Source organism: Aegilops tauschii, chromosome 2 (genome assembly GCF_002575655.3).
Source record: "Aegilops tauschii subsp. strangulata cultivar AL8/78 chromosome 2, Aet v6.0, whole genome shotgun sequence".
NCBI classification, from domain to species: domain Eukaryota; kingdom Viridiplantae; phylum Streptophyta; class Magnoliopsida; order Poales; family Poaceae; genus Aegilops; species Aegilops tauschii.
In genome coordinates this window covers 549,906,332-550,050,510 of record NC_053036.3, presented here as the reverse complement: position 1 = coordinate 550,050,510, position 144,179 = coordinate 549,906,332, and positions in this window count along the sequence as shown.

The following is a 144,179-nucleotide window of genomic DNA, read 5'->3' as shown; positions in this document are numbered from 1 at the left end:
TCCAAACTTTCGTCAAACATGCCAATTTTTTTTACCACATCATCTTGGTGGCATGACATTACATCAACCAAGGTTTCATGTGTTTCTGATTTTTTTATTTTTGGAATTAACATGCCATGTCACTCCATACTTAATTGTATGTCATAGTCGTTAGACCAATATGTTTGAAAATTCCTTCCAATTTACTGCACATGGAATTAAATCACACACAAGTGCACGGAATATGAGTTTTCAAACTGCTATGGTTAGGTGTTGCATGTACATGTAGTTCAAATTTCAATTACAGTCATTAAATGGCTAGAAAATCACTTAAATGTCTTAAAAGGTGAAATGACCCCTGAAATTTGCCAAAATTTGACATGACAGTTGTATTAGTACTACAAAATTTCTCGTTCATTTAAAACACCATCCGTTAGCACTTTAGTCCAATTTCGTCTTTCACAGCTAATAAAAAATATCTAGAACATCACACACAGTTGTTTTCTAGGAACCGTTTGCAATGAAAATATCTGGGTCTATTTAAGTCTCCCTCCTTAAGCTTCGCCGGCTCGTCTGCTCCAGTGCCGGCAACCCCCGAATCCACGAATCCCGATCCCCATTCCCGCACCCCCTTGTTGCAAAGATGACCCCGTGGAAACACTTCGTGAAGGCCCGTACGATGGTCGCGTCCCCCCCGAGCGCCGCTGCCTGCGCCGAGAGCGCGGCCGCCTACGCCGAGAGTGCCACCGCTTCCGCATTGAGCGTGGCCGCTTCCGCCGAGAGGGCGTCTGCGGCAGCCGACAGGGCAGCTGCGGCAGCCGAGACGGCTGCAGCTGCTGCTGCGACGGCGGCTGCAAACGCCGAGAGCACTCGAGCTGCCATCCGTTTCGCTGTTGTTGCCCTGGCCCGGGTCGAGGCCATCCACTCCGAGATCGAGGATGCACACGCTAAGACATTCCAGGCCACCTCGGACTCCAACATGCAACCCACGTCTGAAAAGGCGGTGGTGGCCATGGAGCACCTGCTTCCTCATGAGGTCGCCGGGTGGGAGCTGGAGATGCAGGAGGCGGCGGAGATCGAGGAGCGCCGGGAGGAGGAGTTCCGCATGGCCGAGGTTGAGGTAGAGAATAGTCTGTCCGTCGAGGAATCGGCGGTGGAGTACCAACGCGAGCTCTGGCGCAACTACTATGAGTACTACAACCTCGAGGGCGGCGCCGAGGACGAGGACGAGGACACGGTCGACTTCAGCAGGGGGGACGCGGAGTCCACCAACGACGGCATGTCGCCAGGACAAGTCATCAACGTCTCATCTCACACCGGCGATGCATAGGCTGGCGCGGCGGCGGATTTTTTAAAATTATGCGTACTTAGGCTTTGTTTTTAATGCTGGTCTTTTGTTAGAGCAATGTTTAGGTCAACTGGCTCTGTTTAATTGCTAAAATTGCTCGATTCAGTAAGTGTGGTCTGTCTGCTGTACGCTCTTTTGTGTGCCCAAATTAGCAAGCGATGTTAAATTATGCAATGACGTACCCAGGGAAATTTCCACCAAAATTTGAATTATCAAACTCATCCCATGCGCGTAAAGCAGAAGAATCATTTGCGATGCACATAATCGTTCAAAGTGAATGGTCCGGCGACACCGCGCGCAAAGTTTCCCTCCACATTTCCAAAATTTTGGCCTACCGCCAAAATATCTACCCCCTTCCCCACCCCCTTTTCTCCCCGACCACAAGTCACATTTCCCTTGTTTCCTCCTTCCTTCCTTCCTTGCTAAGCTATAGCCGCTTCCTCGCTCTCGCCGTCTCGCATCCTACCGCCGGGGTCGCCATGGTCTTCTTCAAAGACCTCTCCAGCGGTTCCTCCTCCGGCGACTACTCCTTCACCACCCGGGTATGCCTCTCTTCTCTCTCTCGGGCTATGACTTGGAATGAAGGATTTTTACCCGGCGGTCGATTTGAGTCATTTCTTCCTCTTGTAGCTCCCTAAGACCATCAGTGGCAACGAATGGAGCGGGGTGGCTGAAGATCTATCTGCTCGTTATCACCATCAATCTCCATGCATGAAGCTAGTTGCGTTTATTCTGTGGACAGTAGGAGGAAGTTTCTGGCATGTGCAGAGAAGGTTAGACCCTCTTTTGTTGTTACAAATCATTTGTTAGATGTGATTCAGACACTGTCACGATCCCAACCCATTCGTACCACACCTTCAACCAAACGCATCCTAAGACAGTGTCACAGTTTGTACCTAGTATCTTAAATTGTTGCCATCTCATCAGCGGTGCCATTAGAAAATTATTTGCGCCGCTTCAACAGTTTGTGCAGCCAACTTTGGTCCACACATCCGAGCAGCCAAGCAGTAAAATACTAAATCTTTATGGCACGAAGGAACTTGGCATCAGAGCAACTACGTGCTCCGGAGTCCGGGTCCCTGGTTTTTTTCCGCTGCATCAGCTCGCTAGTGAAGGGCACCGGTGCGAGATGTAGCAACAGTTGTCTTTACCCCAGTTTTGGCATACATAGTGGACGGCCTTAGTGCTATTAGTTCTATGTTACTAAATTTATGCATGTACACACCTGCTAGTATCAATTTGTTGTCATCCAAACACTATCGCTATGCAGTTGCAGTTATATTTACCTTCCTCATAAAATGTTCAATTTGTTATTTATTGTACATGAGTAAGAACTTGTAGCGTCGTTGTAGTTAATTATAGCTTCTGATGTTCCAGAATTTGGTTGTTGTCTCAGTACAAATTATTTCATTTGTACATTGATCTTTTGAGAAGATATGTCATAATTAACATGTTTCTTCAGTTTTTCAAAATAAGCGTTGGTGATTTTCTATGTTGCTATAAACCCATTTCCCCTACAATTGTTACTGATCTAGTTTTAAATATTATAGGATGAACGGAAGTGTTCTTACTTGGAGTGGGTTGATCAAGAGTGGCCACAGTCTTTGAAGATGTGCCTAGCGAAGCTCTGGAGCATGTATGAGGAAGAGAACACACATAGGCTTAGAGAAAGTGTTGTCAACGCTGAAGCATATTTCGAGATGCGGGATAAAAAGTTGAAGGTGGAGACTGAGCTCAGATTTTTTAAATCAGACTTTGCTAAGATGGTGTTGGCGAAGGAGGAGGCACTTTCCCAGTTGGCCCGTGCAAAACGGGTTCTTACTGAACTGAAAGCAGAGGTGGATAAGACGAGCCTGGATGATCTCGATTAGGGAAATGAATATATTGTTTTTATGAAGTTGAACTAGCTATATGTTGTACTATGCTGTTTTCATGTAGCTACCGTACTGTGATGTTATAATATATTTATGTGCCTGATATGAAATTGGCAAACAGTTGTTCGATATGAAATGTGAATTTACGTAATACTATAATTATTAATTGTAAACTAATAAACCTGCTAAATGTGTCATGGACCTTTGAAAACGGTTCTAGTAGTAAAAGCGCTTGCGATGGATAGCCCAATGCCACACAATTTTCTTCATCAAATCATGTATGATATAGTTGATAAAAGCAAAAAGTTAACCATGGCAGACCGTGTGTGATAGTTACACCTTTCACACACGAGCCTACACATAAAACTGTGTGGGATGTACATCCGAACGGAAACGTGTTCCCTGGATTGACTGTGTGGGATGTACATAAGAACGGAAACGTATTCCTTGGATTGACTGTGTGTGATATACATATGAACGAAAATATTTTTCTGGGATTCACCGTGTGGGATGTACATACCTACGAAAATGATTTTCTCGGATTACCGTGTGGGATGTACATACCTACGAAAATGATTGAGTTTCGATGCCTCGCCCGATTGCACACGGCCCTAGCCTGGGTCCCAGGAGGGCCTATCCCCGATGATTTCTGGGTCGTGTGGGAAGGACACCCTATCGCACACACTCACTTGGCGACGGTTCCAAATGCCGTCGCGGAAAGGGGTTAAAAACCATTTGTTTAGGACCGATGCGTACCAATGGCACCACCTATCGGAACCACACCAAAAATCTCAGTGTCTACATTGCGTTTGCTCCATCCAAACTCCTCCCCTTTACCTTCATATGCAATGATTTACATTATGCTGATATACTCTTAGATTTGCATGTGTAGGTTGATTGCTTGACTTGTGATAAGTTGCTAAAATCTGCCAAGACTGAAAATTGGGAAAAGGCTAGATTTTTATTTGGTCAAGTAGTCTAATCACCCCCCTCTAGACATACTTTCGATCCTCCAAGTGGTATCAGAGCTTTGGTCTCCATTTGCCTTGATTTCGATAGCTCTTGGTGATTATAGCCTTGGTTTCTCAACCTAGGAGAGTATGGCGTCTAGCGAGGGAAATTACCACCGTAGAGGTCCTTACTTTGATGGTACTAATTTTGCTAGTTGGAAGCATAAGATGAAAATGCATATTCTTGGACATAACCCCGCCGTTTGGGCTATTGTGTGTATTGTCCTGCAAGGTGAATTCTTTGATGGGAGAGAACCAAACCGTGAAGCTACCATGCAAGAGTTGAAGATGCTGCAATACAATGCTCAAGCTTGCGATATCCTCTTCAACGGATTATGCCCCGAAGAGTTCAACAAAATCAGCCATCTTGAGAATGCAAAGGAAATTTGGGATACTTTGATTGATATGCACGAGGGTACCGACTCCGTCAAGGAATCCAAATTGGATGTGCTTCAAAGTCAACTTGACAAGTTCAAAATGAAGGATGGTGAAGGTGTCGCTGAAATGTACTCTAGGCTTGCTCTCATCACAAATGAGATTGCCGGCTTAGGAAGTGAAGAGATGACCGATAGATTCATCATCAAGAAGATCCTAAGAGCCTTGGATGGAAAATATGATACCGTGTGCACATTGATCCAAATGATGCCCAACTACAAAGATCTCAAGCCAACGGAAGTCACTGAAAGAATTGTTGCTCATGAGATGTCACTTAAGGATAAGGAAGAGCTTCACAACAAGTCAAGTGGTGCTTACAAAGCCTCATGTGATGCTCCTACATCATCAAGTCAGAAACAAACCTTCAATGAGGAATTGAGCCTAATGGTGAAGAACTTCAACAAGTTCTACAAGAGTAGAAGCAAGGAAAGAAGTTCCCAGTCAAGGTCCTACAACGACAAAAGATCTTTGAGTCGTGAGCGTAATTGCTACAATTGTGGAAGACCCGGACAATACTCCAATGAGTGTACGGCTCCCTACAAAAGAAGAGAAGATTCGCCCAAAAGGAGAAGTAGAAGAGAAGAATCACCTCCAAGAGAGAGAAGGAGTAGGGATGATCGTTATGAACGAAGAACCTCTCGGAGAAGCAAGGATACGGAAAGAAAGGACAAATCATCAAAGAGCTACACAAAACGAAGACATCAAGCTCATCTTGGTGAATGGGTATCTGACTCCGACTCCGACCATCACTCTGAAAGAAGTTATCACTCCGACTCCGAATATACTCAAGATGAAGGTGTTGCCGGTCTAGCACTTGTGTCAACGAACTCCTATGACATATTTGACTAACCAAATGAAGGAATTGGAAGATGCTTCATGGCTAAAGGACCAAAGGTATCACACCCCGAGTATGTCGATTTCAATAGTGATGAAGATGATTTGCTAGGTTATGATGATTTACTTGTTGACAACTCTGGTGATGAAAACTATGATGAAATTGCCATTAATCATGCTAATCAAGATAAAACGAATGATGATGATAAGAAGGAGATTGAGCGTCTAACTAAAGAGCTAAACACTCTTAAGTTAGCTCATGAAACTACCTTGGAAGATCATCGAGAACTTTCAAAGACTCATGAGAAGTTACGCTTTGAAAACCTCAACCTTGAGCAAGAGCATGGGTTCCTAAAAGCAATCAATGATGATCTTCACAAGAAAAGTTCTTCTTACATTGCCAAGCATTTACTCTTGTCTACTTACATGCCACAAGTTAAATCTAGCAACAAGAGCAAGAAAGATTCTTCTTCTAGTAGTAACAATAATCATGTTAAATCCAATATTGTTGCTTCTAGTAGTTCTCTTGATTACACTAATGATTCTCTTAGCCAAGTTACACTTGAGCAAGAAAATAGCTTATTGAAGGGAATTATAGAGAAAGGTGTTTACAAGAGCCTAAGGAATTTGAGGAAATTGTACGCAAGCAAGGAAGGCACCGGAAGAATCAAGGTGTTGGTTTTGAACGAAAGTTCAATGCCAATGGAGTTGAGTGGGAAGAAGATCAATACCCCAAGATGAAGTTTGTTCCTCAACAAGAGAAGTGTGATCCTACTTCTCTCCAAGGGACACAAGCTCAAGATGATCTTCCACCACAAGACCACAAGCAAAAGGGAAAGGACAAGCTTCAAGAGGAGATTGATTTATTTGAAGAAGCTCCTAAGGCCTTGGTAAAGTGGGTTCCCAAGACTACATCAAGTTCTACTTCATCAAGTACGACTACAACTCCAAGGATTCCCATCAAGATGATGTGGATCCCGAAGAAGAAGAACTAGAGAGTTCTTGAGGGTGACTCCGCCAACATACTTCACTCATATCATTTTGGCGAGGACAAGTGCAAACAACTTTCACATCTTGCACTAGTTTAAGGAGTCACAAACCCTCTTGTTGGTAAGACAAGGGACAAGGTAACCCAATGCTTTCATGGACATCATCTTGTGTGAACATCATTCTATGTCTATGGATATCCTTGTTTGTTCCTTGTGGGACTAACCCATGTAGATATTGAAAGTGCAACTCACTCCAATGGATTGCTCCGAATGATCCACATCAACATTGAGCATCCATATCTTCAACATCTACATGAAGTCATCATCGACAAAACCCAAGGTTAGTTCATCCCTCTTAGGGGGGATATCACATCTAGGGGGAGCTTTACTCTAAATATTGAGCTAAAGCAACTCTAATGGTGTGAACACAACAATGCTTTATGTAAAAGTGGTAACCCCACTTGTGCTTAAACCATGAGTATGACCTATGATCAAATGTTCTCATTTGACTCCTAAGTCAATATACTCATATATAGATGACCTAGTCATCGCCAATTGCTTGATAGATGCTAGAGTGTTTGTGCATGCTTTGCCACATATTCATTTGCCATTTTATTGTGTGAGCATGTTGATTGCATATTTTACTCATTCGAGGACATCCATTTGTTTCTTTGATTGTCTGGCTTTTTCTCTTTTGCCAAATGGATGGACAAGAATGCTAAGAACCTCCTCTAGCTATCTATGCTTTTCTCGTCTCAAACTCTATTCATGCTACATCACAAAGTTTGATCAAGTCAGATTCGAACACTCTGTGTGAGGAGCACTCGGAGTCCCCGATTCGTCATAGACTTAAACTTCCAAAACCTCTTTGTGCATTTCAGTCTGACCGATTCATCCTTTTCGGTCTGACCGAGTTCACTGAGTTGATCTAGGTTTTCAATGTCGGTGCAACCGATTAGAACTTTTCGGTCACACCGAGTTGCAGTAACCGCTTGCGATTCTGCATCTCAGTGCCACCGAGTTGTTCCACTCGGTCACACCGACAGGGTCAGGATATAAATACCGACGGGTTGAATTTTGGAAATCCCTCCAAAACCCTTCATCTCGCATGTATCCTGCTCTGCCGCCTCAGGTCTCCGGATCGTCTCCTCGTCACCAGCGACCTCCCGCCGCTGGTTTCTGTCGCCGTCAATGGGATTCAACCCCGCCGTTGCCGCCGTAGCAAACTCACCGCCGAACTAGGGTATGAGTTCGAAACTTTGTGTTGTTCTTTACTCTGATTCCTAGCATGAAGCAAATGCCATGTTCTTTACCACGTATGAAATCATCCTGTCCAGCAAGAACATCCCTTAGATTAGATTTGATTCGAAAATTTAGGGTTAGGTTTCCGCCGAACTCATCTCAGACCGACCGAGTTGTGGAAATCGGTCTCACAGATTTGGCTCAGGCCATTGCACTTGCACTTTTCGGTCTGACCGAAAGTTGCAAATCGGTGTGACCGAGTTCAACTCTCTGTGAAACCCTAGCAATCTCGGAGTCACGGAACTATGACTCAGTCTGACCGATTCCACTAGTTTAGACTCCAACAGTTGCTTTGGTGTCACCGAGTTTAACAAATCGGTAGCTCCGAAATGCTTTCTGTGGAAAACTAAAACTAAGTTTTTGATTCATCTGTTTTGCAAAATCTCTGCACTTTGTGATGCTTATCCACTCTACCTCATCTATATATATTCACAGGGTCTGCTGTCAGTTTGCTTTGCCAGTATGTCTGACCAGAGTGATAGCCAGAACAAGTCAGAAGAGCAAGTGAACATGAGTGAGGGCACTAGTCCCTCTACCAGCTATGATGAGGGCAGCAGGAGCACTCCAAGCAATTTGCCCAAGGCAGCTACAAGAACTAGGAAGAAGAGAAACTCGGACTCAGAGGATGAGGAATATGTGGCTGCTGAGGAGGAAGTGAGCTCCAAGAAGAAAGTGCTGAAGAAGGAATATGGAACTGCTGTTGCAATAAAACCTGGAATGCACAAGAAGGCACCTGCCAAGAGAGTTCCTATGTCAAAAGCCAGATCCTCAACTCAGGAAACTATGGAGTTCACACTTGAACTAAAGGAGGCTGGTGAAGGCAAAAAGAGGAAAGAGAGGGTCAAGAAGACCACTGCCAGAGTCATTGGGAGATCCTCTATGATAAGAGATCCAGCTGAAGATGAAGAAGAGGAAGAGGATGCCGCACCAGCACCCAAGTCTCAAAAGCTGATGGGGGATGCCATCAAGTCTGGGGCTGCCCCTTCAAAGCCCAAGACTGCCCCCAAAGCTTCTGCTCAAGATCCAAAGAGTTCAAAGCCCAAGAGGAGCACAAGGAATATTCCACCAGCTGAAAAGAACAAGGCCCCAGTGCCTGAGGTGGATGAAGAAGAAGATGTTGAAGCCCAAGTGCTTAGGGAAGCTCAAACCAAAAATTCCAGATCATGATGACAGCCATCCAGTGGCAGAAGATATGAGCATCAGGAAGGATACATGTCTCAGACTTTGGAGACAAAGTGATCCATATGCTGTGAGGAGAAAGACTGCTGTGGACTACATGTTCCATACCAAAGAGCAGCAAGATTTCTATGAAACCATATTGCTTGACAAGAAGCCCATTGTTTGTGATATGAAGTGGGCTGACTGGAAATACATTGATGAGAATGAAGACCATTTTCCAGGTGTGCATGAGAGCTTCAAAGCATGTGGAGTGGACAAGTTTGTGGGTCAGAAGCTGACCAAGTGGAATGATGAACTCATCATGCAATTCTACTCCACATCACACTTCTATCCTGATGGAAGAATAGTTTGTATGTTTGAGGGTACAAGGTACCAATATACTGTTGATGAGTGGGCCAAATTGATCAATGCCACTAAAGACCATGAAGATGACTTGGATGTCTATGCCAAGAAGAAGAAAGGCCACAACTCTATGGCCAACATGTACAAAGAGATTCCAGACAAAGCTTTGGAAACTCATAAGCTTGGGTCTGTACATTATTTGTTGTCTGGCTTAGCTACTATCAACACCATTATGAGGCATACATTGTTGCCAAAATCTGGAGATCACAAGATGATCAGAGGTCATTCAGTCAACTTGCTGCAACTGTTTGATGTGCCCCAAAAATTTAAAGTCATGAGCCTGATTGTGGAAACAATCAAGAGGACAGCTGCAGATCAGAAGAGATCTTATGGGTATGCTCCACATATTCAGGTGCTCATCAACTCCAAGATGGGCACAAGCACCTACCTGTTGGATAAGGAGCATCTACCTTTGAGACCAGATTTTGAGGACAACACTTGTTGTGGTTTTGTCATGGCAGATGTCCTAGAGAAAGGACTTAGTCGTGGAGCCATCGCTACGGGTTAGCTTAAAGGGGTTAAAGCGGACAAGGGACGCAAGAGAGTTTTATACTAGTTCGGCCCCTTACGATGAAGGTAAAAGCCTACGTCTAGTTGTGATGGAATTGATGGGGTTTCGATGACCAGGGAGCGAATACGCTTTGCCTGAGTCTCGAGTTGTTGTCTGTTGTCTTTGAACCGCCGCCGGGTCGTCCCCTTATATACATGGGTTGATGCCCGTCGGTTTACAGACTCCGAGGCCGGCTCATAATCGTGTCCGGCTCGGTCTCTGCTACTTCTATCTTACAACACAAGTTTACATCTCAATGCCGGTTTGTGTCTACAGGCCTTAAACCGGCTTTGGGCCCTGGGCCTTCATGAAGCGTCACCGTCTGTCTTCATGGGCTTCAGATACAGATGAACTACTTATGAAGTTAACCTGGCCTCTCCTGGCCGGTTTACGCCCAGTGGTAATATCCCCAACATTAGGCCCCAGATTGATTTGAACTGGTTCATGTCAATCCTCAATACTTAAGAAAATTTCTTCTTCAACATCTTCACACAATCTTGTAAACCGCCATGACATCATTTTCTAGGATCATGGTAAACCGCCGTGACGTCACCTGTCATTAACGAGCCTCCGACAATCGAGGCAATAGCATCACCTCATATCAAAAAATCCGGCTCCTCGATTTTCGCATCTGTCGTTTATCTCCCTTATAAATAGGGCCAGGGGGTCTTTCCATTTTCCCCCTCGTGCCTCTTCGCTTCATCGTCATCCTCGCGACGCCCGACCCTTCGACCTCGGCTGCCGCCGTCAACCTTCGACTGCTGCACCAACCTTGGCCGTTGCATCGACCTAAACGTACCAGAGCTCCTCCGCGCGCCGCCGCTGCTCAACAGCATCCGTAAGTCTCCCCTTTCTCTTACCATAGATCTGCACTTAGGGTTTCTATTGTTCATCAGTGTTCGTTGCCGCCCTTCTTTTTCCTTATTTATATCCATGGATTAGATCCAAAAACCACATAGATCTCGCGCGGTAGTAGTTTAAGCCACATAGATCTCGAGCGGTAGTAGTTTCAGCACCTGTTCGATATCCAACTCATCTTAACTTGGTGAACTTTTAGTACGCTGGAATTTAGGTCAGAATATATTTTGTTTTCCTACGCACGGTAGATCTGAAATTACCATAGCAAGATGTGAAACTTGTTTCTTCCTTCACTTACACACTTTGAATACCAGATTGGCCGGTTTAACTTCACAAAAAAAATGATGACCCGGTAGATACCATTAGTCCCCTGTTGAACCGTCAATGCATTATACCGTTCCATTGTCAGACTCCGGTTTATGAATAACCAAATCCGGTTTACCAATATGCTTGTATCCTCATACCGCTGTATAGTTGTCCACTGTAAATCTTAAACCGGTAATAATCATTTTTCAGATTTTCCTTGTCATGGCTAAACAAGTCTATGAGTGCAATTGGGCTCCCTCTCGAGTAACCGAGGAGCAGTTAAACAACCTTGTTAAAACGGGCGCTTTAGCCAAGAAAGATGTCATCCACTGGAGGGTCCCTGGCCCGGAAAATCCTCCTACACCCAAGGATGGAGAGGTAGTCGTGTTTGCTGATCATCTCGGATGAGGTCTTAGCCCTCCCAGTTCAAAAAAATTCCGAGATGTGCTAGCCAATTTTCAGCTGCGCCCTCAAGACATCGGTCCCAACTCTGTTACCAACATCTGCCACTTCCAAGTATTCTGTGAAGTTTATCTGCAAGAGGAACCTACAGTCGAACTGTTTAGGGATTTCTTTCACTTAAACCGTCGCACCGAGTTCTCAGATGGACCCAATATGGAACTGGGCGGAATGGCGGTTCAGAAGAGGAAAGAAGTCACCTTCCCCCATCCCAAACTCCACAGTCACCCCAAAGAGTGGAACCAAACTTGGTTTTACTGCATGGATACCTCTCCATCTAACGAAAACCCCCTGCCGGGTTACCGCCCTGAACGCCTGAGCAACACACACCCGTTTCCTTAGAGGTTGACAGCAAGAGAACGGGCCAACTATGCTCCCCAACTATCAAAGCTTAGAGCCTTCATGGCGAACGGTTTGACAGGAGTTGATCTTGCTTGTTGCTGGATAAGCTGGAGCATTCTGCCCTTAAGCCGGCGCCCCGGTTTGATGTGTGAGTACACGAGGAGTTTGAAGGATGCTCAGTAGCACATTGACATTCAGCTTACAGACGAAGAAGTCACTGGGCTGTAAAGAAAATACTGAACGAACCGGAGGCCGTCTGTGCCCAAACTGGACTACTCCCTTTCTGCACCTTCAACAAACCACCAGCTGTAGGAATCATATAATCCTTTGTATCTGAATTTGCTTCTGTCCAAATATTCTTTGAAAGTGTGATTATTTTCTGACAGGGTGATGATCCGTTCTGGAACAAGAAACCATCACAAGACAAAACGGAGAAGCCGCAAGACAAACCGGTCAAGCCAGTTCGTCCAAAGACCAAGGTTGTCAAGAAACCTGCCAAAAGAAGGACCACCGCATCCTCCGATCTACCCACTGATGACGATGTGCGTAATCCGGAACCAGAGGTAGAACTTGACTCTCTTGGTTCATTTTTCGTACATCTCATTGACAATGATTATTATCAGGACGACACTGAAGGTAGTCACGCTGAGGACATAGAGGTAACCATTCTTTCCTCCGATTCAGATCCTCTGCCAACACCAAAAATCCGTCAAGCAAACCGGAAAGTAAAATTTTCTCACCCTCTTGCTTACTTGGACCCAAACTTTCTTTTGAAGACGCAGCATCACGAAGCTCGCCATACAACCCGACACAGCGGCCAGGTAGTTACCTCCGCCGGTTTACCGAACAGTCCGGTTCAGAAATGCCGATCAGAGGTCTCTTATCCCATTGATACTTCATGCCCGAAAGCAGGTTGTTTTCGCCAGCCTCTTAACCCGTCTGATTCAAATTATCAGGGTACTTCTCACTCTTCCTCTGGTGAGTCATCGGCCACACAGCTTCCACCCCTCAAAACAGTTCCTGGGTGAGCTATGCACATGTCTTTACTCTTGATGTGTTTTACATACTGTACTGATCCTTATGTCTATCTTTTCTCAGCGCCAAGCCAAGACCCAGCAAGAAAGCTTGGTTAAACAAACCGGCTGATGATAATGTAGCTGCTGAACCGGAAACAACTCCAGAGGCGGAAGAAACCGATGTTGACGCCATGCTTCACGATCCGCCGCCTCAAGACCATGACTTCCTTGCTGAACAAGTGCAAGTTGACACTACCAGCCATGCAGACCGGCGAACCAGCCCTGTCCGAACTGATGACAAACCGGTCAGTCCAGTTAAGGACACTGATAAACCGCCAACTCCGGTGAAGGCTGCTGATGAAGAAGAAGATGATATTATGATTACTGGCACTGGCCACACCACTCCTGGCAATCCTGTAGCTTTGTCAAAGCATACTGCCAAGGATGATCTCTCTGCTATCGACAAAGGCAAATGGAATGCCGATTTATCAAGCTACGCCCATCTCAATGTTCAAGACATTCACTCTGGCTTCTTGAACCGTCTGTATACCAGCCGTGATTATGTAGCTAGTTTGGTAAACTTGATGAAGGAGCGATATGAGGTAACTACCATTTTTCTCTTTTGTCCAATTGTAGTTTATCAATTCCTAGTAGCCCCCAAGTGACGGTTTATGATACCGATCTAAACCGGGACTTTTGTCATAACTTATCTTTGCATATTTAGCCTCCAGGGACCGGATTACCTCGTTAAGATGAACCGGTTTCTTTAAAATTTGCCATACTACTCTTTCACCGGTATAGCCCCCAAGGGCCGGTTTAACTTTATAAAGATGAACCGGGACTGTAGAAGAACTCCCATACCAACAGCTTTTTGAGCAAATACACATTAGCCCCCAAGTGCCAAGATTAATACTTGTATTGTGCTTGGGACTTGTAGAAATTTATGATCAAGAGCAAACATGCATTAGCCCCCAAGTATCAAGGGCATAACTTGTTATGGGCTTGGTGCTTTAAATATGTAATGTCAACTCATGATACATCTGTCCCTTTACAGGCGGAGCTGAGCAAGAAGGAACGCCAAACCGCTGATCTGCAAGAGAACATCAAAACCCAGCAAGCTGAAGCCTCCAAAGCGAAGGAAGAGTTGACCCGCGCTCTAGGCGCCATGGAGAAACTGAAAGAGGGCTTCAACAACACTACAAAAAAAGACACATCCGTGACATTTTGGGCCGAACGAATTTTTTTTCTGTCATACATATGACACTTCTATGATGATAATTGTGACAAAACCCGGTATCATCATAGATGTGGTGGGCTCCTACTTCTATGACAAAAAATCATAACAGAAAATGGGCTTTTCGTCCTGTGCGGGCCGGAGACGCAGCTGCATGACATTCTTTGGGCCGTCCATGACGGAAAAAACCGTGGTAGAAGCGAGGGGGAGGAAAATTTCGGGGAGTTCCCGGTTACGGTGGGAGGTCGGGGGCTGAGCGATGCGCGTTTCTCTCGTACACGTATGCACGTGTGTGCGAGGCGTTGGCTCTAACTGAACCCGAGCGAGGCGTTGGGCTCTAACTGAACCCGAGCGATTGCACTGCAGGCTACGCGTTACTGAACCCGAGCGATCGATCGATGGTTGTTAACTGAACCCGATCGAGCGATTCCTTCGCTACTGCTACTAACTGAAGCCGATCGATTGGATGAACAGTGAGCGTTGCGGGGGGGGGGGGGGGGTTGGATGTCGTGGAATAGTCACGGCAGATGTCCTCGTGCAAGGACTTAGTCATGGAGCCATCGCAACTAGGAAGCTTAAAGGGGTTAAACGGGACAAAGGACACGAGGATTATACTGGTTCGGCCCCTTACGGTGAAGGTAAAAGCCTACTCCAGTTGAGGTGGAATTACTTAGGGTTTCGATTACCAGGGAGCTAAACCGCTATGCCTGGCTATCGATCTGGTCTTACTTGTCCTGAACCGCCGCCGGGTCGTCCCTTTATATAGAGAGGTTAACGCCCAGCGGCTCTCAGAGTCCCGGCCGGCTTATAAACAGTGTCCCCCTCGGACTCTTAACTATTCTTGCCTTACACTACAAGTCATGCCTTAACGGCGGTTTATCACTACAGGCCTTAAGCCGCCTCTAGGCCTTAGGCCCATTACTGAACCGCCATCCTCAAGCTTGATATTGGGCTTCATGTGATGATCGTCATAACATAACCCGGCCCCTCCTGGGCGGGTGACTCCAGTAGTTATATCCCCAACATTAGGCCCCAGATTGATTTGAATCGGTTCATGTCAATCTTCAATACCTTAAGGAAAGATCTTCTGGCTTCTGTTTGCGCAAAGGCTATAACCCGCCGTGACGTCATCTTCTGGATTCTTGGTAACCCGCCGTGACGTCATCCGCCATTAATGCATGTTTTGCTCAATGTATCTCAACGGATCCTTATCTTAATAACTGTCCTGAAAACCGAGGCGTCTCTGCAGCTGGATAATCATGTCTTCAGCCTCCTCATTTCTCGCGCCCATTCATCAGCCGTCCCTTATAAGTAGGCCCGGCCCTTAGGTCTTCGTCATTCTTCCCTTTCCATCGTCTTCCTCCTCTCGACGCCTCAGAGCCCGAGCTCCGCCGCCGCCGCCGCGCATCCCGTCTGCACCAACCAAGGCCGCTGCATCGACCTGTCTTGACCAGAGAACCGCGGCGCACCTCCGCTGCTCATCAGCACCAGTAAGTCCTCGCCTTCCCGTATATTAGATCCGCATTAGGGTTCGCGAGTTCTTCTGTGTTCTTCGTGGTTCCTCGCGATTCCTTCGCAGTTCTTCCACAACGGCCTCCTTTGATCCAAGAGTAGTGCATAACTTCGGCGGTAGTCGTTTCACACCCATTTTCAATACTAGCAGATCCCTTTTGCTTGCAAAAAGACCTCATTTAGAGCTTATGAACTCCTCTGTATCAGTTTTTAGGTCTAGAAATTTTTCTTTTCTGGACGATCGTTTGATCCAAAATAATCCCTGCAATCTGTGAAACTTGTTTGTGCAACACTTAGGCGGAAAACTGCATCTGTTAGCCATGGCAACTCATATCGTCGGCTTAAAAGAGGCCATGCTTTGTGAAATTTCCGGATCATTCATAATAGAGTTAAATAACTTAATTGCTCATGATATCCACGGCGGCTTAAATAACCTGACACAATTAGCCATATATCATTAGGCCCCTTCATAAGCCGCCATCTTGAATACTGAACTGAAATCTTCCTCCGGCTTAAATTTGAACCGGAAATTTTATTTTCTCATAGGCTTCCATCTTTCACAATGCCGCCTAAGGCTCCCAAAGCACCCATCACATGCAACTGGGTTAGCAACGTCACTGAAAGCATCTTAGCTGATTTCGTAAAGATGGGTTATCTGCCAAGGAAAGAGATCATGTCTTATCGTGCTCCTGACCCGTCAGAAGAGAAACCTCATCCCAAGGAGGGGGAAGTTGTCATTTTCACTGATCACATGAAACGGGGTTTCGCTCCACCCGGCTCCAAATTTTTCAGAGATATCCTGCATTTTTTGATCTACGACCTCAAGACATCGGACCCAACTCCGTATCAAACATCTGCAACTTCCAAGTATTCTGTGAGGTGTACCTCGGAGAAGAACCCAGCTTGCTACTCTTTAGGGAGTTATTTTATTTGAACCGCCAGAATGAATGTGCCAATGGGCCCAGCTTGGAGCTCGGTGGAATCTCAATCCAACGACGGAGAGATTGTCTCTTCCCTTATGCTGAGCCGCTAAGCCACCCAAAAGATTGGAACCAGACATGGTTCTACTGCCAAGACACTTCTCCGGCTGACGAGAACCCTCTGCCCGGCTTTTGCGCCCTGCGTCTGGAGTCAAATCACCCCTTGCCAGACAAATTATCTCAAGCTGAACGTCAACCACTTACTCCCACCATCAACAAAATCAAAGCTCTTCTGGGGAACGGCCTAAATGGCATTGACCTGGTCCGGGTCTGGATTGCCTGGCGGGTGATTCCTTTAAGCCGCCGCCCCGGCTTGATGTGTGATTACATGGGCCAGAAGGATGATCCTCTTCGGCACAGTCCAGACGACTTACCTGAGGACGTCATTGATGATACAACCAAGTCTCTTCTGAACGAGAGCCTGGCAGATTGCGGGAGAGTGGGCTTAAGCCCTTTCTGCAAGGCTAACCCGGCTCCAACGGTAAACCATTGACCTGAATACTTCACCTTCCATTTTAACGATTTTGTCTTAACTCACTAACCTTTGTTGCAGGCTAATGATAAATTCTGGAAGGTCAAGTATGACCACGAAGCTGCCAAGAAAGCCAGAAAAGTTAAGAAAGCCGCCAGGAAAGCCGCTCCCCGTAAGAAGGGGAATAAATCTAGCGCCTCGGGCCTGCTTCATCTGGAAGACACCTCCGAGTCAGAGGTAGCTCTTGACTCTTTAGGCTCCTTTTTTAACCATCTTATTGACACGGATTATCAGCAGGAGGACACCGGAGCGAGTCATGAAGTGAATGAAGAGGTAACTATAATTTCCTCCGACTCCGAGCCTTTGCCGAGACAGAAAGTCCGAAGAGTAACCCGGAAAGTAAGATTTTCACATCCTTTAGCTTATCAAGATCCTCAATTTCTTTTGAAGCGACAGATTTATGAGAGTCGGAGGCAGCCCCGGACCAGCAAAGATGCAGGCCTCTCCTCCGGCTTACCCGAAGCATCGAGGAAGCGCCGGACTGAGGTTATCTCCGACTTATATTCTTTGTATCCTTTGGTGGGCGTCCCTCGTCAACCACTCAATTCTTCTGACTCAAACTACCAGGGAACTTCGCCTTCCTCCGGCGACTCAATGCAGTCCAGCTTGCCGACTTTCAAAACCGCTCCCGGGTAATGATGATCAGTTGATTTTGTGCTTATCTTACTCATGTTTTTTGCACTAACACTTTGACTTACAGTGTACATGTGAAGCCCAGCAAGAGGGCGAAGAAAAATAAGCCAGCCGAAGAGCCGGTCCTGGCTGAGCCGGAACTCAGAACGGCTGCTCCTGATGCCTCTGTTGATGAGTCGCCAGCTGTACCATCTCCTGATACCACCACTGCTCCAACTGTTGGACAAGCTATGGAAGGTTTTGAGAACCCGGAGATCCCCAGCTCGGCTCATCCAGATGATCCGGACGTTGAGATCACCCGGACTGAGTTTGTCGAACCGGGACAACCTACCGTGCTGGCCAAGTGCTCTGCCAAGGAAGAACTTCTGGAACGCCGCCGGGCCAAGTTGGACATCACTGATTATGCTCATCTGAGCATCGAAGATATTGTCTCTGGCTATGTGAATCAAGTGCACAGCAGTCGGGATCTGGAGATTGACATGGTGAAACAAATACAACAAAAATCTGAGGTATAACTCTCTTTCTTACTCCATAGTTATACTTACCATGCCAGCCCCCAAGTCTATTACTTATGATAAAATATGTTGTAGACTTAATATCGGCTTAGTAATCACTGCAAGAAAACCGGCTTAGCTGGCAGCACTCAAGGTCCGGTTTAATCAGCATATCTGAACCGGTCCTTACCTTGTTTTAATCAAGTAGTTGAACAGTAATATGCATTAGCCCCCAAGTGCCAAGTACCTTTGCTTGCAAAGTGCTTGGGACTTATTTGCATGAACCGCCACTGTAAATAGAGCTCTTCAGCATACATTAGCCCCCAAGTGCCAAGTGTCTTTGCTTGCAAAGTGCTTGGGACTTAATGTTGCATTATAATCACCCTAATTGTGACCCGGAATTTATACAGGCCGTCGTCAAGCAATTTGAATCGAAGATCTCTGACTTAAAGAACCGCCTGAAGACTCAAGAAAATGAAACCCAAAAGGCCAACTCCAAGTTTGAATTCAGTGTATCTGCTCAAGAGAAACTGAAGAAGAAGTTTGAAGCAGAGAGAAAAGCCTGGGCGGATGAAAAGACGGCTTTGCTCACCCGGGCTGAACAAGCGGAGGCCACTCTTGCTGAAACAACCGCCGAGCTATCCAGCTTAAAACGCCATGTATCTCAGATGATCTCTGCAATCTTTGGTAAGTTACTCTGTATGTGTTTAGCCGGTTTACATCTTTTCCAAAGAGCATCTCAATTGTCATCAGCTTACCTGACTTTGCAATGCAGGTTACAGGAGCTCCAATCTTAATCAAAACGTGCTGACAAAATTGAAGGCGGTTTATACCTTGGTGGAACAACTTTACACCAGGTCACAAAGTGCTTTAGCCGTCGTGGCTCTGTCCAATGAAGTTCCTACTCAACTGGCGGATGTACTCAGGAGGCTCGCCGTGCTACCTCAACGCTTCCAAGAGTTAAGACGAGCTTCTGCAAGAGCCGGAGCTATAGCCGCTCTGAGCCGGGCCAAAGCGTTTCTGCCGGAGCTAGACCCGGCCGACATTGCCCTTGGGTATCCCAGTTTGAAGGAAGACAACACCCCCTTTGACTAGAAGGACTTCGCCGCTTGTGTGAAGAGCGTACGCCCTGTGGCCACTTTGATTGGCAATGACACAGATCTTACCAAATATCAACCGGGCTATGACGCGGAGAATCAGAGAATCCCAACACCACGCTATGAAGCAGTCAGCCTGATTCCTCCAACTCGTAAGCATACCTTCGCCCCTGAAGTTGACCCGCCCGGGTTAATTGATGATGAAGCTCAATTTGAAGCCTTGAGTGGCATTGACTGGAAATCATCAACCTTCTAGGTCATGGAAATAGCCGGAGGAGCGTAGAGGGATGACCCGGAACCTCAGGCCAACAATGCCTTTGATCTCTCAGGCGGCTCATGGTTATGTCTGAAAAGACGCTGCCTCACCTTTTAGACTCGGGGAGTCATGTAATAGAGTAGGACAAACACTTAATTTTGTCGTGCCATCGCGCACGTGTGTAGCGCTCAACATTGTTTAAGCTGCCCTTTTATATTCTTCCGGGTTATGCTTGATCCTCTGTTTTCCTTATGTTTAAAGAGCTGTCTTTAATTGTCCTGCATAGAAAAACAAATCACAAGTCCCTTGGCGGCTTACCGCATGGAGAGTCATACACTTTACATATAACCCGGAATCATAACAAACCGGTTCTCCATTATATCCTTGAGACAACCATAACAGTATACCTGTGATCCTTCAAGTACACCTCCGGTTTATGTGATCCGAATAATGAGTAAAAACCCCACTATGTAATATGATGCTTATCATGTGTGATCAACTTTATTGACCAAAGGTAAGCCGGTGGAATAGAAACCACCCTTGAACACTTTAGATATAATCAAAAGAACTTGTTTACAACAAAGAGACTTCAAAAATTTGGAGGCCTCTGATTCGAATATGACCAGAGAACCATCCCAAAGGGGTTAAGCTAATATTCGAATACGATCATATAGCCCCCAGTGGCTTTGGCGTTGCCGATCAAGAGGGTACGACAGCTATGTTCTCTTTGATTCGAATACGACCTATGTTTGAACAGGAAGCCCCCAAATGATCTTGAGAGTTGTTTAACGACGCTGATTCGAATACGATCCACGTCGGTTCCCAAAGGGGGTTAAGCTATGATTCAAATATGATCAAGAAACTCCCCAGTGAGCTCGGCAATATGCCAATCAAGTGGGTATCGACAGCTATGTTCTCTTTGGTTCGGATACGACCTATGTTTGAACAGGAAGCCCCCAAGTGATCATATATTTAACGGCTAGATTCGAATATGATCATAAGCCGGATCAGCCTCCAAGTGATCATGTGATATCATAATGTAAATAACAATGACACATTTACCTTTGGAGGGGAAAAAAGGACAGAGGTCTTGCTTTATTATTCATCATAATATATACATGGCTATAGAAATATGTACATTATGAGAGCCGTTGGCTCAAGTGTAATACGGCCGAAGATGAGCAATATTCCACGGCCGGCGGGTCTCCTCCTCCGACTTACGTGAATCTTTGTGCTCTCGAACATCGATGAGGTAGTATGACCCGTTGTGCAAGTTCTTGCTGACCACAAAGGGCCCTTCCCAAGGTGGGGATAGCTTGTGTGCATCTGTTTGATCCTGGATGAGCCGGAGCACCAAATCACCTTCCTGAAAGGTCCTGGACTTAACCCGGCGGCTGTGATAGCGGTGCAGGTCTTGTTGGTAAATTGCCGAGCGAGCTGCTGCTACGTCACGTTGTTCGTCCAACAAGTCAAGAGCATCTTGACGTGCCTGTTCATTGTCCGCCTCGATATAAGCCGCCACTCGAGGCGAGTCATGACGGATGTCGCTAGGGAGAACCGCCTCGGCTCCGTAAACCATGAAGAAAGGCGTGTAACCCGTAGACCTGTTAGGAGTAGTATTGATGCTCCATAACACAGAGGGTAACTCCTCCACCCAACAACCCGGTGTCCGTTGCAAAGGGACCAAAAGCCGGGGCTTGATGCCTTTCAAGATTTCCTGATTGGCTCTCTCAGCTTGACAATTCGATTGGGGGTGAGCTACTGATGAAACATCAAGCCGTATATGCTCTCGTTGACAAAATTCCTCCATGGCGCCTTTAGACAGATTGGTACCATTGTCAGTTATAATGCTGTGTGGAAAACCAAAGCGAAATATCACCTTCTTCATGAACTGAACCGCCGTGGCTGCATCACACTTACTAACCGGTTCTGCCTCAACCCACTTTGTGAACTTGTCAACCGCCACCAAGAGGTGGGTCTTCTTATCCTTGGACCTTTTGAAAGGCCCAACCATATCAAGCCCCCAGACTGCAAATGGCCAAGTGATTGGGATCATCCTCAACTCTTGAGCCGGCACGTGAGCACGTCTTGAGAACTTCTGACAACCGTCACATTTACTGACCAAATCCTCTACATCAGCATGAGCCATCAGCCAATAAAAACCATGATGAAAAGCTTTAGCCACAAGGGATTTTGAGCCGGCATGATGGCCACAATCTCCCTCGTGAATCTCTCGTAAAATTTCTTGACCCTCCTCGGGGGAAACACAATGCTAAAAAGCCCCAGCGACACTGCGATGATGCAGCTCGCCATTGACAATTATCATTGACTTAGACCGCCGGGTTATCTGTCTGGCCCAAGTTTCATCCTCAGGCAATTCTCCCCGGGTCATGTAAGCCAAGTATGGCACTGTCCAATTTGGGATAACGTGAAGAGCCGCCACCAACTGTGCTTCTGGGTCAGGAACAGCCAAGTCTTCCTCTGTAGGCAACTTGACAGAAGGGTTATGCAGAATATCCAAGAAAGTATTAGGCAGCACCGGCTTACGCTGAGAGCCCAGCCGGCTTAAGGCATCAGCCGCCTCGTTCTTTCTGCGGTCAATGTGCTCCACATGATAACCCTGAAAATGCCCGGCGATGGCATCAACTTCACGGCGATAAGCCGCCATGAGGGGTCCTTGGAATCCCACTTGCCTGATACCTGTTGAGCCACCAAATCTGAGTCGCCAAAGCATCTCACCCGGCTTAAGCTCATCTCCTTAGCCATCCGAAGACCATGGAGCAAGGCCTCATACTCAGCTGCATTGTTAGTACAGGGAAACATCAACCGTAGCACATAACGGAATTTGTCACCTCGAGGGGAAGCTAAAACGACTCCAGCCCCCCGAGCCCTCCAACTGTCTGGGCCCGTCGAAGTGAATAGTCCAGTATGTGTTATCTGGTCTCTCCTCAGGCATCTGCAGTTCTGTCCAATCGTTGATGAAATCTACCAATGCTTGAGACATGATAGCAGTGCGTGGCACATACTTTAAATCATGAGGCCCAAGTTCAATGGCCCACTTAGCAACTCTTCCTGTGGCTTCTCTATTTTGGATGATATCTCCTAGAGGAGCAGAACTAACCACAGTGATAGGGTGGCCCTGGAAATAATGCTTAAGCTTCCGGCTCGCCATGAACACCCCATAAACAAGCTTATGCTAATGTGGATACCGTTGCTTGGACTCAATGAGTACTTCGCTGACGTAGTAAACCGGCCGCTGAATCAGATGTTCCTTACCCGCCTCCTTGCGCTCCACCACGACGGCCACACTGACAGCTCGTGTGTTAGCGGCTATATACAACAATAAGGGCTCCTTATCGACAGGAGCAGCAAGAACTGGCGGCTCAGCTAACTGTCTTTTCAAATCCTCAAAAGCAGCATTAGCTGCATCACTCCAAACAAAGTCATCTGTTTTCTTCATCATTTGATATAGCGGTATGGCCTTTTCGCCCAACTGGCTTATAAATCGACTCAAAGCAGCGATGCGACCCACCAGACGCTGGACGTCATTTATGCACGCCGGCTTAGCTAGAGAGGTGATTGCCTTGATCTTCTCCGGGTTAGCTTCAATGCCTCTGTGAGAAACCAGAAAACCCAAGAGTTTGCCTGCAGGAACACCAAAAACACACTTGGCCGGGATAAGCATCATCTTGTAGACCCGGAGATTATCAAAGGTCTCTCTCAGATCATCTATCAAGGTCTCCTTCTCTCTGGATTTGACCACAATATCATCCACATAGGCATGAACGTTGTGCCCAATCTGATTATGAAGACAATTCTGCACGCAACGCTGGTAAGTCGCCTGTGCACTCTTGAGCCCAAAAGGCATAGACACATAACAGAAGGCTCCAAAGGGAGTAATGAACGCCGTCTTCTCTTGGTCCTTAACAGCCATTTTGATCTGATGGTAACCAGAGTACGCATCCAAAAAACTCAAACGCTCACAACCCGCCGTAGCATCAATGATTTGATCAATACGAGGGAGAGCAAAAGGATCAGCCGGACAAGCCTTGTTTAAATCCGTATAATCCACACACATACGCCAGGTGCCGTTCTTCTTGAGCACAAGCACCGGGTTAGCTAACCATTCTGGATGAAAGACTTCCACAATGAACCTGGCCGCCAAGAGCCGAGCTACTTCCTCTCCAATGGCCTTCAGCCTCTCCTCGTTAAACCGCCGGAGGAATTGCCTGACTGGCTTAAATTTTGGATCAATATTAAGAGTGTGCTCAGCGAGTTCTCTTGGTACACCCGGCATGTCAGAAGGTTTCCATTCAAAGATGTCCCGGTTCTCACGGATGAACTCGATGAGCGCGCCTTCCTATTTAGGATCCAGATTGGCACTGATGCTGAACTGCTTAGATGAGTCACCTGGAACAAAGTCAACAAGCTTAGTCTCATCGGCCGACTTAAATTTCATTACCGGCTCATGCTCCGTGGTTGGCTTTTTCAGAGACGTCATATCTGCAGGGTCAACATTATCCTTATAAAACTTCAAATCCTCTGTTGCACAAACAGATTCAGCGTAAGCAGCGTCACCTTCCTCGCACTCCAAAGCTATCTTCCGGCTGCCATGAACCGTAATGGTCCCGTTGTGACCCGGCATCTTGAGCTACAAATATACGTAACACGGCCGTGCCATGAACTTGGCGTAAGCCGGCCGCCCAAATAAATCATGGTACGGGCTTCTTATTTTGACCACCTCAAAAGTCAGTTTTTCCGCCCTGTAGTTGTACTCATCTCCAAAGGCTACTTCCAGCTCGATCTTACCAACTGGATACGCCGACTTACCGGGCACCACCCCATGGAAAGCAGTGTTGGACTGGTTGAGGTTTTTATCAGTTAATCCCATACGACGGAAGGTCTCATAATAGAGGATGTTGATGCTACTGCCTCCGTCCATGAGCACTTTAGTGAATTTATACCCACCAACCTGAGGAGCCACCACCAAGGCCAGGTGACCCGGATTATCAACCCGGGGCGGGTGATCTTCCCTACTCCATACAATAGGCTGCTCAGACCATCGCAAGTAACGTGGAACCGCCGGCTCAACAGCGTTCACAGCCCTCTTATGAAGCTTCTGGTCTCGCTTGCAGAAACTGGTCGTAAACACATGATACTGTCCACTATTGAGCTCCTTTGGATTGGTCTGGTATCCCCCTGCTGCTGCTGTTGATTACCCCGGTCAGATTGCTGGTTAAAACCACCTTGGTTACCTTGAAAATTGGAATTTGAACCGCCGCCCGGACCATGAAAGCCGCCGCCTCCCGAGCCGCCGCCCTGCCCATTGTTACCGTTGAACATGTTGGAATTCTTGAAAGCTTTCATGATCGCACAGTCTTTCCATAGATGAGTGGGCGGCTTCTCCCTAGAGCCATGCCTTGGGCAGGGCTCATTTAACAATTGCTCAAGCGTCGGGCCTGACCCGCCAGACCGGGGAGGCTGTCTCCCCTTACGTCGGTGATTGTTACCCTGCGTGTTGGTGTTGGCCACAAACTCCATACCATCATCGGCCTTACGCTTATTACCTCCCTGACTCGCCGGGTTATGCTGAGGGCCCTTGCCGTTGCCATTCTTCTTTCCCTTCCCTGTCTTTTCCTCATCAGACGCGGGATCCTTGGTACTATCAGAGTCGGCATACTTGACCAGAGCCGCCATCAGCGTACCCATATCGTTGCAATCGCGCTTGAGCCGCCCAAGCTTCATCTTCAGGGGCGCAAAACGACAATTTTGCTCCAACATCAAGACCGCAGAGCCGGCATCCATCTTATCAGACGAATGTATTATCTCTTTGACCCGGCGTACCCAATGGGTTGTAGACTCTCTTGCTGCTTGCAGTTAGTCAAATCCACAATTGACATAGATTGCCTACATGTATCTTTGAAGTTTTGGATGAACCGGGCTTTTAGCTCTGCCCATGACCCGATGGAATTGGGTGGCAGTCCCTTCAACCAAGTGCGGGCTGTCCCATCCAACATCATGGTGAAGTATTTGGCCATTGCTGCTTCGCTGACCTCCAGCAACTCCATAGCCATCTCGTAGCTCTCAATCCATGCTCCGGGCTGTAAATTAGCCGTGTAATTAGGTACCTTCCTAGGTCCTTTGAATCCTTGGGCAGACGTTCGTTATGGAGAGCCGGCACCAGACAAGGGACACCTCCGGTCCTCGTAGCTATGCCCGCCTCGATAGAAGCCGTCGGATAAACCGGGAGGGGTTGGTAAGCTGTCAGCTGAGCCGCCTGTTCCGCCTCTTGACGTGCTCTGTCTTGGTCTACCGCGTTAAAGGCTCCATTATGCGTCGGGCCATGGCCAGCTGGCAAGTCACGGCGCCGGACATTGCTTGAGCCGGTCGCTGAAACCATGTGTCTGCTATAACTTGGGCTCCGGTTTGGACGAGGGGTTGAATGAATCATGTCCCGGCTATATGAATATGCCTCCTGTTGTGCCAGAGCCGTCTGAAGAAGTTCTCTGACCCAGCGGGTTTCGACCGCCATTGGAGAGTCACCCTCGACTGGGAGAGCCGCCAGTCGCGCCGCTGCAGCGATCATGTTTTCCAACGGGTTAGAATAATGACCTGGTGGTATTGGCACGTATTGAGGTAGGGCAGTATTCACATGGGGAGGCCCCATCACTTGCGGCTGAACTGGCGTTCCAGCTCCGGGTGCTGTGATTTCTGGCGGGTTACTGGGCCCTGCACCGGGTGTGTTGAAGAGGTTTCGAGGGTCATAAGCCAGAGGGAGCCGAGATTGAGCCTTCTGATGCCTCCTTCTCATGATCTCATTGGATGCGTTCTGATCCATCATGAGCCGGAAAGACTGCGCCTGAATCAGTTGAGTCTGGGCGTCCAGAGCCGCCCGTTCTGCAGCCATCCTGATTCCTTCCGCTGCCAGATCTTCCTTGGCTCGTGCTATATCCAGCTTTAACTGTGCCACCTCCGCATCATGTTGAGCTTGATCCGCTGGGACGACCGTGGCGGTTAGCAGGGCAGTCATCTTATCCGTGAGATCCATCAGCACCTGAGCCGGTGAGTGCGCAGGGCCTCCTGCCCTAGCGGCGGAGTTTTGAACAGGTTGCGTGCCGTCCATGAAGATTCCAACCCGGCTTGGCGGCTCAGAAGGGTCCGGAATACTGCTGCCATCGGAACAACCCCCGAGCCTGCCGTCTTGAAGTTGATACAACGAGTCCGTCTCACCTGTGGATGATTCGTCATCAGAGCAGATGGCCGTCTCGTCGCTAGATCTAGATCCTTCAGAGAGTCCTCTATGGATGCATCCCACGAAAGCACGTTTCAAGGCGGGCAGAGTCTGGGCGGGTCTCGCACGCTGAGCCGTCTTGATGAGGTCGGTGCCGATGTCCGGCTCAGGGCCCGGCTCGCCGATCTTGCTAATGAAAACGTGGATTCCGCCGAAGGGGACCCGGTACCCGTACTCGATTGAGCCGGCGTCGGGGCCCCAGCCTGTGTCGTTGATGTAGAGCTTGCCGCGACGACTCTTGGTCATCCGGCCCACAGCGTATCCCTTGAGCCCTTCGAAGCTGCCCTTCAAGAACTCAAATCCACCGTGCGCTGGCCCCACGGTGGGCGCCAACTGTCGTGGAATAGTCACTGCTGATGTCCTCATGCAAGGACTTAGTCATGGAGCCATCGCAACTAGGAAGCTTAAACGGGACAAAGGACACGAGGATTATACTGGTTCGGCCCCTTACGGTGAAGGTAAAAGCCTACTCCAGTTGAGGTGGAATTACTTAGGGTTTCGATGATGTCACGACCGGTTTTTCAATAAAATAATTATTGAGAGACCAATCCCTTTTACGGACCAGTAAGGAAGAATTCCTTCTCACTGGTAGACAATATCTTGGTCACAGAAGAAAAATACCAGGAGTACTGAATATAATACAAGGTTGAGCGGAGACTGCCCAACAATTTATTACATGCACGCCGATAAAACAAGACGGCGGATAGGGTGGCATAACTACTAACTCACGATAATAACGGTGGTGGAAATATCACCGCGAAGCGAGTGATATGACTCCTGAAGACTACAGCTCTTCGAGCGTCGGAGTGAGGATCGAGGAGACTTATTGCGGGTGGCAGAAGCGTATATAATACAAGTGACCAATATCCGGGATCGCGCAGGACTGACTGGGACTCCTCTAGGCGTCGGACGCGCTATCAAACTCTTCATCCAAGAGATCGCCTTCGTCAACATCTGGCCAAATCAACAAGCCAGGTGAGTACTATGAAAGTACTCGCAAGACAGTTCGGACACAAGATATAACAAATGTAAACATGAAGCGTATGAACAAATTAACCAGTGCGTTCAGACATAGAGATAGTACATACTGGGTGCCAAACGAGGGTCTGAATGACTCCTCGAGCGGAAACTGCAAGAATAGTAATACTGGTGCCAAACGAGGGTCTGAATGACTCCTCGAGCGGAAACTGCAAGAATAGTAATACTGGTGCCAAACGAGGGTCTGAATGACTCCTCGAGCGGAAACTGCAAGAATAGTAATACTGGTGCCAAACGAGTGTCTGAATGACTCCTCGAGCGGAAACTGCAAGAATAGTAATACTGGTGCCAAACGAGTGTCTGAATGACTCCTCGAGAGGAAACTGCAAGAATAATAATGCCACAGTCGGGCGTCGGGGCGACACCACATAAAGGGCTTATAACAGAAAATAAAGGCAGTGCGTGCCACAGTCGGACGTCTGAGCGACATCACATAAAGGGCTTATATTTAAAGTAAGAAACAAAAACACGCCGCAGTCGGACGTCTGCGCGACGTCACATAAAGGGCTTATATTGTAGCTCAATAATTCAGTAGCTCGAGATTATAAATTATTACAAGTACGAGACAAATATAAGGTTAGTCCATCCACAGTAATAATAATTAAACTGGGTTTACCACTTGAGCTTGTTCACCGGGGGCAAGTTTTCCACGCGGATAGATATGGATATACTGATTACACTACTTGATCATGGATACGATGACTTGGAAGAATTTGACTCTGCAGAGCTTGTACTTAACCACAGCCAACGGATTTCAGTAGTCACGGGGACTAGTTCCGTTTACGGTGTTTTGGAAGAAACACGTCTAACCAGTACACACCCATTCAACATTCCGAAGCCAGGGATCACCCTCGGCAACGTTCAAGAAAATCCTTGAGACGGGGAGGCTACAACCTCGCGTAGCATGGGATCAAATTTCTATACGCGCGCTCTAAGGGGGTGCCCCCCTCTCGGTCCCAACCGGAAACACCCATGCCCCCTGACCGGATGACTGGCTTTAATCCTGGGCCGAGGAACCATCATCCCGGCCCCTCTGTTTGGTGTGTACACGGAAAGAGGTTACCAACTTACTAAACCGCATCCTGGCAATGAAACATGTGGCAGCACGGAGGGGAAAAGAACGATAACGTGACTCCGTCCACGTTAACGTCGGATTTCGTCGGATGACGCAAGGCTGGTATGCTACAACAGTACCACCTTGCTGCCCTTCATGTCACCACATGATTAGGCCATCTCTCACCAGAGATCATCGCGACTTTGGAAAAAAGCGGGTAGTTCCCTCACAAGCAACGAGGTACTCACTGACACTCATATGCCACGCACAAACTGTCACGCAAACATGCAAAACACCTATCATATCAAAGGTTCAAACATGCTTGCCTGGTTCGGAGAAGTCAGAGTCTAGCTCGGCGAAGTTCGCGGCTCCGTCACCTCTTCCGGAACCTACGGCATAACGAAAACGGGCACTAACGTGAAAACCAACGCGTGCATAAAAATTTCTCCAAAATTTTTCCAAGTAAATCCCATAAAAAACTAGACAAAATTTTAAGACTGGTAGAAAAAGAATCACTCAAAAATCCCTTTTTATTAAAAAGTTATAAAGGTTTATGTCCAGGGACTCATCTGTAATGAAACAGAAAAGTTCCAGGGTTTAAACTGAGAAAACAGAAAACGCTTCGGAAAGAAATGCGCCAGCTAACAAGGGAAAACGTATTTTGCCCGAAGGCGCCAACAGAAAACGGTTCGAGGGAGAATAGAACAGAGGCTGATATGGGGGTCCACATGTCAGGTTCAAAAAGCTCGCCGGCGCCCGAAGACTGCGGTGGATGCCGGCGTCGAACCACGGCGAGTAAGGAAGATCGGAGGGTACCAAGAGCTTCAGCGTGTCCTTCCGCGTCGGTGGGTGGTGGACTCGACCGACGGAGAGCACCACGTCGACGGCGACACTTTCTCCGGCGGGCGGCGGTTCGGGTGATGGTGGGGAACTCCGGTGGTGAGCTGCAAACCTCGAATTGAAGCGCGGGTCAGAAGAGTGGATGCATAGGGAAGCTACTGGCAAGAGATGGGAGGCGGAGGTGCACGCACGGGGGCGAATCGAGCTGGATCCCGTGGCGGGTCGCGGCGGTCGGAGTCGAGGAAGGAGACCTCCTTGGGGCTCTTCCAGTGGCTAGGCGTGCTCTAGGTGGAGTGCAGAGGTTGTGTGAGTTCGAGTTGAAGCTCGGGGCCTCTATTTATAGGCGGATCGAGGGGGTGGCCGTGAACGGAGAATTTCCGGCGAGCGATTACGGCGAGGTAGTGGTTGAGCAGGCGGTTTGAGTGGCCAGGCAGCATCAGTGAGGTTTACTGGTGCCGTTCCACTGCTAAACTGAGTTGGTCTTGGCGTAATGGCGTCGGTCCACGGTGGGGTGGCCGCACGGGCACGTCGGCGGCAGAGAGCATGCTCCACGCCCAGCGGTTCACGACGAGGGTGGCAGCGCGTTCTGGGGAGTGGAAGGCCACGCGGCGAGCTCCGGTGGCTTGGGCGGCGCTGGGTGGCGCCGTCGGCACCGCGCCTCTCTCTGGCGGCCGCAAAGCCGCCGCTGGCGTCGGTCACGGGGCGGCGCACCTCCTCCTGCTCGTCGCTGACGTCCGCAAGCGTCCAGGCGCTCGTGCGGTGCAGGAACAAGGGGGAGGGGACGGGGAGCAAGGCGACATCGAGGCACTGTCGAGATCGACAACAAGTTCTGAAGAAAACGACAGTGCACTGAAACTGTTTCTGAACTTTACTGAACTTGACATTGACAATGCACTGCAGGTGTTCGACAGAATGATTTGGCAATGAGAAAAATTTTCCTGGGGCTGGGACTTGGTGAGGTGACCACTCAGTGTACCCAGAGGTTGCCTGATTTTACTTGGAATATTTGGAGAAGGATTTGAATGAATTTCACCAAATTTGACAAATCTGGTCCAAACTTGCAGCAAGTGTAGTTTGAAAAATTTGAACTGAAGACCAGTGGATCTTCATGGATCTTGGTTGAGGGTTCAAAGGACTAGGAAGGGGAGTTGGTTTGGGGGCAAAAATCAAAGCAGAGATGGTAGCTCCTTTGTAAATTTCCAAGGGCTAGAATAGAAGACAGAAATTTATTTGATAAGATTTAAATGGAAAATAATTATATGGAGAGGTACAACTTGCTGGATTTGATGCAAAACATGATCCAAAGATGAGGGAAGGTTTAGGAGAGTGGATTTGCACTAAGGCCATGACAAGAGGGGATTGTTGAAAGTGGTAAAGGATCATTCCAAAAGCCATAGTGCAAATTTCAAAGAGATTTTCAAAAGGCATTTTCTCAAGTGGAAAGTATTTTGTCTTGAGTCAAAATAAAAAGGCAAGGACCTCCAAGACCAAAAGCAAGTCTTGGGTGAATCCAAAATAAAAAAAAACTCTTGCCATAAAAAAATATATTGAAAGGGAGGTTTCTTTGGAAGCAAAAAAAAATTTAAATCACCTCCCTCAAGTCAAATAAAATCTTTTGAAAAATCCAAAAAATATTTTTGGGTGTCACAGATGACCAAGGAGCTAAACCTCTATGCCTGGCTATCGATCTGATCTTACTTCTCCTGAACCGCCGCCAGGTCGTCCCTTTATATAGAGAGGTTAACGCCCAACGGCTCTCAGAGTCCCGGCCGGCTTATAAACAGTGTCCCGCTCGGACTCTTAACTATTCTTGCCTTACACTACAAGTCATGCCTTAACGGCGGTTTATCACTACAGGCCTTAAGCCGCCTCTATGCCTTAGGCCCATTACTGAACCGCCATCCTCAAGCTTGATATTGGGCTTCATGTGATGATCGTCATAACATAACCCGGCCCCTCCTGGGCGGGTGACTCCAGTAGTTATATCCCCAACATTGGATGAACAGTGAGCGGTGGCGTTGCCTCTGGATGAACAGGACCCCGTGGTGTGGAGGGCTGGATGAACAGTAGACGGTGGAGGGGTGCCCGTGGAGGGGTGGTTGAACAGGACCCCGTGGTGTGGAGGGCTGGATGAACAGTAGACGGTGGAGGGGTGCCCGTGGAGGGGTGGTTGAACAGTAGCCGGTGGAGTAGCGCGCGGTGGAGGCTGGATGAACAGGAGCCCGTGGAGGCTGGAGGAGGTCGACGGTAGCCCGTGGAGGCTGGAGGAGGTCGACGGTGGAGATGAACAGTATCCCGTGGAGTCCCGTTTTGCGGTACGCCACACCCCTCCCGATGAACATGACCCCCGTTTCGACCGTAGGAGGTCCGTTTCGTCCGTTTTGCGGTATGCCACACCCCTCCCGATCAACAGGACCCCCGTTTCGACCGTAGGAGGTCCGTTTCGTCCGTTTTGTGGTATGCCACACCCCTCCTGATCAACAGGACCCCCGTTTCGACCGTAGGAGGTCCGGTTCGTCCGTTTTGCGGTACGCCACACCCCTCCCGATCAACAGGACCCCCGTTTCGACCGTAGGAGGTCCGTTTCCTCCGTTTTGCGGTACGCCACACCCCTCCCGATCAACAGGACCCCGTTCCGAACGTAGGAGGTCCGTTTCCTCCGTTTTGCGGTACGCCAGGCCTCGTTTCCATCGCCTGTTCCGTCCAAGCCCTCCCGATGAACACGACCACACATTCCATTCCGACCCAGCCGGTTGGCGCCAACGCGTTCCGTTGCTTCCCGATGAACACGACGCATTCCGTTGCCTCCCCATGAACACGACGCATTCCGTTGCCTCCCCATGAACACGAGCCCTGGCCGTACGTATGCGCGAGTAGGCGTTCGAGACCCCGCCCGTATGTACACATACGTGGCCGTATTTTCTTTCTTGCACCCTGGCCGCTGTACGTACGTGTACATGCTACGTGCGCGCCTCTACTACGACACATGCGCGCCTCTACATCGACCAGTATGTACGTACACGTTCGCGACCAGAATGACAACGCTACGTACGCTTCGACCAGGTGGGTCCCGACTGTCAGGCACTTCCGTTCCTGCGAAGATGTAGCTGGTGGGTCCCAGCAGTCAGGGGGGCGAATCATTTTTTTGCCCGAACGCACTTCCTTGCGTGCGAAGATGTAGGCGGTGGGTCCCAGTAGTCAGGGGCGAATCGTTTTTTTGCCCAGACGCATTTCCTTGCGTGCGAAGGTGTAGCTGGTGGGTCCTAGCAGTCAGGGGGGCGAATCGTTTTTTGCCCGGACGCACTTCCTTGCGTGCGAAGATTAAGCTGGTGGGTCCCAGCAGTCAGGGGGAAACGTTTTTTCCGTGAAATACAGTGGCCCGTCCGGTGGGTCCCAGCTGTTAGGTGGAGGAATCATTATTTTCCGCGTAATAAGGAGGCACTTCCTTGCTGCGGCCGTGGACACAGCTGTCAGCCTTTCCACATACAGTCCACGTCCGATGGAAGTCGTTCCTTGACCACGTTGACCAGGCCGCGCCGAGAGCACCACGGCGGTGGACGACGGCGAGGCCTAGGAAGGGGACGACGCGGAGCCGGGGAAGACGCGGCAGTGGAAGCCCGCACGGAGAGGAGTACAAGGGTTCACTGGTTCGGCTGCGGTGTGAGGCTAACGTCGCCGCAGGGCCTGGCTAGCGGTGGGAATAGTTGGGGGCGGTGAGGCCTCCGCGGCAGCACAGCCGGCCACGGGAGGCAGGAGCATGCAGCACGACCGGCGCTGCTTTGGGTGGCTGGAGCAAGAAGACCAGAGGTTGAAGAAGCACTACGGCCGTTGGATGGACATCGTACGGTCACTGGAGCTAGAATCGTTCATATTGACTAAGTTGACAAAGCCCTCCGTCCCCGTCAACTTAGTTGGCCCACAAGTCATCCTCCCACTATGGTGGGTCCCAGCTATCAGGGGGGTATTCATTTTTGTGTGCGTAATAAGGAGGCACTTCCTTGCGTGCGAAGATATAGCTGGTGGGTCTGACATGTCAGCGGGGGGAACATTTTTTTCGCAAAATACAAAGGCCCTTCCGGTGGGTCCCAGCTGTCAGGTGGAGGAATCATTATTTTGCGCGTATAGTCCACGACCGATGGATGTCGTTCGTTGACCATGTTGACCAGGCCGCGCCAAGAGCACCATGGCGGTGGACGACGGCGAGGCCTAGGAAGGGAACGACACGGAGCCGGGGAAGACTCGGCAATGGTTGCCCACGCGGTGGGGAGTACGAGGGTTTACTGGTCCGGCTGCCGTCGCCGGAAAATAACAGGAGGTGTGGGTGAGTAGAGGAATGGCCTGGCCAGCAATGAAGTAGGGTGGGGCGGTGCGGCCTGTGCGGCAGCACAGCCGGCCACGGGAGGCGGGAGCAGGCAGTCCCACCGGAGCTGGTTTGGGCGGCTGGAGCAAGAAGATCAGATATTGAAGAAGCAGCACGGCCGTTGGATTAACATCCAACGGTCACTACTGCTAGAATCGTTTGTTGACTAAGTTGACAAAGCCAAAGTACACGTCAACCTAGTAGACCCACAAGTTAGCCTCCAAATCTGTCCCAAACAGCATACAGCCCGAAATTTCTAGCCAGATTCAAATTAATTTTAAATCTAAATATACCTTAATTTAAATTCAATGAAATTTTACCCACACAAAAACAATGAAATTGAAAATATCAAAATCCGAAAGAAAACAGTATTTTGGAAGAATTGCCTGTTTGCTGTATATTTTCATTTTACAGCCCATTTATTATTACTTATAGCCTATTTCTTATTACTTATAGCCCATTTTCTGGGCAAAATGCATCCCTCCTCGTCTTGAAAGATTTCCGGCCCAGCAGGGCGTAGAAAAGCAAGTAGGCCTACCTTGGTTATTCTGCAAAAAACAAAATAGCTAGCTAGCCATTTTCAGAAAACAAAAAAACAAACTGGGCTGGTCATGTGCTAAACATATGAAATAAAAGCCTGGGCTAGACGGGCCACGGGTCCCGCACAACCCAGTTGATACCCTTCTCCGTCCTGAAAAAACAAAATTACTGCGCGCGCTGCTAGGTCCCTACTGTCATCCTCACCATGTACAGTCATCTCCTTATTCCTCTCGGTTGTTGACCATGTGGACAACACCGGAGGGCGGCGCCGCGGCAAGCGAACCAAGGCGGAGGACGATGGTGAGGCCTCGGACGGGAACGAACAGGAGCCGGGGAAGATCACAGCCAGCCGTGGGAGGCGCGAGCAGGCGGTCCCGCCGGCGCTGGTTTGGCTTTGGCGGCTCGAGGAAGAAGAGACTGAAGAAACGCGACAGATGTTGAATGTCAATCCAACGGTCAAGGTTGGCACAATCGTTTGTTGACTAAGCGGACACCAAGTAGCATACTTTTTTATATATAGGAAGAAAACTACGAGGAAAATGCGTTCGTCTGCCGTCCTCCTCACAGGGAACGTTCGCCACATAAGTGACTAGCACCCTTGGTTTTCAACCGGGAGGTCTTGGGTTCGAGTCCCAGGAACTCTCAATTTTGTCCTCCTTCCTTCCTCGCAAAAAAGGGAAAGAAAATGAAAGACTTGGGAAGGCGTACAGAACAAGCTAGTGTACCAGTAAAGAGACGTTGCCGACTCTTAGAAAAAAGAAAGACGTGCTCCTGTAGCTGGTTCGAATCCAAACCTAGACTATGACTATATATGGTGCTATGCTACTCTGCAAGTAATGAAACTAACATATCCAACGTTCGCTTCTCCTCTTCTCTACTTACTCTGCCTACCATCAGAAGCTTTGGCCGCAGCAACCATGTCCACTGGCTGCTCGTCCACCTGCTCTTCAGCAGGCAACAACCAGATATGCGCCAAGTCGCCACCCGTACCATCGCCTGTGGGTCTCATCACACCCCCGCCGGCACGCGCACCGCAGCTGATTGCTCATCGCAACCCGCAGCCGTTGGTGTGGTGCCACTGCTGCAAATCACGCAGTCATCCGTCGCGTCTCAACCACAATCCGCAACCCTGGCCGAGTCTTCTACAAATACCCGAATCATGGGGTAATAATATGTTTAAGTGTTGTTCTGCTGCTTTCAGTTGCTGATTTTTTTAATAGTTTGGTTGATGATCTTCCAATTTGATTCGTGCAGAAAAGGGAAGATTCGTGTGATTTGTATTTCTGGGAAGTTGCTGATGTGGGGGAATGCAACTACGCTGATTATTTGGTTAGCCAAGGAATCCCAATACCAGCAGGTTGGGGTGTTGGACAAGTAACTGAAGGAACGACAGAAGAGGAAGATGCAGAGTAGATGGTTAAAGATGCAGTTCCTCTGATCATGGCCAAGCAACAGCTGCTGAACGGCCTTGACATCAATGAGGAGATGAAAAAGCTTGTGAAGATAATGGGCAAAATCGATGTGCTCTGTAGGATGATTGTCTCTTTATTTGAAGTGCATGTAGCACTCGTGATGTATTCAATGGCTACGACATGAGCACTTTGCTGAAACTAGTAATGAATGAAACCTGTGTAGCAGGCTGGGCGTAGTGTTGTGAACATCTAATGATTTCTATTAACGGAAATCAGGGGGTATCCCCTTTTGCTCATATAAATAAATAAATAGCAGAGGCCCTGTCGGGTCAGCTTTGTTCTCATTCGAAGACGTCGAGGAAATTGCAGTCCAACAGCAAACTATGTCATCAAATTCAAGTTTCACAGCCAAATATGAGTACAACTAAACAACAATGTCATCATGTTTTAGTTGTCATACAATCACCAAACACAAATCAGCATACATAACAAGTGATGTTCTCACAGCAAAATACTAAACAACATGTTCATCAGGTTTCAGTTGTCATAGCAAACACAATTTCACATAGTAGATAAAAAAACGTCTTCTAACAGGCAAATACGACAAAAGCAATGTAATCATCATCCGTAGCAGCAGCGTCAACATCTTCGCCATGTGTATCAGTCTGAATCGTAATTCCCCATGGTGTCATCTTCTTCTTCGTCCTCAACGTCCTCGAACCTTTTCGCCGGCGTCATTGACGTGATGGTTCTCAAAGATATTAGGAACATCTTGGTTATCTTGTACACCAGGAGCAGTGTAAGCATCATCTTGTTGTGCAACTTCATTAAATGAATTCCTCTGCTCAAACCTTTGCAATACTCTCCAGTCATCGCTACGTGCAATGTGTCTTCCAAGAAAAATATCTGTGTTGCTTGATTTGCCAAAATAAAAGGCTCATTGGTCTGGTACGCCGCCTTGACATTGATGGATTTGAAATAATCATCAGCTCTGGGTTTTGCGATCCTGGAAAACAGGTTATACCAATGACAGCACAACAGAACCACACACCGATGATCCTCGAAACTGGAGATATACTGCAACTGAACAATGTCTGTTATGTTAGCATATATTTCAGTTATCTCTTTGTCATACGTATCCGTGCTCATGATGGCACTGTTTTGTGTCTTCCTGCCTTCGTCTCGTGCAAGGGTGTTGTAGTGCACATCTCCAACAACGCAAGATTCATAATGTCTTACCCGAGTATCAGGACCCATTGCTAGTGAGTAAAGGGCATCATCAACTGCCTGCCCATCCTCCCGCATCTTCTTAACCTATGGTTAGAAAATAGACAAGCTGATCATCTTATGTACTCAATATATTAAAAAAACTAACAGTGCACTTCAAAAGCTTACATGGTTCTTGAACCATTTCGCAAATCCTGCCATAACCAGTTTGTCAATGTTTCTTGGATTTTGCGGCAGTAACTCCTCTTTGTAGATGCTGCACAACATAGTGATCGCGTCAAACATCTAAATATATAAGAATGTGCTGCAAGTTTAGTAGATTACGATGTATAAGCTGCAGTACTGCACTTACTTGATATAAGGTAGTATCTCTGGACAGTTATTCAACACATACCAAACCATTTTGTCCAAATCTTTAGGTTTGTCCTCTTGTCGACTCTTCCCTGTAACTCGAACAGAATAATCAAAAACATTGAGCCCGGGATTATCTTCACCCACCTCTTTGCTAAGCTGATCAGCTGTTTCAATGTATTTTGAGTAGAATGTCAACGCTTTTGTAGCAATGTAGGCCTCTGCAATGGAACCCTCGGGTCTAGCTCTGTTCCTAACATAGCCCTTGAAAGTGCCTAGCCACCTTTCAATAGGGTACATCTAGCCATACTGTACTGGACCTCTAAGTAGTGCCTCATCAGGTAGATGAACAGCCAAATGCACCATCACATCAAAGAAGGCTGGAGGATATATCTTCTCAAGGTTGCATAGGATAGTTGGTATCTTGTCTCTAAGACGCTCCAAAGCATCTATCCTGATATTCCTACTGCAGAGTTCCCTGAAGAATTGTCCCAACTCTGCAACTGCTCTGTATAAGTCAGGGCGGCCCAATCCTCTAAGGATAACAGGTAAAACCCTTTGAAGTAGGACGTGGTAGTCATGAGGTTTCAACCCTTGTACCTTGTTTCCATCTGCACTGACTCTCCTTTCAGGTTTGGAAGCAAATCCATGTGGGAATCTCACACGTGACAGGACCTCGCAGAATTATTTTCTTTTTACCTTGTCCAAGACGTTCACAGCTGGTGCCATATCCCATGGTTTACCTTCATCTTGCACCTGCAAATCCTTTCTGATACCCAGGTGTGTCAAATCAATCCTAGATTTTAAGGTATCTTTCGCCTTGCCTTCAATATTAAGAAGTGTGCCGATAATGCTGTCACATATATTTTTCTCGATGCGCATCACATCAAGATTATGCCGCAGATCCAAATATTTCCAATACTCCAAGTCCCACAAAGTGGACCTGCGGGTAAACAATAATCTCTCTTCTACCCTGCCACGCTTCCTTTTCTCGCTACCATTACCAGGATGGTTTCCTGGTGTAATATGCCTGACCTGCTCTAATTCCACTTGCAACTCATCGGCGGTGAGCCTCTTTGGCGCATCACGGTTTTCATGCTTTGCATTGAACACATGTCTTCGGTATTTTCTAGGATGCGGCTTGTCCTTGGCAAGGAAACGGCGATGTCCAATGTAACACATCTCGCTAAGTATTGCGTATGACAGCAGATTCCTGTCACAGCGAACACATGCATTGTAACCATGTGTCGTTCGCCCTGACATAGTGCCCAAAGCCGGATAATCATGGATGCACCAAATTATAACAGCACGCAGAAAGAAATCAGCTAGTGGGTTGCTATATAGGTCTCGAGTGAGAACACCCTTCCACAAGAGGCTCCATGAACAAATCAAAATCCTTTCCAGGACTTTTTGGACCTGGGATGAGCAAGGCCATCATGTAGTTTGATTCTTTGGTGCAGACATTTGGAGGCATGTTGTAAGGGATACCAAGCACTGGCCACATGCTATATGTGGCACTCTGGTGGCCAAATGGGTTAAATCCATCTGAAGCTAAGCCAAGTCTAATGTTTCTCGGGTCAGCAGCAAACTCTTTGTGTTTATCATTGAAGCTTTTCCACTCACTACCATGAGATGGATGGCTCATTACATTCTGATCTCTGTACTCTTGGTTCCTAGAATGCCACAGTACATCCTCTCTTGTTTCAGCATCATGAAACAACCTCTGCAATCTTGGTGTAATTGGAAAATGTCTCAGAACATTATGAGGAATCCTCTTCACAGCATCACCATCTTTCCATCTTGATGATTTGCATTTCGGGCATTCACTTAAGTTGGCATAATCCTTCCGGAACAAAACACAATTATTCTTACAAACATGGATCATATCATATCCAATTCCAACTGCACGAAGGAAATTCTTCATTTTAATGTAGGTGTGTGGAAGCTCAGATGCATCTGGGAAAGATTTGCGGAAAGCAGCCAACATCGCATCGAATGATTTGTTGGTCATCCGCTCAGATGTCTTCACCTAAAGAAAGGTGACCATAGCTGAGAATACTGACAGCTTATTTCTTGGGGTGACAGCAACGTTGCATTGTTCCAACATGCGGGCCCACCGTTTTTCTTCTGCAGGTGAAAGTTCACGGAATGCACGAGCATTTCGTAGCATTGTTTCAATGTTGGTCAAACTCACTGGCTCCGCCACCACCACCTCCTCCTCCTCTTCCACCTGAGCATCAGGCAGATCAAGATGGTGATCTGCTGCTTCCACGTAGTCAATAACATTGACGTTCATAGCTTCACCATGATGAACCCACCTAGTATATGTGATCGACATCCCATACAAGTGTAGATGATTTTGCACAGTTGACTGGGGTCTTGTAGCTGAATTCATACAACTGCTACACGGGCAGAGCACATCTGATTTCGGACCACCGTACTCAGCTCTGATAAAGTTCATGAAGTTTTCAACCCCCTCGACATATGCAGCGGAGAATCTTCGAGCAGAAGTTATCCAAGTCCTGTCCATCTGTTAGACATACAAATTAGTTCTTCTACTAGATATTACAGGAAAAACATATATGCTTTTTTATGAAGTCCAGAAAAAATACCTAGGTCGATGTCTAAAGCTATGGCAAGATATTTGGACGAGCAGATCTAAGTAACGAAATATATGTAAAGCTAATTCAGCAAACAGATTTGAGTGCCAAATTATGGCAGGCTGTTTCAGCAGTCAATGAGGCCGAGCACACAGCCATCGAACTATCGAAGGCCATCGCAGCAACAAAGATCGAGTATAAAACGGTGTAGAGCTATTTCACCTAACAGATTGGCTACTAGACCATGGCAATCTACGTCACAATAAATATATGGCAGGATATTTTAGCAACTAATCGGCCTTGGCATGCCATCTCAGCTAAGCAGATTGAGTGGAGAACAGGGCAAGGAAGCTTCTTAAGCAGAGCATATTGACAGTAAACTACTTCGGCAAACAGTGAGATTAACAGCGTCTATCAGCTAACATTCAGCGCTACACCGACATGAACGGGGCCTCAGTCTAGAATGCGCGTACCGTGGGAGAAGCTGACCGACGTGCGTCTCCACACGAACGTCGCCAGCGGTGGCGGCGCTGACCGCCGTGCGCCTCCACAAGGACGTAGCCAGAGGTGGCGGCGCGGCTAGAGGACGGCAGTCTACGAGAGCGTACTGTGGGAGCGAGAGGATCGCCGAACCGTGGCGCCGAAGTATCAGCGCGGTGGGGAGGGCGGCTTTGGCGGAGCGAATGGAGTGGAGGGGGACAGGGGGAGGGGGTTTGGGGAATATTATTGGATAGTTGGCCGAAGGGCGGTTGAATCGGATTTGGGGGGAATTTTTGGGTGTGGGGGGGGGGGATTTTCGCGCGGTGGGCAGGGGGAGTTTGGCGCATGGTCGGTTTCTCCAAGTGTTGTCCCACGTGTCAGTGAAGAGGCAAGCCGAAGCGCGTTCCGTTTGCGTGAGCCGTGTGCAGGACCGAACGTGTGTGGGGTGCAATGCGACCGCGACAGGAGTGCTGTGAGTGTACTGCGTTTTTTCCTTTTAAACTAGGTGCTTCGCCCCCTAAAAAAAAATTTGTAGCTTCGCGCGATCCATCGATACTACTACTAGTAATCAGGTAATCCCGACTAAAATGGCGCGGCCGGGTCTTTTCCCGCGCGATATGCTGGGAGGTTGGCTTAGTTGGGTTTTTTAGGACGAGTAATGCTACACCTACGTAATCCCAGTTACGTAATTAACGTAATGTGAAACGTGTGAGCTGTTGATTGTAGATTGGGGGGAGGGAGTGGCCCACCACCATGAAAAAAAGGGGAGGAGAGAGAGAGGCAATTTACATTAACCCTTTCGTAGGTTCCCGTAGATGTAGAAAGATGTGAAATGCGTGAATGTGTAGTGGACGTACTATTGGAGTGCCTAAGATAATCTGTGTATGTATAGACCCTATGTCTTTATTTTACTTCGCATGTTAGATTTGTCTCGGTTCAATAAAAAGCAGAGTTGGTGATGATGGTGTGCCTGTCATCCTGCAATATAGGCCGTCCGATCTATATCTAACGGATAGGAAGGAAACTATGACAATTTACCCGCACTCCTCTCCACATTTGCAGATAAGGCTTTCCCTCGTTCATCCTTTTCTCCCACAAGATATTAATCTTCCGTGCAACGCACGGGCATCTTGCTAGTACTCCTACAATATGTATATTATTGTGAAAGTTCATATACACCGGCTGAGATTAATGCAAACACGGCAGATTTTCATTACATTTCGAACTTTTATAGGACAGAAAAATAAAAGAAACCCGACCCTAAACCTATTCTACGGCGGCGACCGACGTCTTCCATCTGCGATCTCTATGTACGGGGGCGGGGTTCAAGACCCGTGAAGTGAAGGTGCGGTCTCCGGCGAGGAAGAGTAGAACACGGGATACGGACCGGCCAGTTGGCACATCATGCCCTGCTGCCTCCCATGCCCTACTCATCCTCGGAGGAGTCCCCGACCTCGGCGGTGCCGGACGTTGGACGGCGGCAAGTAGGACGCGTGGCTGACGGTGCTCCCGTCATCGGCCGCTAGCGTGGCCACCGCTTGTGCGGTCGCGTCCGTGTCCGGCTACGCCGCTATTGCGTCGCGAGAGGCGACTTGAGCGAGGGCGGCGACCTCGAGCTTCATCCCCAAAGACAAGCTCTCCCGCAGAGCATTCGCACTTGCGGTCATGGAGGATGTGGTGCCAGGTAGGAGGATGATGCGCTATGGTGTGGAGGTTAGCTGGGCGTTGCCGCTTTAGGTAGCGCATTCCAGTGAGGCCAAGCGTTCGGGTGCGTCATTAAGTCGCCGGAGTTGGTTCCTCGTGCACCGAGCCTCCTAACGATGACATACGAACGGACGACATGAATGCGGGCAGCTGGCGCCGGCTGGGAACGCACCGCGCGATGGCGCGAGGGATGAGGGTTTTGGTGTGCCAGGGTAGTCAGCTGCGGTCGTGGCAACGTTGGAGATGCCCTTTGCTCACATGCGATCCCCGCATGTCATTGAAAAAGCAAGATGACCCAGCATGGTCTCAGGTCCAGAGGATGCAGTTGGCCGCGCTACACCACTCCGCGGACGCGTCGCGGCGCCCCGTGCATCCTCGACGAGCCGGGTGTTGGGGTGTGTTTGGATTGTGGCCAAAGTGCACCTTACCAAAATTTTGGTCTTGACCCAAAGATTGGTCTTTGTTTGGATGGTTGCCATTTTTTTGGAATGCCAATGAACTCTAGCCAACTCTATTTCATTTTTCTTGCCAATGTCGGCCAAATCATGGGCAACCAATACCTCAACCAAAATTTTGGTCATGACCCAAAGATTGGTCATTGTTTGGATGGTTGCCATTTCTTTGGCATGCCAATGAACTCTAGCCAACTCTAGTTCATTTTTCTTGCCAATGTCGGCCAAATCATGGGCAACCAATACCTCACCAAAATTTTGGCTACCCAATGCTTTGATGGGGCAACCTTGGGCACAAACCAAACATACCGTTGGTCGTGCCACAGCACTAATGCCACCCTCGGCACACTGAAACCGACCGTGTCTAGCGACAATATGAGCGTGTCGCTCACCGCGGTCGCCGTGTCCAGAGGCGGTGCTGGAGCTGCGCCCCGTTGTTGGCCCCAACGACCCACATGAATGGTTGTCGGTGGCGAGGAGGTCGTGGGCCAGCTCCTCCATTGGACTAGTCTGCGCTACGTCGTCCCGACGGGTGTGCCCCACATGTCGGTTTCCCTGTTTTCCCGGCCATATTCGAGCGTCAGTGCTCCGCGTTGCGCATTAGGCCTTTCACTATGTAGGCCAAGAGAGACAACTTATTGTTTATTTGAGCCGTTCAAGTATAATCATGTGGCGTTTGCTTATTTCTCATTCCTCTCCAACCCTCTTCTCCATCGATCATGTCGCCCTCCAGTCGAGTCCATCCTCCCGCATGCCTCATTTGAACATTCCGCCGAGTATCATTCGCATGTACCCACCCTAGTCCTCTTTCAATAGATCTCCGGACCCCGAGATGAAATCGAGAGGGAACGAGTGGGGGCACGTGATACCTAAGGCGGATTCAAAATTTTGAACCGGTGATAATAGCATCCGCAAATCATATATAAAGGGTATTCAATGTTCGTTTCGTTTTTGAACGTACAATATACTCCCCCTATCCTTTCTAGTTTACATATAAGTTTTATGTGTAGTCAAAGTATCTCTACTTTGATCAAAAAGGTATCAACATTCAACAACGCCCAATCAATATTGTTAGATTCGTACGTACTCCTAGATTTGTACTCGAGATGGTTTCCAATTTTACTATTGACAAGATTAATAGTACATGAGATGTATAATGTGAAAATTATATCATTGGAAACTCCTTTCACATATGAATTTGACCGTATGCTTTGTGTAAGTTGCATGTCATATATTATTACTCTAACATTTGGTCAAAGTTAGCCTCGAAAAACGCATTAGACCCTGTATGCTTTGTGTAAGTTGCATGTCATATATTATTACTCTAACATTTGTGTAAGTTGCATGTCATATATTGTTACTCTAACATTTGGTCAAAGTAGTATAGTGGAAGTGGATCCTCTGACGTTGGTATCCCTGCCTTACCCTCCCTTTCGGTCACTTACTAGCGGACCCCATGCTTGCTAGGCCCCGCATGTCAGTTACTCAATGGGTTCGGCCACGTCAGGGGATCCTCATCCGTAGTATACTCCCTCTGTTTTTATTTACTCCGCATAAAACGGAGGGAGTGGTGGTATAATAAATGACGCGGGCGGGGGAGGGTGAGGGACGTCGGTTTGCTCTCAACTGCGGTCCCACAAGTGAGCGAAAACGCAAGATGAAGCGCGTTCCATTTGGTGAGCGACGTGGAGGGTCCAGCGTGCCGGGCTACAACGCGAACGCGACAAGAGCGATGTACAGTCAAAACCGATTGACCGGTCGTCACCGGAACCACTATTCACACCAGAACCTTCGCTGCTCGGCCTACGCCAGCCACTACCCTAAAACCACACCAAATCTCCAGCCCATTCCCCCACCTTTCGATCCCCTAGCCCGCATCAAGCGTCCCCTAGTTCACCGGAAAGCCATGGTGCGCCGCAAGATCACTTACTACAAGATGCTGACGCCGGAGCGCCGCGCAGAAATCGCGGCAGCGGTCGGCGCCATAGACCTCCGTTCCCAAGCTCGCTTTGCGGCGGGCCAATCCCCGAGTTCTCTGGAGCCAAGCTACGAGGAGGAGGAAGCCAATCCAATGTTCATGGCGGAGGGCGCGGCGCAGAAGGCCCCCGATGGGTATGAGACGATGGACGTCGACTTCGTGCCGGCGTCCGAGTCCCCCATGGTGCAGGCGGACCAGCGGTTCAACAGGGCGATACTAAAGGAGGACCGGGAGGCAGAGGCTCAACTCGACGCGGAGCGCGCACATGCCGCTGCCATTGAGGCTCTTTTGCAGGCGGAACCGGATGTCGTGGATGTGAACCGGGCGGCGGAGCCTCAACTTGAGGCGGAGCGCGCGGATGCCGCTGCCATCGAGGCCCTCCTGCAGGCGGAACCGGACGGCCTGGACTTGAACCGGGCAGCAGAGGCTCGACTCGACGCAGAGCGCGCGGATGCCGCTCTCATCGACGCCCTCCTGCACGCGGAACCGGACGTCCTGGACTTGAACCGGGCGGCGGAGGCTCGACTCGACGCGGAGCGCGCGGATGCCGCTGCCATCGAGGCCCTCCTGCAGGCGGAACCGGACGTCCTCGACTTGAACCGGGTTGTGCTTTCGTCCGTGCAGAGCGCCCGCACGCTCCGCTTGAAGGAGTAGCTGGAGGCCGAGGACAACCACGGTGCAACGGCTGGTTCGCGCCGACAGCCAAAGACGACGAGGCCGTCTCTTTCCACAAGCAGTGATAGTTTTTCTTTATGTTGTTGTTTTTATGGATCTTTTGCTGTGTAAAAACATATATTTGTTATGCAAGTCGCCTGACTTGGGTCAGTCTACCATTTCAGGCGGTTGGATGAATATCCTACGTCTCCTAACCCTTCTTTCCTTCTTCCTCACCTCTTCTTCTTCCCCAACAGACCACCGCACGGGCCGTACGGATACTCCCCAACATGCGGTTGGATAAACATACTCTATGAACGAAAATTATGTGTCAGCGATAGGATGGCTGAGTTTGGTTTGTTCACATGCGACAACACGTCTCAGTGAGGGTGCGTTCCCTTGGTTGGGTTTGCGGCGTGCAGGAGCGACTGTGTGAGGGTGTGGTGCGACCGCGGCGTGCAGGAGCGACCGTGTGAGGGTGCGGTGCGACCGCGACAGCCGTGCGCAAGTGTACCTCCTTCTCATTTTGAAAACTTTAGGCAAGCTTGGCAAAAATGTGTGGCGAAGTTTGGCAATGCAAGGCCTAGACCCAAACAGGATAAGTACGTACGTACTAGGAGTACTAGTGTTAAAAAAGAAAGGCGGGGTTTTCCTTCACAGGATTTAATCGATATAAATCCTCGTTTCACGTGTCAATTAATGCGTATTTGTTTCTCCAAAGACCAAAGAGCTAACCATCTCACTCCTCATCACTTGATTAATGCAGCGCCATGCAAACCAAGCTTCTCAATTCCGCATGCATGCAGGGGATATTAATGTCCTTGGTTGCTAACCCCATCAATTTTGCCTCGATTAGTGTTAGTGGCCCTTTGCAAATTGTAATTTTGATATACTAGCCTTGTGGACAAAAAAATGGAGGTAGTAACTATATTTGACTTCCTTCCCCATTGCGGTGACGTCGACGATATCTTTTTTTTGGTGGTTTGGCGAAGTGCGTTCGACGGAGAACCCATTGAGGGAGACCACGGTAAGTCGTTCGCAAGTGCCGCCTGCAAGCCGAGACAACCGCCTTATTTGCATCCAGGAAGTCCTTTACTAGTACTACTAGGAATACTAGTGCGGTGAGATGGTTTCTCGAAGAAGACGATGGAGAAGCGGAGTCAGCGAAGAGTGAAATGATGGTTGCTTCGTCCGTGCTTTTGTGATTTGACGCCTCACTGCTTTGTGATTTGTGATAGAAGGGACAGGGGAGTAGACTCTGTGCTCTATACTGTACTACATGCGTCCAAGCATGGGAGAAAGAGGAGAGACGTTGCATTTTTCTATTCCTTCAATCAATCAATCAGGGAGCTTCGGTTCCATCTTTTTGGCTTTGGCAACACCGTCCACAATGGTTCCCACGATGCCAAAAGCTATTTTCACATTTGGCTACACATTGTGGATGCCCTTAACCGCACCACTTGGTTTTGCTCCTGTGTGCTATCTATACAAATCTCAATTATATTGATCTAAAAAATTATAGAATCAAGATTAGTAAAAAGGAGGTGATTTTGCCGCGCGGATGGCGGGGGAGGTTTCTTATTTGAGCAATGCTACATCCACGTAATGGTTTACGTAAAGTTACGAACTGATGTGATGTGGGACTATTTGATTGGATTAAAGGAGAGGATTAGGCCCACCCCACCTGAAAATCAGGGGGGGCATATATAGATTAGATGGAAAGTATACGTAGCAGCTACGTAGCCCTTTGTAAGTCTAGGATTAGGCTTCTTATTTTCGGAGGACGTTGTCCTGGCGGTTTGCTAACATGCGGTCCCACGTGTCAGTGCTTTACCAAGCCGATCCGCGTCCCACATGAGGCAGAACAACGGCAGAAGCAACACGTGGTTAAGTTGAAGAAGATGAGGGAGAAGCGGATTCAGCAACGAGTGAAATGATGTGATGGTTGCTTCGTCCCTCCAACTTAACTGCGGGAAAGGTGCAGCTTTGTGATTTGACGTCTCATTGCTCATTACTACGCCAGCGCCATGACTGGGGTGCTTCACCCCGGCTGCTCTGCACTGTATTCCGGTATGGCACGTGGACCCGGTAGCTTGATGTCCCACATGTCGGCGAAAGGGACTAGAAGATTTATGAAAGCGAGCGCTCCACTCTTACGACGGAGGAGTAGACGACACGACGGCCCAGTGAACTGTCACTTGTAGTACGGTATAGTACTATAGTTTTGCTGTTTCGCACGATCCATCGATACAAACCCGATTAAACAGGAAAGGGCGGGATTTTTCCCGCGCGGTGGATGATACTGGCCATACATTTGAAAGGCAATTTTAATGTATGCAAACTGAATAATTATAAGTAACAATATGATATCTAGTAAAACTAAAAACACATATGATTTATTGTGTTAGAGTGTAGTAGTAGTGCTGTATTGCATATTTGTTAGATGTAACATGCGAGAACATGTAGAGATGTAGTTTTGGAGGGCCTATAGAGAGAAAAGCGTAATACGGTCACCGAACTTCAGTAAGCTGATTACGGTCACTATATACGTTTTGCGGTGATTATACAGTCACTTGCTCACAGTTCAGCATCGGATTGCACTCTGTTGACCGGCCAAATAGTCTGCGTGGCGCCATGTTGACTAGTTAAATTGACCACGTTCCTTGTGGGTCCCACCTGTCAGTTCGCATAGGCAAAAGGTCAGATAAACACAAATTTACGCAGGTGCGACAAGGCTCCAACCCGTGCGCGGGAATCACCTGGTTGTGTATGTGTCTGTCAGGGCCTGATGTGTGCGCATGCACGTGTAGGTTGAGCACTTGAGCGTGAGAGTGTGTGTTGGTCGTGTGGTGTACTGGTGTGTGCATGCATGCGTGCGTGTGTGTGTGTGAGTGTTGCGTGCGTGCGTGGCTGCGTGTGTACGCGTGAGTGTTGCGTGCGTGCGTGGGTGCATGTGTTTGTGTGAGTGTTGCGTGGATGCAGTTCGTGTGCATGCGTGCGTGTGTGTATAATCACCACACCAGCTCCTGTGTGTTAAAACAGACGGCTCAGCATACCAATACAAGGCCACCTTGTCCGCTGTGCCCGCGGTCATGACTTCGAACCACCGTCCAAATATTTTTTGTCGTTTGTTTTCATTCTTACTAGCAAGATGCCCGTGCATTGCACGTAACATCAAGATGTATTTGTATGACTTGTTTATCTTGTGAGAGGAAAGGATGAACGAGGGAAGGCCTTATTTGCAAATGTGGAGAGGTGTGTGGGTACCTTTTTGCAAAATTGCCATAGTTTCTTTCCTATCCGCCAGATATAAATCGGACGGCCTATATTGCAGGATGGCAGGCACACCATCATCAGCAACTCTGTTTTTTATAAGAGTGTCTTTTATGTATTTTATAAGAGTGTAGATGTAGAGTAGATACAAGTCGACAGGTGGGCATGATGGTAGTGAGATAATGTGATGCAACACTAGAGGTGCCACGTGGAGCGTTTAACTGGTCAACTAGTCATGTCATGAGCAAATACAGAGTTGTACGGTGAGCCTGTGACTGTATAATAACCACTAAACGTAAATGGTGACCGTAATGAGTGGATTCTGAAGTCCAATGTACGTATCGTGCTTTCCCTTCAAATACAATGATCGTCATTGCATATATCACGAGAGAAAGATGAAACACGCGTGAATTTTCTGGGGGCTTACTTTTAGAGGACCTGGAGATAGTTTTGTGTGCATACGTGAAAGGGGAGTACAGGGGGGTATGCGATGGAGAGAGAGATGCTCTTCATTTCTCTTTATTATGACTAACTTTGTATATAGTATAAAAATATACAAATTCACAGTGCGGAATAAATATCATCGTGGGCACCATGCAATGCAAATTAGCGTTCGTACTCCTCCATATAACTTTGTAATGTTGTATATATGTAGAAACTCTAAAATAATTTTTTGGCCACACTTTATTCAAAAGGAATGTTGTATGCGAAATAAACGTGAAGTGAGGGCTTTTTAGATCAATGGGGTACGTGATGTAACATGTGTGAATGTGTAGTTGATGCATTTGGCGGGGCCTAGAGAGGTATGTGTGTGTATTACGTATTCAAGAGAGGCATGGATAGAGGGGCCAACGGGGGGGGGGGGGGTGGGAGAGATAGCACGAGAAATGAGAGTGGTCTAGAGAGAGAGACTAATATGACGTCACGACAAGAGATTCCATTCCCTTGAGTGTGTATATGCAAGGGGGGAGGGAATAGAGGCACCAGGAGAAATTTTCTGTGTGTGTGGTGTTTGTGTTGGTATGTGTGGGTGTGAGAAGATAATGAGACGTGGGGGCAGACGGTGTGTCACCGTGTGAGATCCGGTGGGTCGAGGTGAGGCCCTTCGTTCGGTTCCATCCTGCACCACATTGGTCGGCCCGTGACGCATTTAGGAAGACCCATGGATGACTAGTCGTCCAAGACAAAGATAGCAAAATTGTGAAGGACTCCGTGTCCACTGACAAAGCCGGCTAGGATTTGTAACCCTAGGTTCTCAGACTAAGGTAACCCCTTTATCTCTGATATTACTATTCATCCAACCTAACTTTAAGGGGCATCCTACAGAATGCTCTGCTAGAATCGTACTCGTCGATTAGGAAGAGAGGTGTGAGACAATGCGTGAGAGACAGGCGTAAAGATAATGTGCGTACATGAGACACGTAGGCAGGTCCATGTATATAGAAAGGGTCGATGAGGATTGTGCGTGTGTATGTTTGCAAGAGGAAGAGTGCTTGTGATAAAGGTTAGTGAAAACAGTTGTAAATGGTTACGAGAGGGAGGGAGGGTTATATCTAGAGCATGTGTGCGAGAAAGACACCTCGGGAGAGAGTGTGTGAGCATGTGTGAGAGACCACCGATGGAGAGTGAAACTACACGTAAAAGACTGCTCTACACATTGATTAAAGATATAAATTGTATCCAAATATTAGGATGGGATCATGATATTTGCAATTAGCGTAAGGAGCGGTCATTGATCCATCAGACATCTAGATTCTATCGAATTTGAGCATGTCTATGTTATCATTCGACACAATTGATCCACATAGTTAGTATTTTGAACTCCAGACAATGCATCGCTTTAGCAATCGAATATAAACGTGAGTATAGTTGATGTTGTGTGTGTAAAGCACATTATATATAGCTACCTATGAACTAGCATACATTTGAATTCAACTTAAGGTGGTTTAAAAAATCGAATTCAACATGAAGTCCATTCAATTATTTGAATTTGATATCATGGCATTTGTAAACCATACCTAAATTATGGGGGCACCAATCTTTGCTCTGATTTTGTACATAATAGCATATGTAGTCGTGTACAAACTAGATTCAAATTAGCTCCTCCATTCCAAAATAATCGTAGTTATAGGATTTTCAAGTGTCAAAATTTCAAAAAGAAGCGGATAATTTAATGAGGTTTTCAAACATACAAGGTCAAATATAATGTTGTCTATTTAGGTCAATCCTCATAGTTCAAGAGTACTCTAAACGTGAATGCTTGTGTTTCAAAATTTCGAACGAAGCGCCAAAAGAGCCTCTACTCGCCCGAAACCGCGTGAGACCAATGTTTGGTAGTACAAGGAAATTACTTTTCTAATAACTCCGACCCATGAAACCTACCGGCCCGACGTCCAAAGGTCTACACCGGGGTAGGTTTGTAGCTTCATCTAGACGCCACGCAACCGCATCCGAAAAACATTCATACACAATGGACGCCTAAGCACACATGCGCGCGGCCGAAATCGCTCCCGCCCACTATTTGGGACACCTGGGATTACCATCCTACCCCCGACCCGCAGTAGGTCCGAAATTTAAGAGGGGGGCAAAGTTTGTACTTTCCCCAAATTTCAAACAAGCGCGTCCCATCTTCTGTTCAAAAAAGCCAAAAACAAGCGCGTCCCAGACCAAAACATGGTTCCCCCCACCCGTCTGATTCCCCATTCGTACTCCGTGGGCGCCAAAACTACCTCTCCACCAGCCGCGAAACCCCGGCGTCCTCCGTCCGCCACCCCATCCCACCCATCAACCGCCGCCCTCCTCCATCACGCCGGAGCCGATACCCCGACGTCGTCGTTCACCGCAACTCCCTCCACGGCTAGTAGTTGAAGGCGAGGCCGAGCCGTCCGTACCCGAGCCAGTTCAACCACACCGTCCTGCGCCTCACCGCTGCCGCTCCAACTTCGCCACCCTCCACCGCACCGGAGCTGTTCCTACTACGCCGCCCTTCGCCGCCTCGGATCTGCTTCCCCTCTGCCGACATACGGCCACGGCAACACAGTCAACAATTTGGCCATGGGTTCATCCAAGCCTGCACCCTCCAGAACATCGGTTTCCCCGGTAAAAAGAAGAAGATCGGCGCGACATGTGGAGGTGACCACACCGGCAACCGAAAAAGGTACTCCTCTTCCCTTATTCGTGCAAATCTTACGTCTCTGCTTGCACGGTATTCATCCCACAGAAGACACTAGTTGACCGCTTCTTCTTGATACTAGATGTTCCTAGTAACTCGCGATGCACAAGGTTTCTCCTCATACACTATTTCACCTTAGCTAGAGGTCCGTCGCCCCCCTGAATTTCAATTTCTGGCCAGTTGATTCCCAATTAAAGGAAGCATTCCCCGACGTAATAGGCGCTAGTACGCCTATTACGCCGGGGAAGCAGCGCCTTGGTGTTTATCTTAGGGGCGTGTGCGGCCTAGAGCTACTGACGCCCGATCTGGAGGTCGGCCGGGATTAAAGGGATGGCCTGGGGGCGCTGCCAAGCACGTCGGTGGTGTGAGGTCGATGGGAGGGCGGGGCGGCGGAGGAAGGGGTCTGGGCCGGTGGTCGCTGGCGGTTCGTGAAAGATCGTCAACGGTGACTGGCAGGAGGTAGACGAAGGCCATCTGCCCGTTCCTTATAGATCGTACGGTTCATTAAAAAAATTGACTGATCTATTTATTTTCAGTCGACTGTTATCTTAGATATGACCACATGTGGTGGTGTGCTGAAGGAGTACCTGCATTTCCTGTGGTCATATATTACAAAATCATATGGAGTAGAATCTAATTTTGTTTGCCATGCAATGTTGTAGAGCTATCATATGTCTCCTGTCATTTATTTTTTAGCCACCTGCTATCTGCTACTTTTACAGTGCACTAGTTCTGCACACACTTCACCCTTACTCTCACTATTGTGTTTTTATGCAAGGGTATTTCAGACTCTGCTGCCATGTGAGAAGCCAAAAAGAAAAGAGAGAAGTCGCTCCAGCTTCGTATGCGGGTAGGCAAGACACGTTACAGCGCTATAAAGGGTGCAGTGTCAGCAGATGGAGACGGTAAACGTAGCTCTGGAGTTGATGACCTTGCTCGCAATGAACCACCATCCCAGGTGCTTGCTTTAACTTCGCCGTGTCATATGTGGTTGCATGTTCCACATGGTGTCTAGCTTGTATTCGAAAGGCCAAAGTCGGTAAGATAAGGAAAGATATTTTTTTTACATGAACCACCATCCCGTGAGCAGCAGAAGACAAATAGCTAGTCAGGGCACTGGCCGAGCCGGTGACAAGCCCAGCAAAGATAGGCATCACCTGGAAGCCAACTAAAAATCTGCGATGGTGGCGAAGCAGCCCACCTCCCACCAGGCTCTCAGGTCCTAGATGATCATGCTCACCACTCCAGCTGGATGTCTAGCTTGTATTGCTTCCAATTTGGTTAAATTGCATCTGCTTAGCTTACACATTATACCTTTGAATATGACATACCTTTCTGTTTTTGGTACATACTAGTACATCTGTGTATTAACCATGTTCTTACATCAAACTAATGTTCTTGTGTATCCCTCATCAATCACTTATGACGAGGCAGGCAGGCAAGGGGACTACTCCTCATTTAAAGAATGCAGCGTCAGCCTCCCGACATGATTCTCAAGAAACAGAAATGCTAGATGAAGATAGTGAACATAGCTCTGTAGTTGATTACAACATTTCCCCTACACTAGCATCGCAGGTGCTTTCTCTAACTTGGCAGCGTGATATGTGGTTGCATGTTGCATATGGTGTCTAGATTGTAATTCTTCCAATCTGGTTAAACTGCATGTGCTAGTCTGCTTAGCTTATACATTATACCTATTAATGTGACATGCCTTCCTGTATTTAGTACATAGTACATCTGTCTATTAAGCATGTCCTTACATAAAACTATTGTTTTTTTGTATCCCGCATCAATCAACATGACGAGACACCTTTAGTATATGCAGTGCGATATTACACTACAAAAAAATACACTTCCGTGATGATACGTGTTTGTCACTGTAGGTCACGTTTTTTGTCATGCATGTACATCCATGACAAATTTATGACAGAATCAAGATAGTCATACCTGTGCTGTCGTAGAAGTGTTCCATGACATTACCAAAATTATCATCACGGAAGTGTCCACTTCCATGACGATAAATCGCGCGTCACAGAAGTGCTTTCGTCAAGGGTAACCGACATGTGGCATCCACCGTAACGTTATGCCGTTAAGCTATCGGGTCGGGTTTTGGATCCGATAACCCGTTAACAGCCCCGACCAATGGGGATTTTCCACGTGTACAATCATCATTGGCTGGAGGAAACACGTGTCGTCTCACCGTTGGGACAGATGTCATCCGCTCATTGGACCGAAGGCGCCTATGATACGGCGACACGTGGCACGGCCCAATAGAGGCCCATTCCTGTGAAAAGGCCGGCCCGTTTGACTTGGTCAAAAGGTGGCGGGCCGGCCCACGGAAAGCCTGTTAACGGCCTGTTCGCATATAGCCCATTTATAGCCCTCTAAACCAGGGCCCGTTATGCCCTATCCGAATTAGGCCCAGTAGCGTCATCTGGGCCGTCCAATATGATTCAGCCTGTTTTAACTTCCGGCCCATGTGTGGCCCATGACTTCTTTCGGCCCATATGAGGACCTTTGTAACTCTTGGCCCATTAACGGCCCGTGGTGAAACTGGCCCATAATGAACAGTGTATCACTTTATACCCATTAACGGCCCGTTATTCCATTGGGCCATTTCCAGCCCAAGTTATCTTTTGGCCTTCTCAGGGCCCATTGATTCTTGGGCTCATTTGCAGCATTCGGTTACATACGGCCCGTTACTGTCATTTTCTGCTTGTGGGCCAAATTCAGCCCGTCGTTACAGTCGGCCCGTTTGCGGACCGTTAATACGTTGGGCCGTTTTCATGTCAAAAAAACCCGTTGGGTTGTTTTCATAGAGTTATCAAATACGGCCTATTAACGGCCCGTTATGGTCCACGAATAGTACGGCCCATGATTGGCGAAATGATGATACGGCCCGTAGAAGGCCCATGGATCCTACGGCCCGTATGAGGCCCATGGATAGTACGGCCCATAGAAGGCCCATGGATCGTACGACCCGTAGAAGGCCCATGGACCCTACGGCCCGTAGAAGGCCCACGGACCCTCAGGCCCGTATAGAAGGCCGATGGATCCTACGACCGGACGAAGGCCCATGGATCATACGGCCTGCAGGAGGCCCATGGTTACAACAGTCCGTGTGTTGCCACGATTATTTTGGCCTAGTTACCAAAAATAGGCTATTGTGGCCACTAGAAAAAAAAGAAAAAGAACTGAAGTGACTACAAGCAAACAACTAAGCAAGACAATAAGGAAATAAATAAGCAAGCAATTAACGCTAGCCTATTACCGCTATTACACATATTACATCCACTGGGCATCAAAGTTCGCCACCAGTGCAAATATAGAGAACAAAGCAGCACATTACATACACTGGCCGTCAAAATTGGCCACCAGTGGAAATAAACGCGGCAGCAAAACAAGAGCATAACTGAAACAACTTCAGAAGAGCTCGAGAAATGTTATCCTGGGTATCCACCATGCTGGCAATAAGCTTAGCAAGCTGATTAGCTTTGTCCTGTTTGGCGCTAAAATCCTCCAACGCTTGCTGTTGCACCAGAAAGTATGCATCTGAATGCTCCAGGGACTTCCGCAATCCTTCCGCTTCTTGTCGCAGCACAGCTGATCGATGTCTTTCAGCTTGTAGTTGAGACTCAAGAAACCGAACTGATTCAGACAGTGAGTTTGAATAGCTTGTGCAAGCGGTAGTGGCCAGTAACTCGAACACTAAACCAAGACAAGACTTTGGGGTTGTCTCGCTGTCTTCAAGATAGTCTTCCTTAGCTGTTTTATCAGCTTTGTTGGAGACCAACAAGGATGTGTCACTATCCTGAACCTTATCTGCATTACTTCCTTTACCATTGCTTAATAAGGCACTCTTCCCCAATATTCTGTCAGCATTCTAAAAGAAGAAACAAGCAGACACATAACAAGTTTAGCATGTACTAGTATATGAAACCTATTTCGGTGAACCAGTTCATTAGTAAGGTGGACAGGATTAAAGTACCAAGTCTTCTATTGCCAAGTACTAGTACATAATAAAAGCATAAAACAAACATATATCTATGTCCTATGGTCACTGCATTGTCTTGCCAAATGAAAATAGAGACACGGTTCAAATCATATCAGTTCAAGACAAAGCAGCAGTGAAAGAATACAAAGCGTGGGAAACTACACGGCACAACAAGATTTCAGATGGGTACCACGGGTCTACATGTACAACAACACTATTGGCTCTGTTGTGATGCTAGTAATGTGCATGATATGAAAGTCAACTGTATACACAATTGAAATTGAAATCAATAGAGCTATTGATAAGAGCAAACCTGTTAAAGAAACATGCGTGAACATACCTGCTGTGCCATTGGAGTTTCGATTGGATCCTTCAATTTAAAAATAAGTTTGTATGAGTAAATACAGTGATACAAGAGCAAAGCAATCATAGTTAAAAAAGGCACGCCTAAGCGAGCGCTTAAGCGCGCCTAGGCTCTAGGCGTTGGCAAAACGCATTGCGCGTAACTATGCATAATCTGTGCATAACTGCGCATAAGCATGCGCTTTGGTCAGTAAAGCGCAAGGCGGTGGCAAAACACACAATTAACGCCTAGCGCTTTTTTGAACTATGATAGCAATGGAATCTTAAATTAGAACAGTTGTTCTACAGGTTTAGGCACTTGTTCTACATGAACAGAGTACAGTAAGACGCAGGAATATAATACTAAAAAAATAGAAAATGAGCTCATAGACCTTACCACATTCTTGGTTTGGGACCAGTACAGAACAAGGCGTTCCCAGTCATCGTCCAGTAAATGTGTCTCAGGAGAACGTAAGGGAATTTGATGAGTTTCTTTGCCGGTGAAGTACGTTTTCTTCAGGTAATTCCGATACTGCCACCAAGCATTCTTGAAGATAGCAGAGGTATTAGCACAGGTTACCTCATCCTGAGTTTCCAAATCGGTCCTTCTCTATAGAGAAAAATGGGAAAATTTGCTGTATTATAACCATCATGGAGGTAGGATGTATGGGACGAAGCAAAGTAATTGCCATGAATAACATTACTTACACATAACTCCTGGACAAACACCTGCAACTGGCATTTTCCTTCATCTTCAGTATAATATTTCCAAGATGGGAAGATACGCACATACGATTTAACAACATCAAATGCGATAGATGCTAAACTACGACTAGCTGGTTGTGCTTCCTCCACAGGAATAGGCGTACTAACTGGTGGAGTTGGGGTTCGCCGTGATAGTACTGGCCCTTTGGGCACTGGAGCTGCCTTACTAACTGCTCTTGTTTGGGAGCTCTGTGGTGGAGATGGTGTTGTGTCAACAGGAACTTGGTTACTATCGGCTGGGGTTGGGGTTAGATTGGGTGAAGCTGGTTCTCTGTCCATCACAGTAGGGGTACAATCTGCGAGAGTTTGGGTTATGTGTGGTAGGGCTGGTTCTTGTGCATGTACAACTGGGGTGCTATCTCCACCAAGAGGTAGCACTGTTTTATTTGAAGACCGTGTTTTTAGTCCGCTAGATACTGGCATCACCCGCTCCAATTCAAATGGCTGATAAACAGGAAACATAGTTGAATGTACAGACATTGTATGAGAGACAGATGCAATAGATAGTGTGGAAAAAAGAGGGCATGAAATAGTTGACATGTATATTGTTTAACTAAAATGGATAGCATGACATAATTTCACATATATGATGTCTATCTAAACTGGATAGCATAGCATAACATAATTCAAAGATATGATGAATAACTAAACAGGATCGCATGACATAAGTCACCTACATGTTATCTAAGTAATATGGATCGCATCATTTAATTCACATATGTGATTTATATGCTAAACAGAGGGCATTCAATATGATGTCTGAACTAAGAACATGGTGTTGAATATTGTGTATATGATGTCTAAACTATGCAATGCAAGACACCGTATGCATGATATGAGCAGTATAACCATTCCAAGTTAGAGCATACACCTCAGTGGGGGAATAGGACTGGTCATCTATCTCTGAATCCATCTATGAGGAGCTATCGGGACCCAACAAGAGATCTGCTTCGACAGGTAGCACTGTCTGCTCTGAAGGCCTTGTTTTCACTCCAGATTTTTCCATCTCCCACCCAAATGGCTGATTCACAGGAAGAATAGTTTAATGTACAAACATTGTCGAACAAATGGAAATGTAATGAACAAAAGGATGGGCAAGATATTTCAAATATATGATGCCTGGTTAAATAGGATGGCATTGCACATTTCACATATATTATGGCTGGCTAAAAGACATGAGACTACATAATTCCCATATATGATATAGAAACTAAACAGGTGGCATTACAGAACATGTCTAAACTAAGCAGATGACATATATGATTTCAAAAGTAGGCACTGCAAGGCAACATATGCATGATATGACTAACATCATCATGCCAAGGTAGAGCAAACACCTTGGGGGGTAAATAGGAGTGGTCAGCGGCATCTGAATCCGCCTCAGAACAGATATCTTCCTCTGGATTACAATCTGGAGAGGGGTGGGGAGGGTTTGCCATTGAACCCACCATGGAGCGATGTCTGCATGACATTGTATTGCCGCACAAAGCTCTTCTCTTTTTCTCTACATGTTCAGAATGACTGTGTACAATATCGGACATGCATACGAAAAAATATGGTGAGATTATGTAAGGAGAGCATGCAGAAATTTAGAGTGATGGTAACAACCAGTGGATCGATGTTTTCCCGTTGAACCAAAATAGCCCTAATGGATCGACGTGAATGTATACTAATAAGTGATGCAACAAGTGTACAACCTCTTTGCCGTAGCCGTGTCGACCTCAGCATCATTGGGTTGGTCGCTGAAGCAGTTGAGGCAAAGGTGGCTGTCGGAGGTGTGGAGGGAGATCTGAGGAATCTGTAGACGGCGTCCAGGGCACTGCTCTGTTGTGATGGATCGTTCTGTCGTTGGAGCAGCTCCGGTGAGCCGTAAGACGTCAAGGCTGAAGCAGCACAAGACAGACATCGTTAATCTCAAGTGGGATTCTAATAGCATCTCCAATAGATGATGTAAAATGGATGTAAAATTAACATCACCAAAAACCACCTGACTACAACAGATGAGGTAAAAACTGTTGACTCTGCACTTAACTGTCGAAACTGAAATTTACCGTGGAATCTGAATGCTACTGTTGAAACGGAATGCAATGGTAGCAGAGAGGCACTTGACATGTAGTTTAGGGAGGGCCTGCAGTTCATCTTCAACCTACACCCCCCTGAGCCGCCAGCCACCACCGGCCAAACTGCCGGCCCCAGCGCCGCCTCGCCGCCCCGAAACAACTCGCCACCGCTGCCCCGGCCAGCCCTCTAGGCCCCCCGCCCCCACCCTGAACCCTAAGATAGTTAGTGGGGTACCTCTCCGGCGAGCCCCCGTCCCCATTGCGGGTGGTTCTTCCTTAACTCCGGCGAGCCCCCCCAACCCCTGAAAATCAACTGACCCAAAAGTCGATTCAGTCGACTGAAGTGTGGCTTAATCGGAGCAGAGCAGCAGCACGAGCGAGGGGGAGAGCAGCAGCAGCAGCTGGGCGAGCGAGCGAGAGCCGGAGCAGCAGCAGCAGCGTGAGCGAGCGAGCAAGAGCCGGAGCAGCAGCAGCAGATCCGGCTGGTATGGACGCCGCCGCCGAAGGGGCCTCGCACTGGGGGAGAGCCGCCGTGGAGATGTCGCCCGCGACGCCGGCTTCAAGGTAGCCGCTCAATGGGGGTGCGGGATGGAGCACCGTCGGCGCCGGGAGGTCGAGTTAAGGAGAAGGTGCGATGCGATGAGTGTACAACCTCTTTGGTGGCGCCGCGTAGGCCTCGGCTTCGTCCGAGGAGTCGGTGAGGATGGTGCGGTTCCGGTGGAGCAGGTTAAGGCGGCGCTGTGGGGATGGAGCAGCCGCGATAGACGAGGCGATCGTCGGAGCAGCTCCTTGGAGGTGGAGGACGGGGCGGTTGAACCGGCAGGACGACGAGATGGACGACGGATCCTCATCCGGGAAGGTGGACGAGGGATGTCGAGCTGTTGCGGTGGACGACGTCGTCGGGGAAGAGGCTCCGGCTGGGCAGCGGTGACGTGGCAGACGGAGGAGGGTGGGGTTTCGCGGCTGGAGCGGAGAGGTTATGGCGGCCTGGGATTTTGAATGGCGAAAAGGGGGCGATGGGAGGGGGTGAAGCATGACTTAGGACGCGCTTGTCCAAAATGTAGGGTGTGTTACAAAAGTACCCCCCACCGATTTGAACTAGCGGCCCTTTCGGCTCAGGGTTAGAAGGGGGATTTCGCGTGTCGGGATTTGGCAGCTGGAGGGAGTTTTCGCGCGCGTTGTAATTTCGGGATAGCAAGGCGCGGGTTGTGAAGGCGCCAGTTTTGGGAGCACGATATCTGAATTTTTGGGATATAACAAGACGCGGGTTGAATTTTAGGGACAAGCCTAACGTGTAGTAATATTGTACTTGTACGTACCAAATCAATTCGCACTTCCCTCAACCAAAAAGAAAACAAAAAAAATAAAACTATTCACACCACACAAAGAGAGAGTCTTGCCCCGTTTTACTATACATATGCTATTCAAAGCTACTCCCTCCTTCCATCTATATAGGGCCTAATGCATTTTTCGATGCTAACTTTGACCAAATATTAGAGCAATGATATATGACATGCAACTTACACAAAGCACACCGTTAAATTCGTCTGTGAAAGGTTCTTTCAATGATATAATTTTCACATTGTGCATGTCATGTACTATTAATCTTGTCAATAGTCAAAGGCGGTCTTAAAAATCTCATTACGCCCTATATAGATGGAAGGAGGGAGTATGAATCCATGTTATGTCCGATTAAATTTTTTCGCTTGCTGTATAATGCATGTAACCTACTCATACCAACATTTTAGTGCATTCCAAATGTCTATACTACCGCTGCAATACAAACTAAATTTGAATTCGTTTCTCTATTTCAATAAGAATCTACAATCATGATTGTTGCCAACTTCAACCATCATAGTTTCCTTGCTATCCGCCAGATATAAATCGGACGGCCTATAATGCAGGATGGCAGGCACACCATCATCAACAACTCCATTTTTCTATAAGAGTAGAGATAAAATATATTAAATGTAGTATAACATGTTCATAACCACACCATGTGTGTCGCCGTTATATATATTCACACATGCGTCGGTTTGAAACACTGATAAAATTTTCAAATATCTGAATTCGCTTTTTATAATGAAGTATATATGATCTCTATTCGTCTTTTACACCCACACAACCCTCTTATCTTTGTAGCTAGCGCTAACTTTCTCTTGTGCATGCACACGCCCGCATCCCTCTCACCCTCCCTCAGCATTCTCTAGCTCCATCGCGCAAATTCGTCTTTTCACTTTAGGTCGTTCACCCACGGTGTGTGTAGGCAACCCAGCTCCTTCTTTACGGCACACATCGATCGATATGCCTCTCTAGCTAGGTGTGCCTAGCACAAACACAAGCTTCCCCTCTTCTCTTGTCACCGTCCATGCCTCACTCCCACCACTCTTTTCATCGTTCTCGTACTCGCACACTCCTCCCCCCTCGATATAGTATGCCTCTTGTACCACCTCCTACATGCATCCCTCTCTCTCTCTCTATCCTTCTCCTCGTGCCTCATTTGCTTCTAACACACACATGCATGTATACCGATCGATCTCCCAACATATACCTAGATCGACTTTAACTACCCCCCCATCGATCGACGTACCTCACAAGTTATGTCTCTCCTTTCTCTAACAAAGGGCGATTGATCTTCCTATGTAGTTACGTATGCTTACCACAGCCACATCGTCCCCCCTCATCATTCGTGCATGCCTCCTGACCCGTCTCTCACACGCACGTGCACAGACAACAAGCAGCCATCTCCTCTCTTATTGATATTGCAGGCGTGCCCTCCGTTTGTCTAGCAAGCCTATCCCACCATTTGTTAGAAGCAACTCCACTACCACCCCCTCCAACACTCTAGCTCTGTCTCTCTCCCAACCTTATTCCTCTCCTGCACATATGCATGGATGCCGATCGATCTCCCTTAATACATGAGGCAGATCGATCTCCTTAATACATGAGGTAGACCTCTCTCCTCCTCCACACATATACTAGCCATTGTACCTCTATAGTTAATTGGGCCTCCCTCTTCCCCCACCACACACCGATAGTCGAGCGCTACAGGTAGGTATCCATGCCACAGAGACAAACTGCACATGTCCCATCTCACGTTCCAGTAGGCCAGCCACTCTATATCTTTGACGTGGGCACACACAAATTCGATGGCACTCTTTATCGATCGCGCGCGCGCACACACACACATCATCCCTCTCTTCAATTCTATGGACACCTCAAGCCGATGATACCTCCACTCTCTTCTCGTGGATCGCCCCATCTATATATATGTTATATCCAGGACTCTATTTCACACACATTGCATATGTTACATTTTTTGATTGACCCCCCCCCCCCCCCCAAAAAAAACTCTCAAGAACCCACACACTATATCTCTCTAGGTTTGTATCTCTCTCACACAACCCCACGTAGGTGGTGTACGTATACAAGAAGAGAATAGGTGCACCGTGCACGTACTCACGCTTCGTGCCCAGCCACACCCGCGCGGGTACACGGTGGAGCTCATTTCTTTATGAAATGGCAGCCCACGTGCTAATTTGAACGCCTGTAGCGGTTGTTTACCTAGGGAGGTCGTGTACCACGCGTGCACGAAACAAAGTTCGACTTGACGCGTTGCCGCGTTATTTTTAAATAAAGTTATAGTGCTCAATGGCACGTACACAGAATATAAAACAATTTTTATGGAGAAAAAGGTAGTCCGCTCACTATATACAATGGAGCCTGCCTGCCTGGTTTGTCGCTCTTCAGAGTATCTCACACAAGGCTGCGGTGGCCTCTCTCTCTCTCTCACCGTTGGTCACTGATCCGGCCGCATCCCGTCCGCCGGGGGAAAGGGAGTGCGGTGGCCTCTCTCTCTCTCACCGTTGGTCACTGATCCGGCCGCATCCCGTCCACCGGGGGAAAGGGAGTGCGGTGGCCTCTCTCTCTCTCTCACCGTTGGTCACTGATCCAGCCGCATCCCGTCCGCCGGGGGAAGGGGAGGAAGTGCATCGTTTCTCCGTTTGACGGCGCCGAGGCAGCACGTCTCGATCTGCGGTACACGCCGTTCTCTCTGACCAAGCTCCGGCGCGGCAGGGCCTACACCACCTGCTCGCAGATTCCGCCCGCCGCCGCTCACCTAGTTACATCCCGACGACCTCCAGGTATCCCCTCCGGCCTTGCTCCACTGCCCGTCTTCCCACGTCGCTGCATGTGGATCTTCCATAGTTCTTTGTCCAAAACGTAGCTCGTCCGGCGTACTTTCCATATTGCATTCTCGTCCTCACACCGTTTTAGACAAACACAACCGTGTTGTTATCTTCCCTTAGGACAAGGAATATGCTTCTTTTTTGTCGTTGCATGTGTCATCAACTGTTATTGGCCAGTAATTGTTTCCTTTCTACTCGTTGCTATTGCGACCTTTTGGTGAACTGCACAAATCACTTTTTTCTTAAGAGTGTTTTGTGCAGTTGTACTAAAATGTCACACGGGCAATGTCTCTACATTTCAGTGTGACTGCACAAAGGGAGATTGGTTTTGCTCTATCCTCCTCATCCAACTCCGAGCCTAATCTTCTCCAACTAGTTAGTCTTAAGAGAGACTGCAAAGGTGACCGGCTTCTATTTGTGTGTTTATTGTTTCATCAGCAGTCCTCTATTATCGTAATCACACTTAATATCTTTGGAACAGGGATGCTCAGCTCTATTTTAGTGGAACTGCACAAAATGATCGGAATGTTGCATGCTCCAGACAGCTACTTTTTTTTCCCAACATGCCTTGTTGATTTAGACAGAGCTGGGGGGACGTTGCTGCCAATGAAAGCATGGATCAATTTTAATTTAACACCTTCTCACAACTCTGTCTTCAGTTGTGTGTAATTATTAGCTCTGATCTGCTAATAATTGACATGCATTAGCAAGGAAGTTAGTTTTTTATTGTTTCCGAAAGAGCATTGATGGCAAGACACGCAAAACAAAAGCTGAAAGCTCACACCATTGTACAATTTCATGTCGCTGGAAAATTATTTGTATAGTACGTCAATTATGTAAATAAATGATGGAAGCTTGATAGCATTGCCAGACGCCTCTTCATCATCCGGGTCCATGTGCCATGCACAAAATTATACTCCTTCGTTCCTAAATATTTGTCTTTTTACAAATTTCAAACGGGCATATTTTAGAGTGTAGATTCACTCAATTTGCTTCGTATGTGTACTCCCTCCATTCCTAAATATTATATTCGTCTTTCTAGAGATTTCAACAAGTGACTACATACGGAGCAAAATGAGTGAATCTACACTCTAAAATATGTCTATATACATCCGTATGTGCCAGTCCATTTGAAATCTCTAAAAAGACAAATATTTGAGTAGTCACTCGTTGAAATCTCTAGAAAGACAAATACTCCGGAGTATATTTAAGAACCGAGGGGGTAGTGCACAACCACATGGGAGACTCAGCCCGGTCGTTGTGCCGCATTAATAGTGAGTAATGAGCAGTCAAATCATAAGCCCCACCTTTCCCACTGTAAGTTGCTCTGAAGAAGTAACCATCAATACGCTCTTCTTTGAATCCGCTCATACTACTCGATCCGTCACTGTTTATACACCGCGCTTCAGAAAAAAGAAAAAAAATCTGTGGGACCAAGGCGACTAGCGATCGGCCTGAAAAATAGCATTGGTAGTTATAGCACGGCGTCTATTACTAGAGGGAATAAAGCGTACACACATGCATGCAGTGCTTCCACCCCGGGTACACACATGCATGCACTTACTCCACTCCGTAGTAGTACAGTACATGGAGAGAAAATTGTGGACTTGATTGTGGTTACCACTCCCTAATTAATTGAGCATTAAACCAAACGCGTCTAAAGTCTCTCTGGTGGTGGAAATGCATTGAGAGAAATGCATCATAATGAAGCGCGCCCTGTAAACGGTGACGGAGGGAGGAGTAGTATGAAGGTGCAAAACCAAGTACGCGTATGGCCAGTCAGTCAACGTACCTCCTCTTGGCATATCACTGACATGTGGGACAGGAGTGTGAGCAAACCGATCTCAATTGACGGCAAAGAGCCAACCCGCCTTTCCTTGAGAGAGACGAGGAGCGAGAACACACAGACGGGCTCGCACGGAGGCCAAGATATATTCAAGCATGGTTGGTTGATCGATATCATTCATTACATGTTGGGCTGCCGTTTTCCGCCCTTCTCCGGAATAAACGTGTACTTTATCAGAGATAAAAAAATAAGAGTACAGACACTCCACCATGCGGTTCTAGTAGTAGTACTACTCGTACTACTGCGCTTGGCTCTTCGCCTCTTCGTGAAGTCGAACAATGATGGTACTCCGCATGTTGGGTACTACAGTGTATGCCTCTGACAATCTGACACCGAATGGACTGATGCATGTCCACCGAGGGTAGGTTGCATTAGTCAAAAGGCTTAAGCGAGCTTCACCTTGTCTTGCAAGCTTCTCCTCGTTCTGCGAGTTGACGGGACACACCAAAAAGTAGTGCTAGTCCATACTCCCTCCTTTCCTTTTAATATGGCTTAATCTTTTTTGCGGGTAAATGAGAGAGCTTTATTCATATATAAGCATTCTTAGGACGATCAGCCAAGACACTGGTCACTAGGAAGCGAGGTACCCCGCAAAAAAAGAAGTAGGAAGCGAGGTGTTTCATCAAGCCAGCTCTCGGCCACATTCAAAGTGCAGCAAGCACGGTTCGCACGAAGATGCGCCGCAAGGTTTGCTGACCTGTTTACTTTGCGCTTGGTTGTTCTCCTATTCAGGAAGTCGAACAATAATAGCACTAGTAGTATAGTGTATGCTTTTGGCAATCTGACACCGAATAACTATTGCACGTCCACCGCCTGAGCGAGGGAGAGCTTGCATTAGTCAAAAGTTTCTCCTTGTCCTGCGAGCCACCACGCACAAGCTTCTCCCGTCCTGCAACCTTCTCCTCGTTCGGCAAGTTGACGGGACACAACAAAGTAATACTAGTCCATACTGCCTCCTCTCCGGTTAATATTGTCTTAATTTCAAACGAGATAAATACACTGTCTGTCACTGTATATTTGTAAAAATACGGTCAGTAGACTTCATAATACGCTCATTGCGCTCAATATATATATTTTCCGATGTTTATACGGTCACTAGCTCACCCTGACTGAGTATGTGTGTGCATGCACGTGTAGGTTAAGCACTTGAGCGTGACCGTGTGTCTTCCGTTGTGTGCTCGGACATGCATGCATTAGGGCATCGCGCGTGTTTTTGCGTCCATGTGTACGTGTGACTGTTGCATACACGTAGGGGGAGTACGTGTAGGGGCCACTAAGGAGCAGTCAAATCACACAGTAAGTTTGTGGAAGAAGCAACCATCATTTCACTCTTGAATGACACGTACGCAATATAAAATGGTTGATATGGAGAGAAAAAGAAAACCACTATATATACACTAGCAGGAGCCTAAGCTACAAGCCTGCTTGCTTAGGTTGCTCTCTTCACAAGCCTAGAACGACGGGCCTGATCCCGCAGCTGGGGGAAGGGAACAATGTTCTGCGTAGACGCGGTCGACATCGGCGAGGGAGAAAACCCACAATCGGTGCGTCCCAATCGGGGGTCACCGCGGTATGGGCCGATGCCGCATTCCAACCGCCCTTCTAGCTACAGCCCGACATCCCAGGTAGTCCATCTTCCTTTTGGAGCCGGCTTGCTCCACTGCCGTAGCTCCATCTCCATGTCGATCTTTCTCTACTTCTACCGGCTTCTACTTGTGATGAGTTTATGTCTCATGAACTAGTGCCAGTACTAATATTCTAATCACACTTCTTCAATATCTTTGCCATCAGGGATGCTCAGGTCGATTTTAGCGGAACTGCACAAAAGCATCATATGTTCCGAGGGTGCCAGCCGTCTTTCCTTCGACAGGTTCTACCTGGCCAGGAAATTAAATCATGTTTAGGGTTTAGGTTTTAAGTCGTAGTGACCCCATCAGTAGTTTTTCTTTCGTACACGCTCTCACAACTTTTTTCTTTAGTTGTGAAGTAAATATTGGCTATGATCTGTGAACCATTGAGATGCATCAGCATGCGTGTTAGTTTTCCTTTGTATTTGATGGAATGTTGTAACGGGGCAACCTTGGAATAGGAATGAAAATGGAGTGGAAAGTTTCCGTTTTTCCAGAGAAAAAATGGAAACGGGGAGAAACCAACGTTTCGTTTCGTTGGATCGCGCCATCGAGCAAAACCAACGTTTAAATCACGTCTGTCGTGTTCGTGTCTCACCCTCCTCCACGGCTCAACCCCACACGGTCGCTCGGCATGGCACTCACCGCAAACCGAGTATACGATAACTTTCCCGCCTGCTTGTCGATGGATCGCGCCGTGGAGTACTAGCACTACTGGAAGAGATTGACGAGTTGGGGGAGGACAGCTCGCTGTAGCACGGACTCCCAATAAATTTTTACATGCATGTTGTACCCGGCTATTGCGACCTTTGAACGCGGAGCAGCCGCGTGCACCCGGAAGCGGCGCGGGCGACGCTCTCTCGGCCGGCGCGCCGCTTCAATGCCGGCGCCAGTGAGAGGTCGCGTCTGCTCTGGCCGGGCATGAATGCGGCACTAACTGTTTCGGGCGGGAAGCACGCGCGGGTGATGAAGAGGGTTCGGGTTGGTCAGGACCGCCCGTGGCAGCGGTCCGGACGTGCGCAAACAAGAGATGATGTGCGTTAATATTGCTGCGTATATAATTAACAGCGTAAATAATGTGCCAGTTGGACAAATATGATTGGAGATGGAGATGGAAATGGAATTTTACGTAAAAACGGATATGCATGTCTATGTCTATGTGTGTGTGCGCGACGACTCTCGTGACCTGGAAGCGGGGGCGTGTTTTTGATCGAGTTTTCTTTCTTGGTACGTTAGAAAAATTGTCCGCCATTTTCGTTTCTTTTTTCCGGGAACGCGCGTATTCTATTTAAAACCACTGCTATGGAGAGATTTTTTTACTCCATTATAGCCTCTTGTTTGATAGAGTTTCTCGCGTCTCGCTCTCTCACCCTCTCCATATCAAAACAAGATGACAATGTCCACTCTATCTCTCTCCTCACCGGTGGTCACAGATCCGGCTGAATCCCGTCCGCTGCGGGAGGTGAGGAGGTGCAGCGTTGACGTTGTCGCCGTCGGCGACGGAGGAAGCCGATGCGCACCGTCCTCTCGGAGCCGGCGCTGGCACGGACGAAGATCCTCCGCGCCCTTGTTCACTGCCGTCGTGTGGGCAGATCCCGCCCGCCCGCCTAAACGACATCTCGCCCACCTGAGGTATAACTTCTTGTACTGGTCCAGCTCCCCAGGTCGTTGCATGCGGGTTTTCTTCTATGCGACTACTCCCCAGCTCCCCATGCATAGTAGCTAGGGTTCGTCGTCTAGTCCAACATCACCTACTAGTACTATTATAGAGGAAATTCCACTCGAAAAGTTGTCATGATTTATGCCTCGGTGGAGGTATACATGTTGTTTCGACAAAAAGTACATGGTGGTTGTGCGGTCATTGTCCATATGGTGGTAGTACTATCACTGGTTAAATGAAGAAATGCTTTTTTTCTCGGGTATCCTGGTTTAGTTCCCATCAGGATAATTATGATGCTTCTGTTTGTTGGTGTACTTTTCATTAATTCTTATTGACAATTGAGATGTCGTTGCTAACCTTTTTTTATATTTTTGGAAACAGCGATGCGTGTCTCCATACCCGGGCATGTCTTCCTCAATTTTAGTGGAACTGCACAAAATTGGATGGCCATTGTTGTTCCGCCTCACTGTCCTCTGCCACGTGGTTCTTCCTTCCTCAAGCTTGATTACTGAGAAGAAACAGACCACAGTGAGGATTTGTCGAACTTCATAGGTGCCTCACCCAAACTTGATGCCAAATGGATGATGCATCACCACGATGACCTATCGATGCTCATGGTTGCGCCTCATGGTTGCGTCGGCTGGTGAAGCTGATCGATTTTCAATGAAAAACAACCTGTCTTCCATCAGTGCTCTTTGCTTGTTACGCACAAAGATGATATCCTTCGTCAGTTCACCTTGGTTGCGTTGGAGACGCAGTCGTCTTTCACGTTGGTGCAATTTTATCACACAATTGGCTATGAACCAAATATTTCCTCGAAGAAGGATCGACATTGGTACTAAGAGCATATGTTTTGTATTGATTTCTAAGCCTTCTCACAACTTTGTCTCCAGCTCCCCTGTAATTTTATTTGTCCAGCTATTAACTTTGATTTAAAAAATGGTGTGGACTAAAAACCCGGATGGACGTAGTAGCCCTCCATTTTTATTTACTCCGCATATTAGATTTGACTGAAGTCGAACTTTGTAATACTCTCAAACTTTTCCGATAATTGAAATTAAAATTCTTTATTTGTACACACTCTCACACGTTTCCGTTAATTTGGCGCATGTGTGGTTGTTCACTTAAGGGAGGGTAGTGTACCACACGTGAAGGACAGGAAGTGCGACCAGGACGCGTGGGCGTGGATCGTTAGTTCATCGGAAGTAGTACTAGTTTTCTTCACTGTACATTAAATAAAGAGTTTCGTTTCGTACTTACACAATTTAAAACGATTGTTATGGAGAGTATAAGAAAATCACTCCACTATATATTAGTCGTATACACGAGAGCACTATATGGACGCAGCTTCATTGACTTAGTGCACCTACCTTTGGACTTATGACAGGTGGGCCCAAAATGTGGCTGGCTCACCTGTCATTCAGCCAAAAGCAGGTGCTGTGAAGGCACCGGAGCTCAGTCCATACTACAGTAGTATATATATAAGCGGGAGCCTCAGCGCTTGTTCGCTAGGGTTTGCACTCTCCACACGCTCGCCGCACTACATATATGTTACACATGGAGGCTCAGCGTTCATTTGCTAGGTTTGCTATATTCACAGTCTCTCACCCTCTCTTCACCAGATCTAAACAAGACTGCGTTGGCCTCTTGTCTCTCTCTCTCTCCCCCTCACAGCTGGTGAAGGAGGTGTCCGTATCCCGTCGCACCGGGAAGGGGAGGAGGTGCAGCGTTCACTCTATCGCCTTCGGCGAGGGAGAAAATCCACTGCCAGCTGCGCTATTCTCTTTCACCCAGCGCCTGTGCGGGAGGACCACCAACCCCTTGTTCCTCGCTGTCGTACATAGTGTGGGCAGATCCGGCCTCCCGCCGCACGCCTTGCCACATCCTGACGACCCTAAGGTATAAGTTTCTTTGAAACCGTTGTTGCTCTAGCTGCATGTGGATCTTTTTCGATCTGTAGTCGAATCTAGGTCTTGGTTCAAAGAGGAAAGAAGGGTGCGGTGGGCTGGAGCAAGAATCTAGGACGTGGTTCAATGAGGAAAGGAGGGGCGGAAAGTAGTATAGACTGGCTATCCAGCCGCTTTGTAGGTCGAAAAGGGAAAAAGGGGTAACCCAGTACACACATCTGTAAGGAACCGATCTCGTTGTTGAAAAGGGAAAGAAACTGGGGGGTCGGGTAGTTTGTGCAGGACTAGATTTGCTGCCCTCACATAGGAAGAAGGTTTAAAGAGAACAAATATGGGACCAGCGCATATATGCTGCTTGGCTACATACTCTGCATCACCCGTTTATACGTGTGGACGCACATGGTGCTGGCATGTCCCATACAGCTATTTTGCTGTTGTTAATCTAAGAATGCCGCCGGAAAATTGAAGCAATGCCACTGTTAAAAGTAAATTAATTTTTTAACGAATGTTGTTTCAAGAGAATGTCTCTGTTAATATGTATCAATGCAACCGTTTTAGAAATGCCACTGTCCTACTTTGTTTTCCATCCAAGATAAGTTAGATGCTTCTTTCTGTCACCGTTTTTTTCATCCTCCTTTATCGGCAAGTAATTGTTTCCTTTTTTGCCTCTGTTAAAACAGGGCTATCGATTCAACTTGTTGCTCTTGCGACATTTTGCTTCGCTACTCGAAACACTTATGTTTTAAGAGTGTTTTGTGCAGTTCAACTTGAATGTCACACCGGTGACTTTTCTTAATTTTGGTGGAACTGCACAAAAGGAGATCGAGATTCGTATTTTACCTTTGTCGGTCTCATGAAAGGTCAGTACATGCCTTCATCCACATGATTGTGCAGTGTGCTTTGAGATGTTGTGCTACTTGTATTGGTACTGTTTTAAATAAATGTTGAATTGAAGCTATTGTATTGCTGTCTTTTCCCATTAAGTAGTGAACAAAAATGGGACCAACCCAGACATGATGCTTGTTGCTTTGTTACAACAAACTCTGCATCACCCCCTTTATAAGTAGATGGAAGCACATACTATTGTTGCGCCCACTCTCCCTGGAACTGTTTATGCTTTTCGTTAATCTAATGCCGCTGGTAAAGTTAAGCAATGCCACTCTCAGAATTAATTAACTACTGAATCTTAGTTCAAAACTGCAACACTTGTTAGGAATGGTACTATCCTGCTTTGTAGTTCTTTCTACATGTTTAACCAAGGTATTGTTAAGATAATGTCTCTGTTAAAATGAATCAGTTGCATTGTTTTAGGAATGGTACTTTTCTGGTTTGTCGTTCTTTATACATGTTGAAACAAGGCATTGTTAAGATAATGTCTCAGTCAATATGAATGAATCACACTGATGGAGAATTGCTACACTCCTGCTTTGTTTCCCATTAAGATAAACTAGATCAGTAGATGCTTTTCTTCTGGGAGTACAAGTCATCAACCGTTATTTCTCAGTAATTGTTTCCCTTATACCTATTGTTGCTTACAGGGATATCAAAATTAAAGCTCAGTTTTATTCCGACTTCGATTTTAGTTGAACTGCACAAAAGGAGCCAATGTGTCCAAGGCAAACTGCTGCATTACTGGGTCCAGTTGGTCGTTCCACTTTGCAGAAAGAAGCAGTCACTGTTTGCGCTACATTACAGAAGGAATGACCAAGAAGCTTTACAGAGTATTATTAGACACCGGTGACATGACTAGTCTGCAGAGACCATTGGCAATTTAACAACACGTGGAGTGCCCTGGGTTAAAAGTGCCCAAACAAGTACAAGAAGCTACGACAGGACTCCACGATCATAGGCATTACATATTTTGAATGGGAAAAGTTTGTCAAAGTTTAATCATTGATGTTAGCAAGAAGACGTTAGTTTAATATATTGGAATTGGAAAACCTTGTCAAAATTTGCTCATTGATGTTAGCCAGAAGACATGCATTTGGTATTTTTGAGTGGGACGCCCTTGCTGTGAGCAGCGTCGAGTGTTTTTTCCTATTCCTGTGTTCAGTTTAGAAGTAAATAGCTACTCTGCTGAGATATTCTTGTGTTAAGAGTTTGTTCTGAATATTGTCTATGTAATGCCATGCCTTGTGTTTGATTGCAAAGTTGAGCTTGGAATGTTGTGGCATGCGGCATCACGAGCTATTCACCGTGCCTCCTGAGAATAATGCTTCGTATTATTTTGCATATCGATCTAATGCCAGTGATTTGCTTGTTAAGAAGATCATCCTCTTCTGTTGTTTCCGTGCTTAAGAAGTTCATCGTCTGATGTTTCATTCATAGCCTATACGACAAGTCGGGTAGGTTAGACGTGAAACCATATGATCTTCCGACCAACTCATGATATTAGGCCATGATTGGATCGTCGTTTTCCAACCAAAACCGCTTGTAAACTGACGCTTGTAAATTAAAGCAGATGGTCTCGGGCGATGGCGCTTGGTTGGTCGATTTCGACTAGTAAAATATCGGAAGTACTTCACACACGATAAAAACGTTGAACGACACTCGGACGATTGCGAATCCAGCCGTTAGCTGCTGTTTTAGCCTTGCCCATGGATGGAATGATACGCACGTCGTGCATGTATCGTTTGGTAATGTCATCCATGTAGCAGTGCTCGTAAAAGATACACTGGTCTCTCAAATTACACGCGTAACCCGCCGGTTTTACTTACAGACCTCGGGCCCTCGGTTTCATTACGCCTGTATTTTACGCGTTGTTTCCGATGACGAGTAAATTACACTTGTATGTTAATACAGGTTTGAAATAAACCAGAGCTCCCTAGCGCGGCCTTACCGTTTCATGCCGTCTCAGTTTCTCGAAGGTGCTCATAGGTGTCCGATGATCCTGGCTTCCTGAATGAGCAGCGGGCGCTGTATCAGACCATCCGTAGGGCCCGCGAGGCCCTCTCCGTTGTCCTTCGAGTTGTTGCGCTCGTCGTGGCACCGGGCATTGTTAACATCGTCAACGAACATGAGGATTCAGGAGATGACTTTATTTTGACTGGATGACACTAAGGACCCACTAGGGCCATAGCCGTACGTACGCAAGTGCCTCCTTATTATGTACAACTATTTTTTTTGCTTTCTCCTGGTTTCCTGACATCACGGTCCCACACCATTGTCAACCTATGTAGTCAATATAAACGAGAGAATTGCACAAGGTGCGGACGATAGCAGGGACCAAGCAGCTCGAGCAGTATTTGTGTTTTTGAGGCGTGAGCACTGCAGAGTTTTTCATGGCGATGATTTCGTTGTTGTTTAGAGGAGAGCAGGGTATTAACTGGGCGGGCTGTGGCCCGTCTAGCCCAGGCCAGATATCCAGCCCAGATACTAATTTTTTCAAGATGAAAATGGCTAGCCCAGCTATACGTCTTTTTGAGGAATACCCAGGCAAGGTCAACTTGTTATTCTCTGCCCCGCTGGGCTGCAAATCTTTCCTAGGAGGGATGCATTAGGCTTAACAATAAAATGGGCTTTAAAAAATAATAAATGGGATGTAATTATAAAAACTGGGCAGTAACTATAAAAAAATGCACCAAACACAAAATTAGTTTATAAAATATTATTTATGGATTTTGAAAATCTTAAATTTTCATTGTTGCGCGCGCAATGTTTTGTTGGATTTTTACGTAATACAAATTTATATTTAATCTGACTAGAAATTTCGGGATAAAAATATTTCGGATCCCATCAAAATGTGGGAAATTTTATTGAATTCTGTCTTCAACGGTTGGTTGAAATTATTAATCATTGTCCTAGCTAGAAAATGGGTTGTACTTTTAACAAACTGTAAATGGGCTATTGTAAATTCCATTAGAATTCAAAAATGGGATGTACGTTCTTACAAAACGCAAATGGGCTATAAGTTCTCTGCCACACACTTGTGGGCCTACTAAGTGACGCGTCCCCTAAAAAAAATTAGTTGACGCGTATGCAAGGCTTTGTCAACTTATTATAGTCAACACACGGTTCTAGCAGCAGTGGCCGTTGGATGTCTATCCAACGGATGTCGTGCTTCTTCTTCAATCTCGGATATTCTTAGCTTCGGTCGCCCAAAAAATGATTCCTCCCCCTGACATCTGGGGCGCACCGTTTCGGAGGCTGACCTGTGGGCCTACTAGGTTGGAGCGTACCAAGGGCTTTGTCAACTTAGTCAATATAAACGATTCTAGCTTCAGTGACCGTACGATGTCCATCAACCGGCCATAGTGCTTCTTCAACCTCTGGTCTTCTTGGTCCAGCCGCCCAAAGCAGCGCCGGTCGTGCCGCTTGCTCCTGCCTCCCGTGGCCGGCTGTGCCGCCGCGGAGGAATCACCGCCCCGATACTACTCCCACCGCTGGCAGGCCATCCCTCCACTCACCCACAGCCCCTGTTATTCTGCGGCGACGGCAGCCTCACACCGCAGCCGAACCAGTAAACCCTCGTACTCCTCTCCGCGCGGGCTTCCACTGCTGCGTCTTCCCCGGCTCCGCGTCGTCCCCTTCTTAGGCCTCGCCGTCGTCCACCGCCCTGGTGCTCTCGGCGCTGCGTGGTCAACGTGGTCAACGACCGACTTACATCGGAAGAGTACTGTACGTGGAGAGGCTGACAGCTGGGTCCACGGCCGCCGCAAGGAAGTGCCTCCTTATTACGCGCAAAATAATTATTCCTCCACCTGACAGCGGGGACCCACCGGACGGGCCACTAGTATTTTGTGAAAAAAATCGTTTCCCCCTGACAGCTGGGACCCACCGGACGGGCCACCGTATTTCGCGAAAAAACGTTCCCCCCGTTGTAAGCTCGGACACACCGGAAGTGCCTCCTTATTACGCACAAAAAAATGAATACTCCCCCGGCTAGCTGGGACCCACCTTGGTGGGAGGCTGACTTGTGGGCCTACTAAGTTGACGGGGACGAAGGGCTTTGTCAACTTAGTCAATATGAACGATTCTAGCTCCAGTAACCGTACGATGTCCATCCAACGGCCGTAGTGCTTCTTCAACCTCTGGTCTTCTTGCTCCAGCCGCCCAAAGCAGCGCCGGTCGTGCCGCATGCTCCTACCACCCGTGGCCGGCGGTGCTGCCGCAGAGGCCTCACCGCCCCCTACTATTCCCACCACTGGCCAGGCCCTGCGGTGACGGCAGCCTCACAGCGCAGCCAAACCAGTGAACCCTCGTACTCCTCTTCGCGCGGGCTTCCACTGCCGCGTCTTCCCCGGCTCCGCGTCGTCCCCTTCCTAGGCCTCGCCGTCGTCCACTGCCGTGGTGCTCTCCGCGCGGCGTGGAGAGGCTGACAGCTGGGTCCATGGCCACAGCCAAGTTTTTTGTGATTTGCCAAGTAAGTCGCTTTGTCAGGCCTGTTGGGCTGCAAATCTTTCAAGACGAGGAGAGCTTTCATTCGGCTGGCCGAGAAAATGGCCCATCAGTAATGAGAAATGGGTTGTACATTTTTAAAACACATCAAACCGGCAATTAGTTTCAAATATCTTTTTTTCATTTCAAGATTTTAAATTACATTAATTTTTATGCGTGGAGAATTTGTTGGATTTTATATTGATATACATTTATTTTTAAAATCGGTTTGAATGTGAGTCGAAATTTTGGGATTAAAAACAGCTCGGACCGCACCGAAATATGCAAAATTTCGTATAATTTTTTAACCGTGGCCACAATATGGGCTGTAATGCTAACAAAAAGAATATGGGCTCCAAAAAAACCTTAAGAATTAGCAAATGGGCTGTAAATTATTAGAAATAATGGCAGATGGGCTGTATGCTGTTTTCCGCAGATTTCAGGCTTTCCTCAAAAAAGGGTTGACGCACAAGCAGTGACTGTTGGATGTCCATCCAACGGCCGTCGTGCTTCTTCAATCTCTGCTCTTCCTGCTCCAGCCGCTCAAACAAGCGCCGGCGGGACTGCCTGCTCCCTCCTCCCCGTGGTTGGCTGTGCTGCCGCGCAGGCCTCACCGCCCCACCGTACTCCCATCGCAGGCCTAGCCATCCCTCTACTCACCCACACCTGCTGTTATTCTCCGGCGACGCCAGACGAACCAGTAAACCCTCGTACAGTCGTACTCCCCTCCGCGTGGGAAACAACTGCCGAGTCTTCCCTGCCTCCGTGTCGTCCCCTTCCTAGGCCTCGCCGTCGTCCACCGCCGTGGTGCTCTCGGCGCGGCGTGGTCAATGTGGTCAATGACCGACTTCCATCGGAAGAGTACTGTGCGTGGAGACGCTGACAGCTGGGTCCACGGCCGCAGCAAGGAAGTGCCTCCTTATTACGCGCAAAATAATTATTCCTCCACCTGACAGCGGGGACCCACCGGACGGGCCACCGTATTTCGCGAAAAAAACATTTCCCCCCTGACTGCTGGGACCCACCAGCTACACCCTCGTACGGAAGGAAGTGCCTCCTTATTACGCACAAAAAATGAATACTCCCCCTGTTAGCTGGGACCCAGTATAGTGGCAGGCTGACTTGTGGGCCTACTAAGTTGACGGGGATGGAGGGCTTTGTCAACTTAGTCAATATGCACTATTCTAGCTCCAGTGACCGTACGATGTCCATCCAACGGCCGTAGTGCTTCTTCAACCTCTGGTCTTCTTGCTCTAGCCGCCCAAAGCAGCGCCGGTCGTGCCGCATGCTCCTGCCTCCCGTGGCCGGCTGTGCTGCCGTGGAGGCCTCACCGCCCCTACTATTCCCACCGCTGGCCAGGCCCTGCGGTGACGGCAGCCTCACACCACAGCCGAACCATCGAACTCTCGTACTCCTCTCCGAGCGGGCTTCCACTGCCGCGTCTTCCCCGGCTCCGCGTCTTCCCCTTCCTAGGCCTCGCCGTCGTTCACCGCCGTGGTGCTCTCCGCGCGGCGTGGTTAACGTGGTGAAGGAACGACTTCCATCGGAAGAGTACTGTACGTGGAGAGGCTGACAGCTGGGTCCACGGCCACAGCCCAGTTTTTTTGTGATTTGCCAAGTAAGTCGCTTTGTCAGGCTTGTTTGGCTGCAAATCTTTCAAGACGAGGAGAGCTTTCATTCGACTGGCCGAGAAAATGGCCCATCAGTAATGAGAAATGGGTTGTACATTTTTAAAACACATCAAACCGGCAATTAGTTTCAAATATCTTTTGTTCATTTCAAGATTTTAAATTACATTAATTTTTATGCGTCGAGAATTTGTTGGATTTTATATTGATATACATTTATTTTTAAAATCAGTTTGAATGTGAGTCGAAATTTCGGGATTAAAAACAGTTCGGACCGCACCAAAATATGCAAAATTTCGTATAATTTTTTAACCGTGGCCACAATATGGGCTGTAATGCTAACAAAAAGAATATGGGCTCCAAAAAAACCTTAAGAATTAGCAGATGGGCTGTAAATTATTAGAAATAATGGCAGATGGGTTGTATGCTTTTTTCCACAGATTTGAGGCTGTCCTAAAAAAAGGTTGACGCACAAGCACTGACTGTTGGATGTCCATCCAACGGCCGTCGTGCTTCTTCAATCTCTGCTCTTCCTGCTCCAGCCGCTCAAACAAGCACCGGTGGGACTGCCTGCTCCCTCCTCCCCACGTCCGGCTGTGCTGCCGCGCTGGCCTCACTGCCCCACCGTACTCCCATCGCTGGCCTAGCCATCCCTCTACTCACCCACACCTGCTGTTATTCTCCGGCGACGGCAGACGAACCAGTAAACCCTCGTACAGTCGTACTCCCCTCCGCGTGGGAAACAACTGCCGAGTCTTCCTTGCCTCCGTGTCGTCCCCTTCCTAGGCCTCGCCGTCGTCCACCGCCGTGGTGCTCTCGGCGCGGCGTGGTCAATGTGGTCAAAGAGTACTGTGCGTGGAGATGCTGACAGCTGGGTCCACGGCCGCAGCAAGGAAGTGCCTCCTTATTACGCGCAAAATAATTATTCCTCCACCTGACAGCGGGGACCCACCGGACGGGCCACCGTATTTCGCGAAAAAAACATTTCCCCCCTGACTGCTGGGACCCACCAGCTACACCCTCGTACGGAAGGAAGTGCCTCCTTATTACGCACAAAAAATGAATACTCCCCCTGTTAGCTGGGACCCAGTATAGTGGCAGGCTGACTTGTGGGCCTACTAAGTTGACGGGGATGGAGGGCTTTGTCAACTTAGTCAATATGCACTATTCTAGCTCCAGTGACCGTACGATGTCCATCCAACGGCCGTAGTGCTTCTTCAACCTCTGGTCTTCTTGCTCCAGCTGCCCAGAGCAGCGCCGGTCGTGCCGCATGCTCCTGCCTCCCGTGGCCAGCTGTGCTGCCATGGAGGCCTCACCGCCCCCTACTATTCCCACCGCTGGCCAGGCCCTGCGGTGACGGCAGCCTCACACCACAGCCGAACCAGTGAACCCACGTACTCCTCTCCGCGCGGGCTTCCACTGCCGCGTCTTCCCCGGCTCCGCGTCTTCCCCTTCCTAGGCCTCGCCGTCGTCCACCGCCGTGGTGCTCTCCGCGCCGCGTGGTCAATGTGGTGAAGGAACGACTTCCATCGGAAGAGTACTGTACGTGGAGAGGCTGACAACTGGGTCCATGGCCACAGCCCAGTTTTTTTGTGATTTGCCAAGTAAGTCGCTTTGTCAGGCTTGTTTGGCTGCAAATCTTTCAAGACGAGGAGAGCTTTCATTCGGCTGGCCGAGAAAATGCCCATCAGTAATGAGAAATGGGTTGTACATTTTTAAAACACATCAAACCGGCAATTAGTTTCAAATATCTTTTTTTCATTTCAAGATTTTAAATTACATTAATTTTTATGCGTGGAGAATTTGTTGGATTTTATATTGATATACATTTATTTTTAAAATCAGTTTGAATGTGAGTCGAAATTTCGGGATTAAAAACAGTTCGGACCGCACCAAAATATGCAAAAAAAATTATAATTTTTTAACCGTGGCCACAATATGGGTTGTAATGCTAACAAAAAGAATATGGGCTCCAAAAAAACCTTAAGAATTAGCAAATGGGCTGTAAATTATTAGAAATAATGGCAGATGGGCTGTATGCTTTTTTCCACAGATTTGAGGCTTTCCTAAAAAAAAGGTTGACGCACAAGCACTGACTGTTGGATGTCCATCCAACGGCCGTCATGCTTCTTCAATCTCTGCTCTTCCTGCTCCAGCCGCTCAAACAAGCGCCGGCGGGACTGCCTGCTCCCTCCTCCCCGCGTCCGGCTGTGCTGCCGCGCAGGCCTCACCGCCCCACCGTACTCCCATCGCTGGCCTAGCCATCCCTCTACTCACCCACACCTGCTGTTATTCTCCGGCGACGGCAGACGAACCAGTAAACCCTCGTACAGTCGTGCTCCCCTCCGCGTGGGAAACAACTGCCGAGTCTTCGTTGCCTCCGTGTCATCCCCTTCCTAGGCCTCGCCGTCGTCCACCGCCGTGGTGCTCTCGGCGCGGCGTGGTCAATGTGGTCAAAGAGTACTGTGCGTGGAGACGCTGATAGCTGGGTCCACGGCCGCGGCAAGGAAGTGCCTCCTTATTACGCGCAAAATAATTATTCCACCACCTGACAGCGGGGACCCATCGGGCGGGCCACCGTATTTCGTGAAATAACGTTTCCCCCCTGACTGCTGGGACCCACCAGCTACACCTTCGCACGCAAGGAAGTGCCTCCTTATTACGCACAAAAAAAGAATACTCCCCCTGTTAGCTGGGACCCAGTATAGTGGCAGGCTGACTTGTGGGCCTACTAAGTTGACGGGGACAGAGGGCTTTGTCAACTTAGTCAATATGCACGATTCTAGCTCCAGTGACCGTACGATGTCCATCCAACGGCCGTAGTGCTTCTTCAACCTCTGGTCTTCTTGCTCCAGCCGCCCAAAGCAGCGCCGGTCGTGCCGCATCCTCCTGCCTCCCGTGGCCGGTTGTGCTGCCACGGAGGCCTCACCGCCCCTACTATTCCCACCGCTGGCCAGGCCCTGCGGCGACGGCAGCCTCACACCGCAGTCGAACCGGTGAACCCTCGTACTCCTCTCCGCGCGGGCTTCCACTGCCGCGTCTTCCCCGGCTCCCCGTCGTCCCATTCCTAGGCCTCGTCGTCGTCCACCGCCCTGGTGCTCTCGGCGCGGCGTGGTCAACGCGGTCAAGGAACGACTTCCATCGGATGTGGACTGTACGTGGAGAGGCTGATAGCTGGGTCCACGGCCGCAGCAAGCAAGTGCCTCCTTATTACGTGGAAAATAATTATTCCTGCACCTGACAGCTGGGACCCACCGGACGGGTGTGACACCCAAATTTTTTTTGGATTTTTTTCAAAAAAATTTATTTCACTTGAGGGAGGTGATTTAAATTTTTCTTCAAAAGAACCCTCCCTTTCAAAATATTTTATGTCAAGAGTCTGATTTGGATTCACCCAAGACTTGTTTTTAGTCTTGGAGGTTCTTGCTTTTATTTGGACTCAAACCAAAATGCTTCTCACTTGGGGAAAATGCCTTTTGAAAATCTCTTTGAAATTGCACTATGGCTTTTGGAAAAATCCCTTACCACTTTCAACAATTCTCTCTTGCCATGACCTTAGTACAAATCCACTCTCCTAAACCTCCCCTCATCTTTGGATCATGATTTGCATCAAATCCAGCAAGTTGGACCTCCCCATATGATTTTTTTCCATTTAAATCTTATCAAAACAATTTCTATCTTCTATTCTAGCTCTTGGGGATTTACAAAGGAGCTACCCTTTCTGTTTTGATTTTTGCCCCCAAACCTTTTTCCCTTCCTAGTCCTTTGAACCCTCAACCAAGATCCATGAAGATCCACTGGTCTTCAGTTCAAAATTTTCAAACTACACTTGCTGCAAGTTTGGACCAGATTTGTCAAATTTGGTGAAATTCATTCAAATCCTTCTCTAAAAATTCTGAATAAAATCAGGCAACCTCTGGGTACATTGAGAGGTCACCTCACCAAGTCCCAGCCCCAGGAAAAAATTTCTTCACACCAAATCATTCTGTCGAACACCTGCAGTGCTTTGTCAATGTCAAGTTCAGAAATTCAGAGAACAGTTCAGTGATCTACTGTCGTTTTCTTCAGAACTTGTTGTCGATCTCGACAGTGCCCCGATGTCACCTTGCTCCTCGTCCCCTCCCTCTTGTTCCTGCACCGCATGAACGCCTGGCAGCTTGCGGACGTCGGCGATGAGCAGCAGGAGGTGCGCCGCCCCGTGACCGACGCCAGCGGCGGCTTTGCGGCCGTCAGAAGGGAGGCGCAGCGCAGACGGCGCCGTCCAGCGCCGCCCAAGCCACCGGTGGTCGCCGCGTGGTCTTCCACTCCCCCATGCGCGCTGCCACCCTCGTCGTGAACCGTGGAGCGCGGAGCGCGCTCTCTGCCGCCGTCGTGCCCGTGCGGCCACCCCACCGTGGACCGGCGCCGTTACGCCAAGACCGACCGGGATTTGCGGGGGAACGACACCAGTAACTTCCACTGATGCTGCTTGGCCACCTAAACCTCTTGCCAATCCACTACATCGCCGTAATTGCTCGCCGGAGATTCTCCGTTCACGGCCACCCCCTCGATCCGCCTATAAATAGAGGCCCCGAGCTTCAACTCGAGCCCACACCACCTCTGCACTCCACCAAGACCCTGCCTAGCCACTGGTAGAGCCCCGAGGAGGTCTCCTTCCTCAACTCCGGCCGCCGCGACCCGCCACGGGATCCAGCTCGATTCGCTCCCGTGCGTGCACCTCTGCCTCCCTACTCTTGCCAGTAGCCCTCTAGTGCATCCCTCTTTCTGACCCGTGCTTCAATTCGAAGTTTGCAGCACCCACCGGAGTTCTCCACCATCACCCGAGCCGCCGTTCGCCGGAGAAAGTGTCGCCGTCGACGTGGTGCTCTCCGACGCTCGAGTCCACCACCCACCGACGCGGAAGGACACGCTGAAGCTCTTGGTACACTCCGATCTCCCTGTCTCGCCGTGGTTCGACGCCGGCGACCACCGCAGTCTTCGGGCGCCGGCGAGCTCTTTTTAAACCTGACATGTGGACCCCCCCTGTCAGCCTCTATTCTTTTCCCACGCGAAACGTTTTCTGTTGGCGCCTTCGGGCAAATACGCGTTCTCTTTGGGCTTGCGCTTTTCTATTCGAACCGTTTTCTGTTTTCTCAGTTAAACCCCTGGAACTTTTCTGTTTCATTACAGATGAGTCCCTGGACAGAAACCTTTATAACTTTTTAATAAAAAGTGATTTTTGAGTGATTCTTTTTCTGACAGTCTTAAATTTTTCTCTAGTTTTTTATGGGATTTATTTGGAAAATTTTTGGAACAATTTTTATGCACGCGTTGGTTTTCACGTTAGTGCCCGTTTTCGTTATGCCGTAGGTTCCGGAAGAGGTGACGGAGCCGCGAACTTCGCCGAGCTAGACTCCGACTTCTCCGAACCAGGCAAGCATGTTTGAACCTTTGATATGATAGATGCTTTGCATGTTTGCGTGAGAGTTTGTGCGTGGCATATGAGTGTCGGTGAGTACCTCGTTGCTTGTGAGGCAACTACCCGTGTGTTCCAAAGTTGCGATGATCTCTGGTGAGAGATGGCCTAATAATGTGGTGACATGAAGGGCAGCAAGGTGGTACTGTTGTAGCATACCAGCCTTGCGTCATCCGACTAATTTCGACGTTAACGTGGACGGAGTCACGTTATCGTTCTTTTCCCTTCCGTGCTACCACATGATTCTTTTGCCAGGATGCGGTTTAGTAAGTTGGTAACCTCTTTCCGTGTACACACCAAACAGAGGGGCCGGGATGATGGTACCATGGCCCTGGATTAAAGCCAGTCATCCGGCCAGGGGGCATGGGTGTTTCCGGTTGGGACCGAGAGGGGGGGCACCCCCTTAGAGCGCGCGTATAGAAATTTGATCCCATGCTACGCGAGGTTGTAGCCTCCCTGTCTCAAGGTTTTTCTTGAACGTTGCCAAGGGTGATCCCTGGCTTCGGAATGTTGAATGGGTGTGTACTGGTTAGACATGTTTCTTCCAAAACACCGTAGACGGAACTAGTCCCCGTGACTACTGAAATCCGTTGGCTGTGGTTAAGTACAAACTCTGCAGAGTCAAATCCTTTCGAGTCGTTGTATCCATGGTCAAGTATCGTGATCGGTATATCCATATCTATCCTCGTGGAATTTTATCCCCGGTGAACAAGCTCAAGTGGTAAACCCAGTTTAATTGTTATTCCTGCGGATGGACTAATCATATATTTGTCTCGTACTTGTAATAATTTATGCTCTCAAGCTACTGAATTATTGAGCTACAATGTAAGCCCTGTAGGTGATGTCGCTCAGACGTCCGACTGTGGCATGTTTGTCTTTTATTTCTGTTATAAGCCCTTTATGTGGTGTCGCCCTGACGCCCGACTGCGGCATTATTATTCTTGCAGTTTCCTCTCGAGGAGTCATTCAGACCCTCGTTTGGCACTGGCATTATTATTCTTGCAGTTTCCTCTCGAGGAGTCATTCAGACCCTCGTTTGGCACCGGTATTATTATTCTTGCAGTTTCCTCTCGAGGAGTCATTCAGACCCTCGTTTGGCACCGGTATTATTATTCTTGCAGTTTCCTCTCGAGGAGTCATTCAGACCCTCGTTTGGCACCAGTACTTTTATTCTTGCAGTTTCCTCTCGAGGAGTCATTCGGACCCTCGTTTGGCACCCAGTATTTATTTTGGGATTTCGGGAGGACTACCGCCCGACTTCTCTGTTATTACCCCCATGCATTGTTGATCTCTATGTCTGAACGCACTTGTTATTCTGCTCACATGCTTCATGGTTACATTTGTTATATCTTATGTCCAAACTATCTTGCGAGTACTTTCATAGTACTCACCTGGCTTGTTGATTTGGCCAGATGTTGACGAAGGCGATCTCTTGGATGAAGAGTTTGATAGTGCGTCCGACGCCTAGAGGAGTCCCAGTCAGTCATGTGCGATCTTGGATATTGGTCACTTGTATTATATACGCTTCCGCCACCCGCATTAAGTCTCCTCGAGCCTCACTCCGACGCTCGAAGAGCTGTAGTTTTCAGGAGTCATATCACCCTCTCCGCTGTGATATTTCCACCACCATTGTTATCGTGAGTTAGCAGTTATGCCACCCTATCCGCCGTTATGTTTTATCGGCGCGTTTGTAATAAATTGTTGAGCAGTCTCCACTCAACCTTGTATTATATTCAGTACTCCTGGTATTTTTCTTCTGTGACCAAGATATTGTCTACCAGTAAGAAGGAATTCTTCCTTACTGGTCCGTAAAAGCGATTGGTCTCTCAATAAATAATTTATTGAAAAACCGGTCGTGACAACGGGCCACTGTATTTCGCGAGAAAAACGTTTCCCCCTGACTGTTGGGACCCACCAGCTACATCTTCGCACGCAAGGAAGTGCTTCCGGGCAAAAAAAACGATTCGCCCCCTGACTGCTGGGACCCACCAGCTACATCTTCGCAGGCAAGGAAGTGCCTGACAGTCGGGACCCAACTGGTCGAAGCGTACGTAGCGTTGTCATTCTGGTCGCGAATGTGTACGTACATATATACTGGTGGATGTAGAGGCGCACACGTGTCGTAGTAGAGGCGCATACGTGTCATAGTAGAGGCGCGCATGTAGCATGTACACGTACGTACAGTGGCTAGGGTGCAAGAAAGAAAATACGGCCACGTATGTGTACATAAGGGCGGGGTCTCGAACGCCTACCCGCTCATACGTACGGCCAGGGCTCGTGTACATGGCTGGGTCGGAACGGAGAAACAGCGTCGTCATCGTGTTCATGGGGAGCCAACCGGCTGGGTCGGAACGGAATGCGTCGTCGTGTTCATCGGGAGGGCTTGGACGGAACAGCCGATGGAAACGAGGCCTGGCGTACCGCAGAACGGAGGAAACGGCCTTGTGTTCGACCAGCCACGTTTGAAACGGGATCCTGTTCATCGGGAGGGGTCTGGCGTACCGCAAAACGGAGGAAACGGACCTCCTACGATCGAAACGGGGGTCCTGTTGATCGGGAAGGGTGTGGCGTACCGCAAAACGGAGGAAACGGACTTGTGTTGGAACGCTACGGTCGAAACGGGGTCCTGTTCATCGGGAGGGGTGTGGCGTACCGCAAAACGGGACTCCACGGGATACTGTTCATCTCCACCATCGACCCCCTCTAGCCTCCACGGGCTACTGTTGATCCACCGTCGACCTCCTCCAGCCTCCACCTGCGACTGTTCATCCACGGGCTCCTGTTCATCCAGCCTCCACCACGCGCTACTCCACCAGCTACTGTTCAACCAGCCCTCTCCACGGGCTCCTGTTCAACCACCCCTCCACCGTCTACTGTTCATTCTGCCCTCCACGGGGTGGTCCTGTTCATCCTGCCCTCCACGGGGTCCTGTTCATCCAGCCCCAACCGGCTCGATCGATCGGGGTCCTGTTCATCCAGAGGCAACACCACGGGGTCCTGTTCATCCACCCCCACCGGGAACTGTTCATCCAAACCCCCCAGCAACGCTCACTGTTCATTCAGAGGCAGCATCGATCGGCTTCAGTTAGCTGCAGTAGCGAAGGAATCGCTCGATCGGGTTCAGTTAACAGCCATCGATCGATCGCTCGGGTTCAGTAACGCGTAGCCTGCACTCCTATCGCTCGGGTTCAGTTAGAGCCCAACGCCTCGCTCGGGTTCAGTTAGAGCAAACGCCTTGCACACACGCGCGTACATGTATCAGGGAAACGTGCATCGCTCGGTCCCCGACCTCCCACCGTAATCGGGAACTCCCCGAAATTTTCCTCGCCCTCGCTTCTACCACTGTTTTTTCCGTCATGGATGGCCCAAAGAATGTCATGCAGCCGCGTCTCCGGCCCGCCCAGGATGAAAAGCCCATTTTCTATCATGATTTTTTGTCATAGAAGTAGGAGCCCACCACATCTATGATGATACCGGGTTTTGTCACAATTAACGTCATAGAAGTGTCATATGTATGACAGAAAAAAATTCGTTCAGCCCAAAATGTCACGGATGTGTCTTTTTTTGTAGTGTTAGTTGCATCTTTCATATGATTTATAGCAGGCGCTGCTTCTAATTTGTTGAAATTCCATTTATGATGGGACGCTTTTAACTTGGCAGAGTCATATTGGTTGCATCTTTCATGTGGTGTCTAGCTTGCATTGCTTCTTATTTGCTGGAATGGTTTCTGCTTAGTTTACACAAACAGTTGTGAACATGCCATGCCGTCCTGTTTTTCGTACATATTCCATCCTGGTATCATGTGTTTGCCTTACATCAAAGTAGTGATTGTCAGTATCATGCATGAATGAGTTCTGAAGAGAGAATTTTATTGCTTTTTCTTGTCGGTTTTACTTGAAAATTCAAAATCAATAAAGCGGAAGGAAGTCAGCAAGCCAGCGGATAAAGGTGCTCCTTCCGAACGGAGGGCCTCTACAGTTTCTACTCCTCCACACCCCCAAGATGATTTCCAAGACAACACATGCATAGACACTCAACAATGCTGTGTTTATGATGAGCACGTCTCCCCTAGTGCAGCATCACCGGTGCTCCCTCTAACTTGGCACTGTTATATGTGGTTGCATGTTATGTGTGATGTCTAGCTTGTATTGCTTCTAATTTTGTTGAATTCCATCTGCTTACTTTACACATTATACAAGACATGTGTTCCTGTTTCTAGAACATACAATATCTGTCTATCACACCATGTTCTTACATCAAATTACTACTGTTGTGTAACCTGCAACAATCACTTATCATAAGACACGTTTGACTTCGGAGTGTGTTATAGGTTACATCTCACATGCTTTTCTAGCTTGTACTACTAATTTGTTGAAATGGCACTTATGACGAGACAGTTTTAACTTGGTAGAGTGATATTCGTTGCATCTTTCATATGGTGTCTAGCTTTCATTGCTTCTAATTTGTTGAAATGCCTTCTCCTTAGTTTACACATCATAAGCTGTGAATATGCAATGGCACTAATGACGAGAGACCTCTAACATGGTAGTGTGATGTTGTTTGCATCTTGCATATGATTTATTTCTTGTACTGCTTCACATTTGTTTAAACGCCATTTATGATGAGACACTGTTAACTTGGCAGAGTGATATTTGTAGCATCTTTCATATGGTGTCTACCTTCCATTGCATTGCTTCTAATTTGGTGAAATGTCTTCTTCTTAGTTTACACATCATAGTTCTAGTTATCTCTTCCGTCCTGTTTTTCATACATATTACATCCACCTATCATGTGGTTGTCTAACATCAAAGTTCAGTTCGTCTGCATCACACATCAATTTGTTCTGAAGAACTAAATTGTTATTCATTTTTCTTGTCGGCTTGACTTAACATGGCATAAAGAAAGAGGAAGAAACACAGAATGGCAGGGAATGAGAAGCGGATGAATCCTGCAGATTCTGCTGGTACTGATGGTGCAATAGAAGGTCAAAGTCCAGCGGAAAATTCTACAAACACGGCATCCCATGCTACACGATTTGCAAAAAAAGCCAAACAGAAACAAATAGTTGCCACCAAACAAGCAGAGACAGCCCTAGTTCTTGCAACACCTACCACAGTACTACCAGCTGCACGACTTACTCGTGCGTCAACTGAGCTAGCAACACGTTCCCAAGCTCCCTTGCCACCTGACACTACTTCCCAAGAACTCTCGACACAAGACGAGTTGGCAATATCAGATGAACCTTGTGAGCTTCAACGGCAAGAAGGTAGTTGCTGGAGTCAAGTTACAGTTGCATGCTTCTTTATATGTAGTCTCACAGTTTGATGTACACTAACACTTCCTATGTTCGTTGTTGGACTAGCACCTAGGCGCAAGAGGAAACAAACATCAGGGATAATGCTCGATAGGTTAACTAAATCTAGAGGAGGAAGAATGGAGATCCGTTTTGAGGCAGGTTTAAAAAGGCCACGTGATGCTACAGAGTCAGCCAAGTTAGTATCAGTGGCAGCGGTTGCCATTAGGTGTCATGTACATATCCTCCCAACATGGATTCAATACAGGAATGACAAAGACGAAACCCAGTTCAACACCTTCCTCGACCATTTATCTGTAAGTATGGTTATGTATGGAAACTAGTAATATCGTCTTACTCTGTCCCATACTTTCTAGGTTGCTGATAATGAGACTCCCATAATTTTCAACAGATGAGGTTCAAGTTGGATAGCCAAGATGATGCAACCAGACAAGCTTGCACCCATGTTTTCAAGTCTGCTCTGCGACAGTATCGGTATAACTTGAGGAAAACTCACTTTGAAGGCAAGGCTAACAGTGAACTTTCCCAAACATCTCCAGTGGAAAATATATCGGATGAAGACTGGAGGGGCCTTGTCAAACACTGGTCTGATCCGAAGTATCAGGTACATTATATATATGTGATCAGATCACATGTTGAAGTCCTATTTACACATGTGCCACACAAATCTATCTTCTTGTAGGTGAACTGTTCAAAGAACAAGGCCAACCGTATGAAAGTGAAATTCCAACAGACGACAGGATCTCGTAGCTATATTGCACACTGCGAGGCTCTTGTAATTAGCTGCTGTTTCACTCTTTTCGCTGTACCATATTATCAGATCTATATTGACTTGTTCGAAATGCAGAGGAAAGCCCGCAAGGACCAAAAAGTACCTGAACCAATTGCTGTGGAAATCTTCAAGGACTGTCACACTAGCAAGAAGAAGGGCATGACTACACCAGTCAAAGCCGCTGTTGTAAGTCCTTAATCCTCATGCCCTTTAACTACTACTTACTCTGACTTGTGCCTTGAACTGCATGGTTTGCAGCCAATGTCTATTACTCTTTTCAATTTTATACACAATTGTCTTAGCGTATCATTGCACCTTACAAGGTTTAAAAGAGAGGAGTGATGTTCCTTTGATCTTGACCCGTAATCTAGTTCCGTGCTGGACTTGCCCACACAACATTACAATTGCCTGTTTGTCTGTTCTCAGTTGTTTTGTGATATGAATGATGTCATACTATGCTTACCGTATTATAAACTCCGTCTCTTTATCCTTAGCCCTCAATACAATGTGAAGAAATAGACAATACATTAGCGATGTACATGGTCATATGTTTGGAACCTCGTTTTATTATGTACTTTGCAATAAAATACAACTAATATTTTACATGGGTTCACCAGAATAAGTTCTGTATATAGACCCAAGCTATTTTGTTTGGTTTTGCTACCTCCTTAATATCATCTGTTCTGGTACTACTAATGTAAAACCTCAACTTTTCAGCGAGTTATGGAAAAAATGGTGGAACCGCCACCTTCTGAAGGTGGCGAGGCAACTATAACCGCAATGTCAGCTCTTGCTGCAGTGGGTCAGTACCTGTCCACTAACAGTGCCAAAAGCACGTTCCTGCGTAATACTGGGTTGGTTGTTAAGGCAATATCGTCCAAACTGCCTCATGATCAAGATATGCAAGCTCAAAGCAATGTTGTATCTGCGCTCCAGACACAAGTCCATTCCCTAACAGAGCCCTTTGTGAAACAAGGAGAAACATTGCTCAATGTCGTCAAGATATGCATGGTTTTGAAACCAGACTATCAGACATTTGCTATGTTGTTCAGGAGCCTAGGGGAAATGAAGGCGAGGGTTATGGTGCTCCATCGGACAATACAGCATGAAAACGTAATAGTCAGGTCAAATGAACTGAGCTTCTGAACTTCTGGTGGTGCAATTATCTGCTAGACTATTAAGTTTTATGCCAACCTTCCTTTTGTTATATAGTTGTAATTTGTTTTGGTGCGATACAAAATTTATTCTTAACATGCAGCCACCGGCTGAAGAAAACAACAAGCCATTTTTGTATAGTGTAGGGTGTTCCCTATATTTGCATTGGTGGCAATCTTTGATGCCGAGTGGATGTAATCTGTGCAATCGCCTTAATAGCCTAGCGTTAGTTTCGGCCTTATTTATTTCCCAGTCTTCTTTTTCCCTGGTTTGCTAGTGGCCGCAACTACCATGGGCCATATACGGGCCGTAGGATCCATGGGTCTCCTACGGGCCATCGATAAATGGGCCTGTAATCGGTGGGCCTCGGGCCGTCGGATAAATGGGTCTACATGGACCGTAATCGGGCGTAATTGGTATCGGCCCAGCATGGTAACAGGTCGTTAACAGGCCGTAGGACAGCAAAGGCTTAATTCTATCACAGGCATAACGGGTCGTTAATGGGCCAGAATATAGGACGGGCTGGAAACGGCGCAACGTGTTAACAGGCCAGAAACAGGCCGACTCTTGCCATGGGCCGAATTTGGCCCATTAGGGTAACAGGCCAGTAACGGGCCGACTCTTGCCATGGGCCGAATTTGGCCCATTAGGGGAACATGCCAGTAACAGGCCGACTCTTGCCATGGGCCGAATTTGGCCCATTAGGGGAAAAGGCCAGTAACGGGCCGGAAGTAATCGAGGGCCGAAAAGGAGCCCAAGAACGTATGGGTCGTCAATAGGCCTAAAGCTAACACGGGCTGGAAACGGCCCATGTAAATCACGGGCCGTTAACGGGTATAAAGAAAATTACTGTTCATTATGGGCTAGAGTCACCGTGGGCCTGTAAAGGGCCGAAAGATATGAAGGCCTCATATGGGCCGAAAGACGTCATGGGCCATACATGGGCCAAAAGTGAAATGGGTGTTGGGGATCATTGCAGAATTTTAAAATTTTCTACGCATCACCAAGATCCATCTATGGAGTTTACTAGCAACGAGGGGAAAGGAGTGCATCTACATACCCTTGTAGATCGCGAGCGGAAGCGTTCTAATGAACGGGGTTGATGGAGTCGTACTCGCCGTGATCCAAATCACCGAAGACCGAGTGCCGAACGGACGGCACCTCTGCGTTCAACACACGTATCGAGCAGCGACGTCTCCTCCTTCTTGATCCAGCAAGGGGAAAGGAGAGGTTGATGGAGATCCAGCAGCATGACGGCGTGGTGGTGGATGTAGCGGGATCTCGGCAGGGCTTCGCCAAGCTTCTGCGAGAGGGAGAGGTGTTGCAGGGGAGGAGGGAGGCGCCAAAGGCTGTAGTATTGTTGCCCTCCCTCCCCCCTTTATATAGGCCCCCTGGGAGGGGGGGCGCCGGCCAAGAACCCATCTATGGGGGGGCGGCGGCCAAGGGGGGGAAACTCCCCCCCAAGTCAAGTGGGGCGCCCCCCACCTAGGGTTTCCAACCCTAGGCGCAGGGGGGAGGCCCATGGGGGGGCCCCAGCCCACTAAGGGCTGGTTCCCTTCCCACTTCAGCCCATGGGGCCCTCCAGGATAGGTGGCCCCACCCGGTGGACCCCCGGGACCCTTCTGGTGGTCCCGGTACAATACCGATAACCCCCGAAACTTTTCCGGTGGCCAAAACTGGACTTCCTATATATAATTCTTCACCTCCGGACCATTCCGGAACTCCTCATGACGTCCGGGATCTCATACAGGACTCTGAACAACTTTCGGGTTTCCGCATACTCATATCTCTACAACCCTAGCGTCACCGAACCTTAAGTGTGTAGACCCTACGGGTTCGGGAGACATGCAGACATGACCAAGACGCCTCTCCGGTCAATAACCAACAGCGGGATCTGGATACCCATGTTGGTTCCCACATGTTCCATGATGATCTCATCGGATGAACCACGATGTCGAGGATTCAATCAATCCCGTATACAATTCCCTTTGTCAATCAGTATGTTACTTGCCCGAGATTCGATCGTCGGTATCCCAATACCTTGTTCAATCTCATTACCGTCAAGTCTCTTTACTTGTACCTCAATGCATGATCCCATGACTAACTCCTTAGTCACATTGAGCTCATTATGATGATGCATTACCGAGTGGGCCCAGAGATACCTCTCCGTCACACGGAGTGACAAATCCCAGTCTCGATCCGTGCCAACCCAACAGACACTTTCGGAGATACCCGTAATGTACCTTTATAGTCACCCAGTTACGTTGTGACGTTTGGCACACCCAAAGCACTCCTACGGTATCCGGGAGTTGCACGATCTCATGGTCTAAGGAAAAGATACTTGACATTGGAAAATCTCTAGCAAACGAACTACACGATCTTTGAGCTATGCTTAGGATTGGGTCTTGTCCATCACATCATTCTCCTAATGATGTGATCCCGTTATCAATGACATCCAATGTCCATAGTCAGGAAACCATGACTATCTGTTGAACAACGGGCTAGTCAACTAGAGGCTTACTAGGGACACGTTGTGGTCTATGTATTCACACATGTATTACGATTTCCGGATAACACAATTATAGCATGAACAATAGACAATTATCATGAACAAAGAAATACAATAATAACCATTTATTATTGCCTCTAGGGCATATTTCCAACAGTCTCCCACTTGCACTAGTGTCAATAATCTAGTTACATTGTGATGAATCGAACACCTATAGCGTCCTGGTGTTGATCATGTTTTGCTCTAGGGAGAGGTTTAGTCAACGGATCTGCTACATTCAGGTCCGTATGTACTTTACAAATATCTATGTCTCCATTTTGAACACTTTCACGAATGGAGTTGAAGCGACGCTTGATATGCCTGGTCTTCCTGTGAAACGTGGGCTCCTTGGCAAGGGCAATATCTCCAGTGTTGTCACAGAAGAGAGTCATCGGGCCCGACGCATTGGGAATCACCCCTAGGTCGGTAATGAACTCCTTTATCCAGACTGCTTCCTGTGCTGCCTCTGAGGCCGCCATGTACTCCGCTTCACATGTAGATCCCGCCACGACGCTTTGCTTGCAACTGCACCAACTTACTGCTCCTCCATTCAAAATATACACGTATCCGGTTTGTGACTTCGAGTCATCCAGATCTGTGTTGAAGCTAGCGTCGACGTAACCCTTTACGACGAGCTCTTCGTCACCTCCATAAACGAGAAACATATCCTTAGTCCTCTTCAGGTACTTCAGGATATTCTTGACCGCTATCCAGTGTTCCATGCCGGGATTACTTTGGTACCTTCCTACCAAACTTACGGCAAGGTTTACATCAGGTCTGGTACACAGCATGGCATACATAATAGACCCTATGTTCGAGGCATAGGGGATGACACTCATCTTTTCTCTATCTTCTGCCATGGTCGGGCATTGAGCCGTGCTCAATTGCACACCTTGCAATACAGGCAAGAACCCCTTCTTGGACTGATCCATATTGAACTTCTTCAATATCTTGTCAAGGTACGTACTCTGTGAGAGACCAATGAGGCGTCTTGATCTATCTCTATAGATCTTGATGCCTAATATATAAGCAGCTTCTCCAAGGTCCTTCATTGAAAAACACTTATTCAAATAGGCCTTTATACTTTCCAAGAATTCTATATCATTTCCCGTCAATAGTATGTCATCCACATATAATATGAGAAATGCTACAGAGCTCCCACTCACTTTCTTGTAAACACAGGCTTCTCCATAAGTCTGTGTAAACCCAAACACTTTGATCATCTCATCAAAGCGAATGTTCCAACTCCGAGATGCTTGCTCCAGCCCATAGATTGAGCGCTGGAGCTTGCATACTTTGTCAGCGTTCTTAGGATCGACAAAACCTTTCGGCTGCATCATATACAATTCTTCCTTAAGGAAGCCATTAAGGAATGCCGTTTTGACGTCCATCTGCCATATCTCATAATCATAGTATGCGGCAATTGCTAACATGATTCGGACGGACTTCAGCTTCGCTACGGGTGAGAAAGTCTCATCGTAGTCAACCCCTTGAACTTGTCGATAACCCTTAGCCACAAGTCGAGCCTTATAGATGGTCACATTACCATCCGCGTCTGTCTTCTTCTTAAAGATCCATTTATTTTCTATGGCTCGCTGATCATCGGGCAAGTCAGTCAAAGTCCATACTTCATTTTCATACATGGATCCTATCTCGAATTTCATGGCTTCTAGCCATTTGTCGGAATCCGGGCCCGCCATCGCTTCTTCATAGTTCGAAGGTTCACCGTTGTCTAACAACATGATTTCCAGGACAGGGTTGCCGTACCACTCTGGCACGGAACGTGTCCTTGTGGACTTACGAAGTTCAGCAGTAACTTGATCCAAACTTCATGATCATCATCATTAACTTCCTCCCTAGTCGGTGTAGGCACCACAGGAACATCTTCCCGCGCTGCGCTACTTTCCGGTTCGGAAGGGGTGACTATCACCTCATCAAGTTCCACTTTCCTCCCACTCAATTCTTTCGAGAGAAACTCTTTCTCCAGAAAGGACCCGTTCTTGGCAACAAAGATCTTGCCTTCGGATCTGTGGTAGAAGGTATACCCAATGGTTTCCTTAGGGTATCCTATGAAGACGCATTTTTCCGACTTGGGTTCGAGCTTTTCAGGTTGAAGTTTCTTGACATAAGCATCACATCCCCAAACTTTTAGAAACGACAGCTTAGGTTTCATCCCAAACCATAATTCATACGGTGTCATTTCAACGGATTTCGACGGAGCCCTATTTAAAGTGAATGCGGCAGTCTCTAAAGCATAGCCCCAAAATGAGAGCGGTAGATCGGTAAGAGACATCATAGATCGCACCATATCCAATAGAGTGCGATTACGACGTTCGGACACACCGTTTCACTGAGGTGTTCCAGGCGGCATGAGTTGTGAAACGATTCCACATTTCTTTAAGTGTTTACCAAATTCGTGACTTAAATATTCTCCACCACGATCTGATCGTAAGAATTTTATTTTTCTGTCACGCTGATTCTCAACCTCACTCTGAAATTCCTTGAACTTTTCAAAGGTTTCGGACTTGTGTTTCATTAGGTAGACATACCCATATCTACTTAAGTCATCAGTGAGAGTGAGAACATAACGATATCCTCCGCGAGGCTCAACACTCATTGGACCGCACACATCGGTATGTATGATTTCCAATAAGTTGGTTGCTCGCTCCATTGTTCCAGAGAACGGAGTCTTGGTCATCTTACCCATGAGGCATGGTTCGCACGTGTCAAATGATTCGTAATCAAGAGACTCCAAAAGTCCATCTGCATGGAGCTTCTTCATGGGCTTGACACCAATGTGACCAAGGCGGCAGTGCCACAAGTATGTGGGACTATCGTTATCAACTTTACATCTTTTGGTATTCACACTATGAATATGTGTAACATCACGTTCGAGATTCATCAAGAATAAACCATTGACCAGCGGGGCATGACCATAAAACATATCTCTCATATAAATAGAACAACCATTATTCTCAGATTTAAATGAGTAGCCATCTCGAATTAAACGAGATCCAGATACAATGTTCATGCTCAAAGCTGGCACTAAATAACAATTATTGAGGTTTAAAACTAATCCTGTAGGTAAATGTAGAGGCAGCGTGTTGACGGCGATCACATCGACCTTGGAACCATTCCCGACGCGCATCGTCACCTCGTCCTTTGCCAGTCCCCTCTTATTCCGCAGTTCCTGTTTTGAGTTACAAATATGAGCAACCGCACCGGAATCAAATACCCAGGAGCTACTACGAGTACTGGTAAGGTACACATCAATTACATGTATATCACATATACCTTTGGTGTTGCCGGCCTTCTTGTCCGCTAAGTATTTGGGGCAGTTCCGCTTCCAGTGACCACTTCCCTTGCAATAAAAGCACTCAGTCTCAGGCTTGGGTCCATTCCTTGACTTCTTCCCAGTAAATGGCTTACCGGGCGCGGCAACTCCCTTGCCGTCCTTCTTGAAGTTCTTCTTGCCCTTGCCTTTCTTGAACTTAGTGGTTTTATTCACCATCAACACTTGATGTTCCTTTCTGATCTCCACCTCCGCTGATTTCAGCATCGAATATACCTCAGGAATGGTCTTTTCCATCCCCTGCATATTGAAGTTCATCACAAAGCTCTTGTAGCTCGGTGGAAGCGACTGAAGGATTCTATCAATGACCGCATCATCCGGGAGATTAACTCCCAGCTGAGACAAGCGGTTGTGCAACCCAGACATTCTGAGTATGTGCTCACTAATAGAACTATTCTCCTCCATTTTACAGCTGAAGAACTTGTCGGAGACTTCATACCTCTCGACCCGGGCATGAGCTTGGAAAACCATTTTCAGCTCTTCGAACATCTCATATGCTCCATGTTTCTCAAAACGCTTTTGGTGCCCCGGTTCTAAGCTGTAAAGCATGCCGCACTGAACGAGGGAGTAATCATCATCATGTGATTGCCAAGCGTTCATAACGTCTTGGTTCTCTGGGATTGGTGCTTCACCTAGCGGTGCTTCTAGGACATAATCTTTCTTGGCAGCTATGAGGATGATCCTCAGGTTCCGGACCCAGTCCGTATAGTTGCTGCCATCATCTTTCAGCTTGGTTTTCTCTAGGAACGCGTTGAAGTTGAGGACAACGTGGGCCATTTGATCTACAAGACATATTGTAAAGATTTTAGACTAAGTTCATGATAATTAAGTTCATCTAATCAAATTACTCAATGAACTCCCACTCAGATAGACATCCCTCTAGTCATCTAAGTGCAACATGATCCGAGTTAAGTAGGCCGTGTCCGGTCATCACGTGAGACGGACTAGTCAAGATCGGTGAACATCTCCATGTTGATCGTATCTTCTATACGACTCATGCTCGACCTTTCGGTCCTCCGTGTTCCAAGGCCATGTCTGTACATGCTAGGCTCGTCAAGTCAACCTAAGTGTATTGCGTGTGTTCCGAGGCCATGTCTGTACATGCTAGGCTCGTCAACACCCGTTGTATGCGAACGTTAGAATCTATCACACCCGATCATCATGTGGTGCTTCGAAACAACGAACCTTCGCAACGGTGCACAGTTAGGGAGAACACTTTCTTGAAATTATTATAAGAGATAATCTTACTTACTACCATCGTTCTAAGCAAATAAGATGCAAAACATGATAAACATCACATGCAATCAAATAGTGACATGATATGGCCAATATCATTTTGCTCCTTTGATCTCCATCTTCGGGGCACCATGATCATCTTCGTCACCGGCAAGACACCATGATCTCCATCATCATGATCTCCATCATTGTGTCTTCATGAAGTTGTCACGCCAACAATTACTTCTACTTCTATGGCTAACTCGTTTAGCAACAAAGTAAAGTAATTTACATGGCGCTATTCAATGACACGCAGGTCATACAAAATAATAAAGACAACTCCTATGGCTCCTGCCGGTTGTCATACTCATCGACATGCAAGTCGTGATTCCTATTACAAGAATATGATCAATCTCATACATCACATATATCATTCATCACATCTTCTGGCCATATCACATCACATAGCACATGCTGCAAAAACAAGTTAGACGTCCTCTATTTGTTGTTGCAAGTTTTTCCGTGCCTTGTATAGGTTTCTAGCAAGAACGTTTCTTACCTACGTAAAACCACAACGTGATATGCCAATTTCTATTTACCCTTCATAAGGACCCTTTTCATCGAATCCGTTCCGACTAAAGTGGGAGAGACAGACATCCGCTAGCGACCTTATGCAACTAGTGCATGTCAGTCGGTGGAACCTGTCTCACGTAAGCGTACGTGTAAGGTCGGTCCGGGCCGCTTCATCCCACAATACCGCCGAAACAAGATAAGACTAGTAGCGGCAAGAAGAATTGGCAACATCTACGCCCACAACTGCTTTGTGTTCTACTCGTGCATAGTAACTACGCATAGGCCTGGCTCATGATGCCACTGTTGGGGATCGTTGCAGAATTTTAAAATTTTCTACGCATCACCCAGATCCATCTATGGAGTTTACTAGCAACGAGGGGAAAGGAGTGCATCTACATACCCTTGTAGATCGCGAGCGGAAGCGTTCTAATGAACGGGGTTGATGGAGTCGTACTCGCCGTGATCCAAATCACCGATGACCGAGTGCCGAACGGACGGCACCTCCGTGTTCAACACACGTACGGAGCAGCGACGTCTCCTCCTTCTTGATCCAGCAAGGGGAAAGGAGAGGTTGATGGAGATCCAGCAGCACGACGGCGTGGTGGTGGATGTAGCGGGATCTCGGCAGGGCTTCGCCAAGCTTCTGCGAGAGGGAGAGGTGTTGCAGGGAAGGAGGGAGGCACCAAAGGCTGTAGTATTGCTGCCCTCCCTCCCCCCTGTATATAGGCCCCCTGGGAGGGGGGGCGCCGGCCAAGAACCCATCTATGGGGGGGGGGCGGCGGCCAAGGGGGGGAAACTTCCCCCCCCCCAAGTCAAGTGGGGCGCCCCCACCCTAGGGTTTCCAACCCTAGGCGCAGGGGGGAGGCCCATGGGGGGCGCCCAAGCCCACTAAGGGCTGTTTCCCTTCCCACTTCAGCCCATGGGGCCCTCCGGGATAGGTGGCCCCACCCGGTACCGATAACCCCCGAAACTTTCCCGGTGGCCAAAACTGGACTTCCTATATATAATTCTTCACCTCCGGAACATTCCGGAACTCCTCGTGACGTCCGGGATCTCATCCGGGACTCCGAACAACTTTCGGGTTTCTGCATACTCATATCTCTACAACCCTAGCGTCACCGAACCTTAAGTGTGTAGACCCTACGGGTTCGGGAGACATGCAGACATGACCGAGACGCCTCTCCGGTCAATAACCAACAGCGGGATCTGGATACCCATGTTGGTTCCCACATGTTCCACGATGATCTCATCGGATGAACCACGATGTCGAGGATTCAATCAATCCCGTATACAATTCCCTTTGTCAATCGGTTTGTTACTTGCCCGAGGTTCGATCGTCGGTATCCCAATACCTTGTTCAATTTCGTTACCGGCAAGTCTCTTTACTCGTACCGCAATGCATGATCCCCTGACTAACTCCTTAGTCACATTGAGCTCATTATGATGATGCATTACCGAGTGGGCCCAGAGATACCTCTCCGTCACACGGAGTGACAAATCCCAGTCTCGATCCGTGCCAACCCAACAGACACTTTCGGAGATACCCGTAGTGTACCTTTATAGTCACCCAGTTACGTTGTGGCGTTTGGCACACCCAAAGCACTCCTACCGTATCCGGGAGTTGCACGATCTCATGGTCTAAGGAAAAGATACTTGACATTGGAAAAGCTCTAGCAAACGAACTACACGATCTTTGAGCTATGCTTAGGATTGGGTCTTGTCCATCACATCATTCTCCTAATGATGTGATCCCATTATCAATGACATCCAATGCCCATAGTCAGGAAACCATGACTATCTGTTGATCAACGGGCTAGTCAACTAGAGGCTTACTAGGGACACGTTGTGGTCTATGTATTCACACATGTATTACGATTTCCGGATAACACAATTATAGCATGAACAATAGACAATTATCATGAACAAAGAAATATAATAATAACCATTTATTATTGCCTCTAGGGCATATTTCCAACAATGGGCTGGTGTTATATTCGACGGCCCACATGATGTTGTTGGGCCGATTTCCTTTAGGGCCTAACGGGCCGTAAAATGGGCTATTTGCGAAGAGACAGTTAACAGGCTTTTCATGGGCCAGCCCATTAACTTTTGACCAAGTCAAACGGGCCGGCTTTGTAAGCTAAATGGGCCAGTGGTGGGCCGTGGCACGTGTCGACATATCATAGGCGCCTATCTGACCCACTGACGAGCCGACACGTGTTTCGTCCGGCCAATAAGAATTTTACATGTTGAAATTTCCCATTGGTCGGGGCTGTTAACGGGTTATCGGATCCAAAACCCGACCCGATAGCTTAACGGCGTTCCATTACGGTGGATGCCACGTGTCGGTCACCCTTGACGGAAGCACTTCTGTGACGCACGATTTATCGTCATGGAAGTGGACACATCCGTGATGACAATTTTGGTAATGTCATGGAACACTTCTACGACAGCATAGGTATGACTATCTTGATTCTGTCATAAAATCGTCATGGATGTACATGCATGACAAAAAACGCGACCTACTGTGACAAACACGTATCATCACGGAAGTGTATTTTTTTGTAGTGCAAAGGGCGGGCGGATTGGGAGACTGAAAAAGCCGCTTTGATAAAAAGGGCTGAAAACACAGAAGCCGCTCTTAAACCGGTGGTTGACGAGCTGACTGGTGTAAAGCGGCAAGTGCATGCTATGACCGCTGATGTGTTTGGTAAGCATCCTTCCTTTATGGTTTCAGCATATCCTCCCATGCGTTGCCGGTTTACTGATGTTTGTAATGGTACAAGAACTCGCATTAGCCATCTGGGCTTTGATGTGCAGAAGAAGTTGAAAGCTGCCTACACGCTGATAGAGCAACTGTTTACCAGCGCACAATGGATTATCTGCACCGCTTCTCACAATAAGCCACCCCCGATGTTGATCAAGGATACCTTAGACAGGCTATCTATGCTGCCTGCCCGGATAGAAGAGCTGAAGCGGTCTGCTGCAAGGGCTGGCACTCTGACCGCACTAACCCGGGCAAAAGCATGGGTGCCTGATCTTGATCCGACGGACGTGGCTAAAGGTTACCCAAGCTTAAAAGAAGACGGATCAGAGTTTGGCACTGAAGATCTCCGCGCCATAAACCGGGAAGTACGTCCACTGGCTTGTGAACTTGCTGAAGAGGCTGATCTTTCATTTTACCAGGCGAGCTATGATACCAATAACAAGCGGGTTGCTGCACCAACTCCTGAGGCTCAAAACCTTATCCCGCCAATCCGTAAGCACACTTATGCCCCTGACATTGAACCGTCCACCCTTATAAGCGACGAAGCTGCTTTCCAAGCTTTAACCGAGATCGACTGGACAACTGTTGACTTCCAGCCGCTGGGTAGAGACGAAGAAGATGAACCGGTGCAAGATGATCCGCAGCCGTCAGATCAAGCTGCTCAGCGATCATAACCCGGGGGCCGGTTTAATCTTCCATACTGCAATGTTTATTGAGAAACAATTATTCCTTTGGGCACTGAAACGCCTTGTAATAGGCTGCTAGTTAAAACACTTGGTCTGTTATGCCTTCGTGCATATTTATCTGCAAGTGATGCGTGTTAATCCGCCATGCTTGAGATATGATGTTCATAATCCATAGCTATTTATTCCAGTTGTTCCTACAGATAAAAAGCTTAAAGCGCCCTGGCGGTTTACCACCGGGCGGGTCATGATACCTCTATATATATGACCAAGGTTTATAACCAAGGTTGTAAAAGATAACCAAATATGGAAATATATGATACCTCGACTTTAGGCATAGTGTTGACTGACCAACCTTATAATGAGGGTAATAACCTTAATCCGGAGTAAAAGTATCTCCTGTTATATAATGCCGGTTTACAACAAAACCGTTCCGGGTTGTGATAAACACCAGTTTATTCCATACTGGTGACTATGAGTCAAAACCAGACTGGGCTGATAGTCTCCGGATTATAACTTGGTCATGTACTGACAACTTGTAGTTGACAGCCTAACCGGGTTGATAAACACTGATTTGAAAACATCACAAATCTTAGCAAAAGAAAAAGAAACTTAGCAAAAGGCAAATAAAACCGTTGTAGTCGAGGCTTTTCACGGGCTGCCAGGCCCCAAATTTGATCAAGAGGTGTTGCTATGGTTCGGGTTCGACCAAGCCCCCAAGTGATGTTGTGGCATTACACCGATCAAGAGGTGTTGCTATGGTTCGGATTCGGCCAAGCCCCCAAGTGATGCTGTGGCATTACGCCGATCAAGAGGTGTTGCTATATATGGTTCGGGTTCGACCAAGCCCCCAAGTGATGCTGTGGAATTACGCCGATCAAGAGGCGTAGCTATGGTTCGTGTTCGACCAAGCCCCCAAGTGATGTTGTGGCATTGCGCCGATCAATAGGCGTAGCTATGGTTCAGATACGACCAAGCCCCCAAGTGATGCTGTGGCATTGCGCCGATCAAGAGGCGTAGCTATGGTTCGGATACGACCAAGCCCCCAAGTGATCTAATATCAAGCTTTAAGAAGCTAAATCAAGGGGTAAACCGGACGCCTCTTTGTAAGCTCCATGTAACCACACATGATGTAAGAAAACAACAGATACCCCGCTTTAGCTGAGGTTCCGGTTTATTATATTGATCGTAATATATACAACGTCATAATATGTACATAAGCAGAGCCTGTAGCTCAAGTATAGTAGGTCCGAAGATGAGCAATATTCCATGGCCGGTTGGTCTCCTCCTCCGATTTACGTGAGTCTTTGCGCTCTCGAACATCGATTAGGTAGTACAACCCATTGTGCAGATCCTTGCTGACCACAAAAGGTCCTTCCCAAGGGGGGGATAGCTTGTGCATATCCGTCTGATCCTGGATGAGTCGAAGCACCAAATCTCCTTCTTGAAAGGTTCTGGTTCTAACCCGGCGGCTATGATAACGACGCAGATTTTGCTGATAAATCGCCGAATGGGCTGCCGCCATGTCACGCTCCACATCTAACAGGTAAAGAGCTTCCTGCCATGCCTTCTCGTTATCCGCTTCAACATATGCCGCTACACGAGGCGAGTCATGACGGATGTCACTAGGAAGAACTGCTTCCGCTCCATAAACCATGAAGAACGGCGTGTAGCCTGTCAGTCTGTTGGGTGTGGTATTGATGCTCCATAACACTGAAGGTAACTCCTCAACCCAACAACCCGGCGTCCGTTGCAAAGGAACCATAAGCCGGGGTTTGATGCCTCTTAAGATCTCTTGATTGGCCCTCTCCGCTTGACCACTGGACTGGGGGTGAGCCACTGATGACACGTCAAGCCGGATGTGCTCACGTTGACAGAACTCCTTCATGGCACCCTTTGAGAGATTGGTACCATTGTCTGTTATAATGCTGTGTGGAAAGCCAAACCGGAATATCACCTTTTTGATGAATTGAACTGCCATGGCTACGTAACACTTACTAACTGGCTCTGCCTCCACCCACTTTGTGAACTTATCAACCGCCACCAAAAGGTGGGTCTTCTTGTCCTTGGACCTCTTGAAAGGCCCAACCATATCCAGCCCCCAAGTTGCAAACGGCCAGGTGATTGGAATCATCCTCAATTCTTGAGCTGGTACATGAGCACGCCGCGAGAATTTCTGACAGCCATCACATCTTTTAACCAAGTCCTCGGCATCAGCATGAGCTGTCAACCAATAGAAACCGTGATGAAACGCCTTGGCCACCAAAGATTTTGAACCGGCGTGGTGTCCACAATCTCCTTCGTGGATCTGACGCAAAATTTCACGGCCTTCCTCAGGAGATACACAGCGTTGAAACGCCCCTGTCACACTGCAATGATGTAACTCTCCATTGATAATAGTCATGGACTTGGACCGCCGGGTTATCTGTCTGGCCAAAGTTTCATCCTCTGGTAACTCGCCCCGGTTTATATACGCCAGATACGGAACCGTCCAATCCGGGATAATATGTAGAGCTGCCACCAACTGAGCCTCCGGATCTGGAACAGCCAAATCCTCTTCACCAGGGAGCTTGACGGATGGATTATGCAAAACATCCAGGAAGACATTAGGTGGAACCGGTTTACGTTGGGAACCCAGGCGGCTTAAAGTGTCTGCCGCTTCATTCTTCCGCCGGTCCACATGATCCACTTGATAACCTTTGAAGTGACCTGCAACAATATCCACCTCACGATGATATGCTGCCATTAGTGGGTCCTTGGAATCCCAAGTGCCGGACACTTGTGGAGCCACCAGATCCGAGTCACCGAAGCACTTAACTCGGCTGAGATTCATCTCCTTAGCCATCCGAAGACCATGGAGTAAGGCCTCATATTTAGCTGCATTATTAGTGCAAGGGAACATTAAACGAAACAAAACTTATCACCTCGTGGGGAAGTTAACACGACTCCAGCCCCCGAGCCCTCCAATTGCCTGGACCCATCAAAATGAATAGTCCAATAAGTGTGATCCGGCTTCTCTTCTGGCGCTTGTAATTCTGTCCAATCATTGATGAAATCCACAAGTGCCTGAGATTTGATCGCCGTTCGGGGTATGTATTTCAACCCGTGAGGCCCGAGCTCGATAGCCCACTTAGCAATCCGACCAGTTGCCTCCTTATTCTGGATTATATCCCCCAAAGGAGCAGAGCTGACCACCGTGATGGGATGACCTTGGAAATACTGCTTAAGCTTCCGGCTTGCCATGAAAACCCCATACACCAATTTTTGCCAATGCGGGTACCTCTGCTTGGATTCAATGAGTACCTCACTAATATAGTAAACCGGCCGCTGAACTGGATATTCCTTTCATGCCTCCTTGCGCTCCACCACAATAGCCACACTAACAGCCCGAGTGTTAGCTGCCACATATAGCAACAATGGCTCTTTGTCAACCGGAGCAGCGAGAACCGGCGGATTAGCTAGCTGCCGCTTTAAGTCCTCAAATGCTTCATTAGCGGCGTCACTCCAGACGAAGTTATCCGTTTTCTTCAGCATCTGATACAAAGGGATGGCCTTCTCGCCGAGGCGACTGACAAAACGGCTCAACGCGGCAATCCGGCCTGCCAGGCATTGAACATCATTGATACACTTTGGTTTAGCCAAGGAGGTGATGGCTTTGATCTTTTCCGGATTAGCTTCAATGCCCCTGTTAGACACCAAAAAGCCCAGGAGTTTCCCTGCACGTACACCAAAGACACATTTGGCCGGATTAAGCATCATTTTATAAACCCGCAGGTTATCAAAGGTTTCCTTCAAGTCATCAATCAATGTCTCCTTCTTCCTTGATTTTACCACAATATCGTCCACATAGGCATGAACATTGCGGCCGATCTGTTTATGAAGACAATTCTGCACACACCGTTGATAAGTTGCCTGTGCACTCTTGAGCCCAAAGGGCATGGACAAATAGCAGAAGGCTCCAAAGGGAGTTATGAAGGCTGTCTTCTCCTGGTCCTTAACTGCCATTTTGATCTAATGATAACCAGAATATGCATCCAAAAAACTTAGATGCTCACAACCCGCCGTAGCATCAATAATTTGATCAATACGGGGGAGTGCAAAAGGATCTGCTGGACAAGCTTTGTTGAGATCTGTGTAGTCCACACACATACGCCAAGTGTCATTCTTCTTGAGGACCAGCACCGGATTAGCCAACCACTCAGGATGGAATACTTCAACGATAAATCCAGCCGCCAAGAGCCTGGCTACTTCTTCTCCAATAGCTTTGCGTCTTTCTTCATTGAACCGGCGGAGAAACTGCTTGACCGGTTTATACTTAGGATCAACATTGAGAGTGAGCTCAGCGAGTTCTCTCGGTACACCAGGCATGTCAGAAGGCTTCCATGCAAAGATGTCCCGATTCTCACGGATGAACTCGATGAGAGCGCTTTCCTATTTCAGATCCAAGTTAGCATTGCTGCTAAATTGCTTGGACGAATCGCCAGGCACGAAGTCAACAAGTTTAGTCTCATCAGCCGATTTAAACTTCAGGGCCGGATCATGCTCCGTAGTTGGTTTCTTCAACGAAGTCATATCTGCCGGATCAACATTGTCCTTGTAAAACTTCAACTCCTCTGTTGCACAAACCAACTCAGCATAAGCCGCATCACCTTCCTCACACTCCAGAGCAATCTTGCGGCTTCCATGCACGGTTATAGTTCCCTTGTGACCCGACATCTTGAGCTGTAGATAGACATAACAAGGCCGTGCCATAAACTTAGCATAAGCTGGCCGTCCAAATAACGCATGATACGGGCTTCTGATTTTTACCACTTCAAATGTCAAGGTTTCTGATCTCGAGTCATGCTCATCTCCAAAAGCCACCTCCAGAGCTATCTTACCAACAGGATATGCCGACTTACCAGGCACCACACCATGGAACACCGTATTGGACGGTTTAAGATTTTTATCTGTTAGCCCCATGCGACGGAAAGTTTCATAATAAAGGATATTGATAGTACTCCCTCCATCCATGAGTACCTTAGTGAACTTATAACCTCCCACCTGAGGTGCCACCACCAGAGCCAGATGACCCGGATTGTCAACCCAGGGTGGATGATCTTCTGTACTCCACACAATGGGCTGCTCGGACCAGCGCAAATAATGGGGCACCGCCGGTTCAACGGCATTCACCACCCTTTTATGAAGCTTCTGATCGCGCTTGTCCAAGCTAGTGGTGAAGACATGATACTGTCCGCTATTCAACTGCTTCGGGTTGCTCTGGTAACCCGACTGTTGCTGCTGCTGCTGGTTGCCCTGATGATTGTAGCCACCTTGGTTACCTTGATTACTTTGATTGTTATGTACACCCTGATTGCCATGGAATCCTGAACCGGAATTTCCTCCGCCATAACCCGGCCCATGAGAGTCAGAGCCCGAACCACCTCCTGATCCATGATCATACCGGAAAGAATCAGAATTTTTGAACTCTTGCATGATGTAACAATCTTTCCAGAGGTGTGTAGACGGTTCCTCCTTCGTCCCATGCTTTGGACAGGGATGGTTCAACAGATACGACAAACGGTCCGGATTAGGATTCGGCATTCCACTGCGCCGAGGCGGTTTACCCTTACGCTGTTGGCCCTTGTCGTGTGTATTAGTGTTAGCCACAAAGTCTAAACTGTGGTCCGCTTTACGCTTGCCGCAATTTCCATGACCCGCCGGGTTGTGGTGCTGCCCCTTGGCGTTGCCGCTCTTCTTTCCCTTCCCTGTCTTATCATCGTCAGACTCGGGATCCTTGGTACTATCAGAGTCGACATACTTCACCAGTGCAGCCATGAGGGTTCCCATGTCATTACAATGACGTTTGAGCCGTCCCAACTTCAACTTCAAGGGTTCAAACCGGCAATTGCCTTCCAATGTTAAAACTGCGGTGTCAGCGTTGATGCGGTCTGACGAATGCAAAATCTCCAAAACCCGGCGCACCCAATGGGTTGTTGACTCTCCTTCCTCCTGGACATAGGCAGCTAAGTCCACAATTGACATGGGCTGCTTGCATGTATCCTTGAAATTCTGAATAAACCGGGCTCTCAACTCGGCCCATGACCTGATAGAATTAGCCGGTAAGCTCTTTAGCCAAGTGCGGGCCGTTCCTTCTAGCATCATGGTGAAGTACTTCGCACATGCCGCATCATCCACGTCCAGCATCTCCATGGCCATCTCGTAGCTTTCAACCCATGTTTCAGGGGATAAATCGGCGGTGCAATTCGGCACCTTGCGCGGGCCCTTGAAATCCTTGGGCAGGCGCACATTGCGCAACGCTGGGACAAGACATGGCACTCCCAAGGAACTAGAGGTAACTACTGGTTCCACCGATGTGGTTGGACAAGCCGGAGTAAGCTGACGGGCCTGGTGTTGCACCGCTAACTCGGCCTCTCTGCGTGCCCGAGCCCGGTCCACCACCTCCTGAGCATCACCAGCACCACCCGCCGGGTTATGGCCACGGGGCGGATCACGGTTCCGCGCATTGCTTGATACTGCCAGTTCATCCATACGCCTGCTGTAACTCCGGCTTGGACGGGGAGTGGAATGAATCCGATCGCGACTATATGAATAAGCCTCCTATTGAACCAAGGTTGTCTGAAGAAGCTCCTTAACCCAACGCGTCTCGACCGCTGCTGGAGAATCGCCTTCGATCGGGATGGCCGCCAGCCGTGAAGCGGCAGCGACAATGTTGTCCATTGGGTTAGAATAATGACCCGGTGGCGTGGGAACATGAGGTACCACAATGTTGTTCTGACGAGGCGGATCTACCAAACGTGGCTGAACCAGCGCCCCTGCTCCGGGTGCCTCTGCCCGGTTTACCACTGGTGGATTACTGGTCCCTGCTCCTGGGGTGTTAAAGAGATTTCTAGCGTCATAAACCGGCCGCAGGCGAGATCGGTGCCTCCTCTTTAGGACTTTGTTCGACGCACTCTGATCCAGCATAATCTGGTAAGCTTGTGCATCCAAAGCGGGCCGCTCCGCGGCTATCCTAGTATCCTCAGCTGCTAAGTCGGCTTTTGCCTGGGTGATCTGATCTTTCACTTTCGCAATTTCCGCATTGTGTGCATCCTGATCCGTCGGGTTAACCTCCGCCATCAGCGTTGCCCACACATCAAACAAATCAGATAGAACCTGAGCTGGCGGTCGCACAGGGCCTCCTGCCCTAGCCGCTACCGCCGCTGCTGATCCAGAAATCATCGCCACTGCGGTCGAAGAGTGGAGCGCTGGTTGCGTGCCGGCCATGAAGATCGCCACCTGGTTTGGCTGATCAAAGGGCTCCGGAATACTGTCGCCATCGGAACAGCCCCCAATCCGGCCATCTTGTAACTGATATAACGACTCGGTCTCTCTAGTCGATGACTCGTCGCCGGAATAAACGAAGGTCTCACCACCAGATTCCGATCTATCCTCAGATTCACCTCCATGGATAACTCCCACGAAGGCACGCTTCATGACAAGCTTGACCCGGGCAGATCTCGCACGCTGAGCCGTTTCGACGAGGTCGGTGCAGATGTCCAGCTCAGGACCCGGTTCACCGATCTTGCCAATGAAAACGTGTATGCCACCAAAGGGGACCCGATACCCGTACTCGATTGAGCCGGCCTCGGGGCCCCAGCCTGCATCATCGATGTAGAGCTTGCCGCGACGACTCTTGGTCATCCGGCCCATAGCGTAACCCTTGAGTCCTTCGAAGTTGCCCTCCAAGGACTTGAAACCATCGTGCGATAGCCCCACGGTGGGCACCAACTGTCGTGGTTTTGTCACGGCAGATCTCCTAGAGAAAGGACTTAGTCGTGGAGCCATCGCTACGGGTTAGCTTAAAGGGGTTAAAGCGGACAAGGGACGCAAGAGAGTTTTATACTAGGTCGGCCCCTTACGATGAAGGTAAAAGCCTACGTCTAGTTGTGATGGAATTGATGGGGTTTCGATGACCAGGGAGTGAATACGCTTTGCCTGAGTCTCGAGTTGTTGTCTGTTGTCTTTGAACCGCGGCCGGGTCGCCCCCTTATATACGTGGGTTGACGCCCGTCGGTTTACAGACTCCGAGGCCAGCTCATAATCGTGTCCGGCTCGGTCTCTGCTACTTCTATCTTACAACACAAGTTTACATCTCAATGCCGGTTTGTGTCTACAGGCCTTAAACCGGCTTTGGGCCCTGGTCCTTCATGAAGCGTCACCGTCTGTCTTCATGGGCTTCAGATATAGATGAACTACTTATGAAGTTAACCCGGCCTCTCCTGGCCGGTTTACGCCCAGTGGTAATATCCCCAACAACACTGCTATCATGAATGAAGAAGATCCCACATCTGTGCAGGCACAAGAAAAGAGAAAGCAAAGGCTGAAAAGGCTACAAAGATGCCAAGTGTTGAAGAGGCATCTCAAGTGTTTCTGAAGAGCAAACAAGATCAACTTGCTTATCTGATTCAAGCAACCTTGAGGATTGAGAAGGGCTTGGCCACCCTGACTCAGAACCAAGAGAGCCTGGAGAGGATCATTGAAACAGAGTTCTATGATCTTGATCTGAAAGTGACTGAGATGGAGACAGCTGTTGAGAAGGTCCAGGAAGAAGCTGACGAGAGGAAAGGGCAGGCTACCATAGATGCCTTTTAGAGAGTGCCCAGAGGTCAGAGGTCTGCTGCAGTGCCCATGGCTGACACTAGAGCTACCACATCAGCACCAGCAGCCATAACTTCAGTGCCACCTCCAGTTGCCACTCCACCAGCTCCATCAACTTCTATAGATGCTTTCGTCCTTGGAGTCCTCTCAACACCACCTCCCAAAGATCAAGCCTAGAGAGACGCATAGCAGTATGCATTTTCAAACTTTTTGGTAACTTGTTGCCAAAGGGGGAGAAATGTATAGATCATAGGCTTCGACAGAGAGTGTTTTTGATACTTTTGTCTCTTTGGTTTGGTTGATACTTTTGTGTGCTTGCTTGATACCTTATGTCTATTTGTGTGAGATACTTGTATGATCATGTGTTTGATCATATTATACTTTAATGCTTGCTTGGATGTGTCGGTGTACAAAAATAGGGGCACGCTTTTGTACCCCTTTACCTGTGCACGGGCAGTCGGAGCCGCGCCCACGAGCACACCAAGCAGAATAGGGGAGGTGAGCCAAGGTAAGTGTTGGGTAACGTAGTAATTTCAAAAAAAATCCTACACACACGCAAGATCATGGTGATGCATAGCAATGAGAGGGGAGAGTGTTGTCCACGTACCCTCGTAGACCAAAAGCGGAAGCGTTAGCACAACGCGGTTGATGTAGTCGTACGTCTTCACGATCCGACCGATCAAGTACCGAACGCACGGCACCTCCGAGTTCAGCACACGTTCAGCCCGATGACGTCCCTCGAACTCCGATCCAGCCGAGTGTTGAGGGAGGGTTTCGTCAGCACGACGGCGTGGTGACGATGATGATGTTCTACCGACGCAGGGCTTCGCCTAAGCACCGCTACAGTATTATCGAGGTGGACTATGGTGGAGGGGGGCACCGCACACGGCTAAAAGATCAAACGATCAATTGTTGTCTATGGGGTGCCCCCTGCCCCCGTATATAAAGGAGCAAGGGGAGGAGGCGGCCGGCCAAGGAGAGGCGCGTCAAGGGGGAGTCCTACTCCCACTAGACAAGCAAGATACTATCAGGTACTAAGTTCATGATAAATTCAAGTTCAATTAATCATATTACTTAAGAACTCCCATTTAGATAGACATCCCTCTAATCCTCTAAGTGATCACGTGATCCATATCAACTAAACCATGTCCGATCATCACGTGAGATAGAGTAGTTTCAATGGTGAACATCACTATGTTGATCATATCTACTATATGATTCACGCTCGACCTTTCGGTCTCCGTGTTCCGAGGCCATATCTGTTATATGCTAGGCTCGTCAAGCTTAACCTGAGTATTCCGCATGTGCAACTATTTTGCACCCGTTGTATTTGAACGTAGAGCCTATCACACCCGATCATCACGTGGTGTCTCAACACGAAGAACTTTCGCAACGGTGCATACTCAGGGAGAACACTTATACCTTGATAATTTAGTGAGAGATCCTCTTATAATACTACCGTTAATCAAAGCAAGATAAGATGTATAAAAGATAAACATCACATGCAATCAATATAAGTGATATAATATGGCCATCATCATCTTGTGCTTGTGATCTCCATCTACGAAGCACCGTCATGATCACCATCGTCACCGGCGCGACACCTTGATCTCCATCGTAGCATCGTTGTCGTCTCACCAACTTATGCTTCTATGACTATCGCTACCGCTTAGTGATAAAGTAAAGCATTACAGGGCGTTTGCATTGCATACAATAAAGCAACAACCATATGGCTCCTGCCAGTTGCCGATAACTCGGTTACAAAACATGATCATCTCATACAATAAAATATAGCATCATGTCTTGACCATATCACATCACAACATGCCTGCAAAAACAAGTTAGACGTCCTCTACTTTGTTGTTGCAAATTTTACGTGGCTGCTACGGGCTTAGCAAGAACCGTTCTTACCTACGCATCAAAACCACAATGATAGTTTGTCAAGTTGGTGTTGTTTTAACCTTCGCAAGGACCGTGCGTAGCCACACTCGGTTCAACTAAAGTTGGAGAAACTAACACCCGCCAGCCACCTATGTGCAAAGCACATCGGTAGAACCAGTCTCGCGTAAGCGTATGCATAATGTCGGTCTGGGCCGCTTCATCCAACAATACCGCCGAACCAAAGTATGGCATGCTGGTAAGCAGTATGACTTATATCGCCCACAACTCACTTGTGTTCTACTTGTGCATATAACATCAACGCATAAAACCAGGCTCGGATGCCACTGTTGGGTAACGTAGTAATTTCAAAAAAATTCCTACGCACACGCAAAATCATGATGATGCATAGCAACATGAGGGGAGAGAGTTGTCCACGTACCCTCGTAGACCGAAAGCGGAAGCGTTAGCACAACGCGGTTGATGTAGTCGTACGTCTTCACGATCCGACCGATCAAGTACCGAACGCACGGCACCTCCGAGTTCGGCACACGTTCAGCCCGATGACGTCCCTCGAACTCCGATCCAGCCGAGTGTTGAGGGAGAGTTTCGTCAACACGACGGCGTGGTGACGATGATGATGTTCTACCGACACCGGGCTTCGCCTAAGGACCGCTACAGTATTATCGAGGTGGACTATGGTGGAGGGGGCACCGCACACGGCTAAAAGATCAAACGATCAATTGTTGTCTATGGGGTGCCCCCCTGCCCCCGTATATAAAGGAGCAAGGGGAGGAGGCAGCCGGCTAGGGAGAGGCGCGCCAAGGGGGAGTCCTACTCCCACTAGGAGTAGGACTCCTCCTATTCCTAGTAGGAGTAGGAGAGGGGGAAGGAAAGGGAGAGGAGGAGAAGGAAAGAGGGGGCCGACTCCCCTTGCCCTAAACCAATTCGGTTTGGGCCTTGGGGGCGTGCCCCACACTCCCCTTGCTGCCCCATATTTCCATTAAGGCCCATGTAGGCCCATTAAGCCCCCAGGGGGTTCCGGTAACCCCCGGTACTCCGGTAAAACCCCGATTTCACCCGGAACACTTCCGATATCTAAATATAGGCTTCCAATATATCAATCTTTATGTCTCGACCATTTCAAGACTCCTCGTCATGTCCGTGATCACATCCGGGACTCCGAACAACCTTCGGTACATCAAAACATATAAACTCATAATATAACTGTCATCGAAACGTTAAGCGTGCGGACCCTACGGGTTCGAGAACTATGTAGACATGACCGAGACACGTCTCCGGTAAATAACCAATAGCGGAACCTGGATGCTCATATTGGCTCCCACATATTCTATGAAGATCTTTATCGGTCAGACCGCATAACAACATACGTTGTTCCCTTTGTCATCGGTATGTTACTTGCCCGAGATTCGATCGTCGGTATCTCAATACCTAGTTTAATCTCGTTACCGGCAAGTCTCTTTACTCATTCCGTAATACATCATCCCGCAACTAACTCATTAGTTGCAATGCTTGCAAGGCTTAAGTGATGTGCATTACCGAGTGGGCCCAGAGATACCTCTTCGACAATTGGACTGACAAATCCTAATCTCGAAATACGCCAACCCAAAAAGTACCTTCGGAGACACCTGTAGAGCACCTTTATAATCACCCAGTTACGTTCTGACATTTGGTAGCACACAAAGTGTTCCTCCAGTAAACGGGAGTTGCATAATCTCATAGTCATAGGAACATGTATAAGTCATGAAGAAAGCAATAGCAACAAACTAAACGATCATCGTGCTAAGCTAACGGATGGGTCAAGTCAATCACATCATTCTCCTAATGATGTGATTCCGTTAATCAAATGACAACTCATGTCTATGGCTAGGAAACATAACCATCTTTGATCAACGAGCTAGTCAAGTAGAGGCATACTAGTGACACTCTGTTTGTCTATGTATTCACACAAGTATTATGTTTCCGGTTAATACAATTCTAGCATGAATAATAAACATTAATCATGAAATAAGGAAATAAATAATAAATTTATTATTGCCTCTAGGGCATATTTCCTTCAGTAAGACCGAAGCCCAAGACAATCAAGGCAACGCCAAGGCCAAGACCACAAAGAGCAGAGGGGCGACGCAGGTTCCCCCGGCAAGACCCTTGCCGGGCGGCCTCAGCGGCCCCGGCAAGACCCTTGCCGGGACAGCTCGCCCCACACCAACAGAGCGAGCCACCCTTGAGCCCACAGCCCCCAACGCCGTCATAAACATGGGGCCAGGGCTGGGGAAGGCACCTCTGTGGTGGCATGCAGATCTTTGTGAAGACATATTCAAGATCAGATGAGGATCAGAAGACGACGATTCTCGGCAAGATCCCTGCCGAGGAAGGCCACCAGACCCCCGGCAAGGTCCTTGCCGGGGACGACAGCACGCCACGGCAAGACCCTTGCCGGGCCACCCGGCAAGACCCTCGCCAAGGACGCCAGCTGGGCCACCGCCAAACCCGCGCCAGACAAGCTTCCACCACCGTTCACATGCAGCTGCCAGCCCAACTAGCTGGGCAGGCACCTGCGTGGCAACATGCATCTCCCAGGCCAACTCATCGACCGCCTGCGTGGCGGCATGCAGATCTTCGTGAAGGCTCCGCCACCGCGCCACCTCAGCTGCCTGACTGCCTACATGGCACCACGCACCTCACTCGCCAGGGCGCATGTCAAGACGAGGAGGAGCGGCGACGGACGGGACAGGCCTTGCCCCCGTCCCCAATAAAGCAAGGGGACACCTAAGCTATGCATTAAATGCGTCTTGTCCTGTAATACGAGCGATAAGCTCAGGGCACTGTACGCCTTTCCACCTCCTGTGTGTCACTGTGGCTGCCCCTTTCAACTATAAAAGGAGGCCCATGGCATACTGGAGGAGGATTCGGCTCTTTCGAACCACGCACTGACTACAGCTAGTTCGGGAGCTCAAGAACTCTCAAAAATACACCCACCAAAGCAGGACTAGGGTTTTACGCATCCTCGCGGCCCGAACCTGGGTAAACGATCCATGTGCTGTCTACTAGCCCTACTCTCCTCGCAACCCAGCGCCCCGGCAACCGTAGTAGGGATTCTTGTGATCCCACAGGTGTCGTTCCACACCGACATCCTTGGCGCGCCAGGTAGGGGGCGCAATTGTGAGAATCTGGTCTAGTAGTTAGCCTAGCGGTTCTTCATCGCTTTCGGTTTCTGAGAAGAAGGCGGCTGGAGGAGCGACGCCGGCTCGGCAACAGAAAAGCTAACTCATTCAGAGCCTTGGGTTATTTCCTTTTACACTTGAGGTTACCTTCCTCGGAGATCTGGCCTATGTATGGGAAACCTGCACGCAGAGGGGGCCCCCGCAATTGGCAACGCCTTTGTTCTGTTTCGAGTCCGCTCAACAGCTCAAAGCTGCCGCGTCGAGAGTGGCGGGGTAGCCTTCCGCACCTGGCAACGCTCCTGACTCTGAGTCGAGTCAAACTCGACAGTTCGAGCGGCCGCGCTAAGGGCGGTAAGGTGGTTTGCCCGGCAGCAAGCACACCTGGCAGGCCAATGGGGATCCGTCCCCAAGACGCTGCCTTGGGTTTACGCGCCGGCAAAGCCTACCCAGTTACGTAGGGCGGACATACAAGGAAAAATCAAACAGGAAGAAGCGGAGAAAGTAGCCCGTCGGTCCGCCCTGTACCAGTTCGTCGATGACGTCCTGTACCGGAGAAGGCCAAACGGTGTGAAACTCAAGTGCATCCCCCGGGACGAAGGACTGGAGCTGTTGGCGGAGATACATGGAGGCATATGTGGCTCCCACTAGTAACCAAGTGTGAAGCGTGCCAGTTCCATTCAAAGAATCTTCATCAACCAGCCCAAGCCCTTCAAACAATCCCTCTCTCCTGGCCATTCTCGGTCTGGGGGCTCGATATACTGGGCCCTTTCCCCCGCGTTGTCGGGGGCTTTGAGTACTTGTACGTTGCAATAGACAAGATCACAAAGTGGCCGGAGGTGGAAACAGTGAGGAAGGTGACTGCTCAGTCAGCCGTCAAGTTCTTCAAAGGACTGGTCTGCCGTTTTGGTGTGCCAAACAGAGTCATCACCGACAACGGCACGCAGTTCACAAGCCACACCTACATGCAGTACATCCAAGACCTCGACAACAAGGTCTGTTTTGCTTCCGTGGCACATCCACGGAGCGGCCAAGCGGAGAGGGCAAATGCTGAAGTACTGCGAGGCTTGAGAACGAAGACCTTTGACAAGGTGCACAAGAGTGGAAGGCGCTGGATTGATGAGTTGCCGGCGGTTCTTTGGTCGATCAGGACGACGCCAAATCGAGCCACCGGCCAGACACCTTTTGCCCTGGTATACGGAGCAGAAGCAGTTCTCCCCACAGAACTCATATACGGGTCACCTCGAGTGCTCGCTTATGATGAGCTTGAGCAAGAGCCGTTGCGCCAAGATGACGCGACGCTCCTTGAGGAAGATCGTCTTCGGGCGGCTGTGAGAGCGGCACGCTACCAGCAAGCCTTGCGCCGCTACCATAGCCGCATGGTTCATGCCCGAAGCATTGAGGAAGGCGACCTTGTTCTTTGGCATGTTCAGTCGGCCAAGAATTCCAACAAGTTAACGCCGAAGTGGGAAGGCCCTTATCGGGTAATGCGAGACACCAGGCCTGGTGCAGTCCGCCTGGAGACCGAGGATGCCGTCCCAGTGAGCAACTCCTAGAACATCGAGCATCTTCGTAAGTTTTACCCGTAAGGCGCGGCTTGCCGGGCCTCCCGGCAAGCCACCTTTTGTACAAGCTTTGCCGGCAAGGCATGTGACCCTTTGTACAAAGCCAGGAGCAGACCCTGAGCATAAATAAATGAAGCGCTGGCGCCCTAAGTCATAGCAGGCATGCTAGGTCGAGTCTCTTCCTCGGTTAGGGTTGATAGTGCTCAGCAGCGACTAACCCCTAGATTAGAGGTCGAGTGCGCGTCTATTTGTTCCTCTTCTGTCCTCTTTTGGTTCGCAGGGCACATGAGCACTTCTGCCGAGCTACTTGGAAGAAAGGAAACGGACCGGTGTCCCGACCCCGGCAAACCATAGTTGCCGGGGGCTACAAGCACGAGGATCCAACCGCGGCAAGATAAGACTGCCGGGGGCTGCAGATCCAGATAAGTCTTTTTTATCCCCTGTCATACATGTCGAAATAGGACTGGGGCATGTGAAGCCGCGTTTCTATCTCTAGGCTGCCGTTCTCCCCTTTTTCCCATACCTAAGGATTATTTCCTGGGTCCGGATTTGGTTGTAGCCGCGACGGCAAGGAGGTGGGACAAGGAGCTTGAAGCCCACTTCATCCCTGCCTCTGCCAAGAGCGCGAGAACGGTCGAATGGAGTGGGGGGAACGGCAAGGCCTGTTGCCGGGCGAAAAACGTTTATCCTAAACAATAACGAGGATTCGCTCCTTGTCGCAGGATTTACCCACGAACGAAAAGCCTGGTAAGCGTCCCTTTTTCATTAAAAACATCCCATACATCTACAGTTCATACGAAATGAAAAACATGGACAAAGGGGATTACAAGCTTTAATTTAACAAGGCCCGCAGGCTTACAGAATAAAAAAAGAGATAAGGTGCCCGTGATCTTTTTCTTGTCCCTCTCCTCAGGAGGCAGGTCAAGGAGGCGAGAGGGCAAAAGAGGCGCCTAAGCGAGCTACGAGCAGCAGAAAGCACCAAGAGAACACCTCGGTGGCCGCCCACAGGTGGGCTGGTGATGAAGGTGCTGGAAAGGAGCTGGAAGACGAGGCGGCAGGACCGGGAGTACGCAATGAAGGCATCGGTACCCGCATACTCCGAGTTGACAGGCTTGCCGCCCGCCCTCTTCCTCTTCCACAACCTCCCGACGCCAGCCGCCCAAAGAGACGGCCCCGAGAAGTTCAAGGAGCTGGCCTCACCCCCGGCAAAACCCTGCCGGAGGAGCGGCCAGGTGCAGATGCTGCTGCTGCCGCACCCGCCCGGGCGCGGGGCGTCCGACGCCTAGTCGGACTCGTCCCCGCTGTTCTCCTTGTCACTTTAGCTCGAGGAAGAGCTTCCATCATCGGAATCTCCATCAGAGGAGCTCTCCACGCAGCATTTCAGGCGAGTTCCAAACTCTGCGAAGACCTTGACGGAGTGCAGGCCGTCCTCCATCAATTTGAAGTAGAGGACGAGCCCCGCCATCAGGCTGTGGATGCGGGCGAACGTCTTCCATCCACAGCGGATGTACAAAACCCGAGGAGCCGGGAAGTCGACGTCAACCCGCGTGCCCCCATTCCCACAGCCCCTCGTCTGGGGCGGGTCACGCTCCATCACCCGAGCAAACGGGGCAGGGAGAAGAAGACGACGACGCGGAGGGTGGCGCAGCCTGATGAAGAACTCGCAAGGCTGGTCTTCAACGTGGCCCTCCATCGGGAAGGGCATCGTTGGCAGGGGCAAGGCCGGCGTGCCGCTCCGTCCTCCTCTTCCCCGAGCGCTACGGCCTCTGCCCCGGCCTTGCCCATAGCCTCGCCCCCTCCCCCTTCCCCTCGCGGCCGGTTCCACCACCGCGGGCTCAGGAGGAGGAGGGACGCGCTGTTGAGCGGCGACCCTCGCCGCCACCGTCGAGGGACCAGGATTTCCCTTCTCCATGGCGGGTGAGAGGAAGAAGCAGAAGCGGGAGGAGATAGAAGATGGAAGAATGCGGGATGCCATCCCACCTTCCCCCTTTTTATAAAGGAACGGGGTTGAGGCTCGGCCGCCCCGCTCGGCCAATCCAGACACCGGAGGCGCAGGGAATCAGGACCGACCCGCTTTCCCGCCTCCACCGTTTGCCACCCCGAGCGCATGAAAGACGCATGGCAGACGTGCAGAGCTGAGGGGACGGGTAAGGCGACCTCTCCCAAACCCGTGATAGTGGGGAGTGGACGCCTTGATGACCGCACCCCGGCCCCGCTCAGTAAATGAGCCGCACCTCCACGCCTCCCTCGTTTTACGGGGAGGGCGCGAGCCGCCCCTTTACTGCGATATGACGCATGCGTGTGGAAACCGCCCCACGCATGCCGCCCACGTCACGCACGTCCCTCCACGCCGCGCAGCACGCGCGGGTCGTGGGAAGCGGAGCGCGCGAAGAGTCTTACCACGGTAAAAACCGCCCCACCTGCCCGCGCACCGTTTTGGGTCTGGCCCAACAACGTGTCGTGCTTATGTGTGGCCCAGGCCCGGGGGCTCCTATCGGTGTACAAAAATAGGGGCACGCTTTTGTACCCCTTTACCTGTGCACGGGCAGTCGGAGTCGCGCCCACGACCACACCAAGCAGAACAGGGGAGGTCAACCAAGGTAAGACCGAAGCCCAAGACAATCAAAGCAACGCCAAGGCCAAGACCACAAAGAGCAGAGGAGCGAAGCAGGTTCCCCCGGCAAGACCCTTGCCGGGCGGCCTCAGCGGCCCCGGCAAGACCCTTGCCGGGACAGCTCGCCCCACACCAACAGAGCGAGCCACCCTTGAGCCCACGGCCCCCAACGCTGTCATCAACATGGGGCCAGGGCTCGGGAAGGCACCTCTGTGGTGGCATGCAGATCTTTGTGAAGACATATTCAAGATCAGATGAGGATCAGAAGTCGACGATTCTCGGCAAGATCCCTGTCGAGGAAGGCAACCAGACCCCCGGCAAGGTCCTTCCCGGGGACGACAACACGCCACGGCAAGACCCTTGTCGGGCCACTCGGCGAGACCCTCGCCAAGGACGCCAGCTGGGCCACTACCAAACCCGCGCCAGACAAGCTTCCACCACCGTTCACATGCAGCTGCCAGCCCAGCCAGCTAGGCAGGCACTGCGTGGCAACATGCAGCTCCCAGGCTGCGCTAAAGGCGGTAAGGTGGTTTGCCCGGCAGCAAGCACACCCGGCAGGCCAATGGTGATCCGTCCCCAAGACGCTGCCCTGGGTTTACGCACCGGCGAAGCCTACCCGGTTACGTAGGGCGGACATACAAGGAAAAATCGAACAGGAAGAAGCGGAGAAAGTAGCTCGTCGGTCCGCCCTGTACCAGTTCGCCGATGACGTTCTGTACCGGAGAAGGCCGAACGGTGTGAAACTCAAGTGCATCCCCCGGGACGAAGGACTGGAGCTGTTGGCGGAGATACATGGAGGCATATGTGGCTCCCACATAGGGTCAAGGGCCCTTGCCGGGAAGGCGTTCCGGCAAGGTTTCTTCTGGCCCACCGCCCTCCAGGATGCGACGGCACTAGTAACCAAGTGTGAAGCATGCCAGTTCCATTCAAAGAATCTTCATCAACCAGCCCAAGCCCTTCAAACAAGCCCTCTCTCCTGGCCATTCTCGGTCTGGGGGCTCGATATACTGGGCCCTTTCCCCCGCGTTGTCGGGGGCTTTGAGTACTTGTACGTTGCAATCGACAAGTTCACAAAGTGGCCGGAGGTGGAAGCAGTGAGGAAGGTGACTGCTCAGTCAGCCGTCAAGTTCTTCAAAGGACTGGTCTGCCGTTTTGGTGTGCCAAACAGAGTCATCACCGACAACGGCACGCAGTTCACAAGCCACACCTTCATGCAGTACATCGAAGACCTCGACAACAAGGTCTGTTTTGCTTCCGTGGCACATCCACGGAGCAACGGCCAAGCGGAGAGGGCAAATGCTGAAGTACTGAGAGGCTTGAGAACGAAGACCTTTGACAAGCTGCACAAGAGTGGAAGGCGCTGGATTGATGAGTTGCCGGTGGTTCTTTGGTCGATCAGGACGACGCCAAATCGAGCCACCGGCCAGACACCTTTTGCCCTGGTATACGGAGCAGAAGCAGTTCTCCCCACGGAACTCATATACGGGTCACCTCGAGTGCTCGCTTATGATGAGCTTGAGCAAGAGACACTGCGCCAAGATGACGCGACGCTCCTTGAGGAAGATCGTCTTCGGGCCGCTGTGAGAGCGGCACGCTACCAGCAAGCCTTGCGCCGCTACCATAGCCGCATGGTTCATGCCCGAAGATTTGAGGAAGGCGACCTTGTTCTTCGGCGCATTCAGTCGTCCAAGAATTCCAACAAGTTGACGCCGAAGTGGGAAGGCGCTTATCGGGTAATGCGAGTCACCAGGCCTGCCGCAGTCCGCCTGGAGACCGAGGATGCCGTCCTAGTGAGCAACTCCTGGAACATCGAGCATCTTCGTAAGTTTTACCCGTAAGGCGCGGCTTGCCGGGCCTCCCGGCAAGCCACCTTTTGTACTAGCTTTGCCGGCAAGGCATGTGACCCTTTGTACAAAGCCAGGCGCAGACCCTGAGCATAAATAAATGAAGCGCTGGCGCCCTAAGTCATAGCATGCATGCTAGGTCAAGTCTCTTCCTCGGTTAGGGTTGACAGTGCTCAGCAGCGACTAACCCCTAGCTTAGAGGTCGAGTGCGCGTCTATTTGTTCCTCTTCTATCCTCTTTTGGTTCGCAGGGCACATGAGCACTTCTGCCGAGCTACTTGGAAGAAAGGAAACGGACCGGTGTCCCGACCCCGGCAAACCAGAGTTGCCGGGGGCTACAAGCACGAGGATCCAACCGCGGCAAGATAAGACTGCCGCGGGCTGCAGATCCAGATAAGTCTTTTTTATCCCCTGTCATACATTTCAAAACAGGACTGGGGCATATGAAGCCGCGTTTCTATCTCTAGGCTGCCGTTCTCCCCTTTTTCCCATACCTAAGGATTATTTCCTGGGTCCGGATTTGGTTGTAGCCACGGCGGCAAGGAGGTGGGACAAGGAGCCTGAAGCCAACTTCGTCCCTGCCTCCACCAAGAGCGCGAGAACGGACGAATGGAGTGGGGGGAACGGCAAGGCCTGTTGCCGGGCGAAAAATGTTTATCCTAAAAAATAACGAGGATTCGCTCCTTGTCGCAGGATTTACCCACGAACGAACAACCCGGTAAGCATCCCTTTTTCATTAAAAACATCCCATACAGGTACAGTTCGTACGAAATGAAAAACATGGACAAAGGGGATTACAAGCTTTATATTTAACAAGGCCCGCAGGCTTACAGATTAAGAAAAGAGATAAGGTGCCCGTGATCCTTTTCTTGTCCCTCTCCTCAGGAGGCAGGTCAAGGAGGCGAGAGGGCAAAAGAGGCGCCTAGGCGATCTACGAGCAGCAGAAAGCACCAAGAGAACACCTCGGTGGCCGCCCACAGGCGGGCTGGTGATGAAGGTGCTGGAAAGGAGCTGGAAGACGAGGCGGCAGGACCGTGAGTACGCGATGAAGGCATCGGTACCCGCGTACTCCGAGTTGACAGCCTTGCCGCCCGCCCTCTTCCTCTTCCGCAACCTCCCGACGCCAGCCGCCTAAGGAGACGGCCCCGAGAAGTTCAAGGAGCTGGCCCCGCCCCCGGCAAAACCCTGCCGGAGGAGCGGCCAGGTGCAGATGCTGCTGCTGCCGCACCCGCCCGGGCGTGGGGCGTACGACGCCTAGTCGGACTCGTGCCCGCTGTCCTCCTCGTCACTTTCGCTCGAGGAAGAGCTTCCATCATCAGAATCTCCATCAGAGGAGCTCTCCACGCAGCATTTCAGGCGAGTTCCAAACTCTCCGAAGACCTTGACGGAGAGCAGGCCGTCCTCCATCAATTTGAAGTAGAGGACGAGCCCCGCCATCAGGCTGTGGATGCGGGTGAACGTCTTCCATCCACAGCGGATGTACAAAACCCGAGGAGCCGGGAAGTCGACGTCAACCCGCGTGCCCCCATTCCCATAGCCCCTCATGTGCAACCTGAGGGTCTGGGGTGGGTCACGCTCCATCACCCGAGCAAACGGGGCAAGGAGACGAAGACGACGACGCGGAGGGCGGCGCAGCTTGATGAAGAACTTGCAAGGCTGGTCTTCGACGTGGCCCTCCATCGGGAAGGGCATCGTTGGCAGGGGCAAGGCCGGCGTGCCGCCCCGTCCTCCTCTTCCCCGAGCGCTACGGCCTCTGCCCCGGCCTCGCCCATAGCCTCGCCCCCTCCCCCTTCCCCTCGCGGCCGGTTCCACCACCGCGGGCTCAGGAGGAGGAGGGACGCGCTGTCGAGCGGCGACCCTCGCTGCCACCGTCGAGGGACCAGGATTCCCCTTCTCCATGGCAGGTGAGAGGAAGAAGCAGAAGCGGGAGGAGATAGAAGATGGAAGAATGCGGGATGCCATCCCCCCTTCCCCCTTTTTATAAAGGAACGGGGTTGAGGCTCGGCCGCCCCGCTCGGCCAATCCAGACACCGGAAGCGCAGGGAATCAGGACCGACCCGCTGCCCCAACCAGCGACGGCCCGGTTTCCCTCCTCCACCGTTTGCCACCCCGAGCGCATGAAAGACGCATGGCAGACGTGCAGAACGGAGGGGATGGGTAAGGCGACCTCTCCCCACCCCATGATCGTGGGGAGTGGACGTCTTGAAGACCGCACCCCGGCCCCGCTCAGTAAATGAGCCGCGCCTCCACGCCTCCCTCGTTTTACGGGGAGGGCGCGAGCCGCCCCTTTACTGCGATATGACGCATGCGTGTGGAAACCGCCCCATGCATGCCGCCCACGTCACGCACGTCCCTCCACGCCGCGCAGCGCGCGCGGGTCGTGGGAAGCGGAGCGCGCGAAGAGTCTTACCACGGTAAAAACCGCCCCACCTGCCCGCGCACCATTTTGGGTCTGGCCCAACAACGTGTCGTGCTTATTTGTGGCCCAGGCCCGGGGGCTCCTATCGGTGTACAAAAATAGGGGCACGCTTTTGTACCCCTTTACCTGTGCACGGGCAGTCGGAGCCGCGCCCATGACACACACCAAGCAGAACAGGCGAGGTCAGCCAAGGTCAGACCGAAGCCCAAGACAATCAAAGCAACGCCAAGGCCAAGACCACAAAGAGCAGAGGGGCGAAGCAGGTTCCCCCGGCAAGACCCTTGCCGGGCGGCCTCAGCGGCCCCGGCAAGACCCTTGCCGGGACAGCTCGCCCCACACCAACAGAGCGAGCCACCCTTGAGCCCACGGCCCCCAACGCTGTCATCAACATGGGGCCAGGGCTCGGGAAGGCACCTCTGTGGTGGCATGCAGATCTTTGTGAAGACATATTCAAGATCAGATGAGGATCAGAAGACGACGATTCTCGGCAAGATCCCTGCCGAGGAAGGCCACCAGACCCCCGGCAAGGTCCTTCCCGGGGACGACAGCACGCCACGGCAAGACCCTTGACGGGCCACCCGGCAAGACCCTCGCCAAGGACGCCAGCTGGGCCACTACCAAACCTGCGCCAGACAAGCTTCCACCACCGTTCACAATCAGCTGCGAGCCCAGCCAGCTAGGCAGGCACTTGCGTGGCAACATGCAGCTCCCAGGCCGCGCTAAGGGCGGTAAGGTGGTTTGCCCGGCAGCAAGCACACCGGCAGGCCAATGGGAATCCGTCCCCAAGACGCTGCCCTGGGTTTACACGCCGGCAAAGGCTACCCAGTTACGTAGGGCGGACATACAAGGAGAAAGTACCCCGTCGGTCCGCCCTGTACCAGTTCGTCGATGACGTCCTGTACCGGAGAAGGCCGAACGGTGTGAAACTCAAGTGCATCCCCCGGGACGAAGGACTGGAGCTGTTGGTGGAGATACATGGAGGCATATGTGGCTCCCACATAGGGTCGAGGGCCCTTGCCGGGAAAGCGTTCCGGCAAGGTTTCTTCTGGCCCACCGCCCTCCAGGATGCGACGGCACTAGTAACCAAGTGTGAAGCGTGCCAGTTCCATTCAAAGAATCTTCATCAACCAGCCCAAGCCCTTCAAACAATCCCTCTCTCCTGGCCATTCTCGGTCTGGGGGCTCGATATACTGGGCCCTTTCCCCCGCGTTGTCGGGGGCTTTGAGTACTTGTACGTTGCAATAGACAAGATCACAAAGTGGCCGGAGGTGGAAACAGTGAGGAAGGTGACTGCTCAGTCAGCCGTCAAGTTCTTCAAAGGACTGGTCTGCCGTTTTGGTGTGCCAAACATAGTCATCACCGACAACGGCACGCAGTTCACAAGCCACACCTTCATGCAGTACATCCAAGACCTCGACAGCAAGGTCTGTTTTCCTTCCGTGGCACATCCACGGAGCAACGACCAAGCGGAGAGGGCAAATGCTGAAGTACTGAGAGGCTTGAGAACGAAGACCTTTGACAAGCTGCACAAGAGTGGAAGGCGCTGGATTGATGAGTTGTCGGCGGTTCTTTGGTCGATCAGGACGACGCCAAATCGAGCCACCGACCAGACACCTTTTCCCCTGGTATACAGAAGTAGTTCTCCCCATGGAACTCATATACGGGTCACCTCGAGTGCTCGCTTATGATGAGCTTGAGCAAGAGCCGTTGCGCCACGATGACGCGACGCTCCTTGAGGAAGATTGTCTCCGGGCGGCTGTGAGAGCGGCACGCTACCAGCAAGCCTTGCGCCGCTACCATAGCCGCAAGGTTCATGCCCGAAGCTTTGAGGAAGGCGACCTTGTTCTTCGGCGCGTTTAGTCGGCCAAGAATTCCAACAAGTTGACGCCGAAGTGGGAAGGCCCTTATCGGGTAATGCGAGTCAACAGGCCTGGCGCAGTCCGCCTGGAGACCGAGGATGCCGTCCCAGTGAGCAACTCCTGGAACATCGAGCATCTTCGTAAGTTTTACCCGTAAGGCGCGGCTTGCCGGGCCTCCCGGCAAGCCACCTTTTGTACAAGCTTTGCCGGCAAGGCATGTGACCCTTTGTACAAAGCCAGGCGCAGACCCTGAGCATAAATAAATGAAGCGCTGGCGCCCTAAGTCATAGCATGCATGCTAGGTCGAGTCTCTTCCTCGGTTAGGGTTGATAGTGCTCAGCAGCAACTAACCCCTAGCTTAGAGGTCGAGTGCGCGTCTATTTGTTCCTCTTCTGTCCTCTTTTGGTTCGCAGGGCACATGAGCACTTCTGCTGAGCTACTTGGAAGAAAGGAAACGGACCGGTGTCCCGACCCCGGCAAACCAGAGTTGCCGGGGACTACAAGCACGAGGATCCAACCGCGGCAAGATAAGACTGCCAGGGGCTGCAGATCCAAATAAGTCTTTTTTATCCCCTCTCATACATTTCGAAACAGGACTGGGGCATGTGAAGCCGCGTTTCTATCTCTAGGCTGTCGTTCTCCTCTTTTTCCCATACCTAAGGATTATTTCCTGGGTCCGGATTTGGTTGTAGCCGCGGCGGCAAGGAGGTGGGACAAGGAGCTTGAAGCCCACTTCATCCCTGCCTCTGCCAAGAGCGCGAGAACGGTCGAATGGAGTGGGGGGAATGGCAAGGCCTGTTGCCGGGCGATAAATGTTTATCCTAAACAATAACAAGGATTAGCTCCTTGTCGCAGGATTTACCCACGAACGAAAAGCCTGGTAAGCATCCCTATTTCATTAAAAACATCCCATACAGGTACATTTCGTACGAAATGAAAAACATGGACAAAGGGGATTACAAGCTTTAATTTAACAAGGCCCGCAGACTTATAGAATAAAAAAAGAGATAAGGTGCCCGTGATCCTTTTCTTGTCCCTCTCCTCAGGAGGCAGGTCAAGGAGGCGAGAGGGCAAAAGAGGCGCCTAGGCGAGCTACGAGCAGCAGAAAGCACCAAGACAACACCTTGGTGGCCGCCCACAGGCGGGCTGGTGATGAAGGTGCTGGAAAGGAGCTGGAAGACGAGGCGGCAGGACCGGGAGTACGCGATGAAGGCATCGGTACCCGCGTACTCCAAGTTGACAGCCTTGCCGCCCGCCCTTTTCCTCTTCCACAACCTCCCGACGCCAGCCGCCCAAGGAGACGGCCCCGAGAAGTTCAAGGAGCTGGCCCCGCCCCCGGCAAAACCCTGCCGGAGGAGCGGCCAGGTGCAGATGCTGCTGCCGCACCCGCCTGGGCGCGGGGCGTCCGACGCCTAGTCGGACTCGTCCCCGCTGTCCTCCTCCTCACTTTCGCTCGAGGAAGAGCTTCCATCATCGGAATCTCCATCAGAGGAGCTCTCCACGCAGCATTTCAGGCGAGTTCCAAACCCTGCGAAGACCTTGACGGAGAGCAGGCCGTCCTCCATCAATTTGAAGTAGAGGACGAGCCCCGCCATCAGGCTATGGATGCGGGCGAATGTCTTCCATCCACAGCGGATGTACAAAACCCGAGGAGCCGGGAAGTCGACGTCAACCCGCGTGCCCCCATTCCCACAGCCCCTCATGTGCAACCTGAGGGTCTGGGGCGGGTCACGCTCCATCACCCGAGCAAATGGGGCAGGGAGACGAAGACGACGATGCGGAGGGTGGCGCAGCCTGATGAAGAACTCGCAAGGCTGGTCTTTAATGTGGCCCTCCATCGGGAAGGGCATCGTTGGCAGGGGCAAGGCCGGCGTGCCGCCCCGTCCTCCTCTTCCCCGAGCGCTACGGCCTCTGCCCCGGCCTCGCCCATAGCCTCGCCCCCTCCCCCTTCCCCTCGCGGCCGGTTCCACCACCGCGGGCTCAGGAGGATGAGGGACGCACTGTCGAGCGGCGACCCTCGCCGCCACCGTCGAGGGACCAAGATTCCCCTTCTCCATGGCGGGTGAGAGGAAGAGGCAGAAGCGAGAGGAGATAGAAGATGGAAGAATGCGGGATGCCATCCCCCCTTCCCCCTTTTTATAAAGGAACGGGGTTGAGGCTCGGCCGCCCCGCTTGGCCAATCCAGACACCGGAGGCGCAGGGAATCAGGACCGACCCGCTGCCCCAACCAGCGACGGCACGGTTTCCCGCCTCCACCGTCTGCCACCCCGGGCGCATGAAAGACGCGTGGCAGACGTGCAGAACTGAGGGGACGGGTAAGGCGACCTCTCCCCACCTCGTGATAGTGGGGAGGGGACGCCGTGAAGACCGCACCCCGGCCCCGCTCAGTAAATGAGCCGCGCCTCCACGCCTCCCTCGTTTTACGGGGAGGGCGCGAGCCGCCCCTTTACTGCGATATGACGCATGCGTGTGGAAACCACCCCACGCATGCCGCCCACGTCACGCATGCCCCTCCACGCCGCGCAGCGCGCGAAGAGTCTTACCAAGGTAAAAACCGCCCCACCTGCCCGCACACCGTTTTGGGCCTGGCCCAACAACGTGTCGTGCTTATGTGTGGCCCAGGCCCGGGGGCTCCTATCGGTGTACAAAAATAGGGGCACGCTTTTGTACCCCTTTACCTGTGCACGGGCAGTCGGAGTCGCGGCCACGACCACACCAAGCAGAACAGGGGAGGTCGGCCAAGGTAAGACCGAAGCCCAAGAGAATCAAAGCAAGGCCAAGGCCAAGACCACAAAGAGCAGAGGAGCGAAGCAGGTTCCCCCGGCAAGACCCTTGCCGGGACAGCTCGCCCCACACCAACAGAGCGAGCCACCCTTGAGCCCACGGCCCCCAACGCTGTCATCAACATGGGGCCAGGGCTCTGGAAGGCACCTCTGTGGTGGCATGCAGATCTTTGTGAAGACATATTCAAGATCAGATGAGGATCAGAAGACGACGATTCTCGGCAAGATCCCTGCTGAGGAAGGCCACCAGACCCCTGGCAAGGTCCTTCCCGGGGACGACAACACGCCACGGCAAGACCCTTGCCGGGCCACCCGGCGAGACCCTCGCCAAGGACGCCAGCTGGGCCACTACCAAACCCGCGCCAGACAAGCTTCCACCACCGTTCACATGCAGCTGCCAGCCCAGCCAGCTGGGCAGGCACTTGCGTGGCAACATGCAGCTCCTAGGCCGCGCTAAAGGCGGTAAGGTGGTTTGCCCGGCAGCAAGCACACCCGGCAGGCCAATGGGGATCCGTCCCCAAGACATTGCCCTGGGTTTACGGGCCGGCAAAGCCTACCCGGTTACGTAGGGCGGACATACAAGGAAAAATCGAACAGGAAGAAGCGGAGAAAGTAGCCCGTCGGTCCGCCCTGTACCAGTTCGCCGATGACATTCTGTACCGGAGAAGGCCGAACGGTGTGAAACTCAAGTGCATCCCCCGGGACGAAGGATTGGAGCTGTTGGCGGAGATACATGGAGGCATATGTGGCTCCCACATAGGGTCAAGGGCCCTTGCCGGGAAGGCGTTCTGGCAAGGTTTCTTCTGGCCCACCGCCCTCCAAGATGCGACGGTACTTGTAACCAAGTGTGAAGCGTGCCAGTTCCATTCAAAGAATCTTCATCAACCAGCCCAAGCCCTTCAAACAATCCCTCTCTCCTGGCCATTCTCGGTCTGGGGGCTCGATATACTGGGCCCTTTCCCCCGCGTTGTCGGGGGCTTTGAGTACTTGTACGTTGCAATCGACAAGTTCACAAAGTGGCCGGAGGTGGAAGCAGGGAGGAAGGTGACTGCTCAGTCAGCCGTCAAGTTCTTCAAAGGACTGGTCTGCCGTTTTGGTGTGCCAAACAGAGTCATCACCGACAACGGCACGCAGTTCACAAGCCACACCTTCATGCAGTACATCCAAGACCTCGACAGCAAGGTCTGTTTTGCTTCCGTGGCACATCCACGGAGCAACGGCCAAGCGGAGAGGGCAAATGCTGAAGTACTGAGAGGCTTGAGAACGAAGACCTTTGACAAGCTGCACAAGAGTGGAAGGCGCTGGATTGATGAGTTGCCGGTGGTTCTTTGGTCGATCAGGACGACGCCAAATCGAGCCACCGGCCAGACACCTTTTGCCCTGGTATACGGAGCAGAAGCAGTTCTCCCCACGGAACTCACATATGGGTCACCTCGAGTGCTCGCTTATGATGAGCTTGAGCAAGAGACACTGCGCCAAGATGACGCGACGCTCCTTGAGGAAGATCGTCTTCGGGCCGCTGTGAGAGCGGCACGCTACCAGCAAGCCTTGCACCGCTACCATAGCCGCAAGGTTCATGCCCGAAGCTTTGAGGAAGGCGACCTTGTTCTTCGGCGCGTTCAGTCGGCCAAGAATTCCAACAAGTTGATGCCGAAGTGGGAAGGCCCATATCGGGTAATGCGAGTCACCAGGCCTGGCGCAGTCCGCCTGGAGACCGAGGATGCCGTCCCAGTGAGCAACTCCTGGAACATCGAGCATCTTCGTAAGTTTTACCCGTAAGGCGCGGCTTGCCGGGCCTCCCGGCAAGCCACCTTTTGTATAAGCTTTGCCAGCAAGGCATGTGACCCTTTGTACAAAGCCAGGCGTAGACCCTGAGCATAAATAAATGAAGCGCTGGCGCCCTAAGTCATAGCATGCATGCTAGGTCGAGTCTCTTCCTCGGTTAGGGTTGATAGTGCTCAGCAGCGACTAACCCCTAGCTTAGAGGTCGAGTGCGCGTCTATTTGTTCCTCTTCTATCCTCTTTTGGTTCGCAGGGCACATGAGCACTTCTGCCGAGCTACTTGGAAGAATGGAAACAGACAGGTGTCCCGACCCCGGCAAACCAGAGTTGCCGGGGGCTACAAGCACGAGGATCCAACCGCGGCAAGATAAGACTGCCGCGGGCTGCAGATAGAGATAAGTCTTTTTTATCCCCTGTCATACATTTCAAAACAGGACTGGGGCATATGAAGCCGCGTTTCTATCTCTAGGCTGCCGTTCTCCCCTTTTTCCCATACCTAAGGATTATTTCCTGGGTCCGGATTTGGTTGTAGCCGCGGCGGCAAGGAGGTGGGACAAGGAGCCTGAAGCCAACTTCATCCCTGCCTCCACCAAGAGCGCGAGAACGGTCGAATGGATTGGGGGGAACGGCAAGGCCTGTTGGAGGGCGAAAAACGTTTATCCTAAAAACTAACGAGGATTCGCTCCTTGTCGCAGGATTTACCCACGAACGAACAGCCCGGTAAGCATCCCTTTTTCATTAAAAACATCCCATACAGGTATAGTTCGTACGAAATGAAAAACATGGACAAAGGGGATTACAAGCTTTATATTTAACAAGGCCCGCAGGCTTACAGATTAAAAAAAGAGATAAGGTGCCCGTGATCCTTTTCTTGTCCCTCTCCTCAGGAGGCAGGTCAAGGAGGCGAGAGGGCAGATGAGGCGCCTAGGCGATCTACGAGCAGCAGAAAGCACCAAGAGAACACCTCGGTGGCCGCCCACAGGCGGGCTGGTGATGAAGGTGCTAGAAAGGAGCTGGAAGACGAGGCGGCAGGACCGGGAGTACGCGATGAAGGCATCGGTACCCGCGTACTCCGAGTTGACAGCCTTGCCGCCCGCCCTCTTCCTCTTCCACAACCTCCCGACGCCAGCCGCCCAAGGAGACGGCCCCGAGAAGTTCAAGGAGCTGGCCCCGCCCCCGGCAAAACCCTGCCGGAGGAGCGGCCAGGTGCAGATGCTGCTGCTGCCGCACCCGCCCGGGCGCGGGGCGTCCGACGCCTAGTCGGACTCGTCCCCGCTGTCCTCCTCGTCACTTTCGCTCGAGGAAGAGCTTCCATCATCGGAATCTCCATCAGAGGAGCTCTCCACGCAGCATTTCAGGCGAGTTCCAAACTCTGCGAAGACCTTGACGGAGAGCAGGCCGTCCTCCATCAATTTGAAGTAGAGGACGAGCCCCGCCATCAGGCTGTGGATGCAGGCGAACGTCTTCCATCCACAGCGGATGTACAAAACCCGAGGAGCCGGGAAGTCGACGTCAACCCGCGTGGCCCCATTCCCACAGCCCCTCATGTGCAACCTGAGGGTCTGGGGTGGGTCACGCTCCATCACCCGAGCAAACGAGGCAGGGAGACGAAGACGACGACGCGGAGGGTGGCGCAGCCTGATGAAGAACTCGCAAGGCTGGTCTTCAACGTGGCCCTCCATCGGGAAGGGCATCGTTGGCAGGGGCAAGGCCGGCGTGCCGCCCCGTCCTCCTCTTCCCCGAGCGCTACGGCCTCTGCCCCGGCCTCGCCCATAGCCTCGCCCCCTCCCCCTTCCCCTCGCGGACGGTTCCACCACCGCGGGCTCAGGAGGAGGAGGGACGCGCTGTCGAGCGGCGACCCTCGCCGCCACCGTCAAGGGACCAGGATTCCCCTTCTCCATGGCGGGTGAGAGGAAGAAGCAGAAGCGGGAGGAGTAAGAAGATGAAAGAATGCGGGATGCCATCCCCCCTTCCCCCTCTTTATAAAGGAACGGGGTTGAGGCTCGGCCGCCCCGCTCGGCCTATCCAGACACCGGAGGCACAGGGAATCAGGACCGACCCTCTGCCCCAACCAGCGACGGCCCGGTTTCCCACCTCCACCGTTTGCCACCCCGAGCGCATGAAAGACGCGTGGCAGACGTGCAGAACTGATGGGACGGGTAAGGCGACCTCTCCCCACCCCGTGATAGTGGGGAGTGGATGCCTTGAACACCGCACCCCGGCCCCGCTCAGTAAATGAGCCGCGCCTCCACGCCTCCCTCGTTTTACGGGGAGGGCGCGAGCCGCCCCTTTACTGCGATATGACACATGCGTGTGGAAACCGCCCCACGCATGCCGCCCACGTCACGCACGCCCCTCCACGCCGCGCAGCGCGCGCGGGTCGTGGGAAGCGGAGCACGCGAAGAGTCTTACCACGGTAAAAACCGCCCCACCTGCCCGCACATCGTTTTGGGCCTGGCCCAACAACGTGTCGTGCTTATGTGTGGCCCAGGCCCGGGGGCTCCTGTCGGTGTACAAAAATAGGGGCACGCTCTTGTACCCCTTTACCTGTGCACGGGAAGTCAGGGTCGCGCCCACGACCACACCAAGCAGAACAGGGGAGGTCAGCCAAGGTAAGACCGAAGCCCAAGACAATCAAAGCAACGCCAAGGCCAAGACCACAAAGAGCAGAGGAGCGAAGCAGGTTCCCCCGGCAAGACCCTTGCCGGGACAGCTCGCCCCACACCAACAGAGCGAGCCACCCTTGAGCCCACGGCCCCCAACGCTGTCATCAACATGGGGCCAGGGCTCGGGAAGGCACCTCTGTGGTGGCATGCAGATCTTTGTGAAGACATATTCAAGATCAGATGAGGATCAGAAGACGACGATTCTCGGCAAGATCCCTGCCGAGGAAGGCCACCAGACCGCCGGCAAGGTCCTTCCCGGGGACGACAACAGGCCACGGCAAGACCCTTGCCGGGCCACTCGGCGAGACCCTCGCCAAGGACGCCAGCTGGGGCACTACCAAACCCGCGCCAGACAAGCTTCCACCACCGTTCACATGCAGCTGCCAGGCCAGCTAGCTGGGCAGGCACTTGCGTGGCAACATGCAGCTCCCAGGCCGCGCTAAAGGCGGTAAGGTGGTTTGCCCGGCAGCAAGCACACCCGGCAGGCCAATGGGGATCCGTCCCCAAGACGCTGCCCTGGGTTTACGCGCCGGCAAAGCCTACCCGGTTACGTAGGGCGGACATACAAGGAAAAATCACACAGGAAGAAGCGGAGAAAGTAGCCCGTCGGTCCGCCCTGTACCAGTTCGCCGATGACGTTCTGTACCGGAGAAGGCCGAACGGTGTGAAACTCAAGTGCATCCCCTGGGACGAAGGACTGGAGCTGTTGGCGGAGATACATGGAGGCATATGTGGCTCCCACATAGGGTCAAGGGACCTTGCCGGGAAGGCGTTCCGGCAAGGTTTCTTCTGGCCCACCGCCCTCCAGGATGCGACGGCACTAGTAACCAAGTGTGAAGCATGCCAGTTCCATTCAAAGAATCTTCATCAACCAGCCCAAGCCCTTCAAACACTCCCTCTCTCCTGGCCATCTCGGTCTGGGGGATCGATATACTGTGCCCTTTCCCCCGCGTTGTCGGGGGCTTTGAGTACTTGTACGTTGCAATCGACAAGTTCACAAAGTGGGCGGAGGTGGAAGCAGTGAGGAAGGTGACTGCTCAGTCAGCCGTCAAGTTCTTCAAAGGACTGGTCTGCCGTTTTGGTGTGCCAAATAGAGTCATCACCGACAACGGCACGCAGTTCACAAGCCACACCTTCATGCAGTACATCCAAGACCTCGACAGCAAGGTCTGTTTTGCTTCCGTGGCACATCCACGGAGCAACGGCCAAGCAGAGAGGGCAAATGCTGAAGTACTGAGAGGCTTGAGAACGAAGACCTTTGACAAGCTGCACAAGAGTGGAAGGCGCTGGATTGATGAGTTGCCGGTGGTTCTTTGGTCGATCAGGACGACGCCAAATCGAGCCACCGGCCAGACACCTTTTGCCCTGGTATACGGAGCAGAAGCAGTTCTCCCCACGGAACTCATATACGGGTCACCTCAAGTGCTCGCTTATGATGAGCTTGAGCAAGAGACACTGCGCCAAGATGACGCGACGCTCCTTGAGGAAGATCGTCTTTGGGCGGCTGTGAGAGCGGCACGCTACCAGCAAGCCTTGCGCCGCTACCATAGCCGCAAGGTTCATGCCCGAAGCTTTGAGGAACGCGACCTTGTTCTTCGGCGCGTTCAGTCGGCCAAGAATTCCAACAAGTTGATGCCGAAGTGGGAAGGCCCTTATCGGGTAATGCGAGTCACCAGGCCTGGCGCAGTCCGCCTGGAGACCGAGGATGCCGTCCCAGTGAGCAACTCCTGGAACATCGAGCATCTTCGTAAGTTTTACCCATAAGGCGCGGCTTGCCGGGCCTCCCGGCAAGCCACCTTTTGTATAAGCTTTGCCGGCAAGGCATGTGACCCTTTGTACAAAGCCAGGCGCAGACCCTGAGCATAAATAAATGAAGCGCTGGCGCCCTAAGTCATAGCATGCATGCTAGGTCGAGTCTCTTCCTCGGTTAAGGTTGATAGTGCTAAGCAGCGACTAACCCCTAGCTTAGAGGTCGAGTGCGCGTCTATTTGTTCCTCTTCTGTCCTCTTTTGGTTCGCAGGGCACATGAGCACTTCTACCGAGCTACTTGGAAGAAAGGAAACGGACCGGTGTCCCGACCCCGGCAAACCAGAGTTGCCGGGGGCTACAAGCACGAGGATCCAACCGCGGCAAGATAAGACTGCCGGGGGCTGCAGATCCAGATAAGTCTTTTTTATCCCCTGTCATACATTTCAAAACAGGACTGGGGCATGTGAAGCCGCGTTTCTATCTCTAGGCTGCCGTTCTCCCCTTTTTCCCATACCTAAGGATTATTTCCTGGGTCCGGATTTGGTTGTAGCCGCGGCGGCAAGGAGGTGGGACAAGGAGCCTGAAGCCCACTTCATCCCTGCCTCCGCCAAGAGCGCGAGAACGGTCGAATGGAGTGGGGGGAACGGCAAGGCCTGTTGCCGGGCGAAAAACGTTTATCCTAAAAAATAACGAGGATTCGCTCCTTGCCGCACGATATACCCACGAACGAAAAGCCCGGTAAGCATCCCTTTTTCATTAAAAACATCGCATACTGGTACAGTTCGTACGAAATGAAAAACATGGACAAAGGGGATTACAAGCTTTAAATTTAACAAGGCCCGCAGGCTTACAGATTAAAAAAAGAGATAAGGTGCCCGTGATCCTTTTCTTGTCCCTCTCCTCAGGAGGCAGGTCAAGGAGGCGAGAGGGCAAAAGAGGCGCCTAGGCGAGCTACGAGCAGCAGAAAGCACCAAGATAACACCTCGGTGGCCGCCCACAGGCGGGCTGGTGATGAAGGTGCTGGAAAGGAGCTGGAAGACGAGGCGGCAGGACCGGGAGTACGCGATGAAGGCATCGGTACCCGCGTACTCCGAGTTGACAGCCTTGCCGCCCGCCCTCTTCCTCTTCCGCAACCTCCCGACGCCAGCCGCCCAAGGAGACGGCCCCGAGAAGTTCAAGGAGCTGGCCCCGCCCCCAGCAAAACCCTGCCGGAGGAGCGGCCAGGTGCAGATGCTGCTGCTGCCGCACCCGCCCAGGCGTGGGGCGTCCGACGCCTAGTCGGACTCGTCCCCGCTGTCCTCCTCGTCACTTTCGCTCGAGGAAGAGCTTCCATCATCGGAATCTCCATCAGAGGAGCTCTCCACGCAGCATTTCAGGCGAGTTCCAAACTCTCCGAAGACCTTGACGGAGAGCAGGCCGTCCTCCATCAATTTGAAGTAGAGGACGAGCCCCGCCATCAGGCTGTGGATGCGGGCGAACGTATTCCATCCACAGCGGATGTACAAAACCCGAGGAGCCGGGAAGTCGAGGTCAACCCGGGTGCCCCCATTCCCACAGCCCCTCATGTGCAACCTGAGGGTCTGGGGCGGGTCACGCTCCATCACCCGAGCAAACGGGGCAGGGAGACGAAGACGACGACGCGGAGGGCGGCGCAGCTTGATGAAGAACTCGCAAGGCTGGTCTTCAACGTGGCCCTCCATCGAGAAGGGCATCGTTGGCAGGGCAAGGCCGGCGTGTCGCCCCGTCCTCCTCTTCCCCGAGCGCTACGGCCTCTTCCCCGGCCTCGCCCATAGCCTCGCCCCTCCCCCTTCCCCTCGCGGCCGGTTCCACCACCGCGGGCTCAGGAGGAGGAGGGAAGCGCTGTCGAACGGCGACCCTCGCCGCCACAGTCGAGGGACCAGGATTCCCCTTCTCCATGGCGGGAGAGAGGAAGAAGCAGAAGCGGGAGGAGATAGAAGATGGAAGAATGCGGGATGCCATCCCGCCTTCCCCCTTTTTATAAAGGAACGGGGTTGAGGCTCGGCCGCCCCGCACGGCCAATCCAGACACCGGAAGCGCTGGGAATCAGGACCGACCCGCTGCCCCAACAAGCGACGGCCCGGTTTCCCGCCTCCACCGTTTGCCACCCAGAGCGCATGAAAGACGCGTGGCAGACGTGCAGAACTGAGGGGACGGGTAAGGCGACCTCTCCCCACCCCGTGATCGTGGGGGGTGGACGCCTTGAAGACCGCACCCCGGCCCCGCTCAGTAAATGAGCCGCGCCTCCACGCCTCCCTCGTTTTACGGGGAGGGCGCGAGCCGCCCCTTTACTGCGATATGACGCATGTGTGTGGAAACCGCCCCACGCATGCCGCCCACGTCACGCACGGCACTCCACGCCGCGCAGCGCGCGCGGGTCGTGGGAAGCGGAGCACGCGAAGAGTCTTACCACGGTAAAAACCGCCCCACCTGCCCACGCACCGTTTTGGGTCTGGCCCAACAACGTGTCGTGCTTATGTGTGGCCCAGGCCCGGGGGCTCCTGTCGGTGTACAAAAATAGGGGCACGCTTTTGTAACCCTTTACCTGTGCACGTGCAGTCGGAGCCGCGCCCACGACCACACCAAGCAGAACAGGGGAGGTCAGCCAAGGTAAGACTGAAGCCCAAGACAATCAAAGCAACGCCAAGGCCAAGACCACAAAGAGCAGAGGGGCGAAGCAGGTTCCCCCGGCAAGACCCTTGTCGGGCGGCCTCAGCGGCCCCGGCAAGACCCTTGCCGGGACAGCTCGCCCCACACCAACAGAGCGAGCCACCCTTGAGCCCACGGCCCCCAACGCTGTCATCAACATGGGGCCAGGGCTCGGGAAGGCACCTCTGTGGTGGCATGCAGATCTTTGTGTAGACATATTCAAGATCAGATGAGGATCAGAAGACGACGATTCTCGGCAAGATCCCTACCAAGGAAGGCCACCAGACCCCCGGCAAGGTCCTTCCCAGGGACGACAGCACACCACGGCAAGACCCTTGCCGGGCCACCCGGCAAGACCCTCGCCAAGGACACCAGCTGGGCCACTACCAAACCCGCACCAGACAAGCTTCCAGCACCGTTCACATGCAGCTGCGAGCCCAGCTGCCAGCTGGGTAGGCACTTGCGTGGCAACATGCAGGTCCCAGGCCATGCTAAGGGCGGTAAGGTGGTTTGCCCGGCAGCAAGCACACCCGGCAGGCCAATGAGGATCCGTCCCCAAGACGCTGCCCTGGGTTTACGCGCCGGCAAAGCCTACCCAGTTACATAGGGCGGACTTACAAGGAAAAATCGAACAGGAAGAAGCGGAGAAAGTAGCCCGTCGGTCCGCCCTGTACCAGTTCGTCGATGACGTCCTGTACCGGAGAAGGCCGAACGGTGTGAAACTCAAGTGCATCCCCTGGGACGAAGGACTGGAGCTGTTGGCGGAGATACATGGAGGCATATGTGGCTCCCACATAGGGTCGAGGGCCCTTCCCGAGAAGGCGTTCTGGCAAGGTTTCTTCTGGCCCACCGCCCTCCAGGATGCAACGGCACTAGTAACCAAGTGTGAAGCGTGCCAGTTCCATTCAAAGAATCTTCATCAACCAGCCCAAGCCCTTCAAACAATCCCTCTCTCCTAGCCATTCTCGGTCTGGGGGCTCGATATACTGGGCCCTTTCCCCCACGTTGTCAGGGGCTTTGAGTACTTGTACGTTGCAATCGACAAGTTCACCAAGTGGCCGGAGGTGGAAGCAGTGAGGAAGGTGACTGCTCAGTCAGCCGTCAAGTTCTTCAAAGGACTGGTCTGCCGTTTTGGTGTGCCAAACATAGTCATCACCGACAACAGCACACAGTTCACAAGCCACACCTTCATGCAGTACATCCAAGACCTCGACAGCAAGGTCTGTTTTGCTTCCGTGGCACATCCACGGAGCAACGACCAAGCGGAGAGGGCAAATGCTGAAGTACTGAGAGGCTTGAGAACGAAGACCTTTGACAAGGTGCACAAGAGTGGAAGGCGCTGGATTGATGAGTTGCCGACGGTTCTTTGGTCGATCAGGACGACGCCAAATCGAGCCACCGACCAGACACCTTTTGCCCTGGTATACAGAGCAGAAGCAGTTCTCCCCATGGGACTCATATACGGGTCACCTCGAGTGCTCGCTTATGATGAGCTTGAGCAATAGCCGTTGCGCCAGGATGACGCGACGCTCCTTGAGGAAGATCATCTTCAGGCGGCTGTGAGAGCGGCACGCTACCAGCAAGCCTTGCGCCGCTACCATAGCCGCAAGGTTCATGCCCGAAGCTTTGAGGAAGGCGACCTTGTTCTTCGGCGCGTTTAGTCGGCCAAGAATTCCAACAAGTTGACGCCGAAGTGGGAAGGCCCTTATCGGGTAATGCGAGTCACCAGGCCTGGCGCAATCCACCTGGAGACCGAGGATGCCGTCCCAGTGAGCAACTCCTGGAACATCGAGCATCTTCGTAAGTTTTACCCATAAGGCGCGGCTTGCCGGGCCTCCCGGCAAGCCACCTTTTGTACAAGCTTTGCCGGCAAGGCATGTGACCCTTTGTACAAAGCCAGGCGCAGACCCTGAGCATAAATAAATGAAGCGTTGGCGCCCTAAGTCATAGCATGCATGCTAGGTCGAGTCTCTTCCTCGGTTAGGGTTGATAGTGCTCACAGCGACTAACCACTAGCTTAGAGGTCGAGTGCGCATCTATTTGTTCCTCTTCTGTCCTCTTTTGGTTCGCAGGGCACATGAGCACTTCTGCCGAGCTACTTGGAAGAAAGCAAACGGACCGGTGTCCCGACCCCGGCAAACCAGAGTTGCCGGGGGCTACAAGCACGAGGATCCAACCGCGGCAAGATAAGACTGGCGGGGGCTGCAGATCCAGATAAGTCTTTTTTATCCCCTGTCATACATTTCGAAACAGGACTGGGGCATGTGAAGCCGCATTTCTCTCGCTAGGCTGCCGTTCTCCCCTTTTTCCCATACCTAAGGATTACTTCCTGGGTCCGGATTTGGTTGTAGCCGCGGCGGCAAGGAGGTGGGACCAGGAGCCTGAAGCCCACATCATCCCTGCCTCCGCCAAGAGCGCGAGAACGGTCAAATGGAGTGGGGGGAACGGCAAGGCTTGTTGCTGGGCGAAAAACGTTTATCCTAAACAATAACGAGGATTCGCTCCTTGTCGCAGGATTTACCCACGAACGAAAAGCCCGGTAAGCATCCCTTTTTCATTAAAAACATCCCATACAGGTACAGTTCGTACGAAATGAAAAACATGGACAAAGGGGATTACAAGCTTTAAATTTAACAAGGCCCGCAGGCTTACAGAATAAAAAAAAGAGATAAGGTGCCCGTGATCCTTTTCTTGTCCCTCTCCTCAGGAGGCAGGTCAAGGAGGCGAGAGGGAAAAAGAAGCGCCTAGGCGAGCTACGAGCAGCAGAAGCACCAAGAGAACACCTCGGTGGCCGCCCACAGGCGGGCTGGTGATGAAGGTGCTGGAAAGGAGCTGGAAGACGAGGCGGCAGGACTGGGAGTACGCGATGAAGGCATCGGTACCCGCGTACTCCGAGTTGACAGCCTTGCCGCCCGCCCTCTTCCTCTTCCGCAACCTCCCGACGCCAGCCGCCCAAGGAGACGGCCCCGAGAACTTCAAGGAGCTGGCCCCGCCCCCGGCAAAACCCTGCCGGAGGAGCGGCCAGGTGTAGATGCTACTGCTGCCGCACCCGCCCAGGCGCGGGTTGTCCAACGCCTAGTCGGACTCGTCCCCGCTGTCCTCCTCGTCACTTTCGCTCGAGGAAGAGCTTCCATCATCGGAATCTCCATCAGAGGAGCTCTCCATGCAGCATTACAGGCGAGTTCCAAACTCTCCGAAGACCTTGACGGAGAGCAGGCCGTCCTCCATCAATTTGAAGTAGAGGACGAGCCCCGCCATCAGGCTGTGGATGCGGGCGAACGTCTTCCATCCACAGCGGATGTACAAAACCCGAGGAGCCGGGAAGTCGACGTCAACCCAGGTGCCCCCATTCCCACAGCCCCTCATGTGCAACCTGAGGGTCTGGGGCGGGTCACGCTCCATCACCCGAGCAAACGGGGCAGGGAGACGAAGACGACGACGCGGAGGGCGGCGCAGCTTGATGAAGAACTCGCAAGGCTGGTCTTCAACGTGGCCCTCCATCGGGAAGGGCATCGTTGGCAGGGCAAGGCCGGCGTGCCGCCCCGTCCTCCTCTTCCCCGAGCGCTACGGCCTCTGCCCCGGCCTCGCCCATAGCCTCGCCCCTCCCCCTTCCCCTCGCGGCCGGTTCCACCACCGCGGGCTCAGGAGGAGGAGGGAAGCGCTGTCGAACGGCGACCCTCGCCGCCACCGTCGAGGGACCAGGATTCCCCTTCTCCATGGCGGGAGAGAGGAAGAAGCAGAAGCGGGAGGAGATAGAAGATGGAAGAATGCGGGATGCCACCCCCCCTTCCCCCTTTTTATAAAGGAACGGGGTTGAGGCTCAGCCGCCCCGCTCGGCCAATCCAGACACCAGAAGCGCTGGGAATCAGGACCGACCCGCTGCCCCAACAAGCGACGGCCCGGTTTCCTGCCTCCACCGTTTGCCACCCAGAGCGCATGAAAGACGCGTGGCAGACGTGCAGAACTGAGGGGACGGGTAAGGCGACCTCTCCCCACCCCGTGATCGTGGGGGGTGGACGCCTTGAAGACCGCACCCCGGCCCCGCTCAGTAAATGAGCCGCGCCTCCACGCCTCCCTCGTTTTACCGGGAGGGCGCGAGCCGCCCCTTTACTGCGATATGACGCATGTGTGTGGAAACCGCCCCACGCATGCCGCCCACGTCACGCACGCCCCTCCACGCCGCGCAGCGCGCGCGGGTCGTGGGAAGCGGAGCGCGCGAAGAGTCTTACCACGGTAAAAACCGCCCCACCTGCCCACGCACCGTTTTGGGTCTGGCCCAACAACGTGTCGTGCTTATGTGTGGCCCAGGCCCGGGGGCTCCTGTCGGTGTACAAAAATAGGGGCACGCTTTTGTACCCCTTTACCTGTGCACGGGCAGTCGGAGCCGCGCCCACGACCACACCAAGCAGAACAGGGGAGGTCAGCCAAGGTAAGACTGAAGCCCAAGACAATCAATGCAACGCCAAGGCCAAGACCACAAAGAGCAGAGGGGCGAAGCAGGTTCCCCGGCAAGACCCTTGCCGGGCGGCCTCAGCGGCCCCGGCAAGACCCTTGCCGGGACAGCTCGCCCCACACCAACAGAGCGAGCCACCCTTGAGCCCACGGCCCCCAACGCTGTCATCAACATGGGGCCAGGGCTCGGGAAGGCACCTCTGTGGTGGCATGCAGATCTTTGTGAAGACATATTCAAGATCAGATGAGGATCAGAAGACGACGATTCTCGGCAAGATCCCTACCGAGGAAGGCCACCAGACCCCCGGCAAGGTGCTTCCCGGGGACGACAGCACACCACGGCAAGACCCTTGCCGGGCCACCCGGCAAGACCCTCGCCAAGGATGCCAGCTGGGCCACTACCAAACCCGCACCAGACAAGCTTCCAGCACCGTTCACATGCAGCTGCGAGCCCAGCTGCCAGCTGGGCAGGCACTTGCGTGGCAACATGCAGGTCCCAGGCCATGCTAAGGGCGGTAAGGTGGTTTGCCCGGCAGCAAGCACACCCGGCAGGCCAATGGGGATCCGTCCCCAAGACGCTGCCCTGGGTTTACGCACCGGCAAAGCCTACCCAGTTACATAGGGCGGACTTACAAGGAAAAATCGAACAGGAAGAAGCGGAGAAAGTAGCCCGTCGGTCCGCCCTGTACCAGTTCGTCGATGACGTCCTGTACCGGAGAAGGCCGAACGGTGTGAAACTCAAGTGCATCCCCTGGGACGAAGGACTGGAGCTGTTGGCGGAGATACATGGAGGCATATGTGGCTCCCACATAGGGTCGAGGGCCCTTCCCGAGAAGGCGTTCCGGCAAGGTTTCTTCTGGCCCACCGCCCTCCAGGATGCAACGGCACTAGTAACCAAGTGTGAAGCGTGCCAGTTCCATTCAAAGAATCTTCATCAACCAGCCCAAGCCCTTCAAACAATCCCTCTCTCCTAGCCATTCTCGGTCTGGGGGCTCGATATACTGGGCCCTTTCCCCCACGTTGTCAGGGGCTTTGAGTACTTGTACGTTGCAATCGACAAGTTCACCAAGTGGCCGGAGGTGGAAGCAGTGAGGAAGGTGACTGCTCAGTCAGCCGTCAAGTTCTTCAAAGGACTGGTCTGCCGTTTTGGTGTGCCAAACATAGTCATCACCGACAACGGCACACAGTTCACAAGCCACACCTTCATGCAGTACATCCAAGACCTCGACAGCAAGGTCTGTTTTGCTTCCGTGGCACATCCACGGAGCAACGACCAAGCGGAGAGGGCAAATGCTGAAGTACTGAGAGGCTTGAGAACGAAGACCTTTGACAAGGTGCACAAGAGTGGAAGGCGCTGGATTGATGAGTTGCCGGCGGTTCTTTGGTCGATCAGGACGACGCCAAATCGAGCCACCGACCAGACACCTTTTGCCCTGGTATACAGAGCAGAAGCAGTTCTCCCCATGGGACTCATATACGGGTCACCTCGAGTGCTCGCTTATGATGAGCTTGAGCAAGAGCCGTTGCGCCAGGATGACGCGACGCTCCTTGAGGAAGATCATCTTCAGGCGGCTGTGAGAGCGGCACGCTACCAGCAAGCCTTGCGCCGCTACCATAGCCGCAAGGTTCATGCCCGAAGCTTTGAGGAAGGCGACCTTGTTCTTCGGCGCGTTTAGTCGGCCAAGAATTCCAACAAGTTGACGCCGAAGTGGGAAGGCCCTTATCGGGTAATGCGAGTCACGAGGCCTGGCGCAATCCACCTGGAGACCGAGGATGCCGTCCCAGTGAGCAACTCCTGGAACATCGAGCATCTTCGTAAGTTTTACCCATAAGGCGCGGCTTGCCGGGCCTCCCGGGAAGCCACCTTTTGTACAAGCTTTGCCGGCAAGGCATGTGACCCTTTGTACAAAGCCAGGCGCAGACCCTGAGCATAAATAAATGAAGCGTTGGCGCCCTAAGTCATAGCATGCATGCTAGGTCGAGTCTCTTCCTCGGTTAGGGTTGATAGTGCTCAGCAGCGACTAACCACTAGCTTAGAGGTCGAGTGCGCATCTATTTGTTCCTCTTCTGTCCTCTTTTGGTTCGCAGGGCACATGAGCACTTCTGCCGAGCTACTTGGAAGAAAGGAAACGGACCGGTGTCCCGACCCCAGCAAACCAGAGTTGCCGGGGGCTACAAGCACGAGGATCCAACCGCGGCAAGATAAGACTGGCGGGGGCTGCAGATCCAGATAAGTCTTTTTTATCCCCTGTCATACATTTCGAAACAGGACTGGGGCATGTGAAGCCGCATTTCTCTCGCTAGGCTGCCGTTCTCCCCTTTTTCCCATACCTAAGGATTACTTCCTGGGTCCGGATTTGGTTGTAGCCGCGGCGGCAAGGAGGTGGGACCAGGAGCCTGAAGCCCACATCATCCCTGCCTCCGCCAAGAGCGCGAGAACGGTCAAATGGAGTGGGGGGAACGGCAAGGCTTGTTGCCGTGCGAAAAACGTTTATCCTAAACAATAACGAGGATTCGCTCCTTGTCGCAGGATTTACCCACGAACGAAAAGCCCGGTAAGCATCCCTTTTTCATTAAAAACATCCCATACAGGTACAGTTCGTACGAAATGAAAAACATGGACAAAGGGGATTACAAGCTTTAAATTTAACAAGGCCCGCAGGCTTACAGATTAAAAAAAGAGATAAGGTGCCCGTGATCCTTTTCTTGTCCCTCTCCTCAGGAGGCAGGTCAAGGAGGCGAGAGGGAAAAAGAAGCGCCTAGGCGAGCTACGAGCAGCAGAAGCACCAAGAGAACACCTCGG